The following is a 144,179-nucleotide window of genomic DNA, read 5'->3' as shown; positions in this document are numbered from 1 at the left end:
GCCTTCATCACTACAACTCCAAGTCTATTAGCCGCTGGTAGATAACTGAGCGACAACAGTAGCTCTCCAGATGATGATGTCACTTCCTGTTTAGAAAGGAGTGGGAACAACAGCAATCGGTATTGCAAGTCTTAAAAGACAAAGAAACATTGGGTCAAAATCTTACAATGATTCTTAGGTCAAATTTTTGGAATAACAGCCTTGAAAATTTTGAAGCATTTTAAATCATACTTAGTGTCTACTTAAATCATTTTGTGTCAGGTTATTATTTATTAACTCGCTCTGTTCACATATATAAATATATATTGAATTTGTACATTCACACAGCTCTTTTTTGCGGGGTTAATCAACTTGGCTTATGAATGTGCAGTGAATAATTTCATGCAAATGTTCTTGTAATTCAAGAGATGGATGTGACCAGCTCCCCTCTGAGGGCAAAAGTTGCTGATAATAGATTGCCAATTTGTCAGGACAGCACTGAGGTTAAACACTCTTAATTATGGTATTTGATTAACATCATGACCTTATCTACCACTGCCTTCAGTCACTCCCACTTAATAATCTGCCTAAGCTAAACATGACATTTTCTTTCACAAAATAAATGATATGTGGTGCCTCTGAATCAGCTCTGACTAGATAGGATTTATCAAACCCTTTCTTGTCAGTGGGCATATTAGCAAATTAATAGGCATACTGATAAAGTCTCAGTATGAATTGAAATGCTATTTATTGCCCATATACATAAGTGTATATGTGACTGAAATCCCCCCAGTTTCCCTCTTATTCCCCCATTATGAAAGGTATTTCTTTATAATACTAGGTTGTAATTAGAAGTAGATAATAAAAAAGACCAAGGTCTTGTGTTCATAAACAATAGGCCTATCCTGAATAATCAAACATGAATCATGTGCTAAATAAGAGCTTTTGTGCTCTTATTCCATGTGAATATTGAAAAAGGAGTGTGTGAGCACCTTGCTGTTATGAACAAATAAAATATTAAGAGCATGTTTATACAACCCAGTGCAACCTACGTCATCATCTTCATCACAGGCCTGGCCCATCACATACATGCACACACACACACACACACACACACACACACACACACACGCAAAACCCTCCCTTCTAGGCCCTTTTTCAATAGAGCCCCCCTCTCTCTCCCTCTCTCTCTCTCTCTCTCCTTTTTTCTCTCTGCAGTCCAATGGTACTTAGTAATTCCTGGCAGGTCTGTGTATGTATGTGTGTGTGTGCTGGATGGAACTGGATCTCCTCTGGGAGGTGTGATGGTGCAGTTAAAGATCTCCTGCTCTGGAGGTCTATGACATCATCAAGAGATCAGACAGTAGTAGTGGTTGAGTGCATGCTTACAGTACCTTGTGTGTGTGTGTATGTGTATGCAAACATGTATGGGCTGGTACCCAAGAGACTGAATTGAAGCACACAAGGTGTGGAGGGAGAACATGCATCTTAAAATAAACTCCCAGATTCTCTTCTCTTATCATGTTTGTGGATGTACAATAAATCGTGAACTATTTCTGAACTCCTGCCAATATGTGCACTGAAAATCCACGTGCCACATAAACACATTCAGAATCCCATAATGTTCTTCATCTCACACCAAATGTGTGACTATGGCAAGTTAGCAAACTCTTATAGTAATAAAGTGTGGATACTATATGTTTGTGTTTGTATTTGTATGTCAGTAGAATATACCCTCTACAGTTGGTATAGATTTAAATTTATTAGTTTGGATAATCTAGAACTGGTAGCTTAATTCTCATTTAAATTTTGTTTTGCATAAATCTAATCAAGCTTGTCCAGATCTCAAAACCCTCAAAGACTGAATGAAGTGAATAGGGTAGGATGGTATTTTGGTACTTTATTATTCCCCTGGGGGAAATTTAGGAAATAGCTATTTAGCTAAATAAATGTGTGTGTATGGGTTTGGGTGGTTTAAAAGCAGGGTTGGGAGGGTTACTTTTGAAATGTATTCCACTACAGATTACAGAATACATGCTGTAAAATGTCATTTGTAACGTATTCCGTTAGATTACTCAAGGTCAGTAATGTATTCTAAATACTTTGGATTACTTTCTTCAGCACTGGTAGATTTTTTCACTTGTTTTGACTATAAAAACTCTGTCAGTACAGTAAGACAAAATACACATGTTAAAAATACATTCTCTGAAAAACCTAAATATCTTATGCAGTGTTGTTTCTAAAACAAGATAAATCAAACTGATCTTGTTTTAAGGATTTTTAGATATTTTTACAGGAAAACAATACAAAACTTATTATCAAGAATATGATTTTTGCCCTAATATCAAAGGTCTTACTAGAAAAAAAGAAATTATGATCCAACGTGAATTTTCTTCATAAAAAAATATGATCGTGCCTGGTAACGTGCATGTAAAATGGCTAGAAATAGAATTTTAGCTTAGTGTAAATCTGACAATTTACACAAGGTTTATTTCTATTTATTCTGCTCCAAACTTACTTCAAACTTACTTCTCTGTCTGCTCGTATGAATGTAACACATCATAAGAAAGTGTTTCACCGCTGTTCAAATGCACTTTGGATCGCATCATTTATATGTATAAATGTTTTCCATCTGAAAGGACTAAATATTAAATTAAACAAATGACAATAAAATGCAAAGTAATCTCTTCAGTAATCAAAATACTTTTTGAATGTAACTGTATTCTAATTACCAATGATTTAAATTGTAACTGTAGTGGAATACAGTTACTTATATTTTGTATTTTAAATACGTAATCCCATTACATGTATTCCATTACTCCCCAACCCTGTTTACAAGGACATTTCTAGCATCCCCATAATTCAAATCACTTAAAATCATACTAAACTGTTTGTTTTTTTTAATGTAAAAATGCAGAAAGTTTTTTGTGAGGGTTAGGTTTAGGGGTAGTGTTAGGGTTAGGGGATAGAATCTATAGTTTGTACAGTATAAAAATCATTATGTCTATGGAGAGTCCTCATAATGATAGCCGCACCAACATGTGTGTGTTTGTGTGTATGTGTGTGTGTGTGTGTGCATGCACCCATCAATGAGATTCTGACACAGTACTCCAGCATGACTCACACTATCTTAAATTTTCCACCTCTCAGTAGACACTTACATTGTTTAAAGGTCACACAGACACACATGCATAGTGTCTCAGTCAGACTGGGCACATACTGTACACTTACTGTAAATTGAAATCAGTTTATATTGTATGCATTTCCCCTGAACTGTCATTGATATTTTTCACCTGCCTAAACAGCTGTAATTTCATTTGCAACATTTGATGCCATTTGTGAAGTTTTTTTTGCTATAGTAAGTCTCATCTGATTTTTTAATGCTACTTGTACAGAGTAATGTTCCTCACCTCTTTGGGTGGCTGTAAATCAACCCAGCAGTCAGCATCCAACATCATGCTTACATCAGCCAACTTAAAGCGCATGATACCCAGAGTTGAATTCTGGAAGAATCGATTACAGCAGTGAAGAGAGAGGGCCACCTCTCCATCCAGGCCGTCAGTGCCCTTTGTGCCCTCCACTGGAAGGGCAAACACCAGCTCCTCTCTCCACTGCACCCTTGCTGCCAGCTTGTGCACTGCTGTCTGGGCATGCTTCTGCCCTTTAGAGACACTTACACACCCTGAGATATAGCCCTCACATCCTGCATCCATTGATATATTCTCCGCTGCAGAAAAAAAAAGAGAAGACTTGAATGATGATGATTCATATATAAAGTGGAGCAGGATGACAAATTGGACTGTATGAAACTCCTCCGAGCCACAGAGGCATCAAGCCACCTATTCTCTTTTTTATGACTCCTCATTTCTAAATGACATTCCGTTCTAAATTGCAGCCAGCATGACTGATCCTCTCGCTCTCTTCACTGTTTGGATGAGTAGGTTTTAAGTTTAAAGCAGATTTACTCTCATTACCGATAATGATGCGTATCAGTAACGGCTGCGACTATTGAAATGGTAATTCTCTGATTAAGAGGTTTTAAGCTGCAAGAAAGAGCCTTTTATTGAGGAAAACATTGGTTTAATCACAGAGAGTTTTGAATATCAAAAACTCTCTTGGTTCCAATCTCATCAATAGAGCAACACCGCTGTACAGTGACACCACTGCTCTTAGCACACCTGACTGAGCCATGAGAAGATAAGAGGTGTTATAAAGACCTTGTGCTGATGACCTGAGCAGCACACAACTCAAATATGGTGATACTGAAACATTTTCTTCATAGAGCTTTAATGGAGTTGAGCATAGAACTATTGTGTCTGTCATTTGAGTCTGTGTTTGAGTTTGTACGAAAACACTCTCTGGTACCGCATACAGTACTTTGGAATATGATGACGTCAGGAAACTGAAAACAGACTTTTCATCCGAAACGTATTAGTGTGGACGTGGCCTTAGTCTGTGTTTGTGTGTATGGTTTACGTAAGACTGTAGATAACCTCTTTGCAGCTAAAAAGAGTGTAAAAATGTGCAGCTCTTCAGAAATGCAGACAATGTTTGATGGTTGTGTTGCCAGTTAGTCTTCTTACATCTGCATAACTTCAACATGACACCATTAACCCAACAATCCAGGATCTAGATGTTTACTGAATGCATCCTATAAAACATAGTATGTTGGCAAAAGATACATTTTCACCCGTAGCTGTGTTACTTTTCAGATTCACCTGCAAACTGCGATCCACTGGTGCCCCACTATCTTTCTAAAAACAGAACAGAACAAGACAGTAAATGCAGGTGTGTTACCCTCTATAATGCTGATGTGTAGCTCTCCGCTCTCTTTGTGCAGGCTGATGGAGAAGTGCAGTTTGGGATATAGGATGGAGCTACTTGTCGTCATTGGACTGGATTGCTCAGAAGTGCAGGGTGTCTCATCTGCAGATGCAATAGAAAAGAGTGTGAGTGTTGGTTTGATTCTCAATACATGAAGAGTATTTTCAGGAGGGAGCATTCTCATTAAAATCCTTTGTATTATTGAAACCAGAAAAGCATGACAGTTATTCTTGTGAATGGATTATACTGTATGTGGATGTTGAATTCCTTAGAGACCAACTTCTCTCTCTTTCTTTATGTGTCTACTGGTGGGTGAGTAGATGTAAGTTTAGTCTCATGTGTGAAGCCTTCATTATTAATACTTATATTACGAGTAAATGATGTCAGAATTTTCCATTATGGGTGAACTGTCCCTTTAAGGAGCGATATGACCAATTGTTCAGAATTTTATGTATTTTTGAGTGAATAATCAAATTCAGCTCCATAAATAAATACCACTCTCAGATTTATTGAAACAGATTCTAACTCTCAGACTGACTGAATTAAGCTGATCTCTTCCCACTGGCTGAAGTGGACTGGAATGAACAGGGAAACTGGCCACACATTCCAGCCTCCCCCATCATGATTCTAATGGTCCGTAGTTCATTTCCTTACCTTGCCGCGGGAGGGAGAAGACATCCTCACATCCCGTTGCCTGGTTACAGGTGTCGAGCTCTGCAATAGACGTGTCTTTGGCAGGTCCATGTTCTTTGTAGTTTATCACCTCTTGAGGAGTGACAGAAGGTTTGGGTCGGTAGATTTTAGGGAACTTCAAAGATGCTTGAGGCTGGATGGGTTCTGTCAACTTCTCCACACTGAACTAAAACATGTACATGAAGGAGAGAGTAAAAAATAGATGAGCTGGGGAAAGAAGATACACTGAAAAAAAAATAGTAACCTGCAATTCTTATCTCAAGGATCTGTTTCTACTGGATTTAACCCATAAAAAGTACTTGAATAAAACCAGTTAAAACCAGTTAATTTAGTGTTAATTTTAGTGTACACTAAAAAAAAAAAAAGTTTACCTAAAAATTTGCATCATGTGGTAATATATCTCAACGAACAGGTTTGATTTAAGTCAAAAATATTATTTTATATCACTGAATCAACATACATTAAGAGATGCATTATGTTAAACCAACAAAACAAATTTCAAAGGTTTGATCAGGTAGAAATAGTTCTTTAATGTAACAATTGAAGGCTACCAATTTTTATAGCATATTATTTATTAGAGAAAGGACAGGAAAACAAAAAACGAGACTGTCTGATGCTTGAGAGGTTACTTCACTCAATAGGTACTCATTAGGTATTCATCCAGCTCAGTCTAATAATGGTGCTGGAATATTCAGAAAACACTGAACATGCCAGGTAAAACCATTCTAGTAATAATTGATCTCAATAATGGAATATGTAAAACAAAAATAGACTGACCCTGATAAATTTAACTGATCCTGTGTGACAGAAGGGCTGCGAATAGTAATTGATTCTCTATATGAATAAATAAATAAAACATCTCAGTATGAATGAATAAATCACACACAATTAATTAAGCACCAATCATTCCCAGAGCCAGAACAACTGAAGAACAGCAAAAAAAAAAAAAATAAATAAAAAAAATAAAAAACAAATTAAGGTTCAACTAAAATCCACAGAGGTGAAACTGGCCAATAAATATTAGCAGATTTGCTGCATTCTTCAAACATAGAATTAATTATTTCATATTCAGTCCCCTTAATATTCAAACATATTCTGCACCCTGCATCAACTTATAATGTCATAGACTTGACAGGCATTTTACTCAAAGGTTTTTTTGCTGTCTGAGGACTTGTTTCATTGGGGTTTTGATGTGTAGAGTCTGACATAAAAAATCAGACGGGCATGAATGAAAAAAATCAATACCACTCCATTTCCCCAAGGTGGGCAGATATCATGCTGATGCTTATCGAGTGCACAGAGAAAATAGCGAGAGACGATATTCGTATTTTCTTCTCAGCTTCCCCCGCTCTCGTTTTCATGAATAATTAATACTGGTGCAATGAGACGACAGTGCTTGCCTACTTTACACCGGATATGAGACTGGCCTTAACACTATATAAATTTACTTCATACACGTTAACATACAAACCTCGAGAATTCAACACAGACATAGCATTCAGCTCAATCTCCATCTATCAGCAGTATAGGTTTATTGTGATGTTTTGTGGACAACAGTAGCAACAGAGAATAGATAAAGGATAGAGCAAAGACTGAGACAGGGCTGACAGATGTTCTTGAAAAATATAGTGTGAAGATCGGACAGCCTGAATGGTCTCATTACACTTGTTGATGTTCCAAAATCGCTCTTCCTACAGAATAAACATATTCTGGCCTGTATAGATAATTATTCACAATAGCATTTAAATATTCACAAATTATGAGAGGGAGCAAGTCTGTGTGTGTGTGTGTGTGTGTGTGTGTGTGTGTGTGTGTGTGTGTGTGTGTGTGTGTGTAAAACCATGTTTATACTACATTGTGGGGACCAAATGTCCCCACAAGGATAGTAAAACCCAAGAAAACCTACTTTGTGGGGACCAGCCAATGGTCCCCATGAGGTAAATGGCTTATTAAACATACTCAGCTATGTTTTTTGAAAATGTAAAAATGCAAAAAGGTTTCTGTGAGGGTTAGGTTTAGGGGTAGGGTTATGGTTAGGGGACAGAAATTATCGTTAGATCTGTATAAAATTCATAATATGCATGGAAGTCTATGGAGAGTCCCCACAATGATATAAAAACATGATATGTGTATGTGTGTGTGTGTGTGTGTGTGTGTGTGTGTGTGTGTGTGTGTGTGTGTGTGTGTGTGTGTGTGTGCAGTTATGTGAGTCGTGACTCAGGACTGGTTCAGGGAAAATTTGGCAGATGCACAAAGACATGGTACAAAACCAGTGTGTATGCATGTGCACAAGTGCGCCTGTTTGTGTATGTGTATGTTGAGCATGTCTATCTGTGTATGTGTATGAATGTCAGTACAAATCATTCCTAAACTAATTATCTCTTATAAAATCACTCTGCAGAAGATTCTAATAATAACACACTTGTCTCTCACCATCCCTTATGCGGTTGCATTTGGCATAAACTGCCTGTTACTCGATACTGAACAGGGGAAATGTTTTTTGACACAAAGAGAGTTCTATGAAAGGGCAATACTGATCTGAGAGCTGTGATTTCCTTCTTACTCTTCTTATATGCAGGTTTGATATCAATATTTCTTTCAGAGAGACAGAAATGATATCTGAGGAGTAATGTTCTTCCCAACATTAAACAGGGATGTAAAATTTCTTATGACCATAAAGCAAAATTAAGATTCAGAACTGTGATAGAATAAGAAAATAAAGGGGCTACAAGAGGCTGTTTTTGTAAACATCCATATATATATATATATATGGCCCCTAATCAGGCTGATCAAGCCCGAGTGGGATAAAGGCGACCAGAGGCAGCAGTTCGAGGGAGAGAGACCGGTCGCCTTTATCCCTCTCGGGCTTGATCCGCCTGATTAGGGGCCGGGTGTGCAGCATCACGGCCCAGCCCCGCCTTAAGCCCTGCCACAAATGTCAATTAAAATATTTCAAACGGGACAGTATCAGAATAAGAAGTCCCTGAACAGCACCCTCTGATCATACATATGAAAATGATCACAGCACCCTGTACTTTCTGATCCTAATTACTCTAAGTACCAGACATAAAACAGCAGAAGAGTGAAATAAAGACCCATATAGACAGCAGCATATGTAATCAAATTTGATTTGCAGTGTATTTACTATATTAGCATAGTGTACACAATTTCACATTTGTTAATGCCAAACATGTTCCCTCCATGTAGGCATGTGGAATCATCTAACAAAATAATGACCCAGCAAAGACTTTTCAGACATATCCTAAAATATCTCCGTTTTTCACATCAGTTTTATTATAGTACAATTGATTCTGCCTCAGCAAGCTAACCTGTGTTGTGTAAGCATACTTCCAACCTTCCACTCAGGTGAGTCAGAGCACATTTCAGTCAGTGTGTGCTTGGTTCATTTCTCATTGTTTTTTATATGTGCTTTTGAACAGCTCTTGCTTGTCCAAGTGTACTTGTCTGTGACTGTCCTTAAATGTCAAATCAAATGTCCGTGTGTGTGTGTGTGTTTGTGTGTGTGTGAGAGAGAGAGTTTGATTCTTACCTGTGTGAGAGTGTGCAGGATGCTGGGTTTGGCTTTCTCTGGGTCTGCATCATCGCCTGTCTCAAGCTTCCCCTTCTTACAGCTCTTGCAAAGCAGGGAGAGACCACACAGTGTCAGCACTCCAGACACGGTACCAAGTGTTGCCCCCAAAAGCGCTGTCACAGACACAAGCATCCCCAGCAAGGAACAGACACCCAAACACACAGACTGAAGTGCAGAGGAGATAACGGGGAAAAACAGGAGGAGAAATCCACTCCTCACTGTTGTGCTTCCATGGTGAGAGAGGAGGAGGAGAGAGAAGATGAGTGGAGGAGAGATGAGGAGAGCTAGTAGTGAGAGCAAGAGTGGCGCGTGTACTTGAGCATGTGTGTGTGTGTGATTTGCTGACTGAAGCCAACTCAGCCAAGGAGACAGCAAAAGGGAGAGAGATACACACACAGAGGGGAGATAATTAAAGGGGAGGGGTTAAGTCTGTCATTGTTCGTCAGCTTTTACATCAGAAATGAGTAAACTCACCTTCACACACACTGGCTGTGCTCTACGGAACATCTAAATACATACAGTACAGTATAAAGATTATTTTATTAATCACTGATTAAGATCATGGAGTGGTTTGTGCACATTTTATTTTTTGTTCCCCACAGTGAACATTTGTATTACTAGAGAGTTATTTTATGTGTGAATGAAAGGGAAAAAGTGAAATAAGAATAAAGGTAGGGTTGAGTTTAGGTAAATATGATAATAATTATTGAATTCTGATTAGATTTATATATTTTATACTTATACTGCATTTATAATTAGCTTATTATTACATGTGCATTATAGTTACGGATTGGTGTCTGCAAAGCAGCTGAGCATAGTTTTGGATCTTGCTCTTTTCTCTTTTGTGTGCAAGTATGTTGAAAACATACACATTTTGTGACTGATGCAGGACCTTCCTCATATTAAGCCTCACTGATGCTTCAACATGCATTTGCCTACCTGCTGAGGAACAGCACCAAAGGCTGAATAGTAATGATGTACATACTGTACAAACTATTAAGAAAACATGGGACTGTCTTATAATTTCTAAAAGGGAAAAAAATGTGCTATGAAGCTACAACAGTAGGCTATTTGATTGCTTTGACCTTGAGAACGCCAGAGAAAAAAATGGATCTGTGATGCCATCTTGTGGTGATAAAAAGTCAAACAATTAATTGCAGCCTTAGAAATTCTAAAGTTGTCTTTATATAATACAACAAGCTGTATATTATTTAATGCCATTTAGCTTGTTCTAAAGCTGTATTTTGTGGGAGTGTTGAAAAATATATACATCTGTGAGAACAAGAAAACAATTCCAAAGCAATTCTCTTGTCATGTAGTCTCTTCGCTCAGATTCATTTACATATATGTATTTAGCAGATGCTTTTATTCAAAGTGACTTACAGTGTACTTATTACAGGGACAATTCTCCTGGAGCAACCTGGTGTTAAGTGCCTTTCTCATGGACACAATGGTGTTAGCTGTAGGGATCAAACCAGCAACCTTCTGATTACCAGTTATGTGCTTTAGCCCACTATGCCACCACCACTCTGATTCCAAAGATTAATTTTGTTAGTTGCGTCCATCCCCTTTACCATTGTTTTAATAATATGTAGGGTACAACGGGGCTAAAGGCACACTGTAAGGAACATTTTCTTTTTTTTTCTTTTTTTTTTTTTTACAAAATGTATCAAGATCAAGATTGAAAAATATTGATGTTTATTTGTATTGGAAAACAATGGAGCAACATAATAATATATGAAAAGAAATAATAACAGAAGGTTGTTTTAATTAATATATATATATATATATATATATATATATATATATATATATATATATATATATATATATATATATATATATATATATATATATATATAAATAAAAAAAAATCAATAACTGTCCAATAAGTGAAAGGATAGTATTTGGGGTAAAAAGCCCTCCTGTAGCAGGGACTAAAGGCCCCATAAAACACATTTTGAGTAAGCATTCTCTTAATTTGTTACTCAAAAAAGCATCTTGGGGTCTCAAAATTATTATTCGGTATCTACATATCACTTTAAACCCCCTAGGGGCCTTTTACCCCATGTGAGGAAGCCTTTTACCCCAAGTGAGTGGTAAAAGTCTTCCTCACCACCTTTTTTAAAAAAACGGAATTTTAATTTAAACAACCTTCCGTTATTATTTCTTTTCACACAAATTATGTTGCTCCATCAATATTCAAAAATAAATTAATTAATTAATTTGACCTTGATACATTTTGTGATCAGAAAAAAGCAAAAGTTCCTTACGGGGTGCATTTAGCCCCGTTCAGGTCTGGACTGGAACAAAAAATATCCGCCCTGGAACTATTCAGCCCAAGCGGCCCACTATATACCTTGTATATAATGATGTTGTATTATTATGACATCATTATGTGATGTTATAATATTATGATATTATTATTGAATTGCAAATGCAGTTATCAATATTCATACTACATAATTGGATTGGGAGGCAGATGTTACTGAAATTAACAACAATAAAATCTGTAAACAAGGCTAGGACAGTAGGACTTCTTAACTGATATTTCTTTTTAATTATTGAATTAACTTTTTCATTAGAACTGAACATATTTATGGAGAAAAAACTCATTGCTTCATCCTTAATTCACGTGGGTCCAGGCTTTAAAGTCCTTGTTAAATTCTCCTTTGTACTTGCCCTTATGAACGTTTACCATAGTTCTTGCATAGTATCCATGGTATTAGTAAGAACATGGCGATCACAGGTAAAATCATGCTCCTTATTACCATACAATACCATATAAACTATGGAATTTTGAATTATGAAAAACAATATCCATGTAGAAACTATAAAACAACCTGCCTTAAAAATTACACATTCCCCTAATATACAATATTTAATATATTTATAATTAAAGTGACATATATTTCAAATGTATATAATATTTCTGCCAAAACACCATAGTTTCTACAGTTAGTTACTACCTCCAATGCAATAAGAATCAGTAGCAGATCTTGGCATAAGCGATATAGGCAGCCGCCTAGGGCAGCAACGCTCTCTGGGGTGGCTCTCTGATCGGCCACCCCCGCACAGAGCTCACAAGATCGTGATGGGAGAAAGGTGCCCCAAATCGTGCCACCCCTCACAGAGCTCACAAGAACGCGATGGGAGAAAGGTGCCCCTAGTTGTCCCCAACAGGCAACTCAGCCTTAAAGGCTCTTTATGGTTAGGATTATGGATGTTCATAATGTATTCTTACATTCTGAACAAACCTAAGATAACCATGATCAACAGTATAGGTAGACCATGACCTATGTGGATCTATGTGGTCTTTCTTGAGAAAATTAGTATCTGGTTGGGAATGTTAAGGGGGGTGCCATGTCAGATCTCACCTAGGGCACCAAGTATGCCAGAACCACCACTGATAAGAATGGTGATGTGTGGATTAAAAAGAATGTAATTACCACTGTTAGTGAGATAAGTTTTCCTGTTTACCTCGTCACTGCTGCTTAGAATGTCAGGGCTGTTTAATCGGGTTTCAAAGAGCTTTGCACAGAGCCTTCAAGGTTTTCATATCTCGTGCTGTGTTCACCATGGGACTGCGCGGTGCGAGCGCAGAGCAGGTTAGTCAGCGCTACGCAGGAGGGCCGGCCCGCACAGCTCTCCTGTGGCGGCCAGCGGATGCGTTGCAAAGGAAGGCCGGTCCCGCTCGGCTCTTGCGCTGTGGCCAGTGGATGAGTTGTGCGGGACGGTTGGTAATCAGGTTTTGTCGGGTAGCGGCGTTTCATCATTCTTTTGGAGTATTTGGTGTTTTCCATACACAGCAGTAAATGGCAGCACTTAATAAATAAGAGTGATGTGATTGACCGGCCCACCGGGAAAAGTCCCAGTGAGCCAGGTGGCCAGTCCATCACTGGCCCTGTTGTACCCTACTCAAAATAACTACATCAGAAAGGGTTTAGCATTTTCTGTTAATTTCAATCACATTTGGCATTTCATGACATCACAAGCCCACTTTGAACATGTTTCAAAACAAATCTATTCACCCCACTTAAAAAAACAAACAAAGTGTTTTATGGGGCCTTTATCCTTTCACTAATTGGACATTTATTTATTTATTTATTTTATTTAATTACCTTGAACAAAACTTAAAATAACAAATAAGTATTTTGTCTCTAAATAAATGTGACAATTTCAGGGATTTTCATTAGCTACATAAATTCGCAACATTTAAAAAATATTAAATATTAGATTAGCTTTTGTAGCACAAGAATGCATTCGGTCTACACAGTCCTTACTGTTTTAAATACATTTGTGAAAGAACAACTTTAGAATAATCCTCAAGCAATTCTATGTTTATGTAGGCTAATCACCTCTTGGTTGATTTTCACTCATGTGTCGCGACCTCCACATGTGCGCATTATTTGATAACACAGCAGCGTGCGGAAACGCCCTCTTGTCGTTGCAGTGAAGGGGGCGGGGCTTCGGCTCTGCATTCGGTACCAAGATGGCAACGTCTATAACGCTCAGCCTGGACAACTTACCGTCGGATCCCTTACTGCTGGTGCTGTCATTTCTGGACTTCAGGGATCTGATCAGGTAGACATCTTCGCTCGAGCTATTCCGTCAGTCCGTCAAATAGAAAACAAGTTTCGTGCATGTGTGTGCCATTAAAGAGCTTGAAAAATAATATCTGCTGCACGGTTAGCTGGCAGTGCTAACAGGGTAGCTTGTTATTACTTTACTCAAGCAAGTGGCTGATCGAGTCGGATAGACCGATATGATTTCTACGGCAGAAATGTCCGTTTTTATCACTATGATTAGATAGTCATATGTATGAATTTTGGAAGATAAAAGATAAAGTTATGCTGGAAGATAAAAGTGCTCTAATTCTGAATGTAAGTTGACAGTATTAATGGTGCAATAAGTGCCTAACGCAGCCGCAGTAAATAGATAACCGGTAACAAATACTATTTATGTCTGCTGCAACCACACGCTGACAGCTGTTGTTTGTGGTTTTGGTTTCTTACGTTGAATAATGCTTTTATGATAAATGTTTTGGTTTGGGAACCGAGAGGCGAGAGTCACGTGACTTTTGCCAGCTTGAAGTTTTGAACTATTTCATGAAGCTTCTGTAAAGTCCCTCTAGACACCGAAACTTTAGGTACACATTTATAACTTTTACTAGTATTATTAATAGAGTTGTCTACCAAAGGTTTAGATCACGAAAAGTTTGCACCCAGAAGAGGCAGGATGATTGTTTTTTATGTTTATAATTTTGTCTGTTCTTTTCTCAGCTGCAGTTTTGTAAGTCGTCGACTCAGTGAGCTGACAGGACATAACCCGCTATGGAAAAGGCTTTGTCAGCAGTACTGGCTCCTTACAGAGTAAGTTCACTCGTTATGCCCTCAGAAGTTCATTTATGAGTCTATCCTGTGTCTTCCATTCTTGTATTTACTGTAATGTAAAAAAATGTATGGTGACCAAGGGGTGCAAAATGCAACCAAAAGCAAATAAAACAAATAAAAGCTGAAAACACAATGAAATTAAGCCACAGCACAATGAAATTAAGCCACAGCACAATGAAATTAAGCCACAGCACAATGAAATTAAGCCACAGCACAATGAAATTAAGCCAAAGCACAATGAAATTAAGCCAAAGCACAATGAAATAAGCCAAAGCACAATAAAATTAAGCCACAAAACAATAGAAAAACCACAACACAACTAAATTAATCCACAACAGAAAATCCACAGCACAACCAAAGTAAGACATGACACAACAAAATTAAGCCACAGCACTATGGAAGTAATCTACAACACAACAGAAAAGCCACAGCACAACGGAAGTAACCCACAACGCAACTAAATTAAGCCACAACACAACAGAAAATCCACAGCACAACCAAAGAGATGAAACAACAAAATTAAGCCACAACACAACAGAAAATCCACAGCACAACCAAAGTAAGACACGACACAACAAAATTAAACCACATCGTAACAAAATTAAGCCACAGTGGAAATAAGATACAACACAATGTATTTAAGCCACAGCACAGTTAAATTAATAAAACACAACACAACAAAATTATCAGAAAAAAATTTGTAGAATATAAAAATGCTTTTCTTAAGTGCTCTGGCCAATACCTGGTTGGGTTTCTACCAGAACTCTTAATGCACATAACTTCATCAACATTTTCTCGAATCCGGGCAATGATGAGAAAATTGCATCACAGTATCTGCAGGCTGCAGCTATTCTTGCATACCGGACTATCGGCAGCTCTTATAAGGTGTCCTGCTCCCACGAAAATGGGATATGTTGATTGGGAAACTCGTGTAGTGACTTGCAGTGGGACGAGCATCTCTCTGCATCTTCCGAGCAGCCTCGTGATCTCTCATGAATTTAGTCAGACTGCCACACGACTTAAAATACAGTGCTTAGAAAATATTTATTAACTGTTAATTTCACTGTGTTTTGGCTTAAAGGAATGTTCTGGGTTCAATACAAATTATGCTCAATCTGTCAGGAATGCAGAGAAGGACAGAGGCTCAGGACCCATGCACAGAGTTGAAAAACAGGGAATTTATTCAAACAAAAAACAAACACAAACTACCCTGTAGGGGAAAAAAGGTAATCCAGGGCTGGGGCAGAAGGCAGCGGGGAACAGGACTGACCGGACCGGGTAGTGATGAACTGGACAGGAAGCTAGACCGACTGACAGACTGACTGGAATAAACAAACAAACAAACACACAGGACTAAAAATATGGAAAATATGACTGGAAGCAAGATGAACTGGCACTGGACAGCAAACACGAGGAGAATAAAATAGGGAGAGAAATCAAACGGGTTAACAAGACAGGGCAGGAGTGACTAATAAACTAATAATGGGCAAACAAGGAGGTGGGGTATGAAGACAGAGAGACACGCGGCAATACAGAAACAAAACAAAGCCACGTGCTCTCAAAAGACAACAAAACACCCGAATGGCATGAGCTCACATCGCAAAAACAGTAAGGCAATATACGCCCATGCCAACCGACGGCAAACAAAGCGATGCCATGCATTCACACACTAAACGAAACCTGAGCGTGCATCGCGAGGCCATGCAATGAACACAACAGGCATCAAAACAAGACAGTACACCTGTGCAAGAGTTCGGGCACACAGAAACCCGAAACCTCAGACCGAAGTGACCGAACCTCTGCACAACGCGAAGACAGACAAACTATTGAGGCGAGTGCATGCTGTCAAGATAACAGAAGCGCGATGCACCCACATCAATAACAGACAGACATGGAGCATGAGTGTCCAGATCCCGACACAGACCGAAACTGAACCAGACAGGAAGTCAGGATCCAGACACCGTGCTCCCGACATGAAACAAGACGGACCGAAGAGCGCACGGCAGGTAATACAACCGAAACCATGCGCTCACACAAAGACAGACAACGAAACAAGACAGACATGGGACGATGAGGCCACGGTCCTGTCAGACAAAAACCCAGAGTGACAGGACCTTGACACAATGGACAGCATTTGTGGCATAATGTTGATTTACCAAAAAAAATTCATTTTGACTCCTTTACTTTAAAAAAAGCAAATATCGAGGTTACATTGAGGCACTTACAATGGAAGTGAATTGGGCCAATTTTTGGAGGGTTTAAATGCAGAAGTGTGAAGCTTATAATTTTATAAAAGCACTTAAATTAAGTTGTTTATATTGTAATTTTTACAGTCATTTTAGGGTTTGCGGACATTACATCGTCATGGCAACAAAGTTGTAAAATTGGCTATAACTTTACTCAGAAAAGTTAGCAAGTGAGTTTATCGCACTAAAATCATGTTTACATGCATATTGTTTATGTCTTGTGGCTATACTTTTGAAACAGATAGTATTTTAAATATTCTGGGTTCAGTACAAGTTAAGCTCAATCAACAGCATTTGTGGCATAATGTTGATTACCAAAAAAAAAAATTTTGACTTGCCCCTCCTTTTCTTTAAAAAAAGCAAAAATCGAGGTTAGAGTGAGGCACTTACAAAAACTGTAAAAATGTGGTGTTGATCTGATTATTTTTAAGTAGTCATGAGTGATGGCAGTTTCCTGTCTGTTGTTAGGTCAGATAAAGCGCAGAGAGGCATGACCTGGAAGGAGCTGTTTCGGGAGTATTACGCTGATCTGGGCCGTTACATCGACCACTACAGCACTCTCAAGAAATCATGGGATGACCTGAAGAACTACCTGATTCAGAAATGTCCTCAAATGATAGCTTCACTGAAAGGTTTGTCCACACGATCATTCATTCATGCTTTGAAAACCAATGGGTGGAGTCATCGAAAAGTGCAATAATGTTGTTGTTCAGAGGTGTTTATTTTTATAACATGAGTAGTGGCCACTGGTAGCTTTGGTGGATTGTCTTTTAAAATAATACTGAGTGTTTTGTTTCCATTTCTCAATGTAGAGGGAGTAAAGGAGGAGGAGCTAGACACCATTGAGACTCAGATTGGCTGTAAACTTCCTAATGACTACCGTTGTTCCTATAGGATACATAATGGGCAGAAACTAGTGGTCCCTGGGTAAGACTTCTCTCTCCATTTAGCAAGCCACCAAGCGCTTCATAATATTCAATCTTCTCAGCCCAAACACTGATCTCAGAGAGTACATATTCATGCATGATCTGCCACCAATTATTTTGAATACATGCAAAATGAAAGGTCACGTAAATGGCTGAAAGGGTGTTCTTTTATTGTAATCGACACACCTAGATGTTTACCCCAGTTTCGCTTTGCATACAGACAACTAGGCCTGTCACGATTATTATATAACCGTCTGATCACGGTTATTTGAGACAACCGCGATTATTGTGCTCTTTAAATTCTAATCACATTTTAATGCCGAAGTAAGGGAATTTTAAGCAAATATTTTGTATAAATGCCATTAACGTTGTGTATGTGTGTCATTCAGTTGAACTCGGAATCCGAGTGTCACTGAGCCGCACCGCAGAGGTCAACCTGCTCCTGTCCTGAAGAGCGTGTGAAGCGCTCTGATGCGCACGCTGTCAGCAGAGGCTCATGCCAATCTCCCGTGAAAATATAAACAAACAAGTATAAACTTAGAAAATGAACGCAAAGAGCTCTAGTTTCACTTTAAAAGATCGTGTAATGGCAAATGTACCTGGTTCATACACACTGTGCTAATGATACGTAGTGACAAAGAGGAGGAGACGCACGCTTACTCTATTTCTGTGGAGTGATAAAATGATGAAACAAAACCTCAAAGGATTTGCTTCATGACAAATAAGGGATTGTGGGTTTAATCAGAGCATTAAAATAACGTGTGAAAGTGAAGAGTATGAAAGAAGTTTTTTTACTATTTCATAATATAATACAAATATAATATAAATATAATAATATATATACATTTTATACTTTTTGTTTTAAAAACAATTATACAATATATGAGTTCAAAAAACAAGTGTAAATGTAAAATTGACAAACTAAAGTTGACCAAAAGAGACATATTTTAAGTATTTAGGAATATTTTGATATTTAAAACATTATTTTTCACATCATTCATAAATTTTTGAAGCCTTAATAGGAAAAACATAAAATATAGTTTATTCCTATTTTATTTTTTGATTTATATATTTGAAGTGAAATGAGTAAAAATTACTTCTTAAGGTGTATGAAACACAAGTTTTTGTTTATATGACAATTAATCTTGAATTGCCCTAAAACACAGCCCTAAAACAGACAATTAATCGTCGTAATCGCAATTATTTGTTTGACAGTTAATTGTCAGCCAAATTTCATAATCGTGACTGACCTACAGACAACTTTTTCAGCATTCTGTTGGGAGTGTGTGCATGGCTGACGGTGTAACAAAACCCTGATGACTTTGAAATATCATAGGAATGTGGTTTTCTTTCCCTCCACAGGTTGATGGGCAGCATGGCTTTGTCCAATCACTATCGCTCAGAGGACCTGTTGGACATTGAGACAGCATCAGGGGGATTTCAGCAGAGAAAAGGCATGCGACAATGTCTTCCCCTCACTTTTTGTTTCCACACCGGCCTCAGCCAGTACATGGCTCTGGAGAGCACAGAGGGACGATCACGCAGTGAGATCTTCTATCAATGCCCGGTTAGATCACCACACATAGACAACAGCCCTCTATCATGCATAAACACACACTCATGCAGGGATGAACAATTATGAAAACTGAAACGGTGATGGTAACCATGATTTATGGAAGCAGCCAGAGGTTACGTAGTAGCAAGAAGCCTGATGGGAAATTTTCAAGAAGAGCATCCGCACGAAACTGTTCACCGCATCAGATAGTGATTCTGCTTGTGCACATGGGGCGCTCCCAAGCTAGATAAAACAGTGGTATTTTTCCTGCATTGCTGCAGTTTTACCAGTGAGAGGCGCTCTTGTCATCTTCTGTATCACAGCGCCTCTCGTTCATTCTGTTTTATGCTTTTTCTTCACAGGATCAGCTGGCACAAGATCCATCTGCTATTGACATGTTCATTATGGGTAATCAAGAGCAAAAAGACTGCGTTAAATGCATTTCAGTTCTAAGAACCAGTTGAGATTATTTTAACTCTTCTCTCTCTCCCTCTCATTCTCTCAGGCTCTAACTTTACTGAGTGGTTTACTTCTTATGTCGATAACGTCGTTACAGGAGAATACCCCATAATTCGGGACCAGATCTTCAGGTTGTCCATATGCCATCTCTTGTTATTTAACAATTACAAACTTATGTCAGCATCTGACATCACAAAAGCATATTATAAATGCCAACTTAGTGCCACTTTACATTTTAACCCACTTTGTGGTCTTTCAGGTATGTTCATGACAAGCGTTGTGTGGCAACCACTGGTGATATCACCATATCCGTCTCTACCTCCTTCCTGCCAGAACTCAGTTCAGTCCATCCACCACATTTTTTCTTCACTTATAGAATCAGGTACTACATACATCCACACGCATGTTAATCAGGCTATTGTAATCTGAAACTAAGAATTAGAAAGCTTGGTGTGACTATTATTTCCCCAATCCTTTTAAAAGAAACCCACACAGATGCTGCTGGATCTTTCTACTAAAACGTTACAAAAATATTACATTAAAGTTTTGCCAGTATTTTTTATTGTTTTCAAATAATGATTAACATATGCTTTGCTTACTGCAGTGTTCATGGCACCCCTCTTTTATTTCTTCTCTAATACTGCTGACTTACTAAAAAGTACAGATATGTACACAGAAAGATGCAACTTGCTGTAATGAAACCATGACACATGCAGCTGAGCTAAGACTCTTAGGATGATACAATGTGGCAGGGATGTCCCAAGGCAACCCAAAAGACATCATCAAAAAAGTAACTTTTAGCTGTCACAAAAATCACAAACAAATTTCACAGATAAATTATGTAAAATAAAAGCTATAAGCAAAACCAAGGGAGCTGGGGCCTGTACCATGAAGCTAGCTGACATACTTAGGGTTCCAGGATTGGTTTCGAATTGACAAAACAAAACCAATGCAATCAGGCTTAATTGGTACCATGATGCTGCTCATTAACTTTCTTTGTCAACTCAGGTTTGATCCTGAGTTTTAGATTAGTTCACACGCTTGTGCGCATGAATGACTGAACAGCCAATCGCTTGAAACATGGAGAGAAAAGCGCGATTCAGATTCACTACTCGCTAGAGAGTCAGTGAGATTTACCTCTCTGCTGAAGGCTGCTCATTCTGAAAATTTGTAGAATTGAAATACACTTAAACAGCACAACAAGAGATTGTTATGAAAATATGAAAAATTAAAGCACATTTACACTGTGCAAGAGATCACTGTACAATAATGAAGAAATTAAAGCCATTTACACATCAAGAAGAAACCTTGTGGCCGAAAGCTCAAGAGGACTGCTGGAAACAAATTCTAAATGTGATAAAAATATAAAACAGTTGATATATTGATGCGTAAATTAATTCATATACAGTACGTCCACATCGAGAACACACTTTCTTTTAATTTTAAAAGCTTAAAAACTTTATTTAGAATATAAAAGCTTTAATATTCATTTCAATTAAAACTTAATATTATTTAATACTATTACAAGTTTATATAGGCTATGGAATAATTAAAAAGTGAGTACACAGAATACTGTATGCAATAATTAGTATGTAATACAAAGAAATATTTTTTTTAAGATGTATTTTGATTACCGCTTATATTGAATTTCATATGAAATACTGTATGTTCATCTGTAGTCCATAAAAGAAAGGAGTTTTAGAGGCAATCATTCCTTTTTATAGCAATCTTTTAGAGTGATTAAGTTTTTAATATTTTAAAATCAGGGGACCTGGGTAGCTCAGCAAGAAAAGACGCTGACTGCCACCCCTGGAGTCGCGAGTTTGAATCCAGGGCATGCTGAGTGACTCCAGCCAGGTCTCCTAAGCAACCAAATTGGCCCGGTTGCTAGGGAGGGTAGAGTCACATGGGGTAACCTCCTCGTGGTGGCTATAATGTGTAGTTTTCGCTCTCGGTGGGGTGCGTGGTGAGTTGTGCGTGATTGCCGCAGAGAATAGCGTGGGCCTCCACACGTGCTATGTCTCCGTGGTAACACACTCAACAAGCCACGTGATAAGATGCGCGGATTGATGGCCTCAGACACGGAGGCAACTGAGATTCGTCCTCTGCCACCCGGATTGAGGCGAGTCACTACGCCACCACGAGGATTTAGAGCACATTGGGAATTGGGCATTCCAAATTGGGAAATTTTTTAATTTAAATTGATAATTATTGGCAATCATTTTATTAATCCATTTTACTAGCTCTTTTATAGAAAGCCTAATATTATATTTATGTTTATATTTTCATAGATATTTTATTTTTAAGTAGGTAAATGAAAAACAATTATGGTATATTTAAATTAAAGACTGATGAGTCTCAAATAAATAATTTATTATAAAGAGTCGATTTTGTGGATTTCTAAGATTTTTTTTTCAGTAAAGTGTGCTTTAAGAGACACGGGTGAGTGGCTTCATTGCGTCAGAGATATCACTTTAATCACTACTGATTGGTTAAGCATCTGTTAGTGATCTGTTACCCAGAATAAAACCTGCCACAGAGCAGGTTTGCCGTGTAGCGTAAGTTACTATGATGAACACCGGTAAAAGCAGACCCACCTTCATGGTATCTAAAACCCAGGGTTGACGCAAACTAAACTGAAACGTAACTTTCTAGCCACCGAAACCGGCTTCATGGTACAGGCCCCTGACCTGCAGTCTTTATTAGTTTCAGCAACTGTAACTCAGGGACAAGTGCATTCATGAACAAAAGCATCTCTGCATGTTAACATGTTGGGCCCTATGAAATACTTTTTATTTTTTTCTCTCAATTATTTGTCATTTTTTAACATATTCTTTTCACTAAAATGGCTGCAATTTAATTAAATATGTAGTCTGTATTTGCTGCACGCTTCAAGGTGAATGCATGTTCTGCTTTGTCATCTACTACACGCAAGAGCGTGCGTGATGCTCCTCATGTGGTGTTTTCAGCGTATAAGACTTCACACATTGACATAGAAGTGCACAGCACACAAAGACTATATATTTACTTTATTAAACCACAAAGGCTGTGATTTAATAATCACACTAGGACATAGAGATTTTAAATTGTTTGCTGATTGTCCACGCAATAACATGCGTTTGTCACATGGTTTTTGAGTACAAGTGGTGAGCACAGTATCGGACCCGTTTCTGGAACTGGAATCGGGACATCCCTAACACAAAGAAATTAACTACATCTGACCTGTGCCTTATGCATCAGGATTGAGATGGCAAAGTCGGCGCTGCAAGAGAATGCATGCCAGCTAGACAGTCGGTACTGGAAGATCACAAATGCAAATGGAAATGTGGAGGAGGTTCGTGGCCCAGGCGTTGTGGGTAAGACCCATCCCTGTTAATTTACAGTAAATAAACTTACAAATATAGAAAATTTTCAAAATGACGACACTATAGTCTGACAGTGTTTTTCTGGCCATATATGTATGTATATATACATATACATAAATATATACTCCGATCAGCCACAACATTAAAACCACCTGTCTAATATTGTGTAGGTCCCCCTTGTGCCGCCAAAACAGCGCCAAACTGCATCTCAGAATAACATTCTGAGATGCTATTCTTCTCACCACAATTGTACAGAGTGGTTATCTGAGTTACTTTAGACTTTGTCAGTTCGAACCAGTCTGGCCATTTTCTGTTGACCTCAGTCCACAGAACTGCCGCTCACTGGATGTTTTTTGTTTTTGGCACCATTCAGAGTAAATTCTAGAGACTGTTGTGCGTGAAAATCACAGGAGATCAGCAGTTACAGAAATACTCAAACCAGCCCATCTGGTACCAACAATCATGCTATGGTCCAAATCACTGAGATCACATTTTCTCCCCATTCTGTTGGTAGATGTGAGCATTAACTGAAGCTCCTGTCCCGTATCTGCATGATTTTATGCACTGCACTGCTGCCACATGATTGGCTGATTAAATAATCACATGGATGATTGTTGGTGCCAGATGCACTGGTTGGAGTATTTCTGTAACTGCTGATCTCCTGGGATTTTTCCGCACAACAGTCTCTAGAGTTTACTCTGAATGGTGCCAAAAACAAAAAACATCCAGTGAGCGGCAGTTCTATGGGCAGAAATGCCTTGTTGATGAGAGAGGTCAACAGAGAATGGCCAGACTGGTTCGAACTGACAAAGTCTAAAGTAACTCAGATAACCACTCTGTACAATTGTTACCGCTGTTTTGTCAGCACAAGGGGGACCTACACAATATTAGGCAGGTGGTTTTAATGTTATGGCTGCTCGTTGTGTGTGTGTATATATATATATATATATATATATATATATATATATATATATATATATATATATATATATATATATATATATATATATATATATATATATTAGTTGTGCTCAAAAGTTTGCATACCCTGGCAGAAATTGTGAAATTTTGCCATTGATTTTGAAAATATGACTGATCATGCAAAAAAACTGTCTTTTATTTAAGGATAGTGATCATATGAAGCCATTTATTATCACATAGTTGTTTGGCTCCTTTTTCAATCATAATGGTAACAGAAATCACCCAAATGGCCCTGATCAAAAGTTTACATACCCTTGAATGTTTGGCCTTGTTACAGACACACAAGGTGACACACACAGGTTTAAATGGCAATTAAAGGTTAATTTCCCACACCTGTGGGTTTTTATATTGCAATTAGTGTCTGTGTATAAATAGTCAATGAGTTTGTTAGCTTTATACTGAGCCATGGGGAGCAGAAAAGAACTGTCAAAATACCTGTGTAACAAGGTAATGGAATTTATAAAGATGGAAAAGGATATAAAAAGATATCCAAAGCCTTGAAAATGCCAGTCAGTACTGTTCAATCACTTATTAAGAAGTGGGAAATTCGGGGATCTCTTGATACCAAGCCAAGGTCAGGTAGACCAAGAGAGATTTCAGCCACAACTGCCAGAAGAATTGTTCGGGATACAAAGAAAAACCCACAGATAACCTCAGGAGAAATACAGGCTGCTCTGGAAAAAGATGGTGTGGTTGTTTCAAGGAGCACAATACTTGTTGACCCCTCTCCAAACATAGCGCTTATGGTTGTGACCATAAAGCTCTATTTTGGTCTCGTCACTCCAAATTACAGTGTGCCAGAAGCTGTGAGGTGTGTCAAGGTGTTGTCGGGCATATTGTAACCGGGCTTTTTTGTGGCATTGGTGCAGTAAAGGCTTCTTTCTGGCAACTCGACCATGCAGCTCATTTTTGTTCAAGTATCGTCGTATTGTGCATTTTGCATGATCAGTCATATTTTCAAAATCAGTGGCAAAATTTCACAATTTCTGCCAGGGTATGCAAACTTTTGAGCACAACTGTGTATATATATATATATATATACTAAACAAAAATATAAAAGCAACAATTTCAAAGATTTTACTGAGTTCATTAGACCCTAATCTAATCCATGCGTATGGAACATTTCTGGGATCTTTTATTTCAGCTCTTGAAACATGGGACCAACACTTTACATGTTGCGTTTTTATTTTTGTTCAGTGTGTGTGTGTGTGTGTGTGTGTGTGTGTGTGTGTGTGTGTATATATATATATATATATATATATATATATATATATATATATATATATATATATATATACACACACACACACAGTTGAAGTCCGAAGTTTACATACACCTTAGCCAAATACATTTAAAATAGATTTTCACTATTTCTGACATTTAATCATAGAAAAAATTCCCTGTCTTAGGTCAGTTAGGATCACTACTTCATTTTAAGAATGTGAAATGTCAGAATAATAGTAGAGAGAATGATTTATTTATTTCATCACATTCCCAGTGGGTCAGAAATGTACATACACTTTGTTAGTATATGGTAGCATTGCCTTTAAATTGTTTAACTTGGGTCATATGTTTTTGGTAGCCTTCCAAAAGCTTCTCACAATAAGTTGCTGGAATTTTGGCCCATTCCTCCAGACAGAACTGGTGTAACTGAGTCAGGTTTGTAAGCCTCCTTGCTCGCACATGCTTTTTCAGTTCTGTCCACAAATTTTATATCAGATTGAAGTCAGGGCTTTGTGATGGCCACTCCAATACCTTGACTTTGTTGTCCTTAAGCCATTTTGCCACAACTTTGGAGGTATGCTTGGAGTCATTGTCCATTTGGAAGACCCATTTGCGATAAGCTTTCACTTCCTGGCTGATGTCTTGAGATGTTGCTTCAATATATCCACATAATTTTCCTTCCTCATGATGCCATCTATTTTGTGAAGTGCACCAGTTATTCCTGCAGCAAAGCACTCCCACAACATGATGCTGCCACCACCATGCTTCATGGTTGGGGTGGTGTTCTTCGGCTTGCAAGCCTCACCCTTTTTCCTACAAACATAATGTTGGTAATTATGGCCAAGAAGTTCAATTTTTGTTTCAACAGACCAGAGGAAATTTCTCCAGAAAGTAAGATCTTTGTCCCCATGTGCACTTGCAAACCGTAGTCTGGCTTTTTTATGGCAGTTTTGGACCATTGGCTTCTTCTATGCTGAGCAGCCTTTCAAGTTATGTCGATATAGGAATCGTTTTACTGTGGATATAGATACTTGTCTACTTGTTTTCCAGCATCTTCATAAGGTCCTTTGCTGCTGTTCTGGGATTTATTTGCACTTTTCACACCAATCTGCATTCATCTCTAGGAGACAGAATGTAGCTTCTTCCTGAGCGTTATGATGGCTGCGTCTTCCCATCGTGTTTAAACTTGCGTACTATTGTTTGTACAAATTAATGTGGTACCTACATGCATTTAGAAATTGCTCCCAATGATGAACCAGACTTGTGGAGGTCCACAATTTTTTCTCTGAGGTCTTGGCTGATTTCTTTTGATTTTCCCATGATGTCAAGCAAAGAGGCACTGAGTTTGAAGGTAGGCCTTAAAATACATCCACAGGTAAACCTCCATTTCAGTACACCTCCTATCAGAAGCTAAGTGGCTAATTGTCTAAAGGCTTGACATAATTTTCTGGAATTTTCCAAGCTGCTTAAAGGCACAGTTAACTTAGTGTATGTAAACTTGTGACCCACTGGAATTGCGATATATTCAAAGTGAAACAATCTGTCTGTAAACAATTTTTGGAATCTATGAAATCTGTGAAGTGATTAAAAAACTTTAACCTAAGTGTATGAAAATTTCTGACTTCAACTGTGTGTGTGTGTATATGTATGTATATGTGTATATATATATATACTTATAAATACTGTGTGTATATATATATATATATATGTTGTTCCATGCTTATAATTTTTAAGCATGGAACAACATGAAACTCCTTTTAATTTGTAAAGGATTTGTTCACCCAAACCTGAAAATTCATAATTTACTCGCCTCCATATGACTTTCTTACCTACGTGGAACATGAGATGTTTTCATAAATATCCTGATCCGTTTTTTCAATGGCAGTTGATTGTGACTCACTTCAAAGCTTAACAAAGGAACATAAAGTATAATAAAAGTAGTTTGTCCAACTCCTGCATCATCAAAAGGAATATCATAGGTTTTGCTGAGAAACCGACCAAAATAAAGTAATGTTTCAGTAAAACATCTGTTGTTTAGCGCTAAAAACAATGCAATTTCTCACAGGTGCCACTTTGAACGAGCATCTTAAATTTCGGGGTGTTTCTAAAAACCTATCGCATGCCTTCTGAAGACTTGAAATATGATGCACGAGTTACATTAACTACTTTTATAATACTTTTGGGTGCTTTTTATTTATTTATTTTTTTTATTTGTTTTTACATAAAAAAAAAAAACAATGACTGGGTTATTCATTAAAACATCTCCATTTGGGTTCTGTATAAAAACCTGTAATATGGGTTTGGAATGACATGAGGACAGGGCTTGGCATTAACTTTTTGGCTCACCGGTCACTGTGGCTAGTGGTATTCCAAAGTCACTAGCCACTCAGAATTTTCACTAGCCAAAATCCCCCACCCCACAGAAAGTGATAAAAGTAACTGCACGCATTTGTTTGGACATTTTATTTGTTTGGACATATTACAAGAATAAGTTCAGCAGGACACATGCCTGATGATTTAAGTTATCTCTAAGAATATCTGAAGGCAAACATGAGCAGTTAGAACAGGAGTAGGATAGAACAGAGGCCTGTACCATGAAGGTTGCTGAACGAACTCAGGGTTTCAGGATTGGTTTCAGGTTGACAAATTCAAAACAATCCAGTTAGGCTTAATTGGAACCATGATGCAGCTCATCAACTTTCTCTGTCAACTCAGGCTTCGATCCTGACTTCAAGATTAGATTACGTGCTCGTGCACATGAAAGATTGGCGTTTGCAATGCACAACCAATCGTGTGAGACAACGCGATTCACTTCTCGCGAGAGACTCAGCAGGATTTACCTCTCTGCTGAAAGCTGATGATTATGAAAATAAGAATTTATATTCATTTAAACTGTGCACAAGACATTGTTTTAAAAATATAAAAACAATTAAAATGCATTTACACTGTTTAAGAGTTCAGCATGAAATCATGAAGACTTAAAACACATGATTTACACAGTACAAGGGATAACTGTAAAATTATAAAGCAATTAAAGATATTTACACAACAAGAAGAAACAGCTGCTTCTACGAGAGCTCAAGAGGACTGCTGCAAACTAATTTTTAATATGATATATATATATAAAACAGCTGGTATATCAATGCGTAAGGTTGTGGCCCACAACAAGAACACACAGGCTTATTAATTTTAAAAGCTTAAATTTATGTAAAATATAATAGCTTTGATATTTATTTTAATTGAAATCTTTATATATCATTCAGAACTATTACAAATACATATAGGCTTCTATTGAGTACAAAACGAATGGACTATAAAGATGAATACTATCCCTTATCAAATAAACTGATATTCTATAAGTTTATTTTCCTTTTTCAAAATCTACCAGTTAGTTTAGTTTTTAGACAATGGAATAAACTACTTTGTAAATATATATGGGATAATAGGAAACCTAGAATTAGTCTTAAAATTCTTAAGTTGTCAAAAAGGCTTGGAAGTATAGAATTTTTCTACATTTAATAAATTATTATAAAGCTGCCCAAATTCAGCCAATATTGAATTGGATGGATGAAGAATCTAAAGTGAAATGGAGGAAGATGGAAATTTATCAAATGGGGGAACCTATTAGTATATCCCTGTTCCTACCCAAACAACTCACAAATTTAAATCAATAGATAATATTTGTTTTAACAGTACTTTTAGAATTTGGTTAGGAAAAAAAAGAATAATAGTTCAATTAAGAAAGATATAGTTTATTTACAAGAAATAAACCTAAAGATCCTGATTTCATCTATTTATTAGATAATACATTTAATTTTTGGGCAGATAGAGGTCTGAAAAGGTATCACCAACTGTTCACTGATAAAGGAATTAATACCTTTTCAAGCCTAGCAAAAAAGTATGAGCTTCCAAATTCTCAATTTTTTAATTATTTACAGGGTAGAAGGTATTTATAAACAGAATACAGAAAAATTGAATTTTTTGCTAAAGAGGGTAAATGAAAAGCAATTACATTTTAAATAAAATACAACACTCTACCTGCTGAAAATCAACATTTAGATTCTCAAATAAATAATTTATCATGAAGAGTCGATTTTGTGGATTTCTAAGATTTTATTTGTGAAGTGCACTTTAAGAGTCACGGTGGAGTGACTTGATTGCGTCAGAGATGTAATTTTATTCACAGCTGATTGGTTCAGCATCTGTTAACCTGCTACAGAGCAGGTTAGCCGTGTAACGTAAGTTGCTGTGGTGATGAGCACTGCTAAAAGCCAACCAACTTTCATGGTACCTAAAACCTGGGGTTGAGGCAAACTAAACAAAAATTTACCTGGCTAGCCACCGAAACCAGCTTCATGGTACAGGCCTCAGGAGGAAAATTTGTCAATAATTTGTCCATTTGTCTATGGAAGTCCACATTTTAATCCCTTTAACCATTCTAAATTGTACTTGCCTTCATGAAAGTTTACCATTGTTCTAAACTGTGGCATTTGTAATAATAAGGCCATAACCACAGGTCAGACCATGGATAGCTCCACTTCACTGTGGTTAGGCTCATGTAGATAGTCTTTCTAAAAATAATTAAAAAATAATCTGTAACATTTGTCATTAAAACTAATAGCCTAAACTCACTTAGAAACCTTTAACTACAACTTTAACAGTTAATAATTCCATGGAGTACAAAAGGAGATGTTAGGTAGATTAAACTCAGTCACCATTCATTTTCATTGCACCTTTTTCCATAAATACATCATGCCTTTGTTTCTATTCATGGAAGAAAGAAAGTCCTATGGGTTTGGCTCAAGATAAAGGTGAGTGAATGATGACAGAATAATTATTATTAATAAAAATGAACTATTATAGATTCTCTCTAATTGCGTTATTATGCATTTATACCAGTTAGTGTTACTTTAGTAAAAACATTTTAGTTTGGATGATGATGTGTATTTAAAAAAAAAAACTTGTATTCGATATTGATGCATGGGACACTGTTGTCTCTTTACCTTGTTAGTGCAGTTTATAATGTCAAGGCTGTTTAGCAGTTTGAGAGGTTCAACTTCCTCCATGTAGAGCTTTGTACTAGAATGTTTTCTGTTGAATTCAAATGGGTCACATAAGTTTTATGGTCTCCGCCGGTCCCCGCAATATCAAGTGAAGCCCGACTTACACTTCATTCACCCCGCACAGATATGCATGTAAGTTATGAGAGGCATATTAAGTGCTTATAATGCACAGAATGCTAGATGAATACATTTAAATTTGCTTCGGCTGTGGCTACCTGCCAAAGTGGCTAGTAAGGGTGCTGGTGTTACCCACCACTGCTGATTTCTACCTGCATTTGGCTGGTTGGCAGGTGTTAATGTCAAGCCCTGGATGAGGGTGAGTAAATTCTAACATAATGTTCATTACTGATACCAATACTATTTCATTAAGAATGTCCTGCATTCATTCATGCTGGGCTTTTTGTGTATCATGTATGTGCAGGTGAGTTTCCAGTGATGACACCCGGTAAAGTTCATGAATACGCCAGCTGCACCACGTTTTCCACCACCTCTGAGTACATGGAAGGCCACTACACATTCCACCGGCTCAAGAACAAAGAGGAAGTGTTTGACGTTTCAATCCCACGATTCCACATGGTGTGCCCTCCATTTCGTGAGTCTATGGTGCGGTTGGTAAGTCACTATTATTAATGCCTTTCTGTTCTATACAAAAAACTGCTTTGACAGCACAGGGAATTTTTATATCCAATATGATAATGTGTGTATATTAAGTCAGCAGTAATTTGTAATACCTCATTCTATATTGCTCCCTTATTTAGAGCTCAGTCAGTGAGGTGTCTGCTCCTTATAATGATGAGAATTCGTCAGACACCGATGACTATGAGGAGGGAGAAATGCGTGGCATGAACATGGCTGACCCAGGAGGACGCTGCCCTCGGCGCATCTGATACACTTTTGTACACCCACCAACAGATACTAAAGCACAGACACACTCACACAAACAGGAGAGCAAGAGGACAAACAGAGCTTGTAGGCATCCATTGTTTATTGTACAGTGCCTTTGTGCCTGTCACCTCTTGAGCTTTCTCTCCAGTTTGTGAGGGCATGGGTCTGGTTGCAGTTGTGTGTGTGTGTGTGCCTGTGTTTGAGATCATTGTATGTGTGTTTGAGTCTGCAAGTGTGTTTTGTTATTGAGTGGAAGCCAAATAGTTTATTGAATGAGTGAATGTATGTGACGTCGGTTTTACTTGCCGGAGTTTCACAATAATCTGCAACCTACCGAAGAACACACGATTACAGTAACCCTCAAGAGCACGAGGAGAGAGTATGACGCTCCTGTTATGCCGTTGTCCTTTAGAAACAAGCACACACATGCTGAATTGTGAATACTCACTCTGTGTGTCTGTGTCTGTGTGTGTGTGTCTCTGTCTGTATGTGTATATGTGTATATATATATATATATGTGTATGTATATATATATATATATATATATATATATATATATATATATATATATATAGAAATGAATATTGCTATTTTAGATTGCATACTCCACAAGGCCTCAGGTATTGTGAAGCACGTATGTGTTTATGTATATTTGTTTGTGCTTGTGTTGTCTGTACAGAGGGTTTCAGGGGTTCAGGGGTAGCTTTTGATGTGAAACTGATTCATTCAAAGATGAGTAAAAAGCACATAGACTTTAACCAGCCATCAGCATTAGCTACAAATAATCTGCCAAAGCAATCATGAAACTTTTGTCAGTTACTTGCTGTAGTTGTCTGTGCTGGTTGCTGATGCAGACTGGTGCAAATAGCAAGATAATTTAAGTTTATGGCATTACCATTATTTTTCTTACTTTTTCTTTCAAACCAAATTGGGTGGTGTAAAATGTAAAGGATTAGGACAAAATGTCCTTGTTGTAATGGGCTCAATCTTTCAGAATGGAATTACTCATGAGAAAATCTCACTCAGTTTCTCTTCTTTTTTTGCTCTGTTCCATTTACCCTTCCTAATAATGTCAGTTTGAGCTAATCTCACCTAAAGGCATGTTTGATTTTGATTTTTATGTTAATGACTGCAATTATATTGTAATCATCATCTTTGTAAAATAAAGCAGTGAAGTGGGGGTTTCAACAGTTTATGTTGTAATCTATTTAGCCCTATCAAATACTTTTTGGTTAATTACTCCTGTTTTTTATTTAGTATATGTGAGTTTCTTATTTGAAGTAAATAGAAAGGTAATGGTGTATCATCAATACCATATTTAATTTTTGCATGTTTTGTTTACTTTCCTGTTAAATGTAGGATGTTTTCTACTATCGAAATACAAAGGGATGCTTGATCTTGATTGAATATTTTTAGACAGCCAGCTACAATGCTAATGTCTCATTCTCTGAAATACTTCTGTTTGAAAACACTTATTGTTCTCACAACACAAAACGAAGAGTCATTTCTCTTATTCTGACCCAACCCACCCTTATAGTGTCAGTTGTCATAGAAACACGTTGAAGAGGCCTTTTTGTAGTCTGACTGATGTTTCTTTGTTATGCCTTTGTTTTTGGCCCACATCTCCTCTTGATCCGCTTCTCTTTTATTTTCATTTTTATAAAAAACAATCAGCTGTTTGTGTGCATTGATGAAAAATGTGCAAATATCCCATATGACAAGATGAAACTTCTAGTCAAGATAGTTAGAAAAGTAAAATAAATGTTGCACATTTGACAGATGCTGGGCAGTAAAAAGCCTCTGAACAATACTAAAAGAAAAGATGCATCATTTCTGTAAGTTATAATTATTAAGCACTCAAACGAATAGTTTGTTTTCCTTGATTCCCTTGAGTGGCCACACCAGAACTAAATACATCAGGCCATGGATGTAACCACATATTCAAGAATGTAATCCAAATTTTCAAGAATGTAATCCAAAAAACCAAATGTAATGATTAAATAATAATAATAATAATATATTGAAAAACCCATTTTAGCCTAAACTAACTTATCTGAATATTGGGGTAGACATTTCCCCATCCAATTCTAAGGTGCAACAGCCCTGCAGAAGGCATATGTCCATTTAAGAAATAACTTCAAATGTGCTATTTTGTTTTCTTCTCATACTTGTTTATTAGAGAAATAATGGTAGAGTTTCCTTTCCCAGCAGTGTATCTTTAATGGCTATGTAATTTTGATCATGTAAATTGTCTTTTCACTCTTTTCCTTATTGACGACCTCACAGTTTTCATTCGTTCACAACAGAGTGGACTCTTGTCTGAACCCATGTCCAGTAATGACCCATGCACTAAGCCCACAGCTGACAGTGTATGACCTAGATGTAATGAGAAAACAATCTGGGCTGCTTACAGAAGTTTGCACATTCATTAACAAAGAAAATGACATTGGAATTAGAGAGCTACAGGAATCTCAATTGTGCGCTATTACCATTATAATATTGAATGGGACAATTTCAGGCAGATCATTTACAGTGAATTACTGTGAACGAAAAGTATCTGCTGATAGTAACTAAGTAGTTCACTTCTGTCAATCATTAATCGTTAACATTCCAAACTCATAATGTCATGTAGGCACAGTGATTGGGATATATATTATTAATCATTTTTATATGAATCCTCAAAGCAAAAACATTGGGAAAGAGATTCTATTCAGTTTCATATAATAAGATTAACACATAAGAAATAAATATTTTAGGATTTTCGGTATGTTGAATTATTTAAAACACAATCAAAGGGTCATAAAAGATGTATTGAAGAGCATTGGGGGCGTGTTTAGGAGAGAGCAAGTGGCCTCAATGAGCTCTTCATTTTTCAGACTGGTGTGGATGCCCCTGCGGTTGGATTCCTTCTTCACATCAGGGTAAGACTACAGAGAAATAACAGGAAAATAATGCCATACAAATGAGTACAGAAAATATTTATTAATACATGAAGAAACAAAAAAAAAATTTTGCTTAAGGACATGCTTTGCTTGTGTGCTGGGATGATTTAGACCCCTTCCCCCCCAAAAGACAGACTTTTTTTTTTAGATAGTTGAGAAAATTGGGATTACTTTCAAGTACATTTTAATTTAACTCTAAAAGGACAATTAATTTAAATTGATAGTTTAATAAAGGGGAAATGGGGGCAAGTTGTCACAGGAGCAAGTGAGGCAAAAGTCCAATTGCATAAATGTTTGTTTCCTTTTGCAGCAGTTTATCTTCTCAAACTTCTATTCAAAACTGAACCAAAAAGCTGAACCGAAATTAGGAACTGTTTCGTGAATGTTATCCAAATGAATTTTTTTAAATGTAAATTTCTTTTTTTTTTTTTTTTTGTATGTTAATTATTAATTCCTGAATTGTTTTGTTTCATTGGTATTTTACTGATATAATTTTACCAAAAATATTATGCATAAATAAATTTAAATTGTTAAATTTACATGCATATTGACAACTTGCCCCATACAGTGTGCCAAAACTTAATTGAACTGTATCTTTTTTTCAGGTCAATAACAGTGGAATTGTTCGTTAGCTTTTTTAAATTATCACTGCCCAAGATTTGTGTGAATCAGCTGAGCAGTTCATTTAAAATCACCATCAACTTTGGTGTGTTACTCAGTCAAACTGTCTAGTTTGATCATTGTTGGAGAGGGTGGTGATGGCACCAAGCAAAGTTGTATGGAATAAAACAGTATTCAAAGCAGTGACAAAAGTGCTTTTGTCCATATATAAAAATGTTTCTTACTTAAACTGAAAGCATTTCCTTTTCATACCAGACTTTTATTTCAATAACTGCAAACATGTCTTTTATATATATATATATATATGGGATTGCTTTATGTTAGTTTTCCTTATATTGTTTTACTTCAGCAATTACAGATTTTGTGCCAAGCTACAAAGTTGTTTCAAGATGTGCAGTGAAGTAATTGTATTATTATTATTTATTTATTTATTTTCATTTTTAGAAGCATAAAGGCTGTTTAAATTCTGGATAGAAGTTAACAAAAATCCTTCATTGGACTGAACAAACTAAGGCATTTTTTATTCCAAACTCAAACCATCAGTGGAGGGAAATATAAAATGTTGCTCCCTAGCAGTTATCCAAACTTTGGGAGGGTGTGGTAGCTTCTTTAATACATAGTATTGTTGCAGCTTCCCTCTTTTTGCCAGTGCTCTTAGAACCTTCGAAGAAATTTGGCTCTCACAAGTTTTTCAATGAGACCAACCAACTTCACTGTATTTTCTGCCTTTGGATGCACAACTTATCATCACTATTAACTGAGCCACTGGCACAGCTTACCCCAATGCATCTGACGCACTTTACCCCACAGCTGACATTTTAGGAAAATTATTTAATTTAATAATTTAAAAATGTAACATAACATAATATGATACATATAGACCTGTAAAAATTGGCTTTGACATTAAACCCCTTTTACCCATGTAGAAAATGTACATTGATATGCAAAAATAAATAAATAAATAAATAAATCATTTAACATAATACACTTCTCACTTTTGTCAGTCAGCGCTTAATCATATACAGCTGCATATTACCCGTTTCAATATATGGCCATGTGACAAAAATTGTGCAGTTTCCTAAAATAAAGGTGGTGAGACACCAACTCCATAAATCTGCATCAAGTCGGGGCGGTAGCAGTTTAATTTCCATATGATCTAATGCATTCTGAATTTGAGGGTTTGGGACCAAGTTCATCTTCATGACATTTTTTGGATGAACCATGGCAGTGATTTTCAAACAAATACCAGTTGTACTCTCTCTCTAAGTTTCCTCTCTCTCTTGGTCAGGATTAGACTGGTAAACTAAGGTCATTATGAAAGCTTCTGTTGGAGTGTGTGTGGTGTTTGGTCTGGCTCTGCTGGGGCTTGGTATGTATTCATTTCTATTAATTGCCGCTGACACTGTTTTGTGTGCAGCAGTTTTATTTTTGACCCCCTTTGCATTATTGTTCTGGTGAACATTTCTCTTTCTGTGTCTCTGTCTCTCTCTAGGCTCTGCCATTAAATGTTACAGTTGTAACGACTACACGGCCACATGTTCTAAAATTCGAGACTGCTACTATGATGATGCCTGTGTGTCAGTCTATGAGAGAGGTGCCCCAGCTCACTCACACTTAAAAAAGTGGCTTTCTGTTATCTGAAAAATTGTCTAATTGACCCATCCCAAACAAGTCTCTCTTCCATCCCTCTCTTTTAGGTGGCGATACATACAGGCAGTGTATAAAATTCTCAGATTGTAATTACAACATAGTCGCCCAGAAATTTCCCCAAATTTCCAAGTTCAAGTTCACCTGCTGCACCTCTGACCTGTGTAACGCAGCCTCAGTGGTCAGCCACTCTGTGTTGGGAATACTGCTCTCACTAGCACTCTTCTGGTGGTGTGTGCTCTAATTTCTATAAAGCTCACAAAGTGCTTCTACTTTGTTTCTTATAATGCTGGTATGATGTATTGAGAATGCAGATATTCTCTCACTTGAGTAAATGGTCAAAGAAGCATTCACAGCTTAAATCTCAACTGACATATAAAATCTTAAAAAGGCTTATAAACCTTTTATTTATTTTTTTAAATTTTTTTTGCACAACACTGGAAGGGAAACTGTCTGATTGTAATTGTGTTACAATAATGCTTTCAATATGTATATTGATTTTTTTTTTTTTTTCAAGGCTAATCCTTGGTGTTACACAGAACATTGGAAAAGCTGAATGGGGTCATTTTGGTTTTGAGGATTCTGGTGTTTAGTTGTTTAAAGGGTTGATGTGTCATACCACTGAACTTTTCAAAATGCCCTTTATACCTGCTATTCCTCTGCCCTGTTTCTGAATGTCTTTTTTAAAACTTAAAATATTGCGAACAACATTGCGTGCAATACAGTATGTAGACATGTAGTCTTTCCAGTGTACTGATCAGCTTCTTGTTACCACTAAAACCAGCAAAACTTACTGAACCATTGTGATCAATAAAAGGAACATGCTGTTTCATGCAAATTTAGTTTGAGAATTCTGTTATTTCTATGATTATTATTCCTGTTGCATTACATGATTTTTATTGTGAGATATTGAAGATTAGCTGTCAACAGACATGAGGTTTTCAAAGGCCTTTATTACCCCCAATCCTAAATATGTAGTATGCCATGGAAAGTACAAAAAATATATTGTTACAAATGCCACAGCTGCCTATGTCTGGAATTATTACAGTCTATTAAAAATCTGAATAGACAACTGAGTAAATTCTCAAATAACTCATGGATGTGCCCGGTAATATATTACATATTATAATTTAAAACAATTAAAAAAATTGTCATAAAAACTAATAACCCAGTCCCAGAAGCTATATTTTTCCTGTAAATAAAATGACAGTTTATGTAACATCTAAGAAGGAAGTTGTGCTTTTATTCCTTAAAAGCTGACACCATCTGAACCCAAGTAGTGGTAATTTCCAGTTATAATTCTTTATTCTTTTTTGCAGGCCATTGTTATTTTATGACATATTAGTAAAGGTGTTCCCCATTTAAATGGCTGAAACCACTGACAAGAGGCTCGTTTATTAAGGTATTTTTGGAGCAAATCAACTGAGGCCTGTGACAGTGGAATTTGTAGTTGTAGAGATTAGCCACACACGTGTACCAGTAAATTTTAAGTCACAGAGAAAAATGTTTTAAGAGTTGCAAACTTGTAGATTATTTTTTCTCTCCCACAATCACAACACAACAGTTACACCTTCTCAAATTCTTCATTGCAGGTGCACAAATCCTATTATATAACTACAACTGCTTGAATCTGCTGCTACGAGTCTCAAACACTGTTTTTCGCTCGCAAATGACAAGTTTCACGCACTCTTCCTTTTGCACCACATATCTGTGTAAAATATGCAGCAAAAGTGATTTGTGCATCTGTAGCGGCAGCGGCCTCTAGCGGCCCCAGTAATTATTACTCCCATAGGGAAGCAGCCCCGAAATTGGAAGCTGCAGTGAGTCACAGAGCGGGTTAGTTACCATTTTATAAAGCCTATAGGCGATTTAAAGCATGTTTTTCGTCCAACGTCACTGCAAATATGTGTTCCATATAATATAAAATCAATATTTACATAGTCTAAGAATAGTAAGTTATCTCACTCCCATGTGCCCTGCAGTGTCCCACTAAATCACATCTGCTGACCTACAACAGAGACTTAATCACTTGGAAACAGGTGCTTCCAGCCCCCTTAGGGGGCTTTCACACTGGGCACGTTTGCTGCGGTCCGATTCCGAGTGCGATTGTTCCCGGTGCCCCCCGCAGCGTTGGTCTGGTTTCACACTCACTTGATTCTATCGAACCCCGATCCATTTGCGTTCATCTTACGTCATCACAAACACGCATGGAGAACACAACGCGACTCATCATACTTTTTTATTTTTTATTTTGGTGCCATTATGCACAGCAGAGTGAACGACAGCTGCGTATATGTGCGCTTCATGGTGTATCTCATCAGAGGTCCAGGGGAAAGCAGCTTGCTGCTGCTCGCAAATGGCGTTTTTTGAGAAGACAGCTGATTGCAAGGAATTCATTTGCATCTTTGTTTACACTGCACGCTAACTCACTCTCGTGTCCAAGGTGAAGTTATCGCCACTGTCATCTCCTATTATACCCTGTATTTATTAGTTGAAACTAATGATGTCGTCATCGGCTAAAACGCATGCGCAGGTTACTTTACTTCCTGAAGGAGTGCATAGCCGAGTCCGAGTTGCTTTCACATTCACGTGAATCGCGCTACAGTTCCATCGCAACCGAACTCAGACCACCTCCTACAGGTAGTCTCGGGTTCGGTACCGCGGTGCGCTCCCCGGTCTATATGACAGCTTTCACATTACCAATTTTTCATGCAAACCGTTCTCTGTTTCGAACTAAACTGCCCGTGTGAAAGCCCCCTTAGTTTACTTGGTTAGTTTCGCTCAATTCCTGGATACCTATGGGATCAAGATTATGTTATTTATAGCTTCCAATTTAGGGACTGCTTCCCTGTGGGAGTAATAATTTCTGGGCAAATTGCCTACTGTAGTGCAAACTCTGACATCCCTTTACTTTACTATGGTATTCCTATAAAAATTACCATCCACCAAAAAGAAACAAAACAAAACAAACAAAAAGAAAAAAAAAAAAAAACATGGTACCCATGGTTTTCTGACCATGGTAAATTCTCATAAGGGTGCATACTTATGATACTCACCTGCGAAGACCAACCCTGTTCTGTCATTTTTCTAGAAGGTAAAGCAGAAGAGAATATAAGGAATAAATCATTTAATATGAGGGTACATTTAATATGAGATGACTGAATGGCAAACTTAACAGTGCAGGTAGTCTAGCGTTAGCTTACCTTTCGTGAAACAAGAAAGGATTACTTAACTAAGAAACACTGATTACCAACCGTAGCTGACCAGCGTGTATATTTAAACTATAAACAAATGTATAATGGTGAGTGATTTCAGAAAAAGAAAAACATACCTTTATTGGTATGACTAGCTCTTCTGATTGGCCAAAATCCCCTGATCTCTGAACAGTGCCCGCTGCTGCCTCTACAGATGCACAAATCTCTTTTGCAAGATGGCGACCGGTGAGGAGGTTGTTTTGAGAAGCTGAGGATAAAAGTTTGTTTCTTCAACTTTGCAACTCGCCGATGTGTAACCCAATAAGCTTCCATGGCGGAAAAACGGAAAGAGAGGGAAAGTAAAGCCAAAGAAAAAACGCCTAACAAAGATGAAAAGCAAAGATGATGAAGTACACATTTGCGGCACTGACATTTAAGCATTGCACTCATATTAGGTGCATAACACTTCATTTGCTACATTACCGGATTCGACCCCCAGCACTCCTGATCCGAAGAAAGGTAAACATGAACCTTCCCTGTCTGAAATTCAAGAAAACATCGTACAATGCGTAAATGAGAGAGTCAACGGATTAGAGGAACTCTTAAGGGCAAATACGGTGAGCATTTAACGACAGAATTCCTCTTCAGTGAAGTAAAAGACGTCAAAGAAGACATGAAAAATGTAAAGAAGGAGATGAAAATAAATCATGAGGTCAGCGGTGCACATGGTAAGAAAATGTCGGAGATTGAAGCTCAACGAGGTAGAACGTTACAAAAGAAGATGGAATCTGAGAATGTATGGACTGGTGTAACAGGCAGGCGAAGACATAAAGGCACGAGTGGTGGATATTTGTTGTGCAGTTCTTACAGAACTTACCAGCAAACTTCAACAAGATGTAGATATCGTACACCGGCTTGGAAGAAAACTTGAAGGAAATGCCGTGAAAGCGAGAACTGTCATCATCCAGTTTGTGTCCAGATCCTCACGTGATATGCTTTGGAAAGCTGCGAAAACGAGTACCTATCTGAAGACAAAGGAGATACGATTTGGAGAGGATTTAACAACTATGGACAAAGCCATACGTAAACAACTGTGGCCAAAAGTGGAGGCTGCTCGGCAGGTAGGAAAGAAGGCTTACTTCGTTGGCGTACGAGCCTTCGTTGATGGAAAAGAGATATATGCCTAAATACTGAATACGATTGTGTGCAAATACAGTATCTTGAATAAGAAATGCATGTGGTCACAACTTTAGTGGACTATGTGTCTTTAACAAGTACAGTCATTACGTGGAATGGACTACGTTGAGGACAGAAATGCTCTATATATATATTATTGAAATATATCCAAAAATGTTCATATGTTGTACATCAGAGTTCTTATAGATCTTAAGTATTATTAAGGTCAGTCTGGGTTGTAGTTACATTATTGAGGTGATGGGAACATATTTTGTTTCACTTTTGATAAGGTATTGTTAACACAGCACATTGATATCTTTGTCAGATGATCTGCTGAAAAGGAAAGCAGTATTTTTATTTTGCAAGAAATTTAAATGTGACTTTTATTATATTCAAGAAACACATGCTTCTTTGTCAGATTATAATTTTTGGAAGAGTCAATGGGGGGATGATTTATGGATGTCATATGGGAATAATCGATCAGACGGTGTTGCAGTTTTAAAAGGTACATTTAAGGGGAAAATAATTCAAACTAAATTGCATGACTCAGGTCGATGGGTGATATTGGTAAAAGAAAAGAATGCTGAAATTTTTATTTTGGGAAATGTCTATGCAACAAACTTTACCACGCAAAATAAAGCTTTTTTTTTTTACATTTCGAAGATCAGATTAAAACAATAATAGAAAAGTTTAGCAATGCAAAATTAGTAATTTGAGGAGATTTTAATACAGTATGGGATTCTGAAAAGGATTGTTTTCCTCCTCGTCCAAATGTCAGGTCTGTTCTTCCAGAATTGAATAATTTATGTTCTACTTTTGACTTAATTGATATATGGAGACATAAGTATCCAGATAAAATTCAATTTACATGGTGTAAAAGAAACCTTACTCACAGCAGTCACGTATAGATTATTGGTTAATTAATTTTCTTTCTTTATCACACATTATACATTTGCACATACACAGTGAAATTCTTCTTTTTTCACATATCCCAGCTAGGCTGGGGTCAGAGTGCAGGGTCAGCCACAATACAGCACCCTTGGAACAGATAGGGTCAAGGGCCTTGCTCAAGGGCCCAACAGTGGCATCTTGTCAGTGCTGGGGCTTGAACCCCCAACCTTCTGATCAGTAACCCAGAGCCTTAACCACTGAGCTACCACTGCTCAACGTGTGTTTACCCAACATTTTTGGATTGATATTGAATATTTAATTTCAAGGTATTTAGTGAATTTTGTTAAAGAGGTCTCTATAGAGCCTTCTGTTCTTACAGATCACAAAGGCATTTTTCTCTCACTAGATACAACAAAATCCAGTGATGTAAAAACAAATTACGTACTGGAAAATGAACCAAAACATATTGAAAGATGAGCAGTTCAGAGAGGATGTTAAAAATATTATTATAGATTGTTGGAATGAGGCACATTCAACAAATATTTTCGGTTTAAATTGGAAATTAATGAAATATAAAATAAGAGCTTTAGCCATAAGGAGAGGAAAAGAAATGGCAAAACAGAAAAAAAAAATGATGAAAAAATTATATGTGAAATAATAAATCTCTCTGGAAATTGCAATTTAGATTAGATAAAATATATGAATATAAAGCAAAGGGTGCCTTTATTAGATCAAGAAATGGTTACAGGAAGAAGAAAAAAGAAATGTAGAACTCACATCTATGGTCAAACTGAATATTAATGGACAGTTAACAGAAAATATTATGGAAATATCAAGATATGTGGCAAAATTTTATGAGAAATTGTATTATGACGACAAATTGAGTAATGCACAGTCATTCTTAGATTCTATTAAAGAGGATGCTAAAAAGATAAGTGAGTCTTCTATGAAAATGTGTGACCAAGAGATATCTCTAAATGAAGTACTTCATTGTATTAACAAACTTAAAGACAATAAGTCAACCGGGAATGATGGTTTAATTAGTGAATTTTATAAATATTCCAAAACGAGTTGTCACCTTTTTTGTTAGCTGTATTTAGAGAGGCTATACAATATGGTTATTTACCAAGTTCACTGAGACAAGGTTTGATCTTGGAACTTTATTACCAAAGCCCAATAAAATGTATTACTTTTAGAAAATTGGCGCCCGATTACATTGATTAATAATGATGCAAAAATGTCCGCAAGTATATTTGCTGAAAGACTAAAGGATTGTATTGATCCCATTATTGATGAATGTCAGTCGGGATTTATGAAAGGTTGACACATTTGTAATAATATAAGGCTCATTTTGGATTTAATTGATTACAGTGATTTATTACAGATAATAGTTTTATTTTATTTTAAAGCATTTGATACTATTGATCATAATTTCATGTTGGAGACCTTACATTTTTTTGGTTTTGGAGAATTCTTTAAACGAGCTATTCGAACATTATATAATGACTGTAACAGTTCAATTAAGTTGCTATATGGAACAACATCTGGTTTCAAATCAATAAAGGCATAGGACAGGGCTGCCCAATCTCACCCTTTCTTTTTTTACTTGTAACACAAACTATGGCCATACATATTAAAAGAGATACATTTTGCGATATTACGCTTTTGAAGAAAGAAATAAAATGCTCCCAATTAGCGGATGATACTACCCTTTTTTTTGCAAAATGAAATTGAAATAAAAAAAGCTATTGATTGTCTTCATACTTTCTCATCTGTGTCTGGTTTATTTTTAAACATCAAAAAATGTGTTTTGTTTCCTTTGAGAACTTGTAACCTTGATAACATACATGGTATACCAGTGAAGGAGGTGGTAGATTATTTAGGTATCAAGATCTGTAAAGATCAGAAGGAGAGAAATAATTTGAATTTTACACCAATTATTGGGAAAATTAAACAAAAATTAAATTCATGGTTAATGAGAGATCTATCATTGAAAGGTAGAATATTATTATCTAAAACTGAAGGGTTATCGTGCTTAGTTACAGCTCTTGCATTAGACGTTCCATGATCAGTTATAAAAGAAGTAGATACTGTTTTGTTTAATTTCATCTGGAAGAACAGACCGCACTATTTAAAAAAGACGATTCTATGCAATCCAACTGAAGAAGGTGGTCTGAATGTACTTGATTTTAATACTGCTAATTGCGTATTTAAGAATAAATGGATAAAGAATTATTTATGCTTTAAAGACAAAATATTGAACATCATCCCTGACCTGATTTTTGGAAAGTTGGGAGGTTTGGAATTTTTTTTGAGATGTAATTTTGATGTAAACAAGGTTCCGATAAAGCTATCTTGTTTTCATAGACAGGCTTTTTTGTTATGGATGCTCATTTATAAACATAACTTCTCTCCACACAAATCTGTAATATGGAATAACAAGAATATTGTGTTTAAAAACAAATCTTTATTTTTTAGAAACTGGTACGATAACAGTATTGTACTGGTGAGACAGTTATTTAAGAGTAATGGACAACTTTTTAATTATTGTGAATTCCTTAATTACTATAAGATTCCAGTGACTGCTAAAGAGTTTGCAATAGTTTTTGATGCCATTCCCGGTGGCCTTATTCAACTCTTATCGGGTGATATATCCTCTGAATGTACTTCTGTATATAATACTCAGATAAGTATTAATGGTGTGGAGATTTTAGATAAAAAATTTAACAACTTCTTTATAAAAACAATATGCAGAAATACATCGTTACCTAAGTGCAAACCATATTGGAATTCATTGTATAATCATATTGAATGGAAAAAGGTCTGGAAGTTACCTAGTAAATACTGTCTCACCAATAAAGTTAAAGAAGTCACATATACAATTATTCATTTAATTTACCCAGTGAGACAAGTAGTCTCAAGATTTTTTAGAGACACGGAGACTACATGTGTTTTTTGTAACTTAGAGGAAGAATCCATAAAACACTTATTCTTTGAATGTGTGTTTACCCAACTTTTTTGGATTGATATTGAATATTTAATACTTAAACACACAAAATTAAAGATTCGACTAACTGGTAAAGATATATTTTTATTATTTAAGAATAAGAGTTTGGAACAAAATTTGGTGATAAATCTGTTAATTATATATGGAAAATACCATATACACAAACAAAAATGGGCAAACAGTAAACCTAACATAGCATTTAAAACTGAACTGATGCATTATATTGAGACTCTAAAAGATACAAGAAATAAAAAGGCAAAACGAATGTATAGAATACTTAACTTTTTCTCTTGTTAATTCATTTTAAGTTATCCCCTGGTTTTTTAAGAGCTGTGCACTTTGGGAAATGACGACACAGCTTAATGCTCATTGGCTTAACCGTGATGTTTCTTTATCTTCTAAAGTGTTAGATTTTAATTTAATTTTAATTGTATTTTTTATAATTTATTTTTTATCTCTAATATCATGGTTTATGTGTATAAAATATATTTCTGAAATATCTAAAATATGTCTTTATTAAACTAAAAATTGGATAGAAAGACACATCTTATTGGCGAAATTAAATAACAGCTACATTGAGTGTCTTTTTCATCATATTTATTTTCATTTTAAAAGCAACAGAAATTAAATTATATCCGCTTTATCAGCAACAGCGCATGAAACGTGAATCCCGTGATATCTTCCTGTGATCTTGTGTCTGATCCAGTACGAGAAGTGAGAAATGTCCGATTTGACAGCACTTATTTCACTCCTCCCCCTCACTGCAGTCTTCTACTCTCGTCTACTTTCAAGGCGAGGCGTTTGGCATCTCAAACAAGCCCAAGGTCCGGCAACCTTAGTCTCGCGAGAGTCTCATTCGCTGTTGCTAAATTTGGTTTAGGGTTATATTTAAAGGTAGGGGTAAGGTTAGGCTAGGGGTAGGTATAGTATAGGGTTTCTGTGGGACTCCAAATAAACACAATAGTTTGTAAACGTCTAATGTGGCTCTTGCGAGATTTTATGTAACTGAGCAGTTACCTTCTAGACACGACGGCCCTGATCCCGGTCCAGATCACGTGACGTAACTTGCGTGCTGCAGAGTGCGCGTACGTGCATTGAGACACACGAATGGTAACAAGGGACGCAGGTAAGCCATATTTACTGTAATACGACTATTTTTGTAATTTCGTATTTTACACGAGTGTATAGTTGTTTAAAAACAAGCGGAGATCATTATTATCAGTTATGTAAACACAACAACACCCCTCATAATCATCAGCTTTTCAAAAGTCAGTAATCGAGCATTAGAATATTTAGACTGATCGACACTGTAGAAGGTGCTACCTATGATCTCCCACTGCATAATGTTGCTGTGTTTTCCATAGGACGTTGCGCTAGGCCCGGTTCCAGATCAAAAAGGGTGCTTCTGAAAATAGTGGGGTGCTCTGTATAAAGTGGAGACGTATCGTATTACACTTTATTTATTGATTTATTTTAAAGATGGAATTGTTTAAATGCTACTAAATCAACGTAAAGAAAATATTTTTAATGTACAAACATTTATTGCTTAGTGTCACTGAAAATGAAAGCAAAATGCTTAGTACATACTGATTTGCAAAATCATATTTCCGGGCTTAAAAGATGCATGAACATTGAAGAACTGTTCGACACAACAGTTCTTGCATCTTTTAAGCCCGGAAATAGTAGTGCACTCATTCTAATGCATGAAGCACAATTTGCGTATACAGTGTATAAAGTGCACTTAACAGCACACAGAGCCTCATGAATGGACACGGAGTGGCTGTATCACACATTTCGTTGAGCAGAATATCACATTACCGATAGTTACCGAAGTTCCCAGTCGATTCAGTTCACTCGACATCACGGTGAAACGCTTTGGGGAATTCCTTCTCCGACGACCTAGTTGAAGCCTTTGGATATTAACGGTAATCTTATGATTGGCAATGGTGTTTGAGCCCTGCCCCTTTAGGTGCTCATTTGCCCTAAATAAGCGGGTGCTCAATCACCATTTCTTCAGAATTTTCTACCTTCAAGACAGACATCGTCTTGACTACGACAATCATGTCGTCTGAACAGCCCTCTCTTTGCCGTCGACGGACACATTCAAGCAGACAGGATTTCCCTGCAGACGTATCAGGTCTCTCACCCGACCCCTCTAGTGTTCCAGCAAAGAGTTTTTCCGCCTCATCGCTGGTATCGTTTTTTTTTTTTTTTTTTCTCAGCGAGACATCTACCCGTTTCCCGCAGCATTCCGGCAGGAGCTGTATTCTTTGAAATATACATAATATTCCCTCCAAGTGACGTAAAACACTCATATAAAGTGTCTTTTTAAAGATGTCCTATTGCAAGTGTTCCTGTGAGCGTCACATCGCTCCGTCAGACCAACACAAATGCTGCGTTCGCTGCCTGGGCCGCACCCACGCCGAAGCAGCTCTCATGGGGACAGACTGCCCTCACTGTGAGGACATGAGTCTCAAGATGCTCAGCTCTAGGGTCACCCTCGTTCCCACGCCCTCCCAACCATCCCTCTGTATTAAGTCTCAAGGGACCACACGAGGAAGCACGGTGGTAGAGATGGAAGAACCCGAGGAGGATCTCGCGCCGGCGCAAGCCCCACGAGCCCCTCGATCTTCCTACGCAGCATCCTCGCCAGAGCAGTACGCACGTGACGACCTCCGGCCCCCTGTGGATGAACATGATGTTGCTGAATTAGGCGGGTCTGACGGTGACAATGAGAATGGTCCATGTTGCAGCCCCTCCCCCCTGTGAGGGTGGGGAGCGTGCGCATGCCACTGATAAGAGCTGATTCGAGTCCACTCGCTGGTGGTCGAGGAGCTCAGTTTACAGTTGTGCCCTCCAGTCGAGTCGGAAATATCTCTCCTGGATGAGTGGTCCTGCAGTCCGGCCACCGTCAAAAGAGTGCGTCTCAAAGGGCAGCGCCATTCTTCCCGGAGATCCGGCTTGTGTGTTAACTCGCCTCATTAAGTGTTGGCCTTAGAGTCAGAGGACTGTGGTTCAAAACCAGCCATCGACTCAAGCTGATACGTGCCATGACATAGTCATGGATGTGACACGAAATTTAGTGGTTGCCTCAAGATTGCGCTGCGGGTCACAAAAAAGTCACCAGTGACTCAGTATGATGACTCATCGCTCTATTTCAGATCAGTGCCCGGCGGAAAACCCCACCCCCGCTGAACAGCCGAGCCATCAAATAGTTTCTGTGTTGTGTTCAAATAGAGAATGTTCTCACAAGAAAAAGAAATGCGCTCACTTCGAGATAACACATCATACACTGCTCATCCTTGCCGGGTATGACGGGATGATAGACAAATATGTTTCTGTGTGTTTTGTTTTAACACAAAAAAACAAAAACAAATGCACTCGCTGTCGAGACGCACATATTCACACATTACTCAACCCCGCCGGTAAGCTGGGATGGTGGACACGTGTGTTCCTTTGTGTTGTGTTCACATAAATAATGTTATCACACAATAGAGAAAGAGCTGTTTGCATCTGTGTGCGCTGCACGTGTTCGACACGCACGCACCTCCCCTCCTCGCCGGAGTTCGCTGGGAGATTACATGTGTTGTTTCTGTGTGATGATTTTCACATAAACAATCTTCTCACACAATAGAGAAAGCGCTTGGTGCGTCTGCTTGCTCTGCACATGCTCGACACACACCCACATTTACACGCTGTTCACTTCCCCTCCCCGCTGGTGTTGGCCAGGAGGCTTTACGCAGGCTGTTTCTGTGTATTGTGTTCACATAAACTGTGTTTTTATAAAAATCAGAAATGTGCTAGTCGCAAATGTTGAGACGCACACATTCATACACTGCTCATTCCCCTCCAGAGTTCGCCGGGATGATACACAAAGATTCTTACAAAAAAGAGAAAAGCGCTCGTGATGCCTTCACAAAACACAGAAACATTCTCATTTCTCTCCCTTTCCCCGCCAGAGTCTATCGGGACTGGGATATTACACAGAATGTTGCTTCTGTGTGTTGTGTTTAAATAAAGGGTGCTCTCATAAAGAAAAAAGCACTCATTGCACTGCACAAGGTACATGCACTCGAAGGAGCCCTTCACGCTTCTTTTACCAACACACTCCGTGCACAACCGTTTCCTGGTGGTGAGCGGTGATCTATCTCCTCTAGCGAGCGAGCCGACGCACCCGTTATCTCGCTGACGGTATTCGGTCATCTATGGTCCAGACTCGGGATGCACCAATGTTGCGCGCAGGAACTCACAATCTCCTCGCAGAAAACACGATATAGATTGTTCCGAACTACTGCGCACACAAAGTTTCTACAGCCGATGTCTGCCGTTCGGGAGTGAGACGGCGGGCTTCGGCCCATTTTAGGTCAGAAACACTTATCGCATGCTCGCATTCGAGGGAACAGCTTATTAATTCAGAGTCCTTTCCTTGGCTCTCCACACTCTCGAAGGGTATTGATGCAGTGCTCACTCCACTGAAGCTGAGCGCCGTGCACATTTTTTACTATTACTATGATGGGTTATTATTGGCCCGATCAGAGGCTCTGTTGTGCAAGCATGGGAATTTACTACTCTGAGGCCCAGGCTGTACAAATGGCAATGTCAAATTGGGCGAAAAGCATTCGCCATCGCACTGTTGGTCTTTTACATGAGACCTCTTCAACGCTGGCGCCAGGGGCGCATGCGCATTGACAACTCGCCACTGTCTGGCTGCTCTACCACCTTGGACAGCTCCAACCTTTTTAACAGCATCATGCTGGGTCAGGTCTTCTGGCAAAAGGTTGTTATCATGGATGTGTTCAGCGCAGGCTGAGGCGCACTGTGCGGCAGGTGACCAGCCTTCGGCACCTACAACTTCAGTTGTCTGGATAGACTAGCTGGCTCTTAGCCTTGAAGGCTTTGCATTCTGAGATAGCGAATCACTACGTTCTGATTCGATAGGACAATAACAGTGGTAGCTTACATAACTGACGTGCCTCGCTGTCCGCAAGACGCCTCTGTGCGCTAAGTGGCGTGTGTTTACAAAGTGGTGCTCTTCACGTGGTGAAGACTCAGTGAACTGCTCCATAGCTGAGATCCTCACGTTCCTCCAAGAGCGGCTGGACATGGATCTCACCACATCGACGCTTAGGTAGTAACTGTGTCGGCATACCATGCCCTGGAGGCTGGCTCCTCCATGGGCAGACATCTTCTATTTTTCAGTTCCTCAAGGCAGCGAGGCACCTAAACCCCCTCGCCCTGCTACAGTCCCAGCTTGGGATTTAAACCTGGTACTGAAGGTGCTCATAAGCCCCTCGTTCAAACCATTGGAATTTGTTGAGTTGCATGTGCTTTCTCTAAGACTGCACTCCTATTGGCTCTGGCATCAGTTAAACAAGTGGGTGATACTCATGCCTGGTACTTGTTATACTGGGAACACCCCACAAGACCTGCCATTTTGGAGATGTTCTGACCCAGTTGTCTAGCCATCACAATTTGGCCCTTGTTAAAGTCGATCAGATCCTTATGCTTGCCCATTTTTCCTGCTTCCAACACATGAAATTCAAGAACTGACTGTGTGTGCATCTTGGGCCAGTGCAGCGCAAGCAGACGCAACAATCACTTTCTCTATTGTATGAGAAGATTGTTTATGTGAAAATCACCACACAGAAACAACACACTTGTGTTTATTACAGTAGTTTGAACACATACAATAACAATTATTGATTATTGATATTTATTAATTACACAATAATTAAGTTTACTTTAAAATGAGACCAAAATTTTACATTTACTTCACTGTATGTGGGTAAGAGGAGCCTTCAGATTTGGGTATGTCAGTTTCAGGCAGAATTCCAAAAAAGCTTCTAAGAGTTGAACCCAAAGAGACCTGGAAATTTTCTACCCGGACCCGAACCGGACCCGTCTGTTATTTGATTGCTTGGACCTGTACCCATGCAGAACCGAGAAATACCGGACCCGAACCAGACCCATCTATTATTTGAAAGCTGGGACCTGGACCTGGCCGGGAGACATAGACCCGATAGACACCGATTTCACAGCTGATTGCTATTAACAAGTTAATTTACAAGTTGTGAGAACAAAACTTTGTGTCTTACCTAATGTAACGATAGTAGCTTTCTCCCCTGTGCCTGGCCGTGACGCATATAATCCATCCTCCTTGCCAAGAAAGTTGGTAAAATACATCCAGGATTTCTGTGATTCCTCTCTTGCTGATTGAAACAGTATAGCTAATCCATTCATTATTTCAGCTTCAAAAGTCCACTTGCTGTCACGGTGATGGATGATAAACGCGACTTGTTTAGAATCAGCTTTGCAGTTTTTTTGTATCTCGCATAAGATAACTTCGACTGTTTGCCCTTTTAAACTATAATAACGATTGCTCGTTCATTGCCACGGCTGCTAACATTAGCATTGCTAATTTGCTATCGTGTGCCTTAACTCCGCTCTGCCTCTGACATCACTCAGTTCGTTGTGGCTCCGCTCCCTTTTTCACCTTATTTCCCGGTTACAACACACACACAGCACCATCATCATCAGCGCTGTCTGATCACGGCCGGAAATTCTCGGGTTCGACTCGGGTATTACACATAATGTTAAACAGACCCGGGACCCACAGCAATAGAATGGGACCCGACCCGGACCCGGACCCGGCTGACTGTATAAAACGTGGATCCGAACCTGTACAGGTCCTGGGTCTGGTCTCGGGTCCTCGGGTCCGGTCTCGGGTCCTCGGGTTAGGGTGGACCCGTGAAGACCTCTACTTCAGAGTTTTGAGGTACGAGCGATGTGTTCTTGGTGATTTAGTGCCCGCTTATATAGGGCAAACATGAGCCTAAAGGTGTGGGGCTCAAACACCATTGCCAATCATAAGATTGCCGTTATGATACAAAGGCTTCAACTAGGTTGTCGGAGAAGGAATTCCCCAAAGCGTTTCACCGCAATGTCTTGTTCCCTTCATCTCAGGGAACCGAGGTTACATGTGTAACCGTAGACGTTTTTTTCAAGGAGGAGAGAGGGCGCGCACTCGCATGCATGGTTGCTAGATTGCACAAATTAAGTTGAACATTAGGCTGAATATTTCTAATTTGTGCAAGTATAAATCTCTGATTGGGGAGTCATGTCTATTATCCGGCAACCCTGAACATATTAAATGCTTGTGGAGGTGCGTTAGGTCCCAGAGATCTAATAAAAAACAAATAAATTTGCTCTGGTCTGCAATTGAGGGTGCTCTAACGTTGACTTGAGGGTGGTTAGCACCCCAAAGAATCAGGTCTGGCTGGGTGTGTACAAATATTTAAGAAGGACATTAATCATACAACAAGGGGATGAATGCTTCATGAAGGAAAAATACATTACAGTTCATTCAAAATCAGTTTAATAGTCCAGTAAATAATATGGGGTTTTAAGATTCAATGTTATGGAAAAGAAGATTCTTGAAGAAGCTAAAATTTGAGACTAGAAACGCTGCGTGTAACTGCAAGGGCAAAAATAAAACCTAACTAACCACTTGTATTTAAGGAAGGTTGGGAGTATTCTGAACACGTGTTAGCAGGAGCTCACCAGTTTCATGTGAAAAATAAATTAACATTATTAGTGAATCTCTCTCTCTCTCTCTCTTTCTCTCAGTGAATGAAATATATCATGAAAACTTTTGTTGTGTTGGTGTTTGGTCTGGCTCTTCTGGGGCTTGGTATGTATGAATTTTATACTTTGTTAAACTTACATGCCTTACTCTTATTTTCAGTAATTTTTGGCCTAAATGCACTCTATTCATTCACCTGTCAGCAGGGCTGATACAGTATGTGATGTGTGGGAGATGCAGCATTCTCTATTGTCTGACTAATATCAGACTCTATTAATGTACATTTTGAGTGGCAATATTAATGTTTAGGCTTTCTTGGAGTTTGTATGAAAGTGAATCAGGAAAATTAAGTGGCAGAGTAAGACATTTTATCTTCAGTTTTCTATGTATGTACTGTATTTATTGAATTATGTATGGGAATCCATCCTCCTCTCTCTTTCTCACTTTAGGCTCTGCACTTCAGTGTTACACATGTGACGCCTCAGGAGCCTGTGATAAGACTAGGGTTTGCGACTCTGAAGATTCCTGCTTGTCACTCACTGGCTCCGGAGGTGAATTTAACTTTCTTACAGGCATATATTTTCATAAAAAATTCTACATAATGTACTTTTAGTGTAATTTATAAAGCATATATGTTGTTTTGTAACTGTATTTTGTAAAAGAATTTAACAGAATTGCAAGATTAAATCTTTTCACTTGCTCCTTTTAACTTTTTCTCTTTCAGGTGTCAAACGCAAGCAATGCATTAAGTTCACAGATTGTGATATAATGAAAATTGGCATAAAATTCCCTGGTATTTCCAAAATAATTTTCAATTGCTGCACCTCTGACCTGTGTAACGCAGCCTCAGTGTTAGTGGCCAGTCACTCTGTGGTGGGAATTCTGTTCTCACTAACACTCTTCTGGTGGTGTGTGCTCTAAACTGTATTGTTCACCAATAGCACCCCATATTTTGCACTGTTCATTACAAAGACATCTCCTTTATTATTTTCATTCTGGAAGATGTGTATGCATTTACACCTAGTAAAACGGAGACGTTCCCTATTGATTCATGTGGCTTTATATTTATTCTCACTTAATTGACCTGATCATTCAGAGATTGTACTGCAAAATAAAGGAAGGAGATCAAACTTTTTCTTGTAATGATTATGTGTCAAAATGAAGTTCAATGGATTTTGTTATTAATTTGTTATGACTCAGCGCTTCATAACGCACATTTTAGAATTTTCACCAGTGTTGCCAACTTAGCGACTTTGTCGCTAGATTTAGCGACGTTTCAGACCTTTGTAGCGACTTTTATTCAAAAAAGCGCCTAGCGACAAATCTAGCGACTTTTTCGACAACCCTTAGCTACCTTCTGAAGAAGAAAGTCGCCAGTACTGCCCCGCAAGCGCGTGGTCTTGCTTTCCGGCACACCTCTCTCTGCGTCTACTCTGTTCAGTGAGACTGACAGAGGGAGAGAGGTGAGCAGGCGAGAAGGCAGAGCAGCACAATCAGTTGACCGCACGGTAGCTGACATAGACGTGAATGAGCTGCGCATGTGCAAACAGCGTTGTCAAGGACCAATCACAAATCTGTTTTGTTTGCTCCATTTAAATTTAAAGAGTTTAATTTGACCGTTTATTTTTATTCTTGTCATGCATTTAATCACAAGAGATTTTTAGACAGTTGTTCATTCCTGTTTCTGAACTCTCTGAAAATAAAGTAATGAATTTTTGTAAATATGAACATAGTGGTTTGTTATGGCTGAGCGCTGTGTGACAGAAAAGATAAGAAAGTTTCTGTCGCTTCTAAATTTCTTGATAGATAAGGGGAATTAATAGGGTATTACAGTATGTACGGTAAGCACAGGGAAGCAAACACATGTAAAGGGCAGACACTATGCAAAATGCAAATGAGACGCAATGACGTCACTAATATGCTAATTAGCGTATGACCTCATCTAGCGACATTTAGCGACTTTTCGAGCAGGCTTTAGCTACTTTCCATTGAAACTAGTTGGTAAAATTGATTTTCACATTTATTTCAAATAGGTAGTGTAGATCTGTCATTTACATGAGACTTTGTTGGACTGCCTTTTGTTATGATTCCAGCTGCACCTTTTGTTATGATAACAGCTGCAAGTGTCTGCTATTGCATAGCCTGCTTGTGTTTGGCTAGTTTTCCTGGCATATTCTCTAAAACTTCGTGAGACTGGATGGGCAGCATCTCTCAGAATCAACTGCAATTTGAAGATTTATATATATTTTACATGGATATTTTTCATTTCCTGAGCTGCCATACATTGATTGCAAAAGTAATTACATATTAAGGGGTTGTAATTCTTGATGGGGCATTGAAAATATGACTTGCATAGTTATTTGGGAGGAATGCTTAATATTTTTGCATATATATAATATATTGCATATTATACTAAAATTTTATAATAAGATATAATCGTGTACCACTAAGCATAATAAAACATAAATATAGCTGCAAGCAACAATACCGGGGTCAAGCCCATTATCGGCAGCATGAGCAGCCAAAGAAGCATCATGACACATTTTAAGTTAGAATCTGATGAACATCGTGTAAGAGTTAGAAAAAATAAGCTTTCAATGATTAAAAAACATCTAAACTCAGCAAAAAAAGAAATGTCCTAATGTGCAAATATTTGTATGAACATAAAAAGATTCTACAACTAAGACTAGAGTAGAGTAGAGCTAGAGAGCTAGAGTAGCTTTTTGCTTAGACGGCCTGGCCTGACAATCATCTTTGTCTGCATCATCTCAACGTTCACAGGCTGCGTTCTACTTCACTTTTAACATCCACTCACCAACTCCCAAAGCACTTCCTCTCGCCATTTTGGAAGTCCGTTCCACTTCATTAAGTGAGTGAGGGAAGTTCTGTTGACCCCTATGTATATAGTTTCATATAGTTTCCCCTCAACCCCTCGATTTTGACCGAGGGAGCAAGTCTACTCTGATATTTATTTATTTTATTTATTTATTTTTCTCTGTTTGAGATTTATTTTTATTTTTTTCAATGTTTATTTCATCTGTAAATCAGACATACAGCATATGCATCACATTGGATAAGGAAGAGTCAAAAATAGTTCATATAAGTGCAACAAAACTATATACATAGGGGGTATACAGGACATATTAAAATAAAAGTGACAAAGCTTCACATATCTTCAGTCTTCTTTGCTTTGTGATTCTTCAAGTTTTTAAATAAAGTCTAATTTCTGTCCTAAAGAGTGCAAAATTGGGTTTTTCTTTTGCCCATTTACATTTGTGTATATTATATTTTCCATAAATAAGTAAATTCATAAGATACATTTCTTTGAAGCTTGTGTTTTGATCAAAACTTAAATATCTTTACTACATAAACTCTTCTGTCTGTTAATATGTAAAAGAAATACTCCAATTCTATCCAAAATATTTTTGTATAGATACATTCATAAAACAAATGACATAGTTTCTTCTGACATATTACAAAACACACACTTTCCATCAATATCAACCTTAAATTTTAGTAGCAACTGGCTTACATGATATATGAGATGAATTATTTTAAAAGAAACGTCCCTTTATTGGTAATACAATACTTTTGGCTGACATTCCATACTGCTTTCTAATCAATATGGTCATGTCTAGAATTCCAAAAACATTTAGCAGCAGGGATTGAAATTTCTGTGCACAAACTCCTAATGTAGTGGTCATTACAATGTATTTAATGCTACAACCATGTAATTTGGTTTCAAACTCAAACTTCTCTTTTATACTATAGACACCATTTCCTTGTATTAAACTCATGAGACTGCCTGAAATTGCATAAAATACTATTGTATAGTCTTTAACTGTCACTGGAATGCCATATGTTTGAAGGAATTCTGAACAGGAGAACATTTGACCATCATTCTTAAAAAGATGTGTTACCAGGATTAAACCATTTAAAAAAAAAAAAAACATTTTATAAACAAAGATTTATTGTTGTATTTGATATCTCTATTGTTCCAAATTAGGCATTGATGGGGAGAAAATTCTGTTTATAAATAAGTAGCCAAGATAATAGGGCTTGTCTATGAAAATGTGCTAATTTATCTGGGATGTGTTCAATGCCAAAATTGCATTTCATTAGAAAATCAATACCACCAATCATTTAAAAAATGAGATTCGGCTAAATATACCATATTTTATCCCTACAACTAATATAATCTTTAATCCATTTAACTTTAAACACAATATTCGATGTCCTAAAATCAAGCACATCCAAACCCCCTTGTTCTCGTGTATTACATAATATATTCTTCTTTAAATAATGGGGTTTGTTCCGCCAAATAAAACTGAAAATAATTTTGTCTACCTGTTTAATCACCTCTTGAGGAACATCAAGTGCCATAGCAACATATACCAATCTGGAAAGACCTTCACTTTTGGAAAGCAGTATGCGCACATTAAGAGAAAGATCCCTTAACAGCCAACTATCAAATCTCTTCTTAATTTTTTCCATTATGGGTCCATAATTCCATCTAGCTCTATCTGTTTGGTCTTTGCATATCTTTATGCCTAAATATGTTACCACGTTTTACTGGGATACCTGCAATTTCTAATACATTACCGTGTATATCTTTTATAGGGAATAACTCAAATTTGTAAACATTCACATTCATCCCTGATACCGAAGAGAATATTTTCAAACACTCTAGTGCATTCTTAATCTCTGAACAGTCTTGCATAAAAAGAGTAGTGTCATCTGCTAGTTGGCAACATTTGTTTATCTGCTATTTGTTTACATCTGAAGGGATGCTTACTAATATGAAGAGCCATTGTTTGGGTGACCAGTAAAAATAAAAAAGGGGAAATTGGGCTACCTTAATTCCTTTATCTATTTGAAATCTTGAAGTAGTGCCAAATGGGAGTTTAATTGAACTGTTACCGCCATTATATAAAGTATGAATGACTTGTATAAAGTATTTCCCAGACCCAAAGAAATCAAGTGTTTTAAATAAAAATGTGTGATCCACAGTGTCAAATGCTTTATAGCAATCAACAAATAAAATACAACTTTCTTCTTTAATAAAATCTCTGTAATCAACTATATCAAATATTAAACTAGTGTTATTAAAATATGTCTTCCTCTCATAAATCCAGATTGAAAGTCATTTATAATTGGGTCAAGGCATTTTTTTTAACCTTTCTGCAAAGATCAGTGCTAATACTTTTGCATCATTGTTGATCAGAGTTATTGGTCGCCAGTTCTCCAATAATAATAGATCTTTGTTAGGTTTTGATAATAATGTTATTAGGCCCTGAGTCATAGAGATTGGTAATTTACCATTTCTTATAGCTTCTTTATATAGTGACAATAGGAATTAAATAACCTCTCCTTTAAAGGCTTTAAAAAAACTCACTGGTTAAACCATCAGTGCCAGGGGATTTGTTACCCTTTAATTTACTAATACCATAATCAGCCTCCATCAAAGACACATTTTTTTGAGAATCTATGTCAATTTGCTTGGCATCTTCTTTTATTGAATTTAGAAAGGAGGATGTATCACCTTTGGCATCATTTATTTCTTATTTTTATATATATATAATTTTTTGTAAAAAGCTGCAACAAATGTAGAGACTTCTTGTGATCTTCTGATAAATTCCCAATAATCTTAAGCCGCATTATAGAATTTTATGTAGCATGTCAATTTTCCAAGTTGAAAAAATGTGTTCTCCTCTAGCCATTTATGTCTTGAACAGACAAATGCTCCTTTTGCTTTTTCTTCATATGTCTGATCTAATTTAAGTTGCAATTCTAGCAACTTCACCTTTTCTGCAGGACTTGTGGTCACTCTTCCAGAGATGTCAATAATTTCTTTTATAATAACCTCTTCTTTCTGATACTTAGCCGTAGCTAATTCTTTCCCTCTTTTAATTGCTAATAATCTGATTTTATATTTCATGAAGTCCCAGTGTGTGCCATATTTCCAACGTTTTTGCTTTGGCCCAGCAATTTGATATAATGGATTTAGCTTTGCTCATGAATTAATCATCCTTTAATAAAGTGTTATTACATTTCCAATAATTGCTGTTTCTTCTGGCTCTATTAGATGTAGGTGTATTAATATCTAAAACCATTACTTTATGATCTGTGAGCACTGATGGTTCTCCTGAAACCTTTGAAACTCTTTGTTCCAAAATGCTTGAAATTAACCAAAAGTCTATTCTTGATTGTTTGGACATATCACTGCAACACCAAGTAAGTTCTTTTTTGTTGGGATTTCTAATTCTCCAAATGTCTATAATATCTAAACCCAGACATAAGTTATTTAATACCTTATTCAAATTACTTTGCGGTCGAGGGGGTAAACTATCCATCTGAGAATCATGAATTGAATTCCAATCTCCTCCCAAAATAATTTTGCACTTATATACTGACTTAAAAGGAGATTGATCTCTCCCTCAAATCCTTGTAAGAGATCCTTGTTCTTTAAAATGCTATTGGTGCTATTGGGCATAAATATTCCCCAAAATAAACAACTCATTATTACTGTCAATAACTACAATCAACCATCTCCCAAATTTGTGAGCTTTAGTACAAACTATTTTCCTTTTAAAATGTCCCTTTAATATAGCGACACATGCTGACTGTGTACTACTGTAAGCTCACCAAATGTCATCCCCCCCACTGACTTTTACAGAAATTGAAATCTGCACACTGCATGTGTTTCTTGAAGAAAATAAAAATCTGCTTTAAACCTCTTTTAACAAAGAGTATTACTAAAAAAAATTAATCACCACCTTTGAATATATTGAAGGCAACTGAATCTTCATTCCACAATTTCATGTCAAAAAGCCATAGATGGAGGTTGGACATTGTCACATTTCCATATTTGGATATTCCAACCATTTGTCCTCGTTTCGTCCTCGACACGTCCCAACTATAACGTCTCAGCGAAAATTCCTCGTAACTCACCAAAACCAGGAGTTGGAACAGAAATGAAGGCCTTGCATATATATTGTCTTAGTTCAACAATATCTCTTTTCCGTTGATGAACGCACGAGTTCCAACAAAAAATGCCTTCTTCCCTTCTTAGCGCATTGCTTCCACCTGCGGCCACAGCTGCATCCGGGTGTCTTTATCCTTCACTGTAAGGTCTTCTGCAAACCGTAGCTTCCTTGAGAGCAGAAATTCATTCTTCTTCGCTCTCTTCCATAGCAGCTCCTTTATGGATCTCGCGGTAAACCTCATAATTGTTGGTCTTGGCTCGGTGCCATCTCTTTTTCCAAGTCTATGAACAACGTCCACAGCACTGTGCAGAGTGTCTTTCATCTCGGGGAGAACAGCCGAACAGATTTCAATCACTTTTTGTTTAATGTCCCCACTGTCTTGTTCAGGTAATCCATAGAGTCTTAGGTTCCATCTTCTCTGATATCTTTCAGCGTCATTGTGACGAGGAGGAGGGCGGGGCCAGGCCGTGACTATGCACGCCTAGCCCCCAATCGGGCTAATCAGCCGAGGAGAGGGATAAGAGCAGCGGAATGTGGCAGTTCGGGAGAGTGAGAGCCACATGCAGCTGCCATGGGTGCGGTTATGTTTTTGTGTCTTTTTGTTTAAGTTCCTTTTAAAATATTATTTTGATTGTTCAGCCAGTTCCTGCCACCTCCTCTCCCATTTCAACCGTGTTGCAGTCGTTTACATTTACACAAGTAATTTTTTGACCTACTTGTGCTCGAATACAGTAAAATATTCGTGCAACCAAATTTTTATTTAAATCTGACTTAAATTGTGGGAATTCAAATAAACGTTTTGAAAACTACACCCTCACCGGACGCCATCTTGCACGCCTCTCAAGTCTACTCTGATGTATGCTTCAGGCAGCTCCATATCCCACAATGCAACTCGATTGTGATGTGACAGCAGATTGCACTTCATAAACCCCAGCCCCACACAACTCTAGTGTAAGATGGAAGTGAAGTTAGGTCAATTAAGCAGTTTAGAAAAGTTATATTGAGATTTAATAGCATAATACTTGTAGCTACCTTAAACTGTTTATCACACAGTTATAGCCTATATGTTCATTATGTTTTTGTAAATCTTTATTAATCCTTTCTAACAATTCATTCTAATGAAAAAAAAAAAATGTAAACACGAGATTTATACATAAGCCTCAGCAATCAATTTCCGAAAACATTGTTTTCTCAGGTGCAAAAATTACAAAATAATTCCACAAATTGACATCAGCCTTCAACATGCTCCAAGTGATCAAGGGTTTAGGGTGTTCCAGTTAAACCCATTGCATGTCTTCCGCCAGTTGTGGACACTCGCGCAACATAAGTAGTGACGTACATCCGAGTCCGTGAGACGGCGTGAAATTTGCGAGGGAGCGCAGACATAGGCGCGAGCCTCGGCAATCAGCGTTGAGTTTAACAACGCTGATTGGCAGGTGTGCAACAGCATTCAGCCGTTATCAATTGTCCAGACCCGAGCGCACGTTTAAGCTTTTCTGGCTATAGTTTAGTTACACTGCTTTGTACGGAAGCTCTGAACCGCACGTTGGGAAAAAAAAAAATAAGAGTGTCTCAGTTCCTTCCTGAGCCTAAGTCTTAAATGTTTTTCTCTCTTCAAAAAAATGTTTTTTTTCTCTCTTCAAAAAAATTGTTTTTTCTCTCTTCAAAAAAATATTTTTTCTCTCTTAAAAAAAAAAAAAATATATATATATATATATATATATATATATATATATATATATATATATATATATATATATATATATATATATATATATATATTTTTTTTTTCACTCTTATTTTTTATTTTTTTCCACCGTGCGGTTCAGAGCATCCGTAGTTTTGCTAAACATGGAGCATCTGATCGTGTCTTTTTCAATCAAATGTATTTATATAAATTGCTTGGTTGTATGGCGTGTGGTCAAATCTACAAATCAATAAGGTAAAAAACGATCAATGCAGTTGTTACAGAAACGTTGTCAGCACATATGCACATCTTAGGCAACAAAAGAGAAATAAATTATGAAAACCATGAAACCTATGAAAAGGTTCAAAGAAAATTAGCTGAAAAGTTTGCTTTTATTCACTATTCTTGAAGTGTCAAATGGGTATATCTCATCTATCCATGGTGTGTAGGGCTTGTAAACAAAATGTGACATTGTGAAACTGAACCTGCAAATATCCTGATTATATCTGCTTCTGAGTCAATCACGAACAGCATCAACTCAGTTTGTTCTTTTCCCCCAATGATTACCAACACAACAATCTGGCTCCAGCACTAGCTATTGTGTGCAAATTCACAATATTTGTAAGTCTAATTTTCTTCACTGAATAGGATGATATTTTATAGAAAAATGGAAGAATAGACATTTTATCTGCAATTTAAATGCATTCTTAAGTAAACATGACATTTCTATATGACCATTGTTTTCATTTTCAATTTGTAAACAATAGCCCTAAAATGTTAAAATGATGATTATTAATTTTCAAAAATGATTTGTTAGTTAAGAGTATAAGTCATGTTTGGAATGTATGGCCAGACCTTAAAAATATATATATAATTCAATGTACAGTATGCCCTGTGACTATTTTAATATGAATAAATGCACAGTATTAAGGGTGTCCCCTATCTGTCACTCACTCGACATTGTGTCAATGTAGTGACACTAGGGGTCACTCTTGGGAGCCCGAGACAGCTCTGGTCTTTGATAAAAGGCCAATGAAAATTGGCGAGTGGTATTTGCATGCCACTCCCCCAGACATACAGGTATAAAAGGAGCTGGTATGCAACCACTCATTCAGATTTTCTCTTCGGAGCCGAACGGTCATGCTCATTGAGCTGAGTACTACTGTTCATTCACCTCTGCTGGATCTGACGGCGCATTTCAGTGGCTTCTCCCTCCTCTGCACTGATGCACTGCAGAGAACGCCCCTGGGCGCTTCGGCAGAAAAACTAGAGGGTATATTTTCTGAAAGAGCTTTATTCCCCTCTAAAAGAGTATATATTTCTCTAAAAGAGCGCACACACGGAACGTCTTTTTAAAGACGCTTCTTTTTAAAGATGCCTCTCAGATTGTGTGTTATTCCTGGTTGCGGTCGTTATCTCTCAACTTCGGATGGTCATGATCACTGTCTTTCGTGTCTGGGCGTGACCTACACGGAGGCAGCGTTTGTGAATGGTTCATGTTCTCACTGCAAGAACATGAACATGAACATGGCAACGTTGCGGTCGTGGCTTGCTTTCGTAAGAAAATTTCTACTTGATTTCGCCGCATGCCCAAGTGGCTGCGGTACCCAACAGTTCAGCAAAAGAGCGACTTCCTTCCTCCCTGGGTCACATACCCGGTGTGTACGGTCGTCACCACGACTACCGTCCACGGGCTTTTTCTTGCAGGATTGGCGCTCCAGCTGTGGCCTTTCCGCCCCTGAGCACCCAGCTGTGGCACACAGCCACCCCCGATATGGCAGTCTCCACGGGTTACGAGGACAGGCCTCTTCCTCCCCCGTCCCAGGCTGTTCCAGGGGTGGTCACAAGGAGCCAGGTAAATGCTTCGATGTCAAGAGACTCAGCACAGCCACAACGTGCTGTGGCACCACACGCTCCGCCCCGCCACGAGGCCCCACCTGCCAGTACGTCCGACAACGTTGTCCCCTTGGTCCCCCTTGTGCGGAACTTGGACGCGTGGCTCGCGCTTTCCAATCCGTCCCGATGGCTGATCCGGACCGTCCGACTCGGCTACGTGATTCAGTTCACCAGGCGCCCGCCCAGGTTCAGCAGTATTCACTTCACCTTGGTCAAGGGTGAAAACGCTGCCACCCTGCGCGCGGAGATCGCTACCCTCCTACAGAAGGATGTGATAGAACCTGTCCCTCCAGCCGAGATGATGAAAGGGTTTTACAGCCCCTACTTCATCGTACCGAAAAAAGGCGGTGGGTTGTGGCCAATCTTGGACCTGCGAGTACTGAACCGGGCTTTACACAGACTCCCGTTCAAGATGCTGATGCAAAAACGCATTCTGGCTAGCGTCCGGCATCAAGATTGGTTCGCGGCGGTAGACCTGAAGGATGCGTACTTCCACGTCTTGATCCTTCCTCGACACAGACCCTTCCTGTGGTTTGTGTTTGAGGGTCAGGCGTATCAGTACAAAGTCCTCCTGTCCCTGTCTCCTCACGTCTTTACGAAGATCGCAGAGGCTGCCCTGGGCATTTGCATTCTCAACTATCTTGATGACTGGCTAATCCTAGCTCACTCACGAGACATGTTGTGCACGCACAGGGACCTGGTGCTCTCACACCTCAGCCGACTAGGGCTTCGGGTCAACTGGGAAAAGAGCAAGCTCCTCCCAGTTCAGAGCATCTTTTTTCTCGGATTGGAGTTGGACTCAGTCTCCTTGACGGCGTGCCTTATGAACGAGTGCACCCAGTTGGTGCTGGCCTGTTTGAAGGCATTCAAACAGGGAACAGCGGTTCCACTGAAACTTTTTCAGAGGCTCCTGGGGCATATGGCATCCTCGGCGGTGGCCACCCCGCTCGGGTTGAGGCATATGAGGTCGCTTCAGCACTGGCTCCAGACTCAAGTCCCGAGATGGGCATGGCGCCACGTGACACATCGCGTGGCCATCACGTCGGTCTGTCACCATCTTTTCAGCCCTTGGACCAACCTCTCATTTCTACGAGCAGGTGTTCCTTTAGAACTGGTCTCCAGGCGCGTCGTGGTCACGACAGATGCCTCCAAAACGGGCTGGGGCGCTGTTTGCAACGGGCACGCAGCCGCCAGCCTCTGGACGGGCCCGCAACTGCATTGGCACATCAACTGCCTCGAGTTGTTGATAATTCTGCTCGCCCTGCGGAGGTTCTGGCTGTTGATCCAGGGCAAGCACGTGTTAGTTTGGACAGACAGCACGGCAACAGTAGCATATGTCAACCGCCAAGGCGGTCTGCGCTCTCGTTGTATGTCACAATTCGCCTGCCATCTCCTCCTCTGGAGTCAGCAGCACTTCAAGTCACTGCGAGCCACTCACATCCCGGGCAACCTCAACACTACAGTGGATGCGCTGTCACGGCAGGTTACCTCAGGGGAGAGTGGAGACTCCACCCTCAGGTGGTCCAGCTGATTTAGAGTCGATTCGGACGGGCACAGGTGGACCTGTTCGCCTCCCAAGAATCCTCCCACTGCCCGCTCTGGTACTCCCTCACCGAGGCTCCCCTCGGCATAGACGTGCTGGCACACAGCTGGCCCCCTGGCCTACGCAAATATGTGTTTCCCCCAGTGAGCCTGCTTGCACAGACCCTGTGCAAGGTCAGGGAGGATGAGGAGCAGGTCGTCCTGGTAGCACCCTACTGGCCCACCCAGACGTGGTTCTTTGACCTCACGCTCCTCGCGACAGCTCCCACCTGGCGAATTCCCCTGAGGAAGGACCTTCTTACTCAGGGACGGGGAACCCTCTGGCACCCGCGCCCAGACCTCTGGAATCTCCATGTCTGGCCCCTGGACGGGACCCGGAAGACCTAAGCAGTCTACCACCCGTGGTGGTAGACATGATCACTCAGGCTAGGGCCCCCTCTACGAGGCGCCTGTATGCCTTTAAGTGGCGTCTGTTCGCTAAGTGGTGTTCTTCCCGATGCGAAGACCCCCAGAGATGCGCAGTCGGATCACTGCTTTCCTTCCTGCAGGAGAAGCTGGAAGGGAGGCTGTCCCCTTCCACCTTGAAGGTGTACGTTGCCGCCATAGCAGCACACCACGACGCAGTCAATGGTAAGTCTTTAGGGAAGCACGACCTGATCATCAGGTTCCTAAGAGGCGCCAGGACGCTGAATCCCTCCAGACCGTGCCTCATTCCCTCATGGGACCTCTCCATAGTTCTTCAGGGTCTACAGAGAGCCCCCTTTGAGCCTTTGCAGTCAGCCGAGCTTAAGGCACTCTCCTTGAAGACTGCCCTCCTGACTGCGCTCACTTCCATCAAGAGGGTAGGTGACCTGCAAGCGTTCTCTGTCAGTGAAACGTGCCTGGAGTTCGGTCCGGGTTACTCTCACGTGATCCTGAGACCCTGACCGGGCTATATGCCCAAGGTTCCCACCACCCCTTTTAGGGACCAGGTGGTGAACCTGCAAGTGCTGCCCCAGGAGGAGGCAGACCCAGCCCTGTCGTTGCTGTGTCCGGTGCGCACTTTACGCATCTATTTGGATCGCACGCAGAGCTTTAGAATCTCTGAGCAACTCTTTGTCTGCTTTGGTGCACAGCGGAAAGGAAGCACTGTCTCCAAGCAGAGGATCGCCCACTGGCTCATTGACACCATAACTATGGCATATCTCGTTCAGAACATGCCGCCCCCGGTAGGGCTACGAGCCCGTTCTACCAGAGGTGTAGCGGCTTCCTGGGCCCTGGCCAGAGGTGCCTCTCTAACATACATTTGCAGAGCAGCGGGCTGGGCAACACCCAACACCTTTGCAAGGTTCTACAACCTCCGGGTGGAACCGGTTTCATCCCGGTTCAAGTGGCACGCAACACAAGCGGATAAGCCCAGGATAGCTGGCCAGGTGTATCGCTTGCACATAGCGCCTTCCACCTCCCTTGGAGCTGAAGACGTGTGGCATTAATTCCCAGTAGTGTTCACAAACTTTGTTCCCTGGTTGACTTCCTCCGAGCCCAGTGGCAGTCGAGTCTTCGGAGAGACTCGCTGCCGGCCCAGTACACGTGCTAATTAAGAGTCCTATTCTGGGGTAGGTGCTCCGCATGTGGCAGTTCCCTGTAAGGCTAACCCCATGCGATATATATTTTCCGCTAGTTCGTTTCCCTGTTGGCAAACTGCATCTTCCTTGGGCAGAGCCCCTCTGCCCCAGTCTCCATGTTTGTAGTAACTCCTCCCCCATTGGGCAGGATCTACCTTGAAGACTCTCCACATGGTTGGAAAGACCATGTGACATATTCTTCCACTTAAATATCCCCCCTCTCTTTGGGCGAGGTGTGGTCTCCGCGGTGTCTTCCCCTTGGGAGGGACACCCCCCGACTAGACCTGGCGGCCCAGTCGGATAATCCCCCTTCTTTTTTAGGGAGTGGAAAAAAAGAAGGGGAAAAGAGGCCATGACTGGGTTAAGCCTGTCTCTATCTTTTGAGTAGTCAACTTGTCCCCAAAAAGGGCCGTTCGACACTCATAAATATGTTGGGGGAGGTTACGTGTCGACCTGGTGTGCTGGCTATGAGGCACACAGTAGTCTGCCCACCACACACCGCCAGTTCACGTAACGCAGTTCAGCCAGTTGTGGCGTTTCGTATAGGGACCACTAGTGTCACTATATCGACACAACGTTGAGTGAGTGACAGATAGGGAACGTCATGGTTACTTGTGTAACCTCCGTTCCCTGATGGAGGGAACGAGACGTTGTGTCCCTCCTGCCACAATGCTGAACTACCCGCTGAAATGGCCGGACCTTATATCGGCTCCTCAGCATAAAACCTGAATGAGTGGTTGCATACCAGCTCCTTTTATACCCGTATGTCCAGGGGAGTGGCATGCAAATACCACTCGCCAATTTTCATTGGCCTTTTATCAAATACCAGAGGTGTCTCGGGCTCCCAAGAGTGACCCCTAGTGTCACTACATCGACACAACATCTCGTTCCCTCCATCAGGGAACGGAGGTTACACAAGTAACCATGACGTTTTTTTTTTTTTAAAGTAACATTACTTGTGATGAAAATGCTAGCTAAGATGAATACTGAAAATGTTTTGTCCCCCGACAATTTTTCATCTGGATAATCTGGCTCCCGCAAGAAAGTAGTTGAAGAGCCCTGGCTTAGACGCTGAAATATGTTGCAAATCAATGTCATGTTGGTGTTGTAAATGTTCTTTTAGAAGTTATTTAATGGTTGTTTTTAATTCCTGTATATTGAATTACCTGAAAGGCATTATTGTTCAATGCATCATTTTACACAAGTGTAATGATGATTGCTGTGAATCTTAAATCATAAATGTCATAATGACGATTTAATGCAGCTGTTATGGTTTATTTCATGTGTGTGTGTGTGTACAGGGTCAACCTACTTATGGAGCCAAAAATGTCCTCAAATAGGAATATTCTGGTTTTGCTACGTTATGAGGACATCACAAGTGTCCCCATAATTCAAACGGCTAATTAAACATAGTGAACAATGTTTTATAAAAATGTAGAAATTATGATTTATTTAGTGTATGTGTATATTATTGATGTCTGTTTCATAAAATGAAGTGTTCATTTTAACCGGTTCTTTTCAATGAACCAGATGAACTAGTTTACCAAATTGGACTGAATCGTTTGGAACAGGTTACGTTATGAGTCTACAATGATCCAAAAGCCACTTAAATCAGTGAAGCGGGATCTCAGATGTTTTCGACACTCCTATCCAAAATGTAGTAATATGATCTTAAAACTAATGATGTCTGCTTTTGCTAATTATGCAATGCACCAGTCCGACCACTTCGCAAGTTCGGAAATTGGATGCGATAATTGCAGTCGCAATAGTTCTCGAGTCATCAGTACACTGATCCAAACGTACGTGAGCAGCAGTTTGCGGGTTAGCAGTACACGACTGATTGAAGTGAGAACCGTATCTTTCAGGCATGTCCACTGAGCAGAGAACCGAGTTATGCTAGCTGATATAAGAGCATGAGTGTACCAAGGATTTGAATGAAGGGGCGAAATGTAAGTTTCTTTAATATCAGAATGTATAAGAAATACATCATACTGGAAATCTGCTTATGACTTGATTTCATTTTAATTCAATAATATTTTATTAAAATATGAACAACGTGTCAGTCGTTATTGTGCATGACAATTATATATAGGTTTTGACTAAATTGTTATGAGCTGGATTATGACTGCTGTAAAAAGTTGATTAAGACTAGTTTAGACAAGTATGAACATTTATTTTGCGTTTATCACTCTGTATTTGGGTGCTTTTGGTGCAAAACTGAATTGTAGGAAAGTTATCCAAGACCGAATCAATATTTGTTAATCATATTCAAAGTCCAGGATTGCTGAATGAAACACTGATGGATATAAACACCCTAATTATTATAATAATCAGCAATATATTCCTTAATTTGAATGTTTTTGAAAGCGTATTCACAATATTCCTATGTCCCATGCTGCTTTGCATGAAAAGTGGGCGAGAGTTATGGTAGACAGTAAACAATCAGTGATAATAAATACGAATCATTTGTGAAACCTTGGTGCACAGACAATTCAGTGTAAACAATGCAGTATATTGGGTTAAAAAGAGTATATGGGGTTTTAGTGCTACCTGGTGAAAATAGAATGTACTGTAAATGTGCCTGATAAATGAGTGAACTTTAGTGAGATATAAAGAACAGACAGTTAAAATGCTTCCCAGTTCTGGAGCCCTTTATCTTAAAATAAAATATTACAAAAATAAGAAAAGCTTTTTATCTCTCAACCCTTGATGAACTGAAGGAAACACGAAGGAGCAGTCACAAATTACTTGCAGCGGAGTCTTCACCGTTGCATTGTGTATATTTTGTGCATTTCCCACTGAGAGCGTTAAAGCTCAGGGAAAGAGATTACAGTATTTTAATAAGTGATTTTGAGCCCTGCCATGTAAAGCATTCTTACCACCATCTGTGGGTGTGTGGCAAGGTCTGTGCCTGTGGTACTACAGGCAGGTCATTGTACCGAGTGCTCTTGAATCACAGTATACATTTTAGAAAGCTTCTCAAGTTCCTGCCATGACTCTGTTACTGAAATAGTGCTGCTTTGGCCAGAGCTGGTGCTCGGTGGGGCGATCTGCGGATCTTTCTTGGAATAATATGCAGCAAAAGCAGCAGAGCTTGTTAAACATGGCTGAGCCAAATTCAAGTCTGTATGCATGCATACCATTGAGTGTCATAGTATTTTTATATGTCTGACATGCATTATGAATTTTGAAGCGTAAATAAATGATTTAGATTACTTTAAATAAAAGATTACTGTGATAGCATTTACATGTTAGAAATAGTGATTTTTGTTGTTGTATGTAAATGATTTTCACTGCTCTAATGGCCAGCATTTATGTGATCTGATGTGCCTATTTAGATGCATTCAATTAGATGCCAGTATTGCAGTAATTACGATTGTGAGTTGCAGAGCATATTATTCCCTTGTATGACTGGCAATTCAGGGCTCTACACTTATATTTTTGTTAGCAGCTCTTCATCATGGCAGAAGTGAATAGAAACACTAGTGTATATACAGTGGTTATGCATTGTTTGAGAAAATAAGCAAAAAGAAATGTAGTAAGCCATACTAAATGTGTTTTTCTGTGTGTGTTTGTCATTGCAGATGCCGCGTGGAAAAGGTTTTTGCCAATCTCAGGCTGCGAAGAGGCGGAATACTGAGCGCTACTTGCTGGGCACTTCAGTTGATTTGACTGATGAGTTTATGCCTCATGAAAAAAAGGGTCTGACTGACAGGGTTATACCTCCCCTTCATCAAAAGGTGCATAGTGTTTGCAAAAGAGGTTTGCAAAAACTCTGGCACAATGTCTCAAATATAAATAAGCACATTTCCTGGTGAAGAAATTAACAAATTTGTACATGTCATTAACTCTGCTGATTATCCACAGAAAGTCATTCAGTCAGGGTGATTAGAGATTTGGTTTCAACAGAAACAGACAGTGTGCAGTGAACAGTGTGACAGCAGTAATGATGAGCAAGCTGAAGGATGTGCTGACCTGGACAACAGATGACTTGGATACTGTTCTGATGCATGGAGATGAGCTGTACACATTAAAGTATTTACAGCGCAAGATTGGTGATCCAACACAGCGTGATTATGTTGTGATTGCAGAATTGCCAACCATGCACACACTCTGTAATACCAAGTTTTTAATAAACTATGGTGATGCATCCACTGGATGTGTTGGTGTTGATGTTTATGATGAAGCATTGCGAGATGTGTCCATGTCTATTGAAGAAGCACTTCAGAGGGCTTTGCTTCAGGTTGATGCCTGTTTTTTGAACATAATAGAAAACATTTGTGCAGTCATAAAGGAGGGGGTCAACATTATCTGAAGATGATTCTCATTCACGTAATGGTAAAGGTATGGCTGAATATGCTACAGGCACAAGCATAGTAGCTTACTGTAATGACATACTCATGTTGTATAATCAAGTTGTTAACCTTGCTTTGTCACTGAATGCTCAGGGAATACCATTTGAAGTGACTGGTGTGAGAGCAAGTGCAATCGGTAAGGCCACAACTATTAAAACTACTTGTAAGTCTGGTCAACAAGGCAGTGTCACACGTTTCACTTAAGAGGACAGGTGAGCTGATTAAGTCTTATATTGGTGACAGTAGTAAAAAAATAAAATAAATAAAAAACGTGTGCAAGCAAACCAGTGACTGCGAATCAGATCAGAAATGTCTGGTTTCAAATATAAAGAGAAGAGCAAAACAAGTCAAAACTAACACAGGTGAGCAAGTATTATTATGATAATCTACTAATTGATGACATCATTATTGGAGATACCATAATGAGTTCAGTTTTAAACCTTTAACATCTGCAGATCAGGATGGTTTATATGCACATTTACAAATAACTAAAAATAGCTCAAAGCAGAAATTTGTGTTCTTTAGGGGTACCCTGTAAAACAAAGTACATCAAAGCTGATGGTAATTGCTTTTTTAGATCAATTGCACATGCAATATGTGGCAGTTAAGAGAAACATCTAAAAATTAGACGTTCAGTTGTGAAACACCTTGAAGCTAACAATTCTAAATTTGTGAAATACTAAAGAGAACAGTACAGATCAGTGAAAGATTATTTAACACAGTCCAAAATGTATTGTAATTCATGGTCAACTGAAATATACATTTATGCTGCTGCTGATCTGTTTGAAATAAATGTGATGACCTTTAATGATGACAGAGAGAATGCACATATCCCAACTGGACAGTTATTGACAGATAATGCAATCTTTTTGAAGCACTGTAACGACAATCATTGTGAGGTTGTTACCTGTGTTAAACATGCAAATCAAGAAACTGTTTGTGCAGGAGCATATAAAAATTAAGTGGTTGATGACAACATAAAGCAATGTCTGTGAAAAAGTAAGTTAAATGACATCGCAAAGAACTTAAGGTGTAAAAGAGATCGTGAGATACACCACAGTGACAACAAGACCTGTAAAATGAAATATTGTGAAGACAGTGTTTACAAAGATAAAAAACATCCAACAACTTAGAGGTAAATATCAGAAAGATGCTGATGTTCAGCAGTCAAAATGTGAATGTTCAAAGATGAAGTATTCCAGCAATGTTCATTTTCAGAAATGCGTTCAGCAGTATTCTCAGATCAAACATAAAAAGCAATAAAGACTTTAAAGCAAAGTCTTTTTTATGAATATGGCAACAGAGAATTATTTGAAAAGGAAAGTGATCAAATAGAGCAGGCTAAAGCTTTTGGAGCTGGATATTGATTTAGAAGATGCCTGGGCTAATATGTGTCCTGAAACAGAAAGAGAGCGTCATGAATTTATAGAACTGATGAAGGATACAGTATTGCCTGATGAAGATGACAATCAAGGGTTTATTCCACATCTTACAGGAAACCCTCAAACCACTTGTACTATTGAAACAAACCATATGGTAATGCCTAGAGATGATGCATTGAATTAACTAAGGTCATTAAATGAGGAACAATCTGCAGAGTTCTATAAAGTTTGGGAGTGGTGTTTACACAAAGTACATGGACTAAACCCTGAACCATTTCGATTCTTTGTTACTGGTGGAGCAGGCACAGAAAAAAGTCATTTAATTAAGGCAATATACTATGAATCTTCCAGAGTATTATCTCAGCTGTGTGAAAGTCCTGATGATATTACTGTGCTTTTAACAGCTTCAACAGGAGTGGCCGCCTATAAAATTGGTGCTGCAACTATTCATAATACATTTTCAATTGGTGCAAATGTCAGATTGCCATATCAGTCTCTAAGTGATGACAAAATAAATTCCTTGCGTACTAAATTGGGCACTTTACAAATTTTGATCATTGATGAAGTGTCTATGGTTGACCATCGTCTTTTGTCATACATTCATGGAAGGCTGCGACAAATAAAACAAACTGGTGATTTGGAAAAGTGAGCATAGTTGCAGTGGGTGATTTCTGTCAGTTACCACCTGTGGATGGAACTATTCTCTATGCTGATACAAAAGGAGTAAACCTATGGGAGAATAACTCTGAACTCACTGAATTAACTAAAGTTGTTTGACAACAAGATCCAACATTTGCAAAAATGTTAAATCGGCTGAGAGTACGCAAGAAAAATAAATGTCTAACAACTACTGATATTGTGAAATGGGAGAGAATTGTAATGATCTTCACATATTTCCTACAAATGCTGAGGTTGATAGATACAACATTCAAGACCAAATGAGTGTTGTCCAGAGGCAATAAGTATACATGCTCAAGATTATGTCAAAAATTCAAAAACTGTAAGAATGGAACGTAAAGTTGGATTTCATGCTAAAGTGTTCAACTCATGTTTATCTAAATGTTTCTGTGGGTATCGGAGCAAGGGATATGTTAAAGAAAAATATTGATGTTGCTGATGGTCTTGTCAATGGAGCTTTTGGTACAGTTTTCCACATAAATGAAGGTAAAAAAAAAAATGAAAATGATTTCCCATCAGCTATTCATGTGGAGTTTGATAATCCAAATGTTGGTAAAATTCAGAGATCAAAACCACATCAGAGATTTTCCTAAATTTCAACAGTAATTGAAATACAAGAAGACCAAGTTACAAATGACGGTGGTATAAGACATCAGTTTCCACTCAGATTGGCATGTTGTATTGAGCCGTGTAAGATCTATAGATGGATTCATAATCGAGGACTTCAAGGACTCAGTCATATTTTGTAATGACAAAATTGAATTGGCTATGAAAGCTATGCCAAAATTCACTTTGGAAAAGTACGCTTTGACTACGATATCTGGAACACTGACAATTGCACTTCATTGTACAAAGTCTGAAAGCTCACTTTGAAGATGTTCTTGCACATGAAGTTCTAATGAATGCTGATTGTATTTGTTTAACAGAAACATAGCTAACTGTTGAAGACAAAGATCAAGATCCACAAATACCAGGATTTGTGTTCAAACACAACACAAGAGTTCACTGTTATAACAAGAACAATCCACTTTTGTTTTTGTTTTTTTTTTTTTTTTTTTGTTTTTTTTGCTGAATTAAAACACCAGAGCAGAGGTGGAGTTGGAATATATTGTTCTGAGAAAACTGAGTCCAATATCTTCATTCCAAAACTCTGTAAATTAGTGTTTATACTTTGAAGGTCCACATGTCACTTTGACTGCTGCACTTTTGTACAGGCCTAATTCATACAAAAATTGCATATTTCGACAGCAGCTATTACATGTAATTGGAGAGCTAGACAAGCATCCAGGAACGAAAATCATCATGGGAGACTTTAATGAAGACATCTTTTCTTCGTGTAAATAGTGAAATGAATGGAACAAAATGGTTACATTCAGCTTGTGCAAAATCCAACAACAGAAAAAGGTACATTAATAGATCATGTTTACATAAAAGAAGATGTTTCTCTTGAAGTTGTGCAAACATATTATAGTTTTCATGATGCAATAATTGTATCACTGGTGTGACAATGTGCAACATATTAAGCTCTGTATAATTCTAAATTATTATAAATCTAAATATGTGAAATATATGTCTAAAAATATGCAAAACCTGTCTAAATATGCACAACATGTCTTAATTTGTTTAAATGTGTATTTATAAATGACTATTTTTCTTAATTTGTCATATTATGTTTTTTTTTTGTAATTAACATTTTTTTATTAAATCATACACTAACAATGAAATGCAAAACATATATATATAAAATCAACATTTAACCCCCACCCCCTACAACAACAACCCTGTGGTCAAACATAAGTAAATATAGAGAAATAAAAATCAAACAGACACACATATATACATATATATAAAAAAATACACAAATATATATATACATACATATACAAACATACATACATACACATATATATACACATACATACATACATACATACATACACACACATAATAATCATACTAACTATATTACACTACTCTCTCCACACCCCACCTGAGAGCCCTCCAAAAACTCCACATACATGCCCCATTTCCGTATAAACATATCCAAGCCACCCCGTCTTCCCGATGACACCTCCTCATAAGCTGCCACCCTCCCCACCTCCGTGCACCACTCCGGATATGGGGGCACACCAGCTGACCTCCAACCCCTCAAAATAACCTGGTTGGTGATCATCACACAAGTCAGAACCCAGTTCTCTGTATGGCCATCCCCAACATCAATGACCGCCCCATCACTGTATGGCCCCAAATCTATGCAAAATTTTGAATTGTATAAGACGCACCCTTGCATCTCTAGATGCAGACTTAACGTTTTTAGAATCTTAGCCCAGACTCCTTCCTCCAATGCCAAGTTGAACTCTTTCTCCCAAACTCTCTTGAGATAAGTTAAGGCTCCGTCCCCCAGACTCTGAATTAACAGGGAGTAGTACACTGATGCCTCATGACCTTTTCCAAAAGCCACAATCACCTATTCCAAAGCATCTGCCTCCTTAGAGGGGTGTGTGCTACTCCCAGAAATAGTACAAAGCAGGTGGCGCAGTTGTAAATACCTATAAAACTGAGGTCTGTGGATCCCAAAATGTTGGACCAAGTTTTCAAACGATCTAAACACTCCACTTCCATATAGGTCACCGGTGTAGTAACCCCCCTCACAATCCAATCTGGCCAGCAGAAAGGGGACTTGCCAATACACAATCTTGGGTTCTGCCATATGCTCGAGGCAACATTTAAATAAGTGTCCAATTTAAACTATCTGGACACTTTAGTCCATACCGAGTGTAAATGCGAAATAACGGGGTGTAACTTAACTTTTCAGATTAGTTTGATAAAGATGCTTTGTTATGGCGAAATAGGGGCAAGAAATGTCTGTTCAATAACAAACCAGGGAGGGGCTCTCTCAGGTGGAAGTGACCAATGAGCCAAATGTCTGAGACTGAACGCATAATAATAAAACAAAATCTTGGGTAGGCCTAGCCCACCTTTGTCAGTCGGCCTATGTAACATTAAAACGCAATCTGGCACGTTTACCATTCCAAATGAAGGACTTCGCTATGCTATCAGATTGCTTGAAATAAGAGAGGGGACATCTACAGGGAGAGACTGTAGCAGGTAGTTGAATTTTGGAATACAATTCATTTTAATAACATTAACCTTCCCAATCATCGATAAGTGTAATGAAGCCCACCTGCCCACATTGCTTGAAAACCTTTTTATGAAAGGGTCAAAATTAACTCTGACTAAATCAGACAAATTTGCTGGGAATAAAATCCCCAAATACCTAATGCCCTGTTTGGGCCACTGGAAGGCACCCGGCTGGAAAGCCGTTACTGGACAGTACTCTGTCAGAGCCAAAGCTTCGGATTTAGACCAATTAACATTGTATCCTGAGAACTTGGGAAAGGAATTAATAATTCTGTGGAGGCAAGGCATAGATCTAGAAGGGTCGGAGACAAATAACAAAATATAATCTGCGTAAAGCAGAAGCTTATGCACCACATTTCCCGCAACCACCCCTGGAAAATCATCCTCCTTTCTTATCGTGGCTGCTAATGGTTCCAGGGCAAGACAGAACAATAATGGGGAAAGAGGGCAACCCTGCCAAGTGCCGCTATTCAGAGTAAAATAATCTGAAATTAATCCATTTGTTTGTACCGCAGCTACAGGGTGTCTATAAAGTAACTTAATCCAACCAATAAACATACTCCCGAACCCATACATTTCCAAAATCTTAAAAAGATAATCCCATTCTACCATATCAAATGCCTTTTCAGCGCCAAGTGAGATGGCAGCGACCGGAGACTGATCATTCGCTATTGACCACATGATATTGATGAGACGCCTGATGTTATCAGAAGAGCTGCAGCCCCAAATATACCCCACCTGATCTATATGTATAAGAGATGTCATAACTTTACTTAATCGGTTAGCCAAAATTTTTGACAAATTTTTTACATCTAGTTGGATCAGGGAGATTGGACGGTAACTTTTACACTCGCTTGGATCTTTGTCCTTTTTAAGAATCAGACTGATCCGGGCTTGTGTCATGGTTGGAGGAAGCTTTCCATTCTTTAATGATTCAGTATAAACTTCTAACAAAAGTGGAGCCAGTTCTGTAGCATAGGATATAAAAAACTCTGCGGCAAAACCATCAGGCCCCGGAGCCTTGCCAGTAGGTAGGGACTCAATTACCTCATCGAGCTCCTCCAAGGCTATCTCAGAATCAAGAGAGTTTTTTTGCTCAGTCTTCAGTTTAGGAAGATATAATGGTTCCACAAAATTTCTAATATCATCATCAGTAGACGAAGACGTGGAACTATAGAGATCAAGATAGAAATCTTTAAAGGCATTATTAATATCAGTGGCAGAGGTAAAAATTTCACCACCTGCAGATTTCACTGAGGGAATGGTAGAAAAAGACTCTCTCTGCTTTATTTATCTAGCCAAAAGCTTCCCTGCTTTGTCACCCGACTCAAAGTATGACTGTCTTGCCCTGGATAACCAAAACGCCACTTTCCGTGATAAAATAGTATTATATCTATATTTCAATCGGGTCAATTCTCTGAGGCCATCAGCTGACATACGGTGCTTCAGCTCTGCATCTGCACTTTTAATATTTTCTTCCAACTCCACGAGTTCTTGTGCTTTGGATTTTTTGATGAATGAGGCATACTGTATGATCCGACCCCTAAGAACCGCCTTAAGTGCCTCCCAAGCCACGCCCACAGAGGATACTGAGGACCAGTTGGTCTCCATATAAACATTGATTTCAGTCTTTAGCATTTGTTGGAAATCAGGATTTTGCAAAAGGGATACATTAAGGCCCCAACTAAATGATTTATTTTTCTCTATATGTGGCAAGACCTCTAAACTCATCAGGGCGTGATCTGAGACTAAGATGTTTCCAATTGAGCAATCAACAACAGATGAAATGAGGGATTTGGATATTAAAAAAATACAAACAAGCAAACAACAAAAAAAAATCTATTCTAGAATAAATCTTACGGACTGATGAAAAAAATCTAATAAAAATTTTTCAGCTTCCTGCGGAGAAAAATGCATTTTTGATGAAACACTATATCATATTTCTTACGCTTAAGAAAAGAAAAAACTTTCCTTCTTTTTATGGGGTGCCCCAACCCATTTACATTCCATGTGGAGAAAGACAATCCACTCATATTAACATTTGACATATTGATATAATAGAAAAAATTAATTGTGTGCCAAAAACAAAATTATGAAGACCACATTTCAACATTAATGCAACAATCAAACCCCGAACTTCCCCCCGAACAAAACAAACAGAAAAAAGAAAAACATGCGCATTAACTCCACGCACGAAAGCGCCAACCGCCGTCAATCCCTTTAAACTCAAAGAGTCCATGTACGCCTATGAGAGCCCCCGCGACAACTTTGCCATCGGATTGCTCAATTTTGCCTCACAAATTTGTAAGGCAAAATTACATAACATCAAATATTTTGTAAAACAAACCCCAGCCAATAGGCAGAATAAACACAAAGAATGTGTAGACTCATTCACAGAACTGTCTCAAAGGTGTGTTGCTTCACAAAACAAATTCCAGCCGAAATAAAGCCGTTCAGTTTCCTCGGTCAGACAAACGAACCTTCAGTGAGCCAGCTGATGAGTGCAGCAGATGACATAATCATTCCAATGTCCCATGAAAATACTCCACAAACAATACTCCAGCCAACAGAAGGCATAAGCACAAGGAACTGACAGATTCATCCATAACTGTCCCGAAGTAATGTTATTTAACAAAACAAGCTCCAACCGCTAGGCGGAACAAGCACAAAAGGAAACAAAACACGCATCCCGGGTCCTTGGATGGTCAAAAGTCAATTCACTCGTAGGCTGCATAAAAGTATATCCCATGATTTACACAGTCCGCCAACTTTATAAAAGACATCCTTTGTGTGGGCATGTAGATATTTTGCAAACTTCATTGTAAAAGTGATCTTCTGTCAATGCAAACGTTTCTTTAAGGAAAAGTGTTAATCCACAAATCAAAACAAACTCCAGCCACTCGGCAGAGCCAATGCAAAAAGAAACAAAAATGGCACCCAGCTTCCTCCGAAAGCCAGAGTATGTACAATGAGACAATCCACTCACAAGAAAAACACCCAATGGTTACTCACCCATTGTTTCAATAAAAGACATTGCCTGATTGGGACATGTAAATACTTTGCTGCCGTCCTTGGTGTTTATTCTCAGTCTGGCCAGAAACATCAGAGTAAAAGTGATCTTCCTCTGATGTAAGAGTTTCTTGCATTCCTTAAACCGATCGCGTTTCTCTCTTGTCGAGTTCGCAAAGTCCGGGAACAAGAAAATGTTGTAATTCTTCCAAGAAAGCTTTCCTTTGCTCCTCGCCTGGTGCAACACGAGATCTTTATCGGATGATCTCAAAAATGTGGCCAGAATCAATCGGGGCCTTTCTCCCTTAGCAGATCTGTGAGCTGGGACTCTGTGAGCTCGCTCGATTTCCAGCTTGTGGCCTGTGATGCCTGTGAGGCATGTGAGGTTTGCTCCTTCACTAGCCAGTTTTAAATCAGCTCTTAAATCTTATTTGTTCTCTCTGGCTTTTGATTAAGTTTAGTTTAAGGGTTTTATGTTTAAGTTTTCTGATTGTATTTTATTTAATGTGTTTATATTTTATACGCTGCATGTTTTCCTTTAATGCTTACTTTTTATATGTTCAGTGTTTTATTGTACAGCACTTTGGCACAACTCTGTTGCTTTTAAATGTGCTGTAGAAATCAATTTTGACTTGACTTGGCTTGTTATGTCGAGCAGACTCTGGAAAAGCTCGTCTAGGAATTTCACCATATCTCTGCCCTCCTCATTCTCAGGAATTCCAACAATTCGAATGTTATTCCTGCGGCTTCTATTCTCAAGATCTTCAAGCTTTTCAAGAACACGTTCCAAATCAACTTTGGTCGCGGGCGGATTAGCGGCTAATTCCTTCTCTGATGACTCCCAAATAATCGATTCGTCTTTCAACATCTGTCACTCTTGTAACTAACTCAGATAATTTTTTCTCCATCGCCATAATCGATCGAAGTAATACAGCGAGATCCTCCAAATCCGCAAGTACCTTCGTCAACATCATCGACATTTTGGACAGTTGACGCTGGATTCCTTCTGCCGCTGTGCCATCCAAATCGAGTCTCCGGTCCACAGGCCTATCTGGGCTTTCATCTTGAACCCGTAAGTGTCTTTTAATGTCTCTAGAGCCCGAGGATTTTTACTTCTTTGCCATGTTTACCTCAAACAGTAAATGGTTAACTAGGTGTATCGAATTTCACCGGATTATATCATGAAAATAATTTTAAAAATTAGCTAAGTGCGCAGAGCTGTCTCTCACAAGTCTGCCCTTCGCATGGTATCACGTCCACCATTCAGTTTGTCTAAATATGTTAAAATATGTCCAAATATGTGCAGCACTTGTCTAGTTCAAAACCTTTTTGCATGTAAGTTGCATTCATACTAATGTGCTACCTTCATGTTCTTTATTTAAATATATATATATATATATATATATATATATATATATATATATATATATATATATATATTGTTGTTGAAAGATTTCAAAATGGCATAAAAATGTTCATGACAGAAAATGATGTCATAGGGTGCTTTCAACTCGGCACAAGCCAAGGAATCAGAGGAAAAATTATTTTGTTTCTAGGCGGTATGGTTCAAAAGTTATTATCATAAATATAAGTGCAAATTTGAGCCTTTGGTGGCGCTAGAGGGTTTGAGATATAGACTCCAAATTTGCTATGGTAACATTTCAGACTGCCCTCTATCTGTGTGCAAGATTTCACAACTTTTTACCATATGGTTCTAAGGGCTGCCATTGACTGTAATGGCTGAATAATAATAAGAACTAACGATTACAAGAAGGGTCTTAGCCCCTTCAGGGCTTGACCCCTAATAAGCATAAACTGCTCTTATTATGCGTAGCTTCTAAAATGCACAGTTTTGCAGTGGTGTATTGATAGGATTCTATGGAGCTGGCTGTTATTGCAGTTATTGGACATTGGTGCGAGAAATAAATTAGGGTGTATAATATGTTAAATCTCAGACAATCTTTCCTACAGTGGTTCAGCTGCAGTGGTACACAGATGCTTTTATATAATGGAAGGTACCATTTATAGTCTAACCCAATACTTTTAGGACAGAGTGTTTAACTCATGTCATACACATTGCAACCCCATGACCTCTTTATAGACCCTTGGTGTTTGGACAGCTGAGATCAATATGTGTAAAGAGTAGGAAATATATGAAAGTCTCTCTGACATTGAGGGGCTAGCACATGTGTGTTTTCTCCACATTTATGGTATGTAATACTAGCAAGAGCAAGATCAGACAAAAACAGCAAATATTTACACAATCAAAACTGATCTAATATGTTGAGTCAGAAGGGTTATTTTTGGGACCATACATGTTTAGGCTGCTTTTCTTTACCTGATTGTTAGACATCTAAACATCTGGAATTTGAATGTCCCTGTTCATTTTCCACTAAACCTGCTGAGGTAAGCATAAAAGCTGGAGAGTCTGTTTCTGTTATATTTGTTTCATTAGGTGATTGGTCCAGTTTAAATGGGATGCAAACAGGATATTTCATCTGTCTATACCTTGTCTCCTTACTCCTACTGTCCTCTGCACATCTTCATTTAAACTAAGTTATTGAGAAAACACAAGATCCAGCAACTGTATTTTTAAAATATTTGCAGTGTATTGCCTCATAAATAGTTATTCTGTTGACTGTCGAAATACTCTTCAAGACAAAAGGCTTTCCCTTTTTCATTCTTATTGAGAGTCTCAACACACATGCATAAACAAAGCTCAAGTGAATCCCTGTTTTAGAAGTGTTTAAAGAACGTAAAACCCAGACTGCTCAAACAGTTCAAATAGGACCTCAAACATGCATTTGTGCTTAAATTGAACCAACCTATAGTTTATTAGTGAAATTGGGCCAGGTGAAGAGTTCACACGAACATATGAGGTTTTCTGTCCTTTTCTAACTTTCCTGAGATAATATGTTTCAAAACAGCTTAATGTTGTATTTGACTTTTTTATGTTTGTAGATATACTGTATGAAACAAATTAACAATTTTAGACATTTTTACTACTATTATTGTGTTTCAATAAGAGACTTCTGTAACTCCAGGCACATGCTGATATACTAAATGCAACTGTCAACATAATTTCTTGATATAAAAATCCAATTACGTCCCGACTGATATAGATTGCACAATGGGCCACACATAGTGTCTGGTTTCCTGACTTCTCTGTGTACTTAAGTAATCCATTGTTTGTAAGAATGCATGTAGGCTAATATTTGCTAATACAGCCTCATGTGTTTAGTGTTTGTATGGAGTTGGCAGTGTTGGCCAAATAATTGCTGTTTACTACTTTGAAAGACATTGTCAAGTGTATAATGCTCCTTTCAAACCTAAGGTGTTTTTGGCTAGTGTGAATATCAACGTTCTGAGTTTACACAGTCTGTTTAAGAGTAGGGACACTGTTTGGAGATCTCACAAAACTGCTACTGGGGTGGTCTTACATAAGAGAGGAGGAGAGAAAAGAAGAGGGTAAGTACACAAAGAGTGGGATGGGGGGATCTTTAAAAAAGAGAAATGTCCCCTGTAAGTAAGACACAGAAGTGTGAAAGATAGTAGAGAGAGATTTAAGACAAAAACCTTGATACAGACTGACTTATTTCCTCCTTTCCTGGGTACAAAAAACTAATCTAATCTTGACATTGGGAATTACCACACAAAGGAGGGAAGTGGACACTTTGCAAAAGACAGAAGCGACCAGTCCTTAAGAAAAGCAGGTATGTGACGCTTTGATTAATTTTAAGGTTCCACTCAGAGATTTGACAGAGAAGCATGGGTTTTGTGGGATAAACTTTTTTTTTTTTTTTTTTTTTTTTACAGCTTTTCCCTCTATGCTCAGCATGTCCATCATCTGGAAATTATTCTCTGTTTTTTATATTAGACAATACATAAAGAAAGGTTTGCCATCTGTTGTAGCTAGTTTAACAAATGCTGTTTTTTTTTTTTTTTTTGCATTAATTGTCAATTAATGCAGAAGAATGTAAATGACACGACAAGAAATGTTAAATATGTGAAAAGTTACTTTCTCATTTTCTTTATGCACATCTTGCGATAACTTTTTCTTCTTTTATCTATAAGTGATAACCCATGGAAATCAAAGGGGACTGAAGAGGTAGGAAAAGTCACCCGTCACAACTCAATCATGGGAAACACCCTGATATAGAACAAAAATTCTGAATATGGACAAAACACAAGGAGAAAAGAGCTCCCACCACCAGTTCAGATAGGTTAAAAAAAAAAAGAAATCTGGAAAAAAACATATTCATTCTGCCCCCCTAAGTCCGACTCACTTTGCATTACAAAAGCGTAATAGTCTCAAGAGCAACAACAACAGGAAACCCAGAGGAAACATCACTGCTCATGTCTTCCACTTGCTTCCTACACTGCTAGATGAATGTTGGGTGCTCTCCATGATGTCCGAGTGGTCTCTTGCCCTGCCTTCCCCCTCCCCTTTTCCCTTGTGTGACTATAGTGAATGGTCTCCAACCTGGGTGCTGATTCCATGCGTGTACCTACTGGTGTTTGTGGTGGGCTCGCTAGGCAATGGCTTGGTGCTATGGGTATACCTGGACCGCCGAGCAAGAGGCCACAGGAGGATTAGGAGCTGTTCCAAATCTTCCCAGACCCCTGATCCACCTCCTTGCCCCTCCCCTACACCTTATTCCGTGACCGAGTCGTTAATAGCCAGTCTAGCACTGGCTGACCTGGCTTTCGTCATGACCCTGCCATTGTGGGCAGCGTACACGGCACTGGACTACCACTGGCCATTTGGCCACGTTCTGTGCCAGGTGAGCAGTTACATTGTGGCACTTAACATGTATGCCAGCGTGTTCTCTCTGACCGGGCTCAGTGTGGAACGTTACAGTGTCATCACACGCCGCTGTTGTAACAGCTCAAAGCGGGGTGGGTCAACCATGCGTGCCAGGTGGATTGTAGGTAGTGTATGGGTGGCAGCTGGAATCCTGGCACTTCCTGCTCTGCTTCTACGAACTGTGAGGGAGGTGGATTTGGAAACAGGACCTGATGGTGACGGGCAGGAGGGCAGAGATAGATATGGGCGTGTCTACACCTGCTTGTGTGACATGGACTACTCCAGTTTGATCTCAAGCAAACTGGACCCTGCAGCTTTGGAGCAGACAGAGCTGATGTGGTCAGCAGCTTTGGGGTTAAAATCAACTCTGCTTGGCTTCCTGCTGCCACTCATGGTGCTCCTGCTCTGTTACGGCTTGCTGGGGCGACTCCTTTCCCGACACTTCAGCCGCGGCCCACGGCCTGATCATACGCGTCAACGCAGGCTCCTCCGCATCATCATCACTCTTGTACTGGCCTTCTTCCTCTGCTGGCTACCCTTTCACGCTAACAAGACACTCTCGGCTATGGTGGAATTGGGCATCTTACCCTTTTCCTGCAGTTTTGACCAGTGGTTGGTAACAGCCCATCCATATGCCATCTGTTTGGGCTACATAAACAGTTGCTTGAACCCTCTACTGTATGCCTGCTGTGATCCAGCATTCCGTAAGCACTGCAGGGGTCTACTCATGTGTGTATTGGGCAAATGCAGAGGAGCAAAGCGAGCAGAGGAGAAAGAACAACACAACAAGAGTTCCCCAATACCATCAAGGACATATGAAGTGACACCAAGTAAAGATGAGCAAACAAGAGAGAGATACACTCTGTGACAATGTTTTCTATGGAAAATCCTTACATCTTTGAACTCGGCTAGGAATTTTAGATAGCATGAACTTCACCCCTTCAGCAAAACAAGATGTCAGTGTAGTGTGGGAACTGAGAAACGTATGGAATCCACTTAAAATTTTCCCATGACATAAAGCCTGAGTGAAGAGGAGCAGGCACATTTAAGACAACATACAGCTGTACCTTCTACCATTACAGTGTAATTCAAAGTGTTGTTGTAAATGTGCTGCTACCCATCGGCAGGTTGCTGAATCCTGTCTCAAAATATGAACAGCATATAATTTTTCTTGATTTGTAAAACTTATTACATGTAAAATAAACCTTTTGAATTTGTATTTAGTCATATCAATGACATTCAGGATTATTTTTTTTTATTTTTTTTATTGAGGGTTAGTCCAAGAGGGAGAAAGCTGTACTTGAAATAATGTAAATACTGTCACAGCATGTGCTCACACTCATGTTCTTGCAAACCCATACCAATGATGATTGGGACCGACAGCCTTAATCATCATTCACCTTCATTATATATATAAAAATTACTGAGGCTATAATTCTGTCCAATGTCTCCTTTTGTTTAGAAGATGGAAAGTCATACAGGTTTGGAAGAAAATGAGCGAAAGTGACTAAATTATGGAATTTTCATTTTTCGGTGAACTATCCCTTTGAATCATCTACAGTCCATTCCAGAATTATCAGATATTTGAAAAATGCTACAACTGCTTTCCCCATCATTATTAAATAATATCACAGATGATAATCCTGTGATGGACTGGCCACCTGTCCAGGGTGTTTCCCTGCCTTCAGCCCGAGACAGCTGGGATAGGCTCCAGCACTCCTCACGACCCTGCATAGGACAAGCGGCTATAGAAGATGATGGATTGATGGATGCATATTAAATAACACATGAAACATCACCACTTCTATGCAGAAACATAGCACTTGACACATTAAATAAAGCACAAAACATATTGGAAAAAAGGTTTTTAATGGATCATGAGAAACAAAAATGTTAACTGAAAAATACTCCATAAAAGTCATAACTGTGAGGCAGCCCAGTCTGATTTTGGCTGATCTGTCTCCATCAGAACCAGAAGATCATTCAGATCAGCACTGGATCCCAACAGCATAGATGAATAGGTGTGCCTAATCCTTGCCACTTACTCTCTCTAACAAATACGCACACATTAACAGTCTGCAACCATGTTAAGCATAGTACTGCAGGTTGGCCTTCTTCTTTGCCTGCACTTCCAGAATGCCCTCCATGTAATCCTCATGGTTGAGTTCAGTGGCCCCACGTCGCAGAGCAATCATTCCCTAACACACAAAAGACCATTTAGTGAACACACAACAACAAACAGGTAGGAGCAGTGACTTTGAGCCACAAAATAATTTTGACAACTCTAATAAACAGGTGGCCTTTTACTAGGGCCTTAAACACAATGATAACACAACCCCACAAAAGAGGTCCAAATGGTAAATGAATTGTAAATATCACTTACGGCCTCAACACACACAGCTTTACACTGAGCTCCATTGAAGTCATCAGTACAGCGGGCCAATTCTTCATAGTTCACATCAGGACTACAGCATACACAGAAATAAAGAGGCTAACAAAATGCTCACTGCGTTTTACGGTATTATAATCGAATAACATTCAGCATAACAGTTGTACTTCAGTTTTAAAGATATATTATGCAACCCACGTAAAAAGAAAATTAGCTCTGAAAGTGTAGAGACTGAATGCAATAGCTGCAGCATGGATAAAAATGCTCAAATGTAAACAGCGCAGGACATTCTGTTGAGATTTGAGACAATGCCCTTCAATAGAAATAGATGCTCCATCCATAAGTAATATTGCTCATCAAGGCCACGTTTTGCTTCTTCAACCTCAAGTCTTCCCCACAATAACTGTGCTGAGTGTCAGGGATCTTTATAGTACAGCTTAATCTGTGCTCTGATGCACCCCCTCATCAATGGACGTGCCAAAATACAGAACTTACCATGAACAGGAAATGGCAAGAAATTACCTTATACATCCAAATGTTCAACATAATTAAAGACAAATCAATATTTTCTTATAAACCAGAGCAACACAGACACAAAAGAATTGTTCAATACCAGACGTTCATCTTGCGGGAGTGGATCTGCATAATGCGAGCACGAGCCTCCTCATTGGGCATGGGGAACTCAATCTTACGATCCAGACGACCTGAACGCAGCAGGGCTGGGTCCAGGATATCCACCCTGTTTGTAGCAGCAATAACCTAAGTAAAAAGACAAAAAAACAAAAAAAAAACCCAACAAAAAAAAACATAAGTACTACTGTTAAAAGACCACAGGCCCATGTTTACGACAGCGTAACATATGAACGCGAGTTGGTACCTTCACTTGCATGTTGGGCTGAAAACCATCTAGCTGGTTAAGCAGCTCCAGCATGGTCCTCTGCACCTCTCTGTCTCCGGCCTTCTCACTATCAAAGCGCTTGGTGCCGATAGCATCCAGCTCATCAATGAAGATGATGGAGGGAGCCTTCTCCTTGGCAAGAGCAAATGCATCACGTACCAGTTTGGCGCCATCACCAATAAACATCTGCACCAGCTGAGGGCCAGCCAACTTCAAAAAGGTTGCCTGAGAAGGGACAATGAGAGACAAACTGAGGTAAAGTGTTAAGCATCAACACTGAAACTGTAGGAAATGCTCATTTATACCACACTGTTGTCTAGTAGGTTGTTAGTTCTTTCTCACTCTAAGTCACTGTACCTTGGTTTGAGCTGCACAGGCTCTGGCCAGGAGGGTCTTTCCTGTACCTGGTGGTCCGTACATCAGAACTCCCTTAGGTGGCTGGATGCCCAGATTCTCAAACTTCTCTTTGTGGTTCATGGGCAGAACAATCGCCTCCACCAGCTGCAAATAGCAAAGCAGTGAGCTCAGAAAACAGTCAACAGCAGTTTTATCTACCACACTGTCATTGTGAGTTACTGGACAGGAATCAAGCCGATATTGTGTGTCTGTGGTCTTTTAGCTTAGCTAAACATGGAACATTTTATCAGACAGTACCTCTTGGATCTGCTTGTCAAGGCCACCAATGTCGCTGTACTGCTCTGTAGGCCTTTCATCCACCTCCATGGCTTTAACTCTGGAGTCATATTCAGTGGGTAGAGTCTCCAAAACCAGATAGGAATCCTTATTCACACCCTGTCAACAGGTGCAGACATTCATTGAACACTTTTATTAGACAAAACACTTTTTAAGTAACATTTTAACATGAAAGCTGAGAGCATTAAAAATGGTTCTTATGCGGATCCTGAAAACACTAGGAAAAAGTTAATCTGATTTTATCCTATGTTCATTTAGTTATTCATTCACAGGTACAGGCTGCCACAAATGCTCACTTACCACAAGATCACCTGGTTTCAGTTTCTCAGCATCCACCAAACCAATCACAGGCAGGAAATAGGTCTGTAATTACAGCACTGGACACTTTATATGCCATAAAACTAGAAAGAAAACAATAAGTAAAGCAAAGCTACATCTTTAAAACCTATTCAAAGATGAACCAGGATTTAAATTGAAAAGGTAATGCAAAACATTAACAGAGGTAAGAAAAACATGATGGAATTATATGGTCCCACAAAAACAAGGTAGCCATCATCACTGCAGCAATTTCAAGCATTTGATCGACCCACCTGTCGTGTAGATGTTTTGATGACGGCACATTTGCCCTTCCTCTGAGAGTCGAGATCAATGTTGGCCCCATCTTCTTCTTGGTCATTAGGATCAACATCCAGCAGCTTCCGTTCAAACACGCAACAGTGCCAAATCAGTGTTAACACAAAGTGTTTACAATCCTTTATAACTTCCAATGCACATACTAAATGTCCTAAGATGTACATTTAAATAGTTCCTTAATGCCCTATCCTGACAAGCCAACAGAGACTGCTAAATAACAGCTCTGACATACTTCCTTACCTCTATGACGTTAGAGACGAGGTAGGGTAGAGTCTTGTTAACTTTGATTTTCTCTGTGTTCTCTTTAATCTTGTCTTTCATGGCTTGCAGCTCATGAGTGACACGCAGAACCTCACTCTTCATAATCTGAAATCAGATGCATTATAAAGAGGATACAGAATTGCATGCAGTCACTAAAAAAAAAAATCTCACACTAAACTAATTTGAATTAAAATATCTAGCATTCCAATAGGAAGTTTACCTTAATCTCACTGTCCAAAAGACGAGTCCTTTGGACGATCTCTTCAGTGGACATTTTAAGGACTTCCTCGCCGATGCCATCCTTTAAAATACAATTCAATGAGAAGAGTTATTCCTGAATATGGGTTGTGTGCAGTACCAGACAAACAAGTAAATCAGTCTTCATGAGAAAGTTGCTCAGTGTCTGTTTTTAAGTTTTTTAGTCCCTTCGCCCAAGTTCTAACCTTATAACAGGCAGATCTATAATAATCATGTGTAATACTTAGACGATATCTCCTGATCAGCCATATCAGACTTGATGTGAGAAGCATCAATTTCCATGATCATCGTTAGCTCCTCTGGCTAATGTTATCCTAGCAGTCATCATCACATTTTAACGAAATATGTGTAACGATCTTAATGTAATTTTCGACTGGATTAAAATCAGAGCTGTTGTGTCCTGGTTTATTACAGTGAATAGTCGACTGCAAACTGGCGTGGATGCACACGTTTACAAAGCATGAATGAACCAGAGTGAAATTCACTGTGTCACGCTATGCACTTGTACCATCAAGCTATAAAACCCTAAACAGCGCTCAAATATCATTAAAATAGGGTTGATACGATAGAAATCATTTTCTACTCATCTCCACAATATTTACTAGTTGTAAAAAAATAATAAAATAATAAAAAAAAAAAAACAACCCAAAAAAATTAAAAAAACAGACCTCCACCTCATCCCAAACTGATCTGTCATTCAACGACGACATCTTGAAATGCTGCTTCTTCGCAGGAACGTGTTTATGGTTTTTGTGGCTCACCGTCAGTGAACGCCACTGTCCCCTTCAGGCGCGGATGACCAAGCCACGAATTAAGCGCCAACGTGGGTCTTAAACACCTATTTGTGGCATTATATAAAACGTAAATGACGATTACACTGCTTTAATGTTACATTTTTGTTTTTTGATTGTTCAATATTCATAGTTTACTGAATTAAAATAACACAAGTTGTTTATATTTTATTATGTTGGCATATTATGTTTTATATGTATATATCTATATATATATATATATATATATATATATATATATATGTACAGTCCAGTACATTGACTTTTAACAGATAATGTCATGTATGTCAAATAGGCTATATCTTATACATAGATGTTATATTTAAGGGGTTAATGTATGTCAACCAGTTGTGACCAGAACACCTGCATGACCAGGATCCCCCTTACTACACGGCTACTAAGCAAATAAATAAAATACATGGACATAATGCATAAAATAATAATGACCCATAAAATTAGTTGAAATTATGTAGTAATGTGAGTAGAAAGGCTCAGCAAACACATGGCACCACTGACCAAACAGAATAGAGTATTCCAAAGAGTCGTGTAATAATCATCACACATACTTTATTCTTCTGCACCCCATTATATTCTACTGGTACATTAAAGAAACATGATAACATTACAGCCTGTCTCTTAAATGACTGCAAATATGTATGTTATGATGAACAGGTAAGACACAAAGACCACTCTTTTGGCATTACGTTTATTTGGGTCAATTAGAATGTCAATAGAAATAAAAATCTCTTTATTCTGAATGCAATCAAGAGCTCTGATGGACATGTGGACGCCACACCTCAGGCTGTTATAACTCACTCACTGCTACGGAGCCAGAGGCTCTTAATGAAGTCACCAGGGTGTGGTCAAGCCTAGCAAAGCAATGCCAAAACTAGATGTGCTTCTCTATCAGCTCCCTAGTTCAGTAGTCAGGGCACTGTTCAGGGAGTTGCCACAGTGTACTGAAAGGTTAGTTTCCAAAAAATTCCCAGAATGCAACGTAAAAACCAGGCAGCATCGTAGCTCACTGTGTTCCCTTACTGGAAACGTTGCTATATCTTCTGAAGACTTTCAAGTCATTAGAAGACAAGCACAAGTGTAAAACTATGAAGTCAAAGCCTTATTTTCTCTTTAAAAGAGTTGTTTGTAATGTCTTTAATCCATAATGACCATGAATGGGAAACAATCTTTTAAATTATAGTTGTTAGAAGGTTAAAATAACACTTCTTTTTCATAATGATCCTGTGCGTTTGAATAACTACAGCCAAAATTCATGCCATTTATACAGCAACTTTGTTGATTATTACCAGCTGTGTTTAAATGCGTGAGCTTGTAATTGTGTCGCAAGTGATTAAGTCACAAGTGTCCCAAAGTGTCCGAGTTTATGATATAATGATTGACGACATGGGGAGCTAGGGAGCTGATTGAGATGCACCCTAGGACCACATCTGGTATTTAAAGCTAGGGACTGCATTAACTCAAGGTGCTCCTAGTCTCGCATAGCCAGACCTTTGACTAAAACGGCAGGGTTAGAGCACGGACTGTGGGTGGTCTGTAGGCTGCCAACTGAGGCTGAGACTAAGGCGCTGCATTACCGTTCTCTTACATAAACACACACATACACCAACTGACACATGTGGCTCAAAATGGACCTGCTGCTGGATTCACTTTACTGTCAGTCTGCTATTCACAGGGTGGAACACTTCTTGTCTGTCAGTCAGTACATTAGACAGTAGGGACAACAACAGGTGTGTAAGGACTGATGACCATAATTTTTGGGGTCAATGGGAACAAAAAGCAGAAGAATGAAAAGAGCCTGCACTGGAATCAGGCACAGATGGTATAGGGGCTGGTATGGACTTACGGTTGGGAAAGCACCCTCAAATGCTACTCTGAAACACTTCTATTAGGGTTTATTTGTTGTGGTATGTATACAAATCCCTGGGTATAAATAAAAATAAAGCTCTTTATGTTTTCAAATCAAAGCAAATCACCATACAGTGAAAATAATGTAATAAAATTAACAGAAATAATCCTGGATGCTGATGCAGTCTGATTATCAAAAAGAAAGAAAGAAAAAAAAAGTCTGTTATAATAAACAAGTGCATACAAAGTATTGGGAGTCCAACTTCTTGGGCCAGTTCAATTATATTATCATAATTAAAGACTATGCTTATAGCTTTCCATTCAGAAAAATCTCTTCTGCTCGATGGCATACGTCTTCCCTGCTGGCAACTTTCTGAAGAACAGACTGTTGCCTCTGCTCATGTTGCCCTGAGATACACAAAGAGAGAAGAGGGAATCAAGATTCATCTTTCTGATGGTTGCATTTCTTCAAATGTTTATGTTTCAACAGAAATCATCATTAATAATGCTCTCTGAAGATTCTCAGTAAGTCACTGTAGAGACTCTTGTAGACATTGTAGTCAACTGGGCATGTTTTCTCTTCTGCTCAAGACGTTCTGTTACCAAGTGTCTTCATTATTAACTGTCACTTAGATGTTAGGTGAAACATCTGAGAAATCATGTCTAGTTGACTAGAACAATGTACTAGACATTCTTTGTTTGTTTGACTTGCTCATATGAAGAGAAATTGCTCACCTCTCGGCTCAAGTGACTCCAGCAGTGAAGCCAGTTGGGATAAACAGCAGCATTAGGTGGAAGACCTCCAGCCAGCCTAAATCAGATCAGGAGAAAACATTAAACAAATACAACTGATGTTACCATAATCTGTTTAAAGCAGCAATGCCTCCACCAGCAGTCTTAAAAGGTGAAGTGTGTAAACACAGTTTCCTCTAAGCTGCGTGCCCAGGCACATTTGATATTGCTTCCATTCAGACAGAAAAAAACGGACTTAAGTGTGTGGGGAAACCTAGAAACTTTCCTGAATCAAAGCCAAATGCATGCTCAGTGTTTCAACTGGAGCCCACATGAATATTCACAAACATACAGCATTTATAACAGGGCACGAGCACTATAGACAGAGTCCCTTTTCAAGGGATGCCAGTCAACACGGCAGCCATTTTTGGAATGCTCCCAGGCAGTGTGGGCAGCTATTTTTCTATGTAAACAAGCAGCATGAAAGTACAGCTTCCTATCTACTTGAATGGGGAAAGACCGAAGTCTCAAAGATGGTTGGTCAAGATTACGATCAAAGAGCATATTTCAAATCAGCAGCAAAATCCGACAACAATGGCATCAATAATGTTTTTTTTGCTCCGATCACGCTTAAAAAAAAAAAAAAAACACTTTTCAGACTGGTTCAGCTAATGCGCATTCTTGAGTTGACTGACAGGCGATCACTCTATCTAAAAGCTGATTGTCTCTTTTACCTGTGAGGCGGAACTTTCTTTTCAACATCTGTTGGCCATTTCAATTTCTCCATTCATTTTAATAATAGTGCTCCATCTCTGCTAAATAGTCACTGGCTATAGGCCATTTCAAGGACTATTTGTCAGCCTAAGAAAGTGACATTTTTGTTCCTTGAACATTTCCTACTAGTTGTCATACTCATTCAAAACAACAACTTTATTCATAGTGACTTTAACACAATTGTCATAAAATTTTGTATTAAAACATGGACCATGTTGTTCGGTGGCCGGATGCTCCCTGGATGCGTGGAACTAATGGAAATCAAAGTGTTTAGATCTCCAAAAAGCAACCACAAATGTAAGCAAGAACTGCACTAAACCCTCATGAAATCATTTAGAAAAAAAACTGATTGATGTCAAAGTAGAAAATAAGAAAAAATTGAAGATGAACATCTTATAAAGGTAGGGCTACTAAACATCACTTTCATTCAAAGCATTTATTGTAAATGAAATAATTACAGATCATAGTTTGGATTCGCTCTGGTTGACTGAAACCTGGCTTAAATCGGATGAAGATATTAGTTTAAATGAGTCTACCTCACTCTGTGATACTAATTGGGGGAACACTTTTATATGTAAAGAAACACAAACCTTTAACTACACTTTATTTTAAAATTAATGTACAGCCTATTAAGAAAAAACTATTTTTAACTAGTCTACTTGATAATGTGACAGTAAAATTAACAGTAATTCCAGTGAAAGTCTTCAGTGGAAAAGAAGCCAGTTTTCTTTGCACAATTTTTTTCAACTTGTATCTGGACTTAGAAAGTGGACTTCAGATCTCTTTTTTTGTCCACTTTAGTTGTAACTAAGATATCAGTCCACTCGCATTCACACCATTATTTTTTTGGAACCCAGTCAACTTAAATATTGTTGTAGATTGTAAATAAATAATTATTATGATAATTATAAATTATTATTATTATTATTACTGACATTTATAATTTTGTAATACAATAGTTATATATTTCAGTCGTGCACCTTTAACTTTAAAACCCTCTGGCTTTTATTTTGACAGTCAAAACACTCCAGCAAGTCCTGTAAGTGTCTGTATGTGGGCTAGTTCACAGTAGTTTAATTCACTACTTACTCAAAATCTGGTGAAATGGTCCTCCTTTGCCATTCTCAATGTATAAGCAAACCGAACTAATGAGCATCTACATCTGAGATTTTGTTCATGTGTGGCGCTAACATATTGCACCGAGGGCAGCAAGCACATTAACAGCATGCGCATGTTATGTATGCGTGTCAACAGAGCAGCGCAATTCACTCAAGTGCTGCACATAGGATACATACTATACATTTACTTGTAAAACACAGCCTTTTGCGATTCACAGAGCTATTGCATGTCTTAAAGTGGCTTTGAATAAAATGCATGAAATGCATATAGACTACTTTAATGGTGCCTTTATGGTTCTTTAATGTCATTTTTGAAACTTGACAGTAACGAACATGACTAACACAAGGTATCGGATTTGGAGTGGGCTCAACGAACTGATACACAATCCATCTAAAAACATCAGCATTGGAGCTGATACTGATCCAGGTGTCGGATCGGTGCATCCCTATTATTCAGTACCATGGCTAAGTAGACAAGAAATAAAGCTCTGACTGAACCAGAAATTCAATCGCAGCATAGTAGTAATGACTTTATGAATTTCTTTACTGATCAAATTAAACCCATAAGAAACAAAATTACAATTATGCTGCCACAAACAGTGTCTCATAGTATTTCCTACGAGCAACATCAGTCCTTCGCTGTTATAGGTGAGGAAAAGCTAACAAATCTTATTAAATCATCAAAAACTACAACATGTATGTTAGACCCCATAGACCCCATCAGAAGTTTACATACACCTTAGCCAAATACATTTAAAATCAGTTTTTCACAATTCCTGACATTTAATTGCAGAAAACATTCCCTGTCTTAGGTCAGTTAGGATCACTACTTCATTTTAAGAATGTGAAATGTCAGAATAATAGTAGAGAGAATGATTTATTTCAGCTTTTATTTCTTTCATCACATTCCCAGTGGGTCAAAAGTTTACAGATACACGTTGTTAGTATTTGGTAGCATTGCCTTAAAATTGTTTAACTTGGGTCTAGCATTTTGGGTAGCCTTCCACAAGCTTCTCACTATAATTGACTGGAATTTTGGCCCATTCCTCCAGACAGAACTGGTGTAACTGAGTCAGGTTTGAAGGCCTCCTTGCTCGCACACTCTATTTCAGTTCTGCCCGCAAATGTACTATCGAATTGAGGTCAAGGCTTTGTGATGGCCGCTCTTAATACCTTGACTTTGTTGTCCTTAAGCCATTTTCCACAACTTTGGAGGTATGCTTGGGGTCACTGTCCATTTGGAAGACCCATTTGCGACCGAGCTTTAACTTCATGGCTGATGTCTTGAGATGTTGCTTCAATATATCCACATAATTTTCCTTCCTCATGATGCCATCTATTTTGTGAAGTGCACCAGTCCCTCCTGCAGCAAAGCACCCCCACAACATGATACTGCATGGTTGGGATGGTATTGTTCAGCTTGCAAGCCTCACCCTTTTTCCTCCAAACATAACGATTGTCATTATGGCCAAACAGTTCAATTTTTGTTTCATTAGACCAGAGGACATTTCTCCAAAAAGTAAGATCTTTGTCCCCATGTGCACTTGCAAACTGTAGTATGACTTTTTTATGGTGGTTTTGGAGCAGTGGATTCTTCCTTGCTGATCAGCCTTTCAGGTTATGTCAATATACGACTTGTTTTACTGTGGATATAGATACTTGTCTATCTGTTTCCTCCAGCATCTTCACAAGGTCCTTTGCTGTTGTTCTGGGATTGATTTGCACTTTCCGCACCAAAATATGTTAATTTCTAGAAGACAGAATGTGTCTCCTTCCTGAGCGGTATGATGGCTGTGTGGTCCAATGGCGTTTATACTTGCGTACTATTGTTTGTACAGATGAACGTGGTGCCTTCAGGCATTTGGAAATTGCTCCCAAGTATGAACCAGACTTGTGGAGGTCCACAATTTTTTTTGTTGTTGAGGTCTTGGCTGATTTCTTTTGATTTTACCATGATGCCAGGCAAAGAGGCACGGAGTTTGAAGGTAGGCTATCAGAAGCTAATTGGATAATTGCCTAAGCGCTTGACATAATTTTCTGGAATTTTACAAGCTGCTTAAAGGCACAGTTAATTTAGTGTATGTAAACTTCTGACCCACTGGAATTGTGATATAGTCAATTAAAAGTAAAGCAATCTGTATGTAAACAGTTTTTGGAAAAATTGCTCATGTCATGCACAAAGTCGATGTCCTAAACGACTTGCCAAAACTACAGTTTGCTAATATGAAATCTGTGGAGTGGTAAAAAAAATTAGTTTTAATGACTTCAACCTAAGTGTATGTAAACTTCTGTCTTCAACTGTACTAAACTCCTGATAGAGGTGTTTCCTGAAATCTCAGAACCTCTTCTTAATATTATTAACTCCTCACTATCCTTAGGGAATATCCCAAGAAATTTTAAGCTGGCAGTTATCAAACCCCTTATAAAGAAACCACAACTTGATCCTGGAGAGTTGGCTAATTATAGACCGATCTCAAATCTCCCATTTATGTCAAAAATACTAGAAAAGGCAGTGTCCTCCTAACTATGTTTATTTTTACAGAAAAATGGTATTTGTGAAGAATTTAAGTCATGATGAGAGTGTTGAGTTACAAATGACTTGCACTTATCATCTGATTGCAGCTGCATTTCTCTTCTAGTGCTTTTAGATCTTAGTGTAATGCATTTATTAAGGGTGTAACGGTTCAAATTTCTCACAGTTAGGTTTGTATCACGGTTTTATGGTCAGGGTTTCGGTACGGTTTGGTATTTATGTTCATAAAAAATATATATATTACTGCCAAATCCAAAGTAAAAATATTCTATTTGGTAAACACTTCAAGAGATTTGCCCTCACTACAAATCACCATGGTTTTACTACAGTAACCAAATGTGGTGATGGGGGAGCGGTCGTGTGTCTGTTTGCGGGTGAGAGGGAGTGGTGTGGCCTGTCAAGCTGGTTGAGATGATTTCTTTTTTTTTTTCTTTTTTTTTTTTTTATTGAAAACAGGGAACATATAGGTCATCATGGGTGTCACAATGTCAAGTCACAGTACATTTCCATCATCTTAACATACAATATCCTACTTTCCTCAATGGTAGTACATAGTCCATTTTTCCCAATACTTGTTACATTTTTCTAAATTGAGCTTTGAAATAAATGTGTCTCTCCATACAATATATTTCATTTACAATTCCTAGTCATTGGTCCCTTGTTGGAGGGTCAACCTGCAACCATTTATGAGTTATGGCTTTCCTACTGCTTGCTAGAAGTATCTTTAATAAGTATTTATCCTTGTCTAAAACAGTTTCTGGTATTTTCCCTAGATATAATGTAATGAATGAATATTCAAGCTCCTCTCCTACTTCTTGCCAAAAAGGTTGTACTTTCGGACAGACCCAAAAAACATGAACATGATTAGCCATTGAGGTTCCACATTGCCTCCAACAAAAGCCCCGACTCTGTGTGCCTGTGTGTAGTGCTGTTAGTTTATGAGTAATAAAGAATCGTATTAAGTTCTTCCATCCAAACTCCCTCCAGGATATTGAGTTTGCAGTATTTGCCTGTATCACACATAAGTTTGTCCAGTCTTCCACTGTTATCTGAGAATCAGACTCTTTCTCCCATTTTTGTTTAATGTATTTTGTCAAATGGTTCTTACAGGCTTGTATACATCCATATAATCTCGAAACCAGCTTTTTGTTGTCTTCTAATATATATGCATTTGAAAATATTGTAATCAAATTATAATCATCCATCAATATACTTTTATTTTTTGGTTAAAATAGTCTCCTCTTTTCTAGTCCAAATGTGTCTGAAATGGCGTGATAACTGTAGTTTTCCACTGGAGATGACTGAACAGTAAGATGTGATGCCTCTCCAAACCCACTGTTTAAATCTCTCGTCCAGCCTAGCAGGCTCAAAACCCGGGTCAAATGCTATCCAACTTAATACTCCAGCTTGTTTCTCTAGCTGTAATTTCTTCAATACCCTAAACCATAACTTCACTGAGAATACAGTCCAAGTGTTCAATCTGTTATAGCTCCTTCCAGCTTGATTTTTATTTCCTAGTATCGACTGTACAGATGTATCTATCTGTGTAATTTCTAGGGTTTTCCATTTAGACTCATAGCTTGGTATACACCAGCATACTAAAGGTTTCAATTGTGCAGCATAATAATAATCCTGAAGACATGGTAGAGCTCTCCCTCCCTTCTCTTACGTCAACTGCAATGTCTTAAACCTTATCCTAGGTCTTCTGTTATTCCAGATAAACCTCGAGATCATCCCATCCCATTCATTAAATTGTTTTTGCGGTACTGATGATAGGTCCAAAGAATCTAAAAATCTCCTTAGAGTTGGAGTGTCGGCCCTAACCGGTTGAGTGTATAAATCTTTGTAGTATAGTTCAAAAGATTTCCGAATGTCTTAATTCGTTGCATTCCTTTTGGGTTTTAGGATTCCTGATTTTATAAACTGTATTTTTTGCCTGTTGTTTTCTTATCCTCCTAGATAGAAGTTTCATTGCTTTGAGTCCTGTCTCATAGTACCTTTGTTTAGCAAATTTGATCTGTCTTTCTATTTCCTCATCATATATCCCATTTAGGTCTTGTTCAACTTTATTTAATCGAATCAGTATTTGTGGGTCATTCTGTTCAGTATGTTTTCTCTCCAAATTTTTCATTTCCTCTTGTAGATCTAGTAATCTTTTCCATTTCTCTTTTTTACAGAAAGCAGTGAGAGCAATAATTCTGCCCTGAATTACAGCCTTTGCGGCATCCCACAGGATACTTGGAGACACTTCTCCATTATCATTGCATTGGAGATACGTTTCAAATTCATTCTCAATCTGCTTCCGTACTGCTGTGTCATTCAAGATACTCGTATTAAGTCTCCAAAGTGTATCTTTCTGTTGATTATCTAAATATAGAATAAGGTATACCCCTGAGAGATCAGATACATCCCTAATCCCTATATTACAGTTTTTGATTCTATGCCTATCTGAATTATACATAAATAGATAATCAATTCTTGAGTACATAAAATGGCAAGCTGAATCAAAAGTAAATAGTTTTTCCTTTGGGTGAAGTTCTCTCCATATATTAATCATAGCCAATTCTTTAAGCATTCTTTGAACCATTTTGGTTTTTGGATTCTTCTTTCTGGAAGGATTAGTCATATCCAGTCTAGGCTGGAGTTGGACATTTAAATCCCCACCGCATATAAGGGTTCAGTATGATCCTGTGGCTATTAGGTCAAATATTTTCTTTAAAAAGGATTTGGTGCCTCCTGGTGGAGCATACACATTAAATAACATTACTTCTTTATTATCTAATTTGCCCCTAACCAAAATATATCTACCCTCTTTATCTTTAATTTCAGACATAAATTCTAAATTCACAGCGTTAGGAATCAAAATAGTTACTCCCCTCCTGTGTCCTGATTTATGAGATGAGTAATAAATATTTTGAAAACCAAGTCTCTTTAGTTTTTCATGTTCTGGTGGGGATAGATGGGTCTCCTGCCAATAAATTACCTGTACTCGTTCTCGTTTCATTTTTGCAATAATTTTACTCCTTTTGATCGGATTATGTAGCCCATTGACATTAAGTGTAATTATCTTATATTCCTGACTATGCATATATTCGTTTCAAATCGCATATCTTTGTGTAACATTTCCCATGACAACTTAGTAAACATAATAAACAATGTATAAACAATCATAACAAAATGAACAATAGAATAAGAGAATAAAAGACTTCCAAGTCCGAGGTTCAACATTAACCCTCAATCTGAGAGGAAATCCTCGTGATCATCGAGGGCCTCTCGTCAGTACAAAGGAAAATACTCTCAGATATTCTATGCACCGACAGTTTCTAAACTGTCCCCACTTAACCGGTTTAAAGATTCAACTTAAACAGGCTCAAAAAATAATATTCAAACTCTAATAAAACCAATAGGAAATAAATTAATGGGATATGAACCCCTTTACTTAAAACACTATCACATAAATTGTTCTTTCGTCAAGTATTATCACTGTCCATGTATCATTAATGCGCCAATTACTGTAGCAGTTATTAGATTTCTCTAAATTAGATGGTCTAAAAGAGTCTTGGAGCCTACATTGATATGCAGGCCTACATTATCAGTCATCAGGAAGTCCCGTCAGAGATTTATGGCTCCTGCCGCTTACCCCTTGGTCACATTAGAAACAATCAACTCCCGACGTTACACTCATCAATATCAGTTGATCCTGGAGTGACGCGGTGAAAGCTCCGTAACTTCTCACGTATCTGTTTATGGTCCACTGCTTGGTGGCGATGATTTGCACCCATCCTTTCCCATGTTGCAAGTCTCCGCTGTTTCGGTTCTGTAAAGTCAGGCTCCTTGACATTTTCCAAAGAGAATCCTTTCTTCTTCAGGTCTTTAGCTGCCTCTGCCGCATTCTCGTAGATTTGAGAACCATTTTCGAAGAACACCTTCAATTTAGCTGGGTGTGGCATTTGGAACCGAATCCTTTGGTTTTGAGCTCTTTCAGAATCCCCATGTATGCCTATCTCTTCTTTAATATCTCAGGAGGATAGTCCTGATCGAAATAAATCCTCTTCCCTTCAAATCGAACTTCTTTCTTTTTTCATGCTGTGCGCAACACCTGTTCTTTCACTCGTACTCATGGAAGCACAGTACCAATGATCTGGGTGGTGCATCGCTTTGGAGCAAGTGATCAATGACAGCGCTGTATTCCAAGCTCCTTATCCGTTGACAGCAGGCCAAGCTCAGACTTTATAAGCCTCATCATGAGCTTCAGTATATTGCTTCCCTCAGATCCCTCCGGGATTCCGAACATACGAAGGTTGTTCCGTCTTGAGCGAGCTTCTAGGTCGGTTAACTTTGTTTGCAAAGCCTTTTGATTCTCCAACGCTTCAAGAAGTGCATCACTTGCCGCTACGTTCCATTCCTCGATATCGGCTATGCGTTGTTCTGCTTCCATCACTCTGCCGGTAGTGGTTTGTGGACTGCCTGAAAAGTCTTTCAATTTCTGGTTAATTTCTTCTCTGAACTTGTTCAACTCCTTATGCATATCATCCCGAAGAGAGAGGCGGAATTCACCCATATCACTTTTAAAATCTACTCCGAGCGCTCGGATCTCGTCTCGAATGACCCGTATACCAGAGTTAGCTACTGCTTCGTTAGCCTTCCCCGCCTCGCCATTATTTTCACAACCCTCTTTGTCGCCGTCGGTTATTTCTCTGTTTTATTTTTAACGCTTTTTTGCTTCTTCCCTTCCATTTGAACTTTTAGCTTGATTTTAACTACTTAAATGTATTTTCCAGGAGATTAAAATCGACCGGTTGGGAGAGATTATTTCAAGCAGCCATCTGCTTCGACACAACACCGGAAGCTTTGTTGACATGATTTCTGTCTGGTCGATATGATTAACAGCTGTTTCTTGTTACACTGATAGCGGGGAGAGACCTCAAAAGCAGCCAAAACAGGCCAGAGAGCAGAGAGACAAGTGTGCAGCACTGGCATCTGTTTATATTGAGCGTTGAATCTATGGAATATTGTGAAGAAGTTTGTTTATTTTGAGAGTGTTGATTATTGAACTGAGTGTAACATTGAAGAGTACAAACGCTGCACACAAAGGCAAAGAAAATAAAAGCCTCACCTGAAGCGTGCCTCGCTGCCATCCAGCAGAACCAGCATCAGGCCCTCGTCGAGCTGCAGCTGGGCAGAAGCAGCATTTTCAACTCCTGCTCCAGGTCCGAGGGGAGGACCGACAGGCGTTCCGGAGCCTGATCAGACAAGAGGGTGTTGCTGTGGTGGCCCCGGAGCCCACCTCGACTGGCCAGCTGATCACCCTTGTGAAAATGGGGCCGGCCGACGATCCAGAAGCCAACCTCGATCTTTTTGAGAAGACAGCTGAGGTGTGGGAATAGTCGCCTGACCATTGGGCGGCCCAACTGTTGCCGTTACTCTCCAGGGAAGCGCAGCTTGCGGCCCAACAGCTCCCCTCAGCCAACCTCCTTGTCTACGCTGACTTGAAGTGAGACATTCTGCAGCAGGCTGGCCGGACCCCCGAACAGAGCTGACAGCACTTCCACGCCCTGAAGCTGGGCAAATGCGGACGCCCGTTCACCTTCGCACAGCAGCTCCGGGATGCCTGCCATAAATTGTTGCTGGCAGGAGAAACCCATGGCGCCCAGGACATCGTGGACAAGATGGTACTGGAGCAGTTCATCGCCCAGCTGTCCCGTGGGATGGTGAAGTGGGTCCTGTGCCACCATCTGGTGTCACTGGAGGAATCAATCCAGCTGACTGAGGACTACATAACGCCGTTTCCAGGAAGCAGTGATCCGGAGCCTCTCTCTCAGTCTTCTCTCTTTTCCCTACCCCCAAACCCTGCTTCTGCCCCTCCTTTTTCCATCCCACTCCTGCCCCCAGGAGGCTGGGCGGTCCGATGCCCATGTTTACTCCCCGCTTAGGGGGGTCTTTCCCCCCTCTCTCCCCTGCTAACTCTGCCTCTCTCTGCTATCCCCCCAGGTTGATGAGTCCGTTCCCACAGGTGTAGGAGGGGGCCTGGGCCGATCTGTTGGAGCTGCGGGGATCCAGGGCATTTCCAGGACCATTGTCCTGAAATGGAGATGGGTATGCTGGTCCGGATTCCCAATGCCCCACAGGCCGTCCCTGATCGAGCTGGGGCGTATCGGATACCGGTGAGTACCCAGGGGGATACATATCAAGCTTTGGTGGACTCGGGCTGTTCTCAAACCTCCATCCACCAACGTTTGGTACAAGACAGGGCACTGGGCACAAATAGTTGGGTGAAGGTGCGGTATGTGCATGGGGATATTCACACGTCTCCAGTGGTTACCACTGAGATACTATTCAGGGGAAGACAACAGAGTGGAGGCCTCGGTTAATTCCCGCCTCACCCATCCGCTAATTTTGGGTATGAATTGGCCTGATTTCAAGAATTTGTTAAGGGAATTATGTGCGGATGGGTCCTGTGAAATAATGCCTCGGTGTGTAAAGTGCTATGGCTGGGGAGGCGGTGACAGGGCCATCTATGTCTGCTCTGCGTCAAAATGACACAAGGGAGGGGGTCCCCGCCCTCAGGGAGTTCCCTGAAGGGGATTTCCCTCTAGAGCAGTCATGTGACGAGTCCCTTAAACACGCATTTGAGTGAGAGTGATTGATGGTCAACAGCTCCAGCCTAACTTCATGCTCACATACACATATTTTTCAATTATCAAAGATAGGTTGCATCGTGTGATGCAGGACACTCAAACAAAAGAAAATACAACCCAGTTATTAGTCCTGAAGAGCCGTCGGGAAGCTCTCTTCCAGGCGGCTCACCATAATCCAATGGCTGGCCATTTAGGACAGAAAAGAACATAACCGAATAATGGCCCGTTTTTGTTTTTTTTGTCCGGGCATTCACGGGGACATTCGCAGGTGGTGTGCGGAGTGCCATGAATGTCAGTTGGTGAATCCACCGGCCACCCCAAAAGCGCCATTGCGCCCTCTACCATTAATCGAGGTACCCTTTGAAAGAATTGGTATGGACCTCATCGGGCCATTAAAACACTGCACGCAGTCATCGCTTTGCATTAGTTCTGGTGGTCTACACAACGTGATATCTGGAAGCAGTGCCCCTGCGCAACATCTCAGCACGTAGTGTTGCGGAGGCACTCTTCAGAATGTTCTCCCGAGTGGAGATTCCAAAAGAAATCCTCACTGATCAAGGCACTACATTTATGTCACAAACACTACACAAACTGTACAAATTATTACGTATTAAATTGATTTGCATCAGTGTTTACCACCCACAAATGGATTAGTTGGTGGAACGATTTAATAAAACCCTGAAAAATATGATAAGTTCATACACAAAGATGCTAGAAATTGGGATAAATGGCTTGAACTCCTGTTCTTTGCAGTGCGAGAGTTCCTACTAGCCTTCACAGGGTTTTCCCCATTCAAGCTGCTGTATGGGTGTCGGCCATGCAGCATGCTTGACATCATACGGGAAGCTTGGGAGGAGGGACCTTCAAACAGTAAAAACGAACTTCAATAAGTTCTTGATCTTAGAGCAAAACTCCACACTTTGGGTCAATTAACAGGGGAATTTGCTCCAAGCTCAGGAACATCAAAGCCGGCTGTATGACAGGGGCACTCAACTATGGGAATTCGCACCGGGAGATAAAAGTGCTTGTATTGCTGCCCACCTCATGCTCTAAATTACTCGCCAAGTGGCAAGGGCCCTTTGAGGTCACACAGCGAGTCGGAGATCTCGATTATGAGGTTAAGCGAACGGATAGGGGTGGGGCACATCAAGTTTACCACCTCAATCTCCTAAAAGCTTGGAGGGAGGCGGTCCCTGTGGCCTTGGTGATGGTAGTCCCTGCGAAGGTGGAGCACAGGCCAGAGGTGAAGGAAGGATTAGAGGCAAGAGATGGCGTAACAGAAGAGTCACACAGCGACTGCGCCAGCCCTGTGGTTTTGGTACCTAAGAGCGATGGGACGGTCCGATTATGTGTGGACTATCGAAAAGTGAATGCGGTGTCTAAATTTGATGCATACCCAATGCCCCAGATTGACGAATTGCTCGATCAGTTGGGCGCGGCTCAATTTTATTCAACACTGTATTTAACAAAGGGTTATTGGCAGATCCCCTTAACTCCAATTTCCCAAGAAAAAACTGTGTTTTCCACAACATTTGGTTTACACCAATTCATGACCCTTCCGTTTGGTTTGTTTGGGTCCCCCGCCACGTTCCAGCATCTCATGGACAAAATTCTCAGGCCACATACGGCATATGCCGGCACTTATCTTGATGATATCATCATTTATAGTAATGATTGGTGGCACATGCAACATCTGAGTGCTGTCCTTAGATTGCTGCGACGGGCGGGGCTCAGGCCAACCCGAAGAAGTGCGCAATTGGGCGGGTGGAAGTTTGGTATCTGGGGTTCCACTTGGGGCACTTGAGGCTTTTCTAAAAGTGAAATCTGCACGTTGTGGGGGACCGCTTTTACATGCTCCAAACTTCTCTCTCCCCTTTATTTTGCAGATGGATGCATCTGACAGAGGGCTGGGGGCAGTACTCTTGCAGGAGGTGGAGGGGGAGGAGCGACCGGTGTTGTACATTAGTTGTAAACTCTCGCTGAGGGAAACTAAGTACAGCACCATTGAAAAGGAGTGTTTGGCGATCAAGTGGGCTGTCCTCACCCTCTGCTACTACCTACTGGGGCGGGCCTTCACCCTCTGTTCAGATCATGCCCCACTTCAGTAGCTCCACTGCATGAAGCATACCAATGCACGGATTACCCGTTGGTACCTGGCACTTCAGACGTTCAAATTTGAGGTGATCCACAGACCAGGGATCAGATAGCTGTGGCTGATTTTCTCACCATAAATGGGGTGGGGGAGTTGGGAGGTCGGATGTTGCCCCGGCCTGAGTCGGGCGGTGGGGGTATGTGGTGATGGGAGTGTGGTCATGTGTCTGTTTGCAGCTGGTTGACATTTCTAACAGCTGTTTCTTGTTACAGTGATAGCGGAGAGAGACCTCAAAAGCAGCCAAAACACACCAGAGAGAGAAAGAGTGTGCAGCATTGAGTGTTGAATCTATGGAGTATTGTGAAGAAGTTTGTTTATTTTGAGAGTGTAGATTATTGAACTGAGTGTAACATTGAAAAGAGTACAAACTTAGTCTCAAGACCAGACTCGAGACCACTTTTTGAAGGTCTCATCTTGGAATCGACCGCATTTTTACCTGGTCTTGTCTCGGTCTCAGACAAAGAGGACTCTGGATTTTATTTCAAGACCGGTCAAGAGCACAACAGCAGGGATATCACTAAATTGCCTGTGCATTGTCTGATTTATTTGTTAACATCATTACTGTGATTGGATGTAAAACTTCCTTCTTCAAATGCAAGCAATAACGCGACTTATTTCTAATTTGAAATTTTTGCTACTGTTAACGGCTGTCACCCCTCCCCGCCCCCCTTCACACGTACTCCAAGAAAGTGAATGCGGGAGACAGAAGAAGAAACTGTGGCTGTCTGAGAGATGTCAGACAAATCTTCTGTAATAAAATCTGGCTACCTAAACAAGTGTTTCCCAACCACTATGCCCACTAGTGTGCCATGAAAGATTGTCAGGTGTGCCATGGAAAATTATCAAATTCCTTAAAATAAATATATACCGTTTTTTCCCAGTATTTTAGTGAAGGCATAGAGATGGTAGAAGAGTTTTAAAGTTGACAATTCAGTATATTTTCCATTAAAGTATTTTATGCAAGTTTAAACATTAAATATTTTGTCCATCATAACATTGTTCTAACAAACTCTTGTCCACTGTCAAACGCAACTCCTCACATGCCCACAAAATGATGCTTCATCATCACACTTGTAGTAAAAACATTCAGTCAGTGAACCGAATGAATGAATAGAATACAACAGGTGTATTGTTTTACTCACAGACTAAAAGCTGTTTATATGTGCACAGCATAGAGTTACAGATGTTATGAACAGATGTGGCTTACTTGTCGCGCTTCTCTCATGAAACATAAGAATATGAGAAACTGTTATATATGATTACTAAAAGCAAGTTCTCCTGTTTTAAACAAGTCCAAAAACACTGTGATACGATGTGTAGATTCTGAGGTACTGTAATCTTCATGGAGCGCATTTTACATCTGAACTGGTGAATGGAGACTGGGCGGCTGCTCCCAGGTCCTAGTGCCTACCGTATCCAACCTCTGTCAGTGTGACTTTTCTCTCTCTATCAACAATGCGATTTTGACCTGGTACGACTTATAGTCAGGTGCGACTTTATTTCCGGAAAATACAGTAAATAAATAAATTTATTTGCCGTGCCGTTGCAAGAATTAATTTGCAAGAGCAAATCTACAAATTGGAAAAGACACAAATTTGTTGATTTTTCATTATCCAATTAGCGCTCTTGGCATCTGTGACCTCATTATACAGCATACCTATGTTACTTGCATTTTTTGCATAGCTGAATTTCAAACATTATGAGTTCACGCTAATAAGACAGACAGAAAACATGGACAAGTTCTTGAAAAGGAAAAATATCGATGATGATTATGTGGGATGGGGTGTGCCATGGGATTTTTTTAATCATAAAGTGTGCCGTGGCAGAATAAAGGTTGGGATATACTGACCTAAACCACAAAGAGTTAATCTGCAAAAAAGCATCCAAGAAAACACACAGCAGTATGTAAATTCTGCAATGCAATGCTTACCACGTCAAACTTTTATCGGCAATTAGAAAGGAATCATAAAGAAAGGTAAGCTAGGTGCAAGTGATGCTAGCAATCTGCCTCTTGCTGCATTCCATTCAACTCAGAAAGTCAGATTTTCCAAGTGCCATGAAACGCCACTTGAAGTCATAATTACAACTTGGAAAGACACGCGGAAATTTTAAACTCTGATTTCACCGAGATGCAGGTGCGTGATGTCACACAATCTTGTCGGCACCCAGGAAAATGTACAAAACAAGTGATAAATATTCACTTTTATTAAATATCGATAAATTAGTCAAAGTTCCTACATTTCTACTTGTTTAACAAACGTTAGCAGAGTAGCAGGTGTTCAAAACATGGTAAATGATACTGTCTTTTGATAATTGTACACTTGTAGCACAAATGCTAGCATTGCAGATTGTTTCTGAATTGGGTTGTTAGGAGACATCTCTGGTGACAGTCAAACACCTGCAAAGCTAACAGGAGCATTACAGTTTTGTTTCCTTTAACGTCAACTTCCGAGCATCTGGCATTGGAATGCCTTTAGTCAGAGATCAGAGATATCAAGTGGAATATGCCACATCCAATTTGAATGGAACGCAGCATCTTTACCTAAACTCATCTTCCCCATCACCCAAAGAGATTTAGCGAGTATTAGCTACCTATGTGTTTACTCTTTTTTTAGGGTGCTAGTTTCAGTTGCTTGCCAGCTATTTGCCACCTAGCTAGGTGTGCAAGCTACCTAATTTAGTTAACATATATTGAGGGATGTAGCTAATGCAGTGTTAACTTTGTGAGAGATTGAGGGGACAGGGCATGTAGTGACCAAGTTACTTTTTTGCTTGTGATAAACAATGACGAGACAGGCCACATAAAGCTATGTAGCTAATGTACAGGTGCATCTCAATAAATTAGGATGTCGTGGAAAAGTTCATTTATTTCAGTAATTCAACTCAAATTGTGAAACTCGTGTATTAAATAAATTCAGTGCACACAGACTGAAGTAGTTTAAGTCTTTGGTTCTTTTAATTGTGATGATTTTGGCTCACATTTAACAAAAACCCACCAATTCACTATCTCAAAAAATTAGAATATATCATAAGACCAATAAAAAAAACATTTTTGTGAAATGTTGGCCTTCTGGAAAGTATGTTCATTTACTGTATATGTACTCAATACTTGGTAGGGGCTCCTTTTGCTTTAATTACTGCCTCAATTTGGCGTGGCATGGAGGTGATCAGTTTGTGGCACTGCTGAGGTGGTATGGAAGCCCAGGTTTCTTTGACAGTGGCCTTCAGCTCATCTGCATTTTTTGGTCTCTTGTTTCTCATTTTCCTCTTGACAATACCCCATAGATTCTCTATGGGGTTCAGGTCTGGTGAGTTTGCTGGCCAGTCAAGCACACCAACACCATGGTCATTTAACCAACTTTTGGTGCTTTTGGCAGTGTGGGCAGGTGCCAAATCCTGCTGGAAAATGAAATCAGCATCTTTAAAAAGCTGGTCAGCAGAAGGAAGCCTGAAGTGCTCCAAAATTTCTTGGTAAACGGGTGCAGTGACTTTGGTTTTCAAAAAACATAAATGGACCAACACCAGCAGATGACATTGCACCCCAAATCATCACAGACTGTGGAAACTTAACACTGGACTTCAAGCATCTTGGGCTATGAGCTTCTCCACCCTTCCTCCAGACTCTAGGACCTTGGTTTCCAAATTAAATACAAAACTTGCTCTCATCTGAAAAGAGGACTTTGGACCACTGGGCAACAGTCCAGTTCTTCTTCTCCTTAGCCCAGGTAAGACGCCTCTGACGTTGTCTGTGGTTCAGGAGTGGCTTGACAAGAGGAATACGACAACTGTAGCCAAATTCCTTGACACGTCTGTGTGTGGTGGCTCTTGATGCCTTGACCCCAGCCTCAGTCCATTCCTTGTGAAGTTCACCCAAATTCTTGAATCGATTTTGCTTGACAATCCTCATAAGGCTGCGGTTCTCTCGGTTGGTTGTGCATCTTTTTCTTCCACACTTTTTCCTTCCACTCAACTTTCTGTTAACATGCTTGGATACAGCACTCTGTGAACACCCAGCTTCTTTGGCAATGAATGTTTGTGGCTTACCCTCCTTGTGAAGGGTATCAGTGATTGTCTTCTGGACAACTGTCAGATCAGCAGTCTTCCCCATGATTGTGTAGCCTAGTGAACCAAACTGAGAGACCATTTTGAAGGCTCAGGAAACCTTTGCAGGTGTTTTGAGTTGATTAGCTGATTGGCATGTCACCATATTCTAATTTTTTGAGATAGTGAATTGGTGGGTTTTTGTTAAATGTGAGCCAAAATCATCACAATTAAAAGAACCAAAGACTTAAACTACTTCAGTCTGTGTGCATTGAATTTATTTAATACACGAGTTTCACAATTTGAGTTGAATTACTGAAATAAATGAACTTTTCCACAACATTCTAATTTATTGAGATGCACCTGTATATAAAGTTACGTTACATCAACATTAGCTAATGCCAGCTCCGACATGAACGCTACATGCCGCGGTAACGCCCCCTCACTTGGGTGAGAGCTAGAGATGTGACAGCAGAGAGTGAAGACCAAATATGCCTCCATTTATATGAAAAATGTACATTTTAAATAGGCTGCTTTGCTTATGTTTGGCATTTTTGTTCTATTTTCTAGATTTAGCTATGTGGTTAGCAAATTGCACACATTTATACAAGGCTTGTTGTTGGTTCAAAAACAACAAAAAAAAACTTACTAGGACTATATTGTTTAAGAAAAGACAGAGAAAAGTGAAAACTTAAGTACTGAATACTTGTTTGATTTATTTTGTACTTGATGGTTTCTAGGGGAAGCGTCATCCAGAAAACCTGATGCGATATTTGCACAAACATTTTATTGTTTTAGGTGGATGGTAAAACTTGGAAAAGGAGTGTTGAATAAAGATGGTTAAGTTGATTTCAGCTCCTTATTGTTTGTTTGCTCATAGAAAACATAGGAAAATTCACACACATAAAATTCACCTCTGCAGTGCCTTTTGATTATTTTATCAAGACATTTCTCATAGTGCACTGATACATAAACACACACACACACACACACACACGTTGGTGCAGCTATCCTTATGAGGACTCTCCATAGACAATGATTTTTATATTTTACATTACATTTTACATTTAAAAAAAAAAAAAAAGAAAAACAGTTTAGTATGCTTTTAAGCGATTTGAGCAATGGGGACACTAGAAATGTCCTCATAAACCACATTTATAGCATAATACCCTGGTAATTACCAGTTTGTAACCTAAAGAAATGTCCTTGTAAACCAACCAAACCTCCCCATACACACACAGCAATGGGAGAGGTAAATGAGGAGTAATCTTCATTTGTTTTCTGTGGGTGTTTTTATGGGAATGTGGATCTTTCAGATCAATTTGAGGAGTGCCTATGGTTTGCATGTTCCACATTTTATCATAAGTGTCATGCAGTGTGGGACTCACACTGGTCTGGTCTTGGTCTTGACTCTGGTTTAGGTGGTCTTGACTACATCACTGCGCTGCACAAAAAGGCAAAGTAAATAAAAGCCTCACCTGAAGTGTGTCCCTGCTCCGTTTCCTCATTTCCACCCACAAACCATGACGTGGTGTCAAACCATAGTTTAATCATGGTATTTGTAGTAAAATCATAGTAACCACAAAATTAACATCGTTACTGTCATGGTTACAATACTATAGTAAAAATCATGGTTACTATATGGAAACTACAGTATTACTGTTGTAAAACAATGGTTTATTGTATCAAAACTATGATTTCTACCAAGAAATCAATGGTGACAGCTGTCATTGTTACTTCAGTCATGGCTACTACAATATTACAAGAGCCCGACCGATATGGGATTTTTGAGGCCGATACCGATTTTAGAGGGGGAAAATTCACCGATTATCGATATAGTTAATTTTTGAGCTGGAATGAAAACAGACCTTTTCTATGTGGATTGTGCACCGACTTTGCACCGATATGACTATGCAAAGGTACTCAGAAGGCTGCTTTCTTAAACAAATATTTTTTTCAAAGGATATTTGACATTATTATTATACATTGTCAACAAATTCTAGAAATGAACACTGAGAAAATAAATAAATAAAAATACAATAAATAGCTAAATAAACATCGGTACTGTTTAGTATCAGTCAAATACTGACCATTAAAATAAAGAATAAATTCCAATTAAATAAATAGCTAAATAAACATCATAACTGTATGTTTAGTATCAGTCAAATGATGACTATTTTAATACTGCCAGTCAATAAGGGGCAGGTTGTAAAAGAAGAAGCACTTACACCTGCCGAGTCAAGAGATAAACAGCGGCAGCATTGTTACACTGTATTCTGCTACACAAGTTCAGGGGAAACTTTCAACTGTGGAAAACCAGACTGCCACACTGCATGACACACAATAAAATGTGGAACATGCAAACCATAGGCACTCCTCAAATTGATCTGAAAGATCCACATTCCCATAAAAACACCCACAGAAAACAAATAAAGATTCCTTTTCATACACCTCTTTTATTGCCATGCGTCTGCGCATGTATGTGTGTATCAGTACACCATGAGAAATGTGTTGATATAATAAAAGGCATTGCAGAGCTGAATTGTATGTGTGAATTTTCCTTTGTATGAGCAAACAAAATACAAGCAAACACTAAGGAGCTGAAATCAACTTAACCATCTTTATTCAGCACTCCTTTTCCAAGTTTTACCATCCACCTAAAACAATAAATTTTGTGTGCAAGCATCGCATCAGGTTTTCTGGATGACTCTTCCCTTAGAAACCATCATTAATTACAAAATATATCAAACAATTATTCAATACTTGAGTCTTCACTTTTCTCTGTCTTTTCCTAAACAATATAGTAACTTTCCGAGTTGAATGGAATGCAGCAAGAGGCAGATTGATAACGTTAGTTAGCTAGCTTTGCTAGCATCACTCACACTTAGCTTATCTTTCTTTATGCTTCCTTTCTAAGTGCCGATAAAAGTTTGACGTGGTCCCAGCCGTCTCGGTGAGCGTTACACTGCAGAATTTAAATACTGCTGTGTTTTCTTTTGGACGCTTTTTTGCAGTTGAACTCCTTTAGGTCAGTGTTTCCCAACCTTTTTTCTGCCACGGCACACTTTTTAGGATTAAAAAAAATCCCATGGCACACCACTATCCCACATAACTATCGTCGATAGTTTTCCTTTTCAAGAACTTATCCATGTTTTCTGTCTGTCTTATTAGCGTGAACTCGTGATGTTTGAACTTCGGCTATGCAAAAAACGCAAGTAACATAGGTACGCTGTATAATGAGGACACAGATGCCAAGAGCGCTAACTGGATAATGAGAAATCTATAAATTTGTCTCTTTTCCAATTTTTAGATTTGTTCTTGCAAATTAATTCTTGCAACAGCACAGCAAATACATTTTTAATTTATTTATTTACTGTATTTTCCAGAAATAAAGTCGCACCAGGTCAAAATCTCGTTGTTGATGGTGAGAGAGAAAAAAAAAAAAAAAACACACACAAGTCGCACTGACAGAGGTTGGATCCGGCAGGCACTAGGACCCGGGAGCTACTTTTTTTTTTTTGTATGAATATGTACAGTACCTAAATAATTAAAACATGAAGCAATGTCTACTTAATTGAGAAAAACTAAGGCAACATGTCATTGTTTTTAATGTTTATATTAACATTAATATTTAACTTTTTTTAAAAGGAGCGTGTTCAATAGCATGATAACATATCCATTTTTACTGAGGTATTTAATTTCAAATGTCAAGAATTGCAAAATTTCCCTGATACTGGTACCAACTAAACTTTTTGGTATACAGATTTTATATGGATTTTGGTACAACATTCTGCTCAGGTGCCCAATAGAAACAGGATTTGCTCAGCAACAACAAAAGTTAGAGGGTACATTGCATGTAAAGGACCCTTTTCACATTTCCCTATAGTAGGGTAAATAGCACCACTGAGGTATAGAGATAAATGGGAGTCCTTAACAACTGCTATGTTTGTATTCCCATTTCTCAATGGTAAAGGAAAAAAATCCAGTATGTTAACATGACTTTTCCAAAGAAAAGAAAAAACACAAGAAAAATGGTTTACAGCAGTCAGAGGAGAGAAAAGTATCAAGTTTACTGTCACTCCTCTCAGCAACTGTATTTGTAACCCCACTGCAGTACTATTGACTAATTTGTTTGTTTTTAAATACCAGAGTAACAAAACACATGTATAGTGATAGAAGTATACAGTTGAAGTCAGAAGTTTACATACAATTAGGTTGAAGTCATTAAAACTAATTGTTTAACCACTCCACAGATTTCATATTAGCAAACTATAGTTTTGGCAAGTCGTTTAGGACATCTACTTTGTGCATGACACGAGTAATTTCCAACAATTGTTTACAGACAGATTGTTTCCCTTTTAACTGACTATATCAATTCCAGTGTACCAGAAGTTTACATTCACTAAGTTAACTGTGCCTTTAAGCAGCTTGGAAAATTCCAGAAAATGATGTCAAACCTTTAGGCAATTAGCTTCTGATAGGCTAATTGGAGTCTATTGGAGGAGTATCTGTGCATGTATTTTAAGGCCTACCTTCAAAATCAGTGCCTCTTTGCTTGACATCATGGGAAAAATCAAAAGAAATCAGACAAGACCTCAGAAAACAATTGTGGACCTCCACAAGTCTGGTTCATCCTTAGGAGCAATTTCCAAATGCCTGAAGGTACCACGTTCATCTGTACAAACAATAGTACGCAAGTATACAACACCATGGGACCACGCAGCCATCATACCGCTCAGGAAGGAGACGCATTCTGTCTCCTAGAGATGAACGTAGTTTGGTGCGAAAAGTGCAAATCAATCCCAGAACAACAGCAAAGGACCTTGTGAAGATGCTGGAGGGAACAGGTAGACATGTATCTAGATTCACAGTAAAACGAGTCCTATATCGACATAACCTGAAAGGCTGCTCAGCAAGGAAGAAGCCAATGCTCCAAAACCACCATAAAAAAGTGCACATGGGAACAAAGATCTTACATTTTGGGTCAGGAGGCCGAACCGCTGGAGCAAGAGACTCTGGGGAATCGGGTGTAGTTGTGGAAGACTAAGAAGGCGGAGCCGTGGAAGACTCAGAGGTTGGAGTCAAGGGAGTCGGAGCCAGGGAAGGCAGAGCCGTGAGAGACTTGAGGGGTGGAGCCAGGGAACTTGGTCTCCGGAGAGTAGCCGACGGCTCGAAAGGCCAGGGTGGAGTCGAAGATTCGGAGGACCGAGGTAGCGCCGAAGGCTCGGAGGACCGAGGCGGGGGATCTGAGAACAGAGGCAGAGCCGGTGGGACTGAGGACTGAGGTGGAGCCGTAGGGAAGGAGGTCCCTGGTGAAGCCGGAGGCTCAGAGTGATGAAGCATAGCTGGAGGATCGGAGAGCCGAGGTGGAGCCAGGTGACCGACTGACCAAGGCGGAGCTGGAGGGATGAGGGTCCCCGGAGAAGCCGATTGGCTGAAGGACCACGATGGAGCCAAAGGGACACAGATCCGAGGTGGGACAGAGGGAACGAAGGGCCAAGGTGGAGTCCAGGGCTCGGAGGGTCTAGGCGGAGTCGGAGGGTTTGAGGTTCCCCCTGACCATGGTTTCGCAGGGAGCGAAGGTCGAGCTGGTGACGTGGAAGGAGCCGGCTGACCAGGAGGAGGAGGAGGAGGAAGTGTCCTGAGTGGAGCCAGCAGAGGAGGAAGGACCAGGGTACTGGACGGAACTAGGGTGTCCATGATGTTGCGCAGAGCCAGCGGAGGAGGAGTACACTGGTGGGCATACGGGTGGGAATGGAATCAAGATCAATAAGCTCTGTGAATGCAGGCTCTGGGACAGAAGGGGCTACAGGTACTGGCTCTGGGATGGTCGAGGCTACAGGCATAGGCGCTGGCTCGTTGACCGTGGAAGGCTTGGAGGGAGGGGCCATGGAGCAGTAGCCGTGGAAGGCGTGGAGCAAGGAGGTGGCACGGGGTTCCCGCCATAACCCACAATGTGAGGGGAGAAAGCTGGGAGAGGAGTATCCTTGGTAATGAAAAGCGTGCTTCGGACGTAATCCAAGATGGGAAGATTCTCCACTTCCGGAAGAGCAGTGGGACGGTGGAAGTTCAAGCCCATTCTGTAGATGGCAATGAGGTAGGGGTCCAAGATAGTGGTGGATGAGACGAGTTGGCAGAACTTTACGGTGTACTGCAGGAGAGGAAGGTCTTGTTTGAACAGCTCCAAGAAAGGACCGGTCAGCTCCATGACTTAGGTGACTGTGAAGGAATATGAGAAATCTGTTTGTGGGTCAGTCCTTCTGTATTTTTGGGTACTTGGAGAGGACGAGGAAGAGAGGAGACGCAGGAGTAGATAGTTTAAATCTTTTAATCAAACGCTGGAGTGGAACAAATGCTGGATTGGAACAAACAATAAAACTAAACATCACAACATAATCATTAAAAACATAACACTTCAATGACTGACCAAGGAATGAACAAAACAGGAGGGTATTTATACAAACAATGACTGATGATGGAATGGAGGACAGGTGAGGAGGATTGGAAACAGATGGAAGTGATGAGGGAAGTGGATTCTGGGAGATGTAGTCCAGGGAAAAACTTAAAAATAAGAGTCCTTGAAAAACACGAGGGAGACAGACTGTGACAGTAATGACCATCGTTACTTTTGGAGGAAAAAGGGTGAGGCTTACAAGCCGAAGAACACCATCCCAACCTTGAAGCATGGGGGTGGCAGCATCATGTTGTGGGAGTGCTTTGCTGCAGGAGGGACTGGTGCACTTCACAAAATAGATGGCATCATGAGGAAGGAAAATTATGTGGATATATTGAAGCAACATCTCAAGACATCAGCCAGGAAGTTAAAGCTCAGTCGCAAATGGGTCTTCCAAATGGACAATGACCCCAAGTATACCTCCAAAGTTGTGGCAAAATGGCTTAAGGACAACAAAGTCAAGGTATTCGAGTGGCCATCACAAAGCCCTAACCTCAATCTGATTTTTTTTGTGGGCAGAATTGAAAAAGCATGTGCGAGCAAGTAGGCCTACAAACCTGACTCTGTTACACCAGTTCTGTTGGGAGGAATGGGCCAAAATTCCAGAAACTTATTGTGAGAAGCTTGTGGAAGGCTACCCAAAAAGTTAGACCCAAGTTAAACCATTTAAAAGCAATGCTTCCAAATACTAACAAAGTGTATGTAAACTTCTTACCCACTGGGAATGTGTTGAAAGACATAAGCTGAAATAATTCCTTCTCTCTACTATTATCCTGACATCCTCACATTCTTACAATAAAGTAGTGATCATAACTGACCTAAGACAGGGAATGTTTTCTACGTTTAAATGTCAGGAATTGTGAAAAACGTTAAAAAGTTTAAATGTTTTTGGCTAAGGTGTGTGTAAACTGTACATTACACAATAAAATAAAAAAACATTCTTTTTAAGCTTAAAATCTAAATTAAGATTTTTTTGTTAGATCAAATAGATCAAGTCTGGGAAAAGGGTCCATTTCTGCACCACAACAGAAGGATCAAACAGAACTTCAATTTGTTTCTTTGAGTAGCCTGACTCGGTCTGGCATAACACAAATGGCGTCATTTTGGAGTGGGTCTACTTTTTAGACCAAGCAATAGCAGACAGGGGAAATTTATTTATTTATTTATTTTTAAACATTATTTTTGCAATTCTGTTTTAAATGCTGTCTAAAAATTATCAGTGCACCAAATGGCAGTACGTCATTTTTGACAATGGCTAAAAAGTGAATACATTTTATATGAACTTTATCATTTAAAAAAAACGTATTGGGTAATATGCATGGATCGTAGAACACGTATAAATCTTTTCAAGCTTCTTTTAAGAGTAAGCAAATAGTTAGAAATTTGACTATGGAATAACTATTCTTGTAAAAGCTAATTTAATGACATTTCAACTAGAATTACATAGCATCCCTTACCCACAGTTATTTACAGCCATCAAGTTGGACACCAATACAAATGGATACGTCAGCATACTGGCAAAAAACTAAAAGTAAAACACAGAGTAAGAGGAAGATAGGAAAAAAAGTTTTGTAATGAGAGCAAGAGCACAACATAAATCAACACATTTTTACAGTGGATCAGATAATTTCAGCTAGTAAGCGATCATCTGTGAATAGTCAGTCACATCACTTACCCCAGTCACAGCCTGAGAGCAGTTCTTTATCTCTCCTGTATGACTCATCTAAAAGACAGGCACAACAGGGTAATCACACAATGCAGTTATGATTGTTATACACTACTAGGCAAAGCATCACTGGTGGTATCTCATGAAGTTTTTTGAGAGAATGTTGCTGTTACTGTTATCTAGACAAAGAGTGGCTTGTTTGAAGCTATTATATAGTATAGTTTTTATACATTTTTGTTTGCATTATTGTTAATGCATAACTCCAATAAACAGTAATAATCCAAATGTTTGTCCACACGTTTTAACTGGTAGTGCACAAACAGAAAAGCTGTTAATAGCAAAAAACTAACAATAATGAAGCGGCAAGTACCAAGTGTTTGGGCAACAAATGGGTTTGGGTTCTCAAACTCGTGATGTTTTTCACTAGTCTAGGGCAAACTTTCCCTGTCTTTTGAATTATCTTTGATGGTTATATATGGGAATGTGTGCTTACATACCGAGTCATCTATAGCATATGTGTTGATGAAGTGAGCGAGCATATTGCAGATCCACAACGAAAAAACGTCACCAAGTAGACGAGGAATGAGTCCGCTGTGGGTTGTCAAGTAAGGGAAATAAGGAGTGACAATGAGTTGACAAATGGCCTGAGAACACTCATAACTGCCTCAGACATCTGCTGTTTAAAAGCTGAAACCACAGTATAAAGCTGATTCTACTCTACATAAGAATGGGTGCGGCCATTTTTAAATTCTTTGTGGAAGACTTCCAGTCAGCCACTTATTTTAGATGGTCAATAATATTTAATATGCTGCTTGATGTTGAAAGTTGGCTATATTAATTTAGCATATTATTATAAATTAATTTGTTATTATAAAAAAAATTGGTTGAGAAACTCTGAATCGCACAGGTCTCCTGGCAGACAACTGCTCTTAAATGAGACTGTGAATAAGAGAGCAAGGCACTCAAACAGACAGTTCTTAAAACCCTGTTTGTGGCAGACACCAAGATATGACACCTCTCTCTATATTTCCTTCCCATGGCATCCACATGCTTTGCATAATCAGTAGAGAGAAAGCAGAAAACAGCTAGAATACAAAAAAAAAAAAAACAGCAGCAACAGAACCAAAATTATAAATTATACACACATCATTCTCTCCTCTCCTTACCGGTGTATAGACATGTATATCTCACATTCAGCAGAACACAAATATGGCTTACTGAACATGGCCACTCATCCTGTATTTAGATTAATTTGCTGATAACATATTATGCTGCTGTACGACCTGTTGTTTAGTGTCAGATTTGTACCTCTCCTCACTAAATTCTAGAATTATTCTTCTAGTTATTTAGTTTTTGGCTAATGAATCGGAAGTCTCCCACACGAAAGGAAGTACGACCCACTGCTTACTTTCACATTGCAAAATAAGGTGGATAAAGCAACACAAATGATTGAAAGGAACAAGTTAATGCCAAAAACACCCATTCTACATTTTGCTGTATGTTTTTTATTTGTTTATTTAGCACTTACGCAAAAAAACCCAGGATTCCTTCTTCTCTGTAGATTGTAATAATGGAGTCAAAGACGCCACTGGAAGGAACAATAGCGAATAAAAAGAGAAGTCAGTGAAATGTTGGAGAGATAAAAGACCACAAAAGAAAATGAGAAGGACAGACCTGTATTTGGCTTCTCTACCAATAAACTGTACCATGCATCTGAGAGTGATCACTGGAATATAAAAAAAATAACAGGCAATATTCACAGACTGAAAGATAAGAGTTTGAGTTAACAGTTTGATGAGATTAAAATAAACATCAAGAAAAATGTTTTATTGTATTCCATTAACTGTATTTACCATGAAAGGGGTGTGTGACAATTGTGGCACAGGAACGTGCAATCATTTCTTTAGTGGTCTAAGAGGAAAAATAAAATAGAGGATGGTTTAAGACCATTGCATTGCATTTAACATTTATACACAGTATGTTAGGTCATTCCAGATCTCAAGTCTGAAAACTTGCTCAAGAAGATTTTAAAATGAAGCAATGCATCACTATGAACTCCATAACACAAATCCAAAATATCATAATGTGATGATTTGTCATTTCATTTCAGGCTAGGTTACTGTTTTTATTTGTTTGGATGCCAAACAACTCATTCAGATATGCAAATATTTTTCAGAGAATGATGATCGGTGTGAATAATTCTGGTACAAAAATCTGTTATTTATTCAAGTTAATACACTCTGCATTGTTCAGTCACTTCAGACTTCGAGTGAACAAGGCCCTGTTGCAAAAAAAAAAAAAAAAAAGTTAAGAAACCCCTTAGTTATAATTATTTTTAGGATCTTGTCACTAAGGGTTTTCTTCACTTAAACACCTTGCAACCTGCTGCAGGCCTTAAATAACATTTGAGGAGGAATGAAAGCCAGTCTTCAATTCTGGTTTACAGGTCTCACCTCATTTACTACATTTTGCAGAGAACCTTCCTCTGCTTTCTGACTGCTTCCCACCACCTGAGAGGGTGAAGAGATGAGATATGTGATATCACAATCATTCACAAAAATGTTAGGCTGAAAAGATCTCTGCCCAGAGTAATGATAGCAAAAAGTAAATAAAATAGTAAATGCATTTGGAATGCATGTATTGGATTCATGCAATTAATTGATATTTATGAAAACATGTATGTGTTCTCACCTCAATTTTTTCCTCCTGGCATTTCTATGGATAAAAATAAAGGTATGAGACAGATAAAATAGAGCATAAATAGCCCCTGCTCAGCTGTCATAAGCTGGAGCCCAGCCAGATGAACACAAAAGTCACAAAGCAACACTACAACATACAGTCACCTACACCCTGCACAGATCACATTCACAACATTTACATGCACTTTAAAAAATGTGATTACAGTCAGACTAAAACAATAAGTAGTCTTCTTAAAATGGTTAGTAAACACTTTAGTCTGACTGAAATCGTATCAGTCTGAATGATAAGAGGTTGGACTATCAGACATAGATTAAGCGATTGCAGATCATCCAGCATGTATACACATTTATACGGACCACAATTGGTCTCGGCGTTGTGCACATGCTCCAACAGACAGAGGTGATGTGCGATGTTTATTTAACCTGCCGTATTTGTCTTCCTTCAAATATTCGATTACGCATTGTGTCATGTCAAGACTGTAGCTCGATAACTGTGCATGTAAATGTTGTGTCCACCATGACAGTTCACTGCTAAAGAAACCTAGCTAACTTCACACCAACAATACACACAGCAGGACAGTATTTAGGTCCTCTGGAAACCCTCTGGATTACCATTTCTGTTCTTAGCAGACATGTTCTTATCATAATAGCCTACAGAAATAAATGTCTAAAGAAAAGTGGTGTGCAAATTGTACCTGCAACACTTTACTATGGACGATAGTTCCAATGGTCCCAGCACAAAGCCTTGGGGTGAGACCCTTAAACAGGCCTGCTTTCCCATCAATCTTTATGATGTGTTTGGCTAAAAGAGACAAATACAAGTGTTAAGAAACAACTGCATGCATTTTCCAAAACTATTACAACTACACTCAGAATCAAAAGGATACCATATAAATGAATGGCCAAGCCACTGTGATACTACTGTACACACTTCAAGGAGGTATGCAACACCATGTACAAGCAGCAAGTCACTTGACGATCTTACCATATGCAAAGAGCCCTGGAAGCTGGTACACTTGTCGGCCAAATAGATTCCTGCCTAAAGTTGGAGGGAGAGGTTCATGCCCAACCTATATTTTCAATGATAAGAGTAAGTTAGTGAGCCATTAAATAGGGAGTGAATGTGACAAACCGATACACAATCAATCCCCTTATCACCGAGAGTAGGCAGGTGGTCATAGAAGTCCACCCTCATCGTAGAATGCTGCTAGCTAAAAACAATACTGTTTTATTGCAATCCATTATCATATTATGAGCAAACACTGTCAAATCCTGATTTCAATCTATCTGTGTTTACAGAAGTTAGTTTGCTGAATTCATTTACACACAAATCAATCAGACTGGCACCTGTGATCGCCTACACCATAGATACAACTGTTGAGACTGAAATGCATAGTAAAATGTGAAGTACACAACAGACACGCGTGTGTGAATATATATTGCTCTATTGCTTTGACAGGGGGTTGTAGGAGGATGCATTTGAGCTGTTGACATATTAGCAATCAAAATAAGCCCTGACAGACCTTGCACCCTGACCTATTAGGACATAAACTATCTCTCTCAAATACACAAACCTCTTACAGAGCGGTCAATAAACCTGAGAGAGCTAACCAACCACCACCACTCAACGAAGGGCAGGTTCAGATACTGTACAGCAACACCTTTATTTCGTTAAAAACATGTCGACACATTAAGATGTTCATATGCCACAAGGAAAATGCTGCCGCATGCATGAAACACTCGCTATTTTCTTATCTTTAATGAACGTACTGGCTAACGTTTATCAACATGCTATCGAAAGTGCAAGATGACTCGGTAGCAGAGCCGGGTGCAAGAGTAAACTCGGTACTTCTGTCATTTTTGTGCATATCGTGTAATTCTTACCTGAACTAACACCTTGATGTACATAAGGGGGTGGGAAAGGACAGTCAGCCCAGACCCAAGCAGTACTTGGCCACACGTGTCCGCCATTACTAAGACAATACGAAACGTCCCCCTCCTTGACGGGGAAGAGCTGTTGATGATTTGCGCATCACGTGATGAGGGTTCCTCTTCCAGTGTGATCACCTGACATAGGTCGTTTTCTTAATTTTCCGGCAGTTGGCGCACTCTTTCTTTTATAGTCATTTTACAGAGCTTTTTATGTTGGTTCTACACTTTAAAGGTGCTAAATGTAACAACTGACAATAGATTGACAACAAGTGTTTAAAATGGGTACTGCAGTCCCAATTCAAAATATTGGAGAGTTGTCTGCCCCGCCCCAAATTCGAAGCCCATGCGGGTTGCCAGAATGAGGACACGCAACAGGATCCTTTTTAAAGGATTTCTGGGCTTTAAGCTGTCTCCATCTTCCAAAGGCATCTCCAATATTTATCCTTGTTTTATTACACCTCTGGTCATGGTGGTTTTTAGACGGATGGCGAGGCTTTTTAGGTCGGGTGGAATTTGTTATCTCTGATCCAGTTCGTTTGCCAGCTTCTATGGCTGCAGCACACAGTGTTGTTTGCCTGCAAACTTGTTCAAATCTGGCAACCCGGCGGTGTCGAAATACTACTGGTGAGTGGGCAGTGGGCGGGATCACACAGACCAAAACATAAACAGAAATTCGGCCCGGAATGGAAACTTAAAAGTAGAATATACTGGCTGTAGCATTGTTATCGGAGAAGCCAGTATTTCAACTTCGCATGTTTCCTAATTCTCTAATGAAATATTATGGTCATTTTATGATTTAGTACAGTAAAAATATTACATTTAGCACCTTTAAGCTGATTAGGGTTTTTCCAAAATCCCGTAACCATGACCACAGTTTCCAGTTGTAACTGTGTGTTAATTTTAAACTACATCCACCAAATTTAAGACTTTTAAGTTGACCCTTTGCTAAGCTCCTCCCCCTTGGTTACTGCTGCCTGCTCTGTGGAGCACTGCAGAACTCCCCACTGGAATGAATAGGAGATTGCCGTCAATGGCGTGGTATTTGACTAAATATTCTCATAAACGGAATGGATAATATTCTTAAGTGGGCTGGAATGAAGAGTGATATTGTAGTGCATATTTATCTGATGTTTCTCATAAAATAAATAGTTAAATTACACAGTAATTTTATTGAAAACTGTAGAGACTGTGTATCAGAATAAAAGGCAAACCATTATCACAGTCACTTGAAAAGAGAAAAGTGTCATTTGATGGTGATTACACACCTGATGATAACATGAGTGTAAGTGAAACCAACTGCTAATAACATCTCATAACACACTCACTATAGGGCTTTTCCCACTGGTGGCACTAAAGCCGTTTTCAGTACTTTTCCCCAGTACACTACACCGTCATTAAATCTAGTTTACATGAAGTGGCGGTACTGGCTTAGGCCCATACTTGGTGCCCTAGAGATCCGACGTGGTGCCCCCCTTAACTTACAGATTGCTGCTTGTGCTATTACACATAATTCTGCATTTCAAATGTAATCCTCCCCTCCTAGTTTTCATTGATGCAAAATCAGGGGCACTACTCTCCCATCGCAATCTTGTGAGCCCAGGGCAGGGTGGCACGATTTGGGGCACCTTTCACCCATCGCGAGTCAGGGGCAGGATGGCACAAATCGGGGCACCTTTCTCCCATCGCGATCTTGCAAGCTCTGTGCAGGGATGATCAATCAGGTACCCAGCCCCAGATAGCGTTGCTGCCCTAGACGCCTGCCTATATCGCCTATGCCAGGATCCGCTACTGATCAAGATGTCTTTTTTAAGTCAATGAGTGAGTATTTCGGTACAGTAATTACCGAGGTAAAGACAGTTTCAGGTTGGATATTCGACAGATATTCGTGCTGTCAAACCTCGATTTTTTATTATTATCTCTGTCTTGTTGCTGTATTGTTTGTGCACTGGAAGCTTCTGTCACCAAGACAAATTCCTTTTATGTGTAAGCATACTTGCAATAAAGCTCATTCTGATTCTGAATAACTTTCAAACCAGTTGAGCCACAGACTAAGTGTCATGATGTTGGAAAAATAACAAACGTGATATAATAAACATGAAAATGTGAGAAGCATTCCCTATACCTAGTTTAATTGGTTATGGAGCATAAACAAAGTACAAACTTTTTTACATTCGAATTTTAATAGCTCCTTAGTCATGAGCTCAAACAAGGGTCATAATGTTCATTGACTATCCTTCTATATTGCACAAACTTTAGTTGTTCCATTTTCATCTCACATGATTTTATATGCATTTTTTGAACCCCTTGTTTGAGGTCAGTATGTCACATGACCAAGGAGCTATTGAAAATAGAAAAATAAAAACATTCATATAAAATCATGTGAGATGAAAATTGACAAACTAAAGGATGTGCAATATAAAAGGGTAGTCAGTGGACAATTTGAACCTTGGTTGACCACAGTAGATCATATGACCAAGGAGCTATTGCAATTGGAAAGTTAAAACAAATCATGTAAAATCATGTCAGATGAAAATGGACAATGTAAAGGGTGTGCAACACAGAAGGATATTCAGTGGACATTCTGACCCTTGTTTGAGGTCAGTAGGTCACATAACCACGGAGCTACTGAATTTAGAAAGTTAAAAAAAATAATGAAAAATCATGTGAGATGAAAATGGAAAAACTAAAGGGTGTGCAATACAGAAGGATAGTCAGTATCAGTAGGTCACAAGACCCAGGAGCAATTTAATTTAACACATTTTAATAAATAATTCAAAATAGTGCAAGATGTAAATCTACAAAAACGATCTTCCATTGGGTCAGCTAGAAACAGTTTTTAAAGTTTTTGGAGTAATGGGCAAAGAGCTATGGAAATTTGGAAAATTATATTTGTCGTGACGGTCCCTAACTGCTTTTGGTGGACGTAAGGAAAACTACAGGCAAATACCCGGCGAATATCCAACCAAAAACTGTCTTTACCTCGGCACAGTAATTTATATTGAGTAATAAAAGCCTTTGCTGTAAAAGATCGTGTTGATAAATAGGTTTATAGTGCATTTTCCACATGTTGTTCGTTGAGTTCAGAGTGTGCTGCGTGGTTAAAGAGCGCTTTACGCCGCCTCTTCTCTCACTCCGGCTGCAGGCAGCACGAAGCTTTTAACCTGAAGACACAGGCTGCTGGAAACTGGAAAATGCTGCCTTCGGAGACTTTATAATGATATTTTAAAACTTCATTGATCCAAAAACACTGTTGCTTAAACCATTAACGGATAAGGCAGTTAAAAGTTCGTAAAAAACAGCCCTAAACAAACAAAAATGTAGCTCCGATGTTGTGTTGCAGTCTGTTTCCCCCAAACCCCGCGCCCGTCCAAACGGCGAAGGAAGCGCGCGTTCTCAAAAAGCTCGCCCCCGAGATGCTGTGCTCGTACCACGTTTTTTTTTTTAAAACTAGTTTTATCTGTAGGATGTTGTATTCTAAAAGTGAAAGGCAAATTTCATTTCTGTCTAATTATATTTTATAGTTTGTTGCGTTTTTATTTTTTAATTTTTTTTAATTTTTTTTTTTTTATGTCTTTATGAACACAACCACCTACTGTTATTTCTATCAATAAATCATATTATAATTGTGAGAGTTTTCATTTTGAATATTGTAGACTTTTGGAAAAAATGTGTGCTCACTCACTTAACTGTGATTTTATAGGCTGAATATGCGACCGTTCTCACAAGGCACAATACCTGGACATATTGATCATATTTGTCTTTTTTCCCTCTTAGCCCAGCATTTCTTTCTTTTTTTTTTTTTTTTTAGAAATGCAATTGCGTGATTTGACCACAAGAGAGCTTCATTGTCCACTTTAATTCAGATGTTTAGTGTAAACTAAATCTGACGGTTTTCTGTCCCAAGAAGTACACTTTCACAGCAATTTACAGAGAAAATGTCAAAAGAAATTGTAGATAAAAAATAACATCACACAAGTTTTTAGGTTTATCTTTGTCTTAAAACCCCCACATTATAGCAGGGGGAACGCATCCTGACAGCTGAACACGTTACTGTCAGATACTGTTCCCCCTGTGTTCAATAAGAGAGAAAGCTCATAAATGTGTCACATTCATACTGCTGACATGTTTCCCCACATCACATAGGTCCTGTGATTTTTAGCCTGCTATCACTAAATTTGTCCATCATAGCAGGGGGAACACATCCTGACAGCTGAGAACGTTACTGTCAGATACTGTTCCCCCTGTGTTCAATAAGAAAGAAAGCTCACACAAGTATTACATGGGATACTTTAATAACATTAAAAAAAAAAAAAAAAAAAAAAAAAGAAAAAAAAAAGAGTTTATCTGACTGTAACGTTCTCAGCTGTCAGGATGCGTAACAAACTAGTAGCCCTTAGTGTGAACTTTACATCCCAACTTACATGAGACCTTATGCACAGCTGGTGCAACCCTGCCTAGGACTGTAGGTGGGAAAGGGTGTTATGATGCTGTGAACTCTTTATTTACTATTGCCTTTACTATGACCTAAGAAAATAAATTAACATTCAGCAGTTATTCGCTTTAATTTACCTTGATGTTATTCATGTTAATTTAGGAATGAGGACTGACACAGTTTAATCCATAGTATGCTCTTCTCGACATGTATTTAAAGATTTTTGTTTGTTTGTTTAAGTGTACTTCTTAACAGCAGCATGGTCGTGAAGCCATTCTTGTATATAGCTTTTTTGTTGCTAAACAACTGTTTACAGTCCCACTGAGTTGCAGGGGTGTGCTGCTGACATGAAGCTCTGTTTGTCGCTCACAAGTATGTGTTTGTCCGTGTGTCAGAGCGAGAGAGAAGGGGAGGGGGAGCTCGACGGTGCTTTTCACAGATATTAAAAGTTATTTCGTATAATATAGAAACTGTTGTATTGATCAAGTCGCGGGGGTGTGTTCACATCAAGGCTCTGTTTATCACTCGTGACACGAGTCTGTGTATGTGTGTGCATGTATATGTATGTGTGTCAGTGTGTATGAGTGTTGGTGAGGCAAGAGCGAAAGAGAGAGAGATGGACTTTTCAACTGAAATTGAAATAAATGTAGGATATTATAGACATTGTTTGTTGTTCTTATCCGATTTACTTAACCAATGTGTTTGCTTTACATGGATATGATGCTGTGGAAGCCTGTATGGCTCTACGAAATAATTTGGCGAAGTGATATAGAACCGTTATGCAGTCAAGACCTGGAAATACTTCATAGCTGTGCATTTACTGGAAAATAATTGCACACCTTAGAACGTCTGTCAACCAATCAGAATCAAACATTCAACAGAGCCGTGGTATAATAAATATTGTAATAAATGTCAGTAAAAGGGCACTAGACATATCATACAAATGTAAATTATAGTCTGATTGCCATTTTTTCGTTCATGATAGTCTTTGCATTGCCATAAAAAGTGAATGGTATAATTCTTTCTACTGTATATGGTATCGAATGGGTTAATGTTAATGTGTTCTTGTGATCAAGCCTCTATTTCATCAGACAGAACTTTATATCTGTGTGTGAATCATTAAGTGGTTCCATAAATTGTATGAGATTGTCTGTAAATTATAATTTGACAGGTGGTGAAATTAATTGTAATGGATAGCATGGAGTAGGATTAATTTTGAATATTCCCACAGTTGTGAGGTTAGTATGATCTATTTTTCTCATTTATTCAGCTAGGGAGAACAAATATTTCTTCAGCTAATACATGAGAAACAATTACTTTGTTGATAATCAGTGTACCTTAGTTCATTTTAGTGGTGCTAAAAATGAATTGTTTGCGATCAGATTCTGGGGGGACTTTATAGTAATTTTGTATATCAATATTGTAAAGAACTCCCTCCTCTACCACCCCCACCAGAAATGAGATTTACTCCCCTATTTGCAATTGTGATGAATCAGAAAGTATTTTAGTTGTCAGCTTAAGGTGCAATCAGTGGTGATTTAGCAGAATGTAAATATGTGCACAATTAAAAATATTCATTATGTACTTTACATTAGAGTATATGTAAACTTTTCAAGCATTCTGCAGTGTAAAAGAAAATTGTCTTGCTTCTCATGAAAAGGGAAACATTTTATGTTAGTGCTTGTGTTTGTGCTTGAGTTGCAAAACAATTGAGGTTGGGATGAGGTTAGAGAAATTCAGTTTCAACTGTAGGCTTACGCAATGTATCAGTGATCCCAGAAACCAAACTTGCAGATAAAAACTAGACTCAGATATATAGAAATATACAGTACATGAAAATACTTCTGATGATGAATCACACATTCTTATTATTTACACTGGCACCCAAAAGTTTGGAATAATGAACATATTTTGCTCTTATGGAAAGAAATTGGTACTTTTATTCACCAAAGTGGCATTCAACTGATCACAATGTATAGTCGGGACATTAATAACATGAAAAATTACTATTACAATTTGAAAAAAATGTTCAGAACTTCTTAAACTACTTCAAAGTTCCCATCAAAAAATCCTCCACGTGCAGCAACGACAGCTTTGCAGATCCTTGGCATTCTAGCTGTCAGTTTGTCCAGATACTCAGGTGACATTTCACCCCACGCTTCCTGTAGCACTAGCCATAGATGTGGCTGTCTTGTTGGGCACTTCTCATGCACCTTACAGTCTAGCTGATCCCGCAAATGCTCAATGGGGTTAAGATCCATAACACTCTTTTCCAATTAACTGTTGTCCAATGTTTGTGTTTCTTTGTCCACTCTAACCTTTTCTTTTTGTTTTTCTGTTTCAAAAGTGGCTTTTGCTTTGCAATTCTTCCAATTAGGCCTGCACCCGAGTCTTTTCTTTACTGTTGTACATAAAACTGGTGTTGAGTGGGTAGAATTCAATGAAGCTCTCAGCTGAGGACATGTGAGTCGTCTATTTCTCAAACTAGAGACTCTGTTGTACTTATCCTCTTGTTTAGTTGTACATCTGGCCTTCCACATCTCTTTCTGTCCTTGTTAGAGCCAGTTGTCCTTTGTCTTTGAAGACTGTAGTGTACACCTTTGAATGAAATCTTCAGTTTTTTGTCAATTTCAAGCATTGAACAGCCTTCATTCTTCAAAACAATGATTGACAGACAAGTTTCTAGAGAAAGTTGTTTCTTTTTTGCCATTTTTGACCTAATATTGACCTTAAGACAGTTGGAATCCCCAATTCCCACTACTTAGTAGGTCTTCATGGTGGTGCGGCTACTCACCTCAATCCGGGTGGTGGAGGACAAGTCTCAGTCGCCTCCGCATCTTATCACGTGGCTCGCTATGCATGACACTGTGGAGACTCACAGCACGGGAGTCTCATGCTACTCTCTGCAATCCACGCACAATTTACCATGCACCACACTGAGAGCGAGAACCCCTACTCCTGACCATGAGGAGGTTACCCCATGTGACTCTACCCTCCCTAGCAACCGGGCCAATTTTGTTGCTTAGGAGACCTGGCTGGAGTCACTCAGTACGCCCTGGATTTGAACTTACGACTCCAGGGGTGGTAGCAGCATCAATACTCGCTGAGCTAACCAGCCCCCAATATATAGTGTTTGATATAATGGCAAGTGATTTTCTAGTATCAAATTAGCAATTTTGCATGATTATTCAAGGGTAAGGTGTTGGAGTGATGGCTGCTGTTAATAGGGCCTGTCTAGATTTGATCAAAAATGACTTTTTTCAAATAGTGATGGTGCTGTATGTATATTATACTTTGTGATCAGTTGAATGCCACTTTGGTGAATTAAAGTACCAATTTCCTTCTGAAACAGCAAAATCTTTACATTATTCCAAACTTTTTGGACCAGTGTTTCTATTATATGGACAAAGCATGGATACATCATCTTGTTTGTCACAGTCTCTCTCCCTCATGTTTCCCGGACTACATTTCCCAGTATGCACTGCCCTCATTACTGCCATCTGTTCCTGATTGTCCTCATCTGTTTTCCATTCCCTCATTAGCTTTTGTTTGTATAAATACCCTTTAGTTTTTGCATTTCTTTGTCAATTCTTGTCTGTTGTTGTTTTAAGTTCCTGTTTGTTGTTTGACTGTCATCATTTTTATTAAAGCCTGCACATAGATCCTACATCTCTTGTCTCATCTCAGCAACCATTCGTTACATTGTTTAAGACTATAAAATGTGCACAGTTTGCAAAGGGGAATCAACTAGTTTCTAAAATTGTTTTGTCCTTGGGGAAAACTCTACATATAAAAATGAAACAAAATCAGAAAGGTAGAAATCAAACTTAGTCTCATACAGTATACTGTACTTATTTAGTGAATATGCTCTTCCTTGTCACTGCCATATGTAGTGCTTGATTCCTGCATCTCAAGTTTCTTACAGTATGTGGGATCAATAGGTGCTACTTTTTTTGGGTCGTCGCATTGGAGGGCAGACTGTTTCTCTAGACCGTGCTGGCTGCATCTTTCTGGGCATAGTGCAGCATGAGCTACTTCACTTGCTGGGCTTCCACCATGAACAGAACCGCAGTGACCGTGACAGTCACGTCCAAATCCTTTTTGAGAACATAATTCCTGGTACATCTCTTTGACACATTTCACTATATTGTTGTGTTATAAACTAGAATCATCCTTCCTATTGTAGTTGCAACCCTCCTTAAGGATAAAGAAGTTTATGTTAAATGTTGAAATTTGAAAGGGGTAGAATGGATGACCACGTTAATGGGAATGTGTTTCAGATACATCTTTAACAGTGCCATTATTGACTTATTTTAAAAATGATTTAAAACTGTTCAATTTAGATTGCTATTCACTCTAACCGGGCAAGTTCGACAAAATCAAGACTAATAATCTGGATACTCTGTATCCAGTATGTAGTATGACTACATTTCTGTGATGCACTATGCAAGGAAAGTTATCCACAGTTTAGCCATAAATATACATTTTCTCTAGCCTGGATACCCCTCACACTGTGTGTGTGTGTGGTTTCAGGTTTGCCTTCTCCAAGAATAAGGAACCAACCATCATACCAGATCCTGATGGTAGTGTCTACATTGGCCGAGCTGAGAAGATGAGCACAAACGACATACCAAGTATTAACAGACTTTATTGCAGTGTGTTTAAAACCCTACCTTCTATTAATCCATAAAAATAAAAAAAGATGCCCTCTTCAATGAATAGCAGTGATAAGTATATTATGCTGTATGTTATTTCCAGAAGGGGACAAGCAGCACAATGGTGCATGCATGAATGTTGTTCCAGCACAATTAATCTGTTTTTCATTCATTTTATTTCTTACAGAACACTTATCAGATTGAGTGATGATGTTTTTTTTTGTTTGTTTTTTTTTTGCATTAAGTACAATGTGCAATTGTATCTAAAAAGAACATGCGTGAGCTCTGAGGCATGCGTGAGTTCTCACAATCTCGTGAGACAACGGGTGTGATCTAATGTGGCAGCGCTCTGCAAATAAAGAACCAAACAAGTTCAGACCGTTCTATTATCCATTATAATTTCCCTCACCTTTTTGAACACTGCAACCGAAAAATTTCATAGACGAATACTTTTACAAACTGTCTATCATGCCACAACCACAAAGGAAACAACCACACCAGGAGTACTCAGCGGGCTCTGAGGAGGGCTCAACTACAGTAGAGTTGGGTGTCCTGGAATCGATCAGTAACAAACTGGCAAATCTTGAACAGCTTCATCAAGACATTAAAGACCTAAATGCCAGCCTCAAACTTAGTCAATCCCAAACAGAATTGCTACAAAAAGACAATAATGAAATGCAGACAAAGATTACAGTACTCACAGCTGTAAAAGTATTCAAGCATTCTGCACTTAAGCTCCCGAAAGAAACCGTTAATAACATCACCTTTCACCGCATCGGATCCAAAAACAACAACAACAACACAAACGCTAAACGCCCACGACCCATCATCACAAAATTCAAACATTACAAACATAAAGAACTGGTAAAGAGTAAGTGTAGAGAACTGCAAGCAACTCACTTTGGACCTAATGAGAGATCCAGGAAAGATGGAGAATAGCCTACTCATCCCCATCATGAAACAATTCCACGAAAAAGGAAGAAGAGTTGCCCTTACCATAGACAAACATTATGTTGCCGTTCAACTTTACAGAAATGATGCTACATTCTGGTTATAAGCCTCAATAAGGAAACTTGTCTATAACATCGATAAATATAGCATATTAAAATGAACACCTGTCTGTCACTTTCAAAGTATGTAATTTGTGTATTTGTCTGAAAAGAAAGGCCAGGGAGCCATCCGGCCTGTCACTTTTTAGTCAGATTAGTCAGCATGCTGGTGATGGTCGAATAGTTAGGCACAAACCTATGATAATAGCCAGCCAGCCCCAGGAACTGTCTCACTTCCTTTTTGGTCTTAGGTCTCAGGCAGGCCGCAATCGCTGTGGTCTTATCAATTTTGGGGCCGCACCTGCCCATGACCCAAGTGGAAGCCCAGATACCATACTTCCACTCGCCCAATTGTGCACTTCTTTGGGTTTGCCATGAGTCTCGCCCGTCTCAATGACCTCAGGACAGCCCTCAGATGCCGCAGGTGCTGCTGCAAATCATTACTGAAAATGATGTCATCTAGATAGGTGTAAGCAGTGTGGGGTCTGAGGATTTTGTCCATGAGCCACTGAAACAAAGACCAACCAAACCCTGAACAAACCAAACGGAAGCATCACAAATTGGTGTAATCCGAATGGTGTGTAAAATGTTGTCTTTTCACAGGACATGGGAATTAAGGGGATCTGCCAATATCCCTTCGTCAAATCCAGTGTCGAATAAAAGTGAGCCGCGCCTAACCGATTGAGCAGCTCATCAATCCAGTACGCATAAAATGTATACACCGCATTGACTTTTCTATAATCTACACAGAACCGGATTGAGCCGTCACTCTTAGGAACCAGAACCACCAGGCTGGCCCAGTCACTGTGGGATTCTTCTATTACCCCCCTATCCAGCATGGCCTTTTATTATTACCAAACCACTTCTTTCCTGTGCTCGGGTAAACGGTAGGGACAACTATGTACCACTACCCCTGGGGTCGTTTCGATATGGTGCTCTATGAGATTCGTATGACCGGGAAGAGGCAAGAACACTTCAGAGAATTCTCCTTGCAACCTGGCAACCTCTGTGACTTGGGATGGTGAGAGGTGGTCTCCACAAGTGACCAGGGTGACACGATCAGTGGCTTTTAAGTTCACCTCAAGTATGAGCTCCTCCCTCTCCAGAACCACAGTTGCTGTTTGAAGGTCCCTCTCCCAATTTTCCCGTTGGACGTTGAGCACGCTGCATGGCCAACGGCCATACAATAATCCAAATGGTGAGAACCCCGTGGAGGCTTGCGGGACCTCTCGCACTGCAAATAATAGGGGCTCGAGCCACTCAATTTCAATCGTCTTTGTGCACATACTTACGAATCATATTCTTTAGTGTCTGATTAAATAGTTCGACCAAGCCGTCTTTTTGGGGATGTAAACGCTGGTCAGAATAGATTTAATCCCCAATAATTCTTACAGTTCGCGTAGTGTACGTGACATAAACGTAGTGCCCTGATCAGTGAGGATTTCTTTCGGAACCCACTCAGGAGATTATTCTGAATAGTGCTTCCGCAACACTTACCACTGAAATATTGCTCAGAGGCTCTGCTTCCGGATATTGGGTTGCGTAGTCAACCAGAACCAACACAAAGCGATGCCCGCGTGCGGTCCACTTTAATGGAAATTGAATAGTGACCGTCACTAAAGGTTAATATTGTATATCCCCGTGTACACACTTTACCTTCACCCGCTGGCCTGTATCCAAAGCCTTGGACTGAACCAAGCTTTGGTGAATGGAGGTTTGATTACAACCTGAATCCACCAAGGCTTGGTATGTACCCCCCTTAATACTCACAGGTATCCGGTAAGCTCCTGCTCGATCTGGGGTGGACTGTGGCACGTAGGGGATCTGGACCAATGTCTACACCTCCATCATGGGGCATCGGCCCTGGAAGTGCCCAGGCTCCCCGCAGCTCCAGCAGACCATCCCAGACTTCAAACCCACAGCAGCGGATTCACCAGCCTATGTGGGAGAGATTTAGGGCAAACCGGCAGGTTGAACGGTCCACGGGACTGGTTTTTGGGGCATGATTCCACATTTCTGGGGAACTGGAACAGGACAGGGGGAAGGAGAGGGGGATGGAGGAGAGAAAGAGAGAGAGGAAGAGGGCTCGCCGGCCCCCGGATATGCCGCCATATGTTCCTCAGCCAGCATGACTGCCTCGTCCAGCAACGCTGGCCGGTAGCACTGGACCCATTCCGCCGTCCCTTTCGGTAGTCGGTTGATAAACTGCTCCAGTCTTACCAGGTTGACTACTGCCACGGCGTCACATTCGGCTGCCAGCAGCCACCGCCGGCAGGGGTCATGGGGCTGTTGGGCAAAGGTAAATGGGTGGCCAAGCTCACGAAGTGTCAGCGAGCGGAAGCACAGGTGGTGCTACTCTGTGCTGCGGTAAACCCGTTACAAGATGGCTCACTTCAAGTCCTGATACCTCAGTGACTGGTAATTGTTGGGCTGCCAGTTGCCCTTCTCCTGACAGCAGTGGCAGCAGGCGGACCGCCCACTGGGACTCTAGCCATCCTGCTGCTTCCACCACACACTCAAACAGCTCCATGAAGGGGGCCTGGGTAGCTCAGTGGTAAAAGACGCTGGCTACCACCCCTGCAGTTCGCTAGTTCACTAGTTCGAATACCAGGGCATGCTGAGTGACTCCAGCCAGGTCTCCTATGCAACCAACTTCGGAGGGTTGCTAGGGAGGGTAGAGTCACATGGGATAACCTCCTCGTGGTCGCTATAATGTGGTTCGTTCTCGGTGGGGCACGTGGTGAGTTGAGCGTGGATGCCGCAGTGCATGGCGTGAAGCCTCCACACACGCTATGTCTCCGTGGAAATGTGCTCACAACAACCACATGATAAGATGCGCGGGTTAGCAGTCTCAGACGTGGAGGCAGCTGGGAGGCAGCTCCATGAATGACTCAGTGTCGTCCTCTGGTCCCAACCTGATGAGTGTGAAGTAGGCTATGGTGGGGGTGGTGACCGAGGTCGCGCCGGTGGAATCCTCCTGGGGTATCAAAATCTGTAGCACCTGCTGATCCTCTGCTTGAGCTTGAAGGATGACCTGAAATCGCTGCTCCTGTTCCTGGCGCACCTCAAGCAGAGCCTGATGTTGCGTTTGTTGGATGCTGGCGAGGGTTTTGATTAGATCAGCAAAGAGCGAATGACATAAAGGCGTATCTTCCTCCGAATTCCCGGGTTTCGGCACCACTGTAACAAGTCTCATGTTCTCTTCTCAAGGAGGAAGCAAGGGCCAGGTAAATATTCTATGCAAGTCTTTTATTTTACACACTTTTCAGTGTAACACAACAGGGTTTGCTTTTCAGCACAACACAAAACACACAGAACAACTCTGCTTCGTGTGTCTCCCTCCCCTCCGGTGGTCTGGATTGCCCTTTTATCCCTCTCCAGCTCTCACTGCAACACAAAACAGCTGTTAGAGATCATTTTCCACAGGTGTCAATATTTACCGCTCTTCCTCTCCCAGCCTCACTCTCCATAGACGTTGCTCATCCACGCCCACATCACCACACTGACATTCCACAGAAATCATGAAAAAATACATGGCTGAGTTTGGCCTTGGCAATAGCTGGAGACTTACAAATCCTACCTCAAGGGAATACACGTACTTCTCACCTGTCCATAAATCACATTCACGCATTGATTATTACTTTAACAAGTAATTAAAGATACGCACGCTTTAAACGCAATGATAAATCAGGAAAATATCTTGCCAACCTACTTTATCACAACAGAGAAAAAAAACACTCACACCTTCAATTAAGAACTTAGAGGGAAAGATACTCCATACTTTACAAGACATAAATGACACCTTTTGGATATTCTACAAAAATGTATACAGTAATAAAACAGAACAAAACTATAAAGACACTGTTATTTAAAAATATAATATAGTTCTACCCAGTTTAAACATAGCCCAAAGAGAATCACTAGAAGAACCAATATCAGAGAACGGATACAGAAAAGCTAGATTCATTTTCAAATAATAAATCTCCAGGTTTTGATGGTTATCCACTAGAATTCTGCAAACACTTTTTGTCAATCATATCGCCATTATTCTTGAGAATGATAACAGAAATTAAAAACACCTCCTCTATTCTACTTCACATGTATACAGCACTAATTTCAGTCTTAAACCTGCTTAAACCTAACAAATACCCAACATAATGCACCAGATATCACCCATTGTCTCTTATCAACATAGATTTAAAAATAATTAGTAAAGCTTGCATACCTTGAATCAGTAATTTCATGTCTTATCCATTCAGACCAAACAGGTTTCTTCAAGGGACGGCTGTAGCAGCCAATAATATAATAACTACCGTTAAAGTTGCAGTATGTAAGATTCAGAAACCCTTGTTATTAATGACACCTGTGGCGGTTAAGGGAACTGCAGCCAGCTACCTTTGCTCGTGCTCGTGCTCGTGACGTAATGTACAAAGAGTCTGAACGTGATTCACCGGCATTATGCTGACAGATGAGGCAGCATAATTAAAATTACAGTTATGATTGTTTTACTACAAACTTTGATACTGCATATTATATTTGGTGGATGATGACAGTAGCTGTTTATATAATAGGCTGTACATTATAAATATGTTGACAAAATTCAGTATTGATGTGATTCCATCACAACTGTCATTTTGATGTATCGATGCGCTATTGTTTTATAATAATAGATTTTATACATTTTCTGTATAATCAAGTTACATTACACTGATGAATGGGTCTTTTTGCATTGCTTGAACATTGTCTAGCATTCATTTCATGTGTTATTTTAGTTTACCTTGCTGAATAATTACAGATTAACATTGTTTATGTCAGTTCCTGTGAATCGGCATACCTCAAATATGGAAATATATATAAATAAATATAAAAATATCAGTTTCATAATATTTCATTGTTTTAATTTCAGGAATCCAGTTCAGAAATATATGCAGCTCCAACAGATGAAAGCAGTGACAGTGATGATAGAGGAAGAGGGAGGGCAAGAGGAAGTGGTCATGGCAGAGATGCAGGTGGAGTGCGGGGCAGGGGAAGAGGCAGAGCCTGGGGGAGGGGGAGGGGAAGAGCAGGAGCCAATTATGTTACGGAAGAGGACAGACTCCGGGTCACACAGCTGACTGCTGCCAGGACAGCAGAGATGCAGGCTGGTCAGACATAGATCTTTGTTTATATATATATATATAGGGGTGTAAAGGTACACAGAAGCCACGGTTCGGTACGTACCTCAGATTTGGGGTCATGACAGGTCCCAAATCCCAAATGCTAGGTTGCTTTTCATTTATTTTGAACAGACAGTAGTGCAAATTACAGTTTGTTCCACCTAGCAGCATTTAGTCCCCCCTGAGGTAGTTGGTACATTACAGCCTCCTTTAGTGTATTAAGCACTAAGCAGTAAACAGAATGCACTCTTGCATAGGCCATATTTTTTGTAGGGTTGATCAAAAACAAAAGGTATTTGGTCACAATCATCTACAAAACTGAAAAGCATCTCGTGTTATAAAAGTACAAAATAAATAGAATAATGAAAAGTAAAACTTGTGCATTAGGAGAAGCCATTCTTGTTCTGGGTTGGTGCATAGATGGTCTCTTCTTCTTGTGCTCTTTTCCTGTTGTGGCAGTTAGCAAACAGTGTTGCATTACCGCGCGCGCCTCCTTCTGGATTGGAGTGGATCGCCTGTGACTGACGTATTCTCATCTGACTGCATGCACCGAACCGTTATGTCAGTACCGTGACAGTTCGGGACGAATACATGTATATATATATATATATATATATATATATATATATATATATATATATATATATATATATATATATATATATATATATATATATATATAAACCAAAAATGAAAAGTCCAAAACCACTTGAAATGTGAATCAAGCCATTCTAAACAGATGTTACATTTCCAGAGAGAATTGCAACAACTGTCCCAGGAAGAAAGGGATGAAGATCTGCAGATGGTGGTCACACGTCTGCCAGGGGTTTTTCTGGACATTATGGATTACCGGAGAACAACAACAGGAGCATATGTTCAAAACAGGGGACAACCTGCTTGGTGCACCTGCCTGAACTGCCGGCTTATGCTGACAGATTTAGAAAACAAATGTAGTGGTGAAAATCCAGAGAGGTGTCTCAGCAGGAAGGCCCATATGGAACTTTATTGTATTGATGAGGGCATCCTACGTTTGGCAGACATGGAATGACATTCTTGCACTCACTGACAGACAGGACCCAGGGGTAGATAACAGAGAGTATCGGTACTCTGCATATCGCCAGTTCACCATCTGGCAACATGAACGTCTGGGAACCAGGAACAGGGTGGTAATACTGAGCTGCTGCGTGTGGCGAATAAGAGACAAATTCCCTGACCCCTTTAGCAACTATGTTGGCTACAAGGAAGCACCATTTAGGTGAAATTAAAAACTGTGTGTGGTATTCCTGTGTGTAAGTTTTTCCAACATAATTAATAAAAAACAATTATTTGTTCTACACTGTATTTTATTTTATAAAAGTAAAAAAAAACAACAACACAAAAGTATACACAATCTATATTTACAATGTCCATATATATATATATATATATATATATATATATATATATATATATATATATATATATATATATAGTATTTATACTATATATATATATATATATATATATTTATTTATTTATTTATTTTTTTACAAGCTTTTGTTAGCTTTAATAAATAAACGATTGTTCTATAAACGATTATTTTTTTTTTCTCCATTTGCTCATTTAGCAGAAGTCATCTCCTATATGAAAACAAAATAACAAGAATTAGGTACACAAGTATTTACCCAACCCATTCTGATAAGGCACAATTTCCAGGAAGTATTTGTTTTAGCTCTAGTCCTGCTCAGCTGATCCAACATATGACATTACGCTGATTGGTGATTGGAAATAGAGCTGGACAGAGAGCTCAGGTGTGCATTAGGAGAGCTGGAAAAAAAACTTCCTGGCACTTGTGCCTTGTATAACTTGGTAAAGATTACCTACACAACTGACAATTCAACCAGTAGATAAATTACATGGTTATGCATCAACAGTAATCTATAAAGTACAAGCATGGGTGTCATTTTGTCTGTAAAAAAAAACACGAGACCATTGATGAAATTAAATTAATTTACAGTAGCATATTATCAACAGATTGAGCAGGAAAGGTAACAAACATTTTAAAGCATTGTAGAAAAGTGCATCTTGACGTTACGGGGCAATACTTATAGGCCTGAATTACCTATTGTTGCATGAATCATAAACAAAGTGGATCCTTATAGACAGATCTGATAGTACTGTATGGGGGTGGTGGACATACCTTTCCTCTTCTGATTTGTGCCGGTGCCAGTTCAGCTGATGGTGGAGGCACAATTCCGGGGAGACCACCAAGAGTCCGTGGGTCGTCCATCCTGTGACTTCTCCGTCTACTGATTCCCCCAGCAGAGTTCAAACGTTTTCCTAGGATTTTACGCTGCAGCTGAGGGCTGTAGCTGTAGTCCTTGGCAACCTTCATTGTGTGGACACGGTAACGTTTGGATTTCTTACTGTATATTCTCTTTTGTCTGCAAGACAAGTTTAAAATTAGTTGAAAATCTTAACGTACTGTGTGGTTTTCCATTTAGGAATTTTCTAATTCTATCAAGTCACCCCCACCTCCATGTTTGCATGATTCTGTAATGAACTTGAGTTCTCAGAATTTCTTTGGCAATCTAATATGAAAATATAATGCTTTCAAAAGTATGACTTACGAAACTTCGCCTTTGTGGTTGACATGCACAGGCCGGTGGATGTGGTGGTTGTAATCCAGTGCAGCGAGGAGTATCCTTGCTTCATACACTGGAGGAGAAAAGGCAAACCGCTTACCAGCAAACATGAGAATGTGGTTCTGAAAGGACTCGAGATCTGAAGTTGACCTGTAATGCAAAGACAACATTTTCAAAGATTCATCAATCAATTCAACTACATTTGACATATGCTTATTTTACAAACATCTCATCATTTTGATCATTTTCCAATAATATTACTATTCACACATAGAGATTTTGTAAATCCAAAAAACAAACACATACAGTAGTAGACAAGAAACTGTTCTTTAGTCTTACTGAAAGGTCAGAAACTTCTCAACATCCTTCAGTCAGTGTTTGTTGAGCACAATTTGTGAGAGTGCCTCATGTGCTGCAGTGATACTATGCACTCTTTGTCATGGCTTGCCGCACCCAGTGGTTGATGCTGACATCTGCCAAGGGCTCATTCATGCACGCCACAGACATGATGAAGCACCCCACGCCACATACACTAAAATAAAGTACAAATGCAGCATTTTCATCTGCCACCAATAGAAGTAGCTAGCTTCGCTACTAATTTATATAGTAGAACACGTTTCAGAAGACAAAGATTAACTTTATACATGAAAACAAATCAAAGTAATATTTACAATAACGGTAGTATGTTTAACGTCCAAAAATTATATTTAAAACATAGGCTCCATGACACTAACTAGCTTGCCTTTTGAAAACTAACATAATTACACAGATCAATACTTATGGCACTATAGTTCACATGCTTTGTAGCTTACCTGTCCAATAAGAAGAATGCCAATTCAGGGTCGGTTTTGATCCGCAAAACCAAACGAAGATCCCTCCAGGAATCAAATGCCCTGCCGATGTTTACTCTAGTTTTCACTCGACCACGATCACGTTCCCACTTAGCCAGACAGGATTCAGTAGATAAATGTTTTTTTATTTTTTGGGGAGTTTCTCAGAGTTTGTGTAGGAGTCGGTGTTGTGCTGGGAGCCGGATGTTTGCTGAATTCCATCTCTAAGATAACGTTATGTAGTGTTGCAGACTGTCTGTTGTCGCTGTTGAATAGCAGAAGAGATGCACTGAGGCAAGGCTCTCAGGAGCGCGTATAAACGTCACATCCTTTGGATTTTCCCGGCAAAAGCGACACGCTCCCTTCGCATAAAAATCAGTCTACAGGCTTTAATAGGCAACGTAGGAAGTCCGGGAAGGGCTCGTTTTTTAAGTTGCATCACAAGCCGTTCACACATTGGCAAAAAAAAAAAAAAAGCTGAATATTACATGAAAAATGTTACATATTGCACCTTTAATGTAATAACTGGGTTATTGGCTGGGTTAATAAAAAAACTATAAAAAATGTATTACATTATTGGCAGTTATTCCATTATTGGCTGCTACAGACGGCACTCATCAAATAACACTCAGCGATTATTCAACATCGTATGTCTTTGTAAACAACAGATGAATCATATCATTGGATGCCGAAAAAAAAACATTTTATAAAGTACCGCACCGCCATGTTTGTGACAATATGCGCAATATGCTGTGCTGTGGGATGCGATAAAAGCCTTCTTCAGGAGTTGAAAGCAGCTCTTACATTCATACAGATGGGATCATCACAGACGTTTTGTTATATTTTGACCAAATCAGACCAGAAAACAACAGGAACACATTTGTAACTTCTGAATGAGAGATGTTTACGGTGATACTGCCGGTCACATATCAGACTCACATACATACAGAGATGAATCATGGCTAAAATATATTTATGTCTGCTAAAGTCCATACTGGCAATATTTGACAGTATCTTCAGACATGTATACACTTTTCCTGGGGCTTGGCATGGATCAAAAGCAATTTTTTATGTTTTCCTTGATATTGTTTCATGGGTGTTTTTTCATTCACCACCATTGTTTCCTCCCGATGATGATCACAAAAATATGGTGGCTGCGAGGAAAAAGTGACATCACTGAAATAATAGAACCTCTAGCCGCTGCAATAAGACAAAATGATCATATCTCTGGAATTTCATCATACAACACCAACCATAAAATATCTGTATATGCTGATGACATACAGTATTACTCTTCTTACAAAACCCAAAGACATCTCTAACAGAAATAACTAGACTTGTTAATGACTACTCCAATATATCAGACTATTCCATAAACTGGACCAAATTGACAATCTTGTCACTGAATATGAAACTGCAGGATAATAGCCTACAGGACACACCATTTACCATAGATAAATGGATATTACATACTTAGGAATACACATATCCCCCAATCTTTCCAACCTATTTAACCTCAACTTTATTCCACTAATCAAAAACAATAGAGGACGATTTAATTTGCTGGATGAACACTTTCCTCTTACTTTCCATTATAGGTTATATTGCAACAGTTAAAATGTGTATACTGTCCAAAATTAATCATTTATTTACTATGACTCCAGTACAGCCAACTAAGAAATGGTTTAGCTCATTAAATAGTGTAATAAGCATGTTTACTAGAAGAAAAAAAAAGAATCCTTAAAATAAGCCTTTATATACTCCAAAAGAGCAAGGATCAAGGAGGTTTGGCAGCACCGAATTTTCAGCACTACTATTAAGCATCTCATTTACAATATCTGTGCAAATGGAATAAATGTGACCATCTCCGTAATCCATGGCTGCAGTTAGAACAGGCAGAATCTAAAGAAATCACCACATCTGACCTTCCAACTTTAACTAAAACAATCAAACAACATAATCTGTCCAAAAATACTATGATTGAAACAACACTAACTGCTTGGTGGCAAATAAAAAAATTAACTCGTGCTCTCACACCACACATCAACTCACCTATATGGCATAACCCTGAATTTATCATAAAAAATAAAAAAAATCACCTCTTACCAATGCCAGATGGAAAGGAAAAAGTATCACACACTTGCAGCATCTCTTTACTGACAACAACTTCATTACATTTGCAGAACTAGCAAAGAAATATAATTTAGGCAAAGAGCAATATTTCTACTATTTACAAATTAAGAATGCTATTAAAGCCACAATTGGAGACAGGACTAGAACAGCCACCACTTTTAGAATGCATAAAAAAATTCAGTAAAGTTACTTGCTAAATTATACACTTTAATGCCATAAATTGTAATGATTATATGTTTCATAATGTACAAGATTAACAGAAGCTTTTGTCAAATCAACAAAAAGGAGCAAATCGTGTGTGATGTTTGGTGTCGTAATGAGATTTCAAAGCTTTGATTATATTCAATTAATATTTAGATGTTGTTATTATTATTGAACACATTTATTTTGTTTTAACTATTCTCTTTTTTGTTGTTGCAGTTTCTGTTGATAATCCTTTTGCAATATTAAAGCTGGTGAATGTAGTCACCATTAGTGGGTTTCTTCTTGATGTTAAGATACAGTTGCAAGAAAAAGTTTGTGAACCTTTTGGAATAACCTGGATTTCTGCATTGAGAATTCATAAAATGTGGTCTGATCTTCATCTAAGTCACAATTATTGACAAACACAATCTGAATAAACTAACACAAACAGTTGTACTTTTCACATTTTTATTGAAGACACTGAGTAATCATTCTCAGTGCAGGCTGGAAAGAGTGAACCCTTAAATTTAGTAACTTGTAGATCCTCCTTTAGCAGCAACAACCTCCACCAAACATTTCCTGTCTGCTTATAAGACATTGAGGATGAATTTTGGACCATTACTACCTACAAATCTGTTTCAGTTCATCAGTATTTCTGGGTTGTCTTGATTGCATAGTCTTATTCCGGTCATGCCACAGCATATCATCTAGGACTCTGATTTGGCCATTCCAAAACACAAATCTTTTTTTCAGCCATTTTTTTTTTTTTTTTTTTTTTTTTTTTTTGTTGATCTGGGTCATTGTCTTGTTGCATCTCCCAACCTCTCATAAGCTTGAGGTCATGGACTGCTACTCTGACATTCTCCATTAAAATGTCTTGATACACTTTTGATTTTCATTGTTTCCTCAGTGATTGCAAGGCGTCCAGGTCCTGAGCCAGCAAGGCAGCCCCACATCATGATGCTCCCTCCACCATGCTTCAAAGTTGGGATGAGGTGCAGTGCCTTTTGTCTTCCACACATATTGTTGTGCATTTTTGCCAAAAAGTTCAAAGTTGTCTCATCTGTCCACAGAATTTTTTTTTTAAAACTTGACATCCACTTTTCTTTTTTCTTTTTGAATAGCAGTAGTTTTCTTTGTGATGTCCTTCCATGAACAACATTCTTGTTCAGTGTTTTTCTGATAGTGGACACATGAACAAAGACTTTCGCAGTTTGTTAAGTTTTCTGGAGGTCTTTTGCTGTTACTCTTGGGTTCTTT

At 39.2% G+C, this 144,179-nt stretch overlaps 7 protein-coding genes and 2 long non-coding RNA genes across 12 annotated transcripts in view; 5 read left to right on the top strand and 4 right to left on the bottom strand.

Moving 5' to 3' along the window:
- The window catches only part of syt13 (synaptotagmin XIII), a 12,197-nt gene extending 2,754 nt beyond the window's left edge, over positions 1-9,443 (bottom strand). Inside the window, exons 1-5 of the mRNA XM_051706260.1 lie at positions 9,047-9,443; positions 5,458-5,662; positions 4,777-4,905; positions 3,390-3,706; positions 1-86 (exon numbers count right to left, since the gene is read on the bottom strand). The exon at positions 1-86 is cut by the window's left edge and continues 38 nt beyond it. Coding sequence (XP_051562220.1) covers positions 1-86; positions 3,390-3,706; positions 4,777-4,905; positions 5,458-5,662; positions 9,047-9,220 — 911 coding nt within the window. The 5' untranslated portion in view covers positions 9,221-9,443. The remainder of the gene's footprint in view (positions 87-3,389; positions 3,707-4,776; positions 4,906-5,457; positions 5,663-9,046) is intronic.
- Positions 9,444-13,546: 4,103 nt separating this feature from the next.
- On the top strand, positions 13,547-32,375 carry LOC127445819 (F-box only protein 3-like). The gene is made up of 11 exons (XM_051706219.1): positions 13,547-13,672; positions 14,371-14,460; positions 17,196-17,359; positions 17,540-17,654; positions 19,016-19,220; positions 19,571-19,616; positions 19,714-19,798; positions 19,927-20,049; positions 22,908-23,023; positions 30,722-30,912; positions 31,059-32,375. The coding sequence occupies exons 1-11, from the start codon at positions 13,581-13,583 to the stop codon at positions 31,185-31,187; spliced, it is 1,356 nt and encodes a 451-aa protein (XP_051562179.1). The 5' UTR covers positions 13,547-13,580; the 3' UTR covers positions 31,188-32,375.
- Positions 32,376-33,976: 1,601 nt separating this feature from the next.
- On the bottom strand, positions 33,977-40,710 carry LOC127445928 (uncharacterized). The gene is made up of 3 exons (XR_007898073.1): positions 39,727-40,710; positions 39,452-39,482; positions 33,977-34,112 (listed from the first exon to the last, which is right to left on the bottom strand). It is a non-coding gene; the product is annotated as an uncharacterized LOC127445928 (long non-coding RNA).
- On the top strand, positions 34,044-37,233 carry LOC127445915 (CD59 glycoprotein-like). Its single transcript, XM_051706400.1, has 4 exons — positions 34,044-34,106; positions 36,037-36,117; positions 36,241-36,342; positions 36,446-37,233. Exons 2-4 carry the CDS (start codon positions 36,063-36,065, stop codon positions 36,637-36,639), a joined length of 351 nt encoding a protein of 116 aa, XP_051562360.1. The 5' UTR covers positions 34,044-34,106; positions 36,037-36,062; the 3' UTR covers positions 36,640-37,233.
- A 4,741-nt stretch (positions 40,711-45,451) lies between the features above and the next one.
- Positions 45,452-70,147, top strand: LOC127445922 (uncharacterized). 4 transcript variants are annotated; one of them, XR_007898070.1, is made up of 6 exons: positions 45,452-45,789; positions 52,290-52,353; positions 52,695-52,796; positions 59,664-59,806; positions 69,545-69,700; positions 69,870-70,137. It is a non-coding gene; the product is annotated as an uncharacterized LOC127445922 (long non-coding RNA). The 4 variants fall into 4 exon arrangements; XR_007898068.1 differs by having other exon boundaries at positions 45,453-45,789; positions 69,828-70,137; XR_007898067.1 differs by having other exon boundaries at positions 45,460-45,789; positions 69,545-70,147.
- Positions 70,148-82,934: 12,787 nt separating this feature from the next.
- On the top strand, positions 82,935-84,438 carry aplnr2 (apelin receptor 2). The gene has a single exon (XM_051706244.1). It carries the CDS (start codon positions 82,935-82,937, stop codon positions 84,198-84,200), a length of 1,266 nt encoding a protein of 421 aa, XP_051562204.1. The 3' UTR covers positions 84,201-84,438.
- Positions 84,439-85,182: 744 nt separating this feature from the next.
- On the bottom strand, positions 85,183-89,213 carry LOC127445826 (26S proteasome regulatory subunit 6A-B-like). The gene is made up of 11 exons (XM_051706232.1): positions 89,133-89,213; positions 88,427-88,507; positions 88,186-88,311; positions 87,903-88,007; positions 87,613-87,675; positions 87,274-87,411; positions 86,977-87,120; positions 86,599-86,844; positions 86,335-86,480; positions 85,716-85,797; positions 85,183-85,530 (listed from the first exon to the last, which is right to left on the bottom strand). Exons 1-11 carry the CDS (start codon positions 89,172-89,174, stop codon positions 85,420-85,422), a joined length of 1,284 nt encoding a protein of 427 aa, XP_051562192.1. The 5' UTR covers positions 89,175-89,213; the 3' UTR covers positions 85,183-85,419.
- Positions 89,214-89,945: 732 nt separating this feature from the next.
- On the bottom strand, positions 89,946-121,975 carry LOC127445850 (mitochondrial carrier homolog 2-like). The gene is made up of 13 exons (XM_051706285.1): positions 121,810-121,975; positions 120,911-120,995; positions 120,621-120,727; positions 119,918-119,941; positions 119,680-119,736; positions 119,080-119,137; positions 118,901-118,952; positions 118,755-118,814; positions 117,724-117,817; positions 117,236-117,283; positions 117,018-117,085; positions 91,854-91,929; positions 89,946-91,526 (listed from the first exon to the last, which is right to left on the bottom strand). Exons 1-13 carry the CDS (start codon positions 121,894-121,896, stop codon positions 91,440-91,442), a joined length of 903 nt encoding a protein of 300 aa, XP_051562245.1. The 5' UTR covers positions 121,897-121,975; the 3' UTR covers positions 89,946-91,439.
- A 1,158-nt stretch (positions 121,976-123,133) lies between these two features.
- LOC127439902 (high choriolytic enzyme 1-like) lies at positions 123,134-138,551 on the top strand. Its single transcript, XM_051696203.1, has 4 exons — positions 123,134-123,139; positions 130,231-130,408; positions 130,768-137,710; positions 137,904-138,551. Exons 1-3 carry the CDS (start codon positions 123,134-123,136, stop codon positions 130,977-130,979), a joined length of 396 nt encoding a protein of 131 aa, XP_051552163.1. The 3' UTR covers positions 130,980-137,710; positions 137,904-138,551.
- Positions 138,552-144,179: the final 5,628 nt, after the last annotated feature.

The sequence above is a fragment of the Myxocyprinus asiaticus genome, chromosome 1 (assembly GCF_019703515.2).
Source record: "Myxocyprinus asiaticus isolate MX2 ecotype Aquarium Trade chromosome 1, UBuf_Myxa_2, whole genome shotgun sequence".
Lineage (NCBI taxonomy): Eukaryota > Metazoa > Chordata > Actinopteri > Cypriniformes > Catostomidae > Myxocyprinus > Myxocyprinus asiaticus.
The sequence above is the reverse complement of the archived record's forward strand: the minus strand, read 5'-3'. Positions and strand labels throughout refer to the sequence as shown.

Coding starts and splice junctions, on each gene's coding strand:
- LOC127445915 (XM_051706400.1), top strand. CDS start 36,063: ATGAAAGCTTCTGTTGGAGTGTGTGTGGTGTTTGGTCTGGCTCTGCTG. Junction 36,118..36,240: donor TCTGGCTCTGCTGGGGCTTG/GTATGTATTCAT, acceptor GTCTCTCTCTAG/GCTCTGCCATTAAATGTTAC. Junction 36,343..36,445: donor TGTGTCAGTCTATGAGAGAG/GTGCCCCAGCTC, acceptor CCTCTCTTTTAG/GTGGCGATACATACAGGCAG.
- LOC127445819 (XM_051706219.1), top strand. CDS start 13,581: ATGGCAACGTCTATAACGCTCAGCCTGGACAACTTACCGTCGGATCCC. Junction 17,360..17,539: donor AATGATAGCTTCACTGAAAG/GTTTGTCCACAC, acceptor TTCTCAATGTAG/AGGGAGTAAAGGAGGAGGAG. Junction 23,024..30,721: donor TCGTGGCCCAGGCGTTGTGG/GTAAGACCCATC, acceptor ATGTATGTGCAG/GTGAGTTTCCAGTGATGACA.
- LOC127445826 (XM_051706232.1), bottom strand. CDS start 89,174: ATGTCGTCGTTGAATGACAGATCAGTTTGGGATGAGGTGGAG. Junction 87,412..87,612: donor TGAAACCAGGTGATCTTGTG/GTAAGTGAGCAT, acceptor ACCTGTTGACAG/GGTGTGAATAAGGATTCCTA. Junction 85,531..85,715: donor AAGCTGTGTGTGTTGAGGCC/GTAAGTGATATT, acceptor TTTGTGTGTTAG/GGAATGATTGCTCTGCGACG.
- LOC127439902 (XM_051696203.1), top strand. Junction 130,409..130,767: donor TTTTGAGAACATAATTCCTG/GTACATCTCTTT, acceptor TTTAGCCATAAA/TATACATTTTCTCTAGCCTG.
- LOC127445850 (XM_051706285.1), bottom strand. CDS start 121,896: ATGGCGGACACGTGTGGCCAAGTACTGCTTGGGTCTGGGCTGACTGTC. Junction 117,818..118,754: donor GGAATCCTGGGTTTTTTTGC/GTAAGTGCTAAA, acceptor GACAACCCACAG/CGGACTCATTCCTCGTCTAC. Junction 91,930..117,017: donor ATGGCTGTAAATAACTGTGG/GTAAGGGATGCT, acceptor GATCTGATTTAG/GCTGGCTGGAGGTCTTCCAC.
- aplnr2 (XM_051706244.1), top strand. CDS start 82,935: ATGTCCGAGTGGTCTCTTGCCCTGCCTTCCCCCTCCCCTTTTCCCTTG.